Below are 144,179 nucleotides of genomic sequence, written 5' to 3'. Positions count from 1 at the left end.
ACTCTCCCACAGATCAAAAAAAACCTATGATTATTTGTGCTGCCCTTCTCTGTATAAGTTCCATATGCCCCATTAGTCCTACTTCATATGGGTCCCACTCACTTTACCCTTGACTGAACCTAAGTGATTATTCCATTTCATATCCCTACAAAGTATTGCGCCTAGTTATTTATATGAATTGGCCGATTCCAACAGTGACTCATTTTTGAACATTTAAAACAAGTTGCCAATCTTTGCACCACTTTGAAATCTTATCAAGGTCTGATTCAATATTTATGTACCTTCTTTCATATATACACTCATGCTCATAAATTAAGGGTAATGCTGATGCATGGTGAAACAACGGTCTGGTGGGCGGTTTGCTGGTTTAAATCACCTCAGGGTATGGCCATGCAGTGTATTTGACGTGCGGTCATCGCACGGTGGTGCTGGCAGCAGTCCACATACGCACACGTGTGTTGGTGCATATCAGAGTACGGTGAGGCGAGTAAGTGTGCAGACGTTTTCAGACGTGCTAATGGTGACTGTGTATTGAAAATGTCTCAAAGAACACATATTAATGACGTTATGAGGGGTAAAATACTAGGGCGACTGGAGGCTGGTCAAACACAGCAGGTCGTAGCACGGACCCTCAAAATATGGTTCAAATGGCTCTGAGCACTATGGGACGTAACATCTGAGGTCATCAGTCCCCTAGACTTTGAACTACTTAAACCTAACTAACCTAAGGACATCACACACATCCATGGCAGGATTCGAAGCTGAGACCGTAGCAGTCGCGCGGTTCCAGACTGAAGCCCCTAGAACCACTCGCCCACTCTGGCCGGCGCACGGGCCCTCCATGTGCCACGAAGTGTGATCACACGATTATGACAACGATTCCAGAAGACAGGAAACGTGTCCAGGCCCTACAAACGGTTCAAATGGCTCTGAGCACTAGGGGACTGAACTTCTCAGGTCATCAGTCCCCTAGAACTTAGAACTACTTAAACCTAACTGACCTAACGACATCACACACATCCATGCCCGAGGCAGTATTAGAAACTGCGACCGTAGCGGTCGCGCGGTTCCAGACTGTAGCGCCTAGAACCGCTCGGCCACCACGGCCGGCCAGGCACGGGACGTCCACAGTGTACAACACCACAAGAAGACCGATATCTCACCATCAGTGCCCGAAGATTGCCTCGGAGTATTGCAGGTAGCCTCGCTCGGGACCTTACCGCAGCCACTGGCACATTTGTCTCCAGACACACAGTCTACAGACGACTGAACAGACATGTTTATTCGCCTGGATACCTGCAAGGTGCATTCCACTAACCTCTGATCACAGGAGAGCCCATAAAGCCTGTTGTCAAGAACACAGTACATGGTCATTGGAACAGTGGTCCCAGATTATATTCAAGGACGAGTCCATGTATTGTTGAACAGTGATTCTCGCCGGGTTTTCATCTGGCGTGAACCAGTAACCAGATACCAACCCCTTAATGTCCTTGAAATGGACCTGTATGGAGGTCGTGGTTTGATGGTGTGGGGTGGGACGATAATTGGTCCACGTACACCCCTGCATGTCTTTGACATACTAGCTGTAACAGGTCAGGTGAATCGGGACGTCATTTGCACCAGTATGTCAGCCTTTCAGGGGCGGGGTCCCACCGTCCTCCTGATGGATGATAACACTTGGCCCCACTGAGTTGCCATAGTGGAGGAGTACCTTGAAACAGAAGACATATGGCGAATGGATTGGCCTGCCTGTTCTCCAGACCTAAACCCCACCAAACACGTCTGGGATGTTCTCGGTCGACGTGAAAATTAAATATGCTTTTAGCTGTCACTTTGCTTTTCGCCATACAAGGTCAAATATAGTGTTCACTCTTTGTGATGAGAGGCGTTCTCCTCTAGTTGTAGTACAAGCCAGGACCTAATTCCACACAATATCTTAAAATGACTGGCAAATTCGTGATTAAATTGCCTGATACAGTCTCCAGCTTTGCTAGAAGAAAAATTATTAAATATTCTGCGCTGGTGGTAACGCGCGTGTGGAACAATAATGTAAATTTTAAATAAACTAAGTAATGGCGGCGGATTGCAGGGTCCCAGCAATGGTGTTTTTTTTTCCCTCCGCTGCAGACAATGTTGTAATTCTGTAAACTGGGATTATTTGACATATGTTTAACACTTCTATAAATAAAATTCAACTCCTTTAGTATTTATTTGACATCAGCCCAATAAATCACATTACATTACGTTACAGACCTGGATAAGCACTGTACGTAATATTTCATGAGGAGACAACCAGAGCACGCACACGCGTGAGAGAGAGAGAGAACTTTTACAAGTACAGGTTGAAGACCAAAGATGAACACTTATCAGTATCAGATAGATCATTATTCCCTTTGTCTTTTAAACTATTTATTTTCGCAATTGTTCGCATTTCATAATCACACGATCTTTTTTTCGTAGTTTTTGTATGTCTCGCTTCACTTGCAAAAATTTTATTATTGCATATTGGTATTGGGTACGCTATAGTCTGGTGGGCGATAGAAGGATCTAACTATCATTTCATCCCCATACTGAGTCTTGCCCAAACAATCTCACATGCAGCTTCAGTTTCTGTATTGATGGATTTGCATTTCTTGTCTACTACGATAAATATATTACCCCCATTTGCCATTTGCCTATCCTTTTGATGTACACTTAAATTTTCCCTAATTTTCTCTGATGTGTTCCAGCTCACGATCGTCGTTTTGTGCTCGCCGCATATCTTTGCACACCGCATGAATTTCTTTCTCCCCCGTTACCCCCTTCATATGCAGTAGGTTAAATTCGTTTGGCTCCTCCCTTCCATCATCTTCCGCCCCCACTGGTAATCTGGACAGAACATCGGCAACACAATTTTGTGTACCCTTCATGTAGCGGATTTCGTATTCGAATTGCCGCATGAACATTGCCCAACGCATTAAGCGATCATTCAGCATCCTGCAGTCCTGCAGATAACTCAGCGCCTTGTGGTCCAACAACACTGTCACTTTCCTGCCCTCTAAATATATGCGGAATTTCTTACATCCGAGCACGATCACAAGCATCTCCCTCTCCGAAATGCTGTATCCCCGTTCGTGCTTATTTAGCATGCAGCTGGAGAATGCCACACTATGGTGTTCAATTTTTCCATCAACTACCTTTTCCTGAAATAGCTCACAACCTATTCCATAGTCCGAACTGTACGATGCTAAACAGAAAGGGAGATACATATCTGGGTAGTACAACATCTTACTATTGCACAATTTATCTTTTATACCGTGGAATTCCGTTTCACATTCCTCGGTCAAACTCGAAGCTGCATTTTTCTTCAACAATTTGCGTAAATTCGGAATATTCATTTCTCCCTGCCCCAAGAATTTTCTGTAGAAACCGCACAAGCCCAAGTGTGACTTTAGTTGTTTCCTACTTTTGGGTCTATTACAGCCGCCAATGGCCTTCAAATTTTCGGAACTAGGTAAAATTCCTTCCGAAGTAAGAACATTCCACAGGAATTGAATTTTTGCCCAAACAAACACACATTTTGCGAGCTTTAAAGTCATTCCATCTCGTCTCAGAGCGATGAGTACCTCCTCCAAAAATCGACAATGCTCATTCCACGTTTCTGTAGCCATCAATATACCATGTACGTATATCACGAGTTTGCTAATTAGATCCTCCCCCAGGACAGACTCAATGCTCTTACAAAAACTGCCATAGAAATTGTAAGTTCGAATGGTACTGCCCTAAATCAGTACCTTCACCCTTCAAAAAGGAAAGACGTGTACCTTCTGCTTTCCTCTGCCAACAGGATCTGCCAAATCCTGAGGCCAGATAAACACTGGACATTAAATTGTGTAAAATTGTTTTTTTCCTGGTGAAAGTCTCGTCTGCAGAAAGGAAGAAAGGCAGATGGTGCTTCCACACCGGTCCCATCAGTCATTCGGAGGGTACATTCGATAATAGCCATGCTTCCACACTGGTCGCAACAGTAATTTGGAGGGTAAATTCGATAAGAGCCAATCATAATGCTTTATTCATTCACAATACATTCTTTTGTGCTTCGAACATACGAGAGCGCCCTCTGGTGGCAGTACTGTGTACTAGGTCAGTTGGAGTGCGGACCTCATGGCGAAAACACTGGATGGTGGTGCTGTCTCTGATTATTTAAATAAAGACTGGTGCATGATTTCGACAGTTGACAATTAACAAGCATGTTTGCAGAGCGTTTTCGATTTATTATTATTTTGACAATTTACGAGTTCTTTGGCTCTATGGACGTAAATGTATCGCATTATTTACGAGTGGCTTGCAATTCTGGAGGCTGTGCAATGTATTATTTTACCAGTTTACAATAGCAAACCCGTTGGTAGAGCATTATACATGAGTTATTTAGGAGTAATTTGCAGGTGCATATGATGTGTGACATGTCAGAGTGTGTGTTCTGTATCACTGTGATATACTCCATCTCTAAATAAAATGTCCCAAAATAAATAGTCACTCCTTCCTCACTCCAGCAGCCCAGTTCAAGCTGAGACCTTTTCCACCAAGCCCAAGGAAGAGGTGGCGATCGTTAGTCCAAATGATCTTTCTTTCCAGCAATTTTGTAGGTTAGTAGAGATAGCCCAATTGACCTTTCTTTACCACCAAAATTCAAACTTGACGCCAGTTCCTAGGAAGAGGTGGTAGTTGGTTAGTGGAGGTAGCCTAAATGACCTTTTCTCCCACCATTTTGTTAGGTGTGTTGCATTGTCCTGCTGGAATTTGAACTTCCCCCCATTTTCTCGGGGATGGGGGGGGGGGGGGGGTTAGGTTAGTGGAGGTAGCCCAACTGACCTTCTTCCCGTCAAAATTCGCCATCTTTAATAACATCATGCTTTATTGTCAAATTTACATGCCGCCATCTTTGATGACGTCATCTACGCCATCTTAGATACATCTGGCAACAATGCAGATTGGCTCAGAACGAACTTTGCCCTGATACTACTAAGTATCCAAGCCCCTAGACAACGAAACACACTCAAATCTTATAATATTTCAACTTTGAATCTGAGGGTACATAGTTGAGGCCACAACACCTTATTTCGTTTTTTCTATTTGAATGTCTGCAGTTGGAGTTTTCTCATCTGGGATTTTAATAGACTATGGCCATTTAAGTCACGGACATTACGGGGCCGAAAATTGCACCGAAATCATCGATGAATACACCAACGTAAATAAACTGGCCAGACAGGTCCGCTCGCAGCTGGTGGCGTGCGACCGTTGACAACCGGTCAACTACCGTACGATCACACAACAGGGAAAAATGCAAAGCATTATACTTACTAAAGTGGGCGAGTTACTGGCTACAGAAAGTTTTGACCCACTACCCACAGGACGCGGCGGCATGAAGTACATCTTTGCTGTGATGGACGTGTTCTCTAAGTTCATTAAACTGTATCCAAAACGGAAAGTGAATACTAAAACTCTGATCGACAAACTGGAGAAGGATTTCTTCAAGAATATTGTAAAACCAGTAAGGCTGTTGCCTGACAATGGATCACAGTATACTTCGAAGAATTGGAACAAATTCATGAACGACCAGGGTGAGCAACATATCTCTATATCCATCTACCATCCAGCGAGCAACCCGTGTGAATGGTGTATGGAGGAAATAGGACGTTTATGTAGGATGTATGCCAGCAATCGTCATTACAAGTGGGTGGAGTATGTGAGCGCTTTTGAGGATGTACTCAACAGTGTAAAAAGCAAGGCTACGGGGTACTCACCTTTGGAAGTCATGACCAGGGTGAAACCAAAGTTCCCACTACAAGAAACGGTAGAATTCCCGCTGCAAAAAGCTGAATTGGCTCCTGAATGAGAGAAGGCAATAATGGCCCGCATGAAGAGAAGTTAGCCGTTGAAAGGAAAAGGCGACACGATGGGCGATACAAGCCGATGAAGTACAAAGTGAGGGTATGCACCAAAGAGCATTCCAGCGAAGTGGATGGGGAGATTAAGAAAGTATTCGTGTTATACTATGTACCATTTGTTGTGGCAGAGTGCCCTCACCCAAATGCATACCGTTTAAAATACCCTGCCTCAGGAAAACCTTTGGGTCTAAGAAACGTGACCAAGTTGAGACTGTATGTAGAGAAAGGGGAGAAATGAAAAGCTGTTCTTATTTGTAATTAGTGGTATTAATTTTGGAGGGATAATTTTATGTTTATTTGGGGATTCATTAGTAATTTGTTAGTTTATTGTGCCACTGTATGTGTGCAAAAGGGGGATGTTTGGGCACTGAGGGTGCGTGGGTTCAGTGACCTTTCGGATTTAAGTAAAATATGTATTCAAAAAATGGTTCAAATGGCTCTGAGCACTAAGCGACTTAACTTCTGAGGTCATCAGTCGCCTAGAACTTAGAACTAGTTAAACCTAACGAACCTAAGGACACCACACACATCCATGCCAGAGGCAGGATTCGAACCTGCGACCGTAGCGATCGTTCGGCTCCAGACTGTAGCGCCTAGAACCGCACGACCACTCCGGCCGGCAAAATATGTATTGATTTATGCTTTGTATAAGAGTGTGGCAAAAAATTTAGTTGTCAGTTTGAAGCGTATTAAAATTGTAATTGTATGTGCACGCAATTTTGGTGAGTGGAGGTAGGAAGGATTGATTAATATCGATTAAATAGAACTTATGGGGATTTGAACTTACTGTGATTCACTCGTTTGCCATGTGACTTTGCTCCTAAAGTATCGTTTTCCAGTAGAGGGACTCTTTAGCGAGGATCCTGATAAGTTTTGGGAAATGGTTTGTTGAGGGGTTTCTACTTTTGGTTTTCTTTGTAGACAAATTTGTCACGATAAACGGAAGAGCTCGAAATTCGGAGGCAGACACGATTTCTGTGGGGCACTTGGTCAAAAGACTGATGTGAGTTGATCAGTACTTGATGCTAAAATCCGTGTGAGCGTGTGTAGTGCAACGGAAAGAATTAGTGCATGAAGGAGCCTTAGCGCTGACTGAGTGGCACAAGAAGTGCTAACAAAATCGCACATAAGTAAAAGTGCATTTAAAAATTTTATTTCTTGTCCAAAAAATATTTTATGCATAACTGAAATGCAGGCATTTATTTAATATGCTGTATCGTTCATAATTTGTGTTAGTTTATTTCCAAATTCATGCTTGTTTATGCATAATTGAAATGCAGGCATTTATTTAATATGCTTTTTTGTTCATAATTTGTGTTAGTTTAAGATATTTCGAAATTCATGCTGCTCCCATATCACTACAAAAAGTTTGTAAACACTGTTGGTCTCACATTTTAATCGTTTAATTCTGTTCTTTGTAATTTGTTTTAAATGTGAAACTTCCTGTCAGATTAAAACTGTGTGCCAGACCGAGACTCGAACTCGGGACCTTTGCCTTTCGCGGGCAAGTGCTCTACCAACTGAGCCACCCAAGTACGACTCACGCCCCGTCGTCACAGCCTTACTTCTGCCAGTACATCGCCTCCTATTTTCCAAACTTTACAGAAGCTCTCCTGCGAGCCTTGCAGAACTAGCACTCCTGAAAGAAAGGATATTGTGGAGACATGGCTTAGCCACAGCCTGGGGGAAGGTAGGAGACGAGGTACTGGCAGAAGTAAGGCTGTGAGGACGGGGCGTGAGTCATGCTTGGGTAGCTGAGTTGGTAGAGCACTTGCCCGCGAAAGGCAAAGGTCCCGAGTTCGAGTCTCGGTCTGGCACATAGGTTCAATCTGCCAGGAAGTTTCAGATCAGCGCACACCCCGCTGCAGAGTGAAAATCTCATTCTGTTTTAAATGTACTTGTATGAACTGAAGGGTGAGGTGTGATAAAATGGGCGAGTTGTGGCGCCCTGAAAATATTCTAAGTTCGGAGTTGGTGTGGCCGCGTTGGAGCCTTTCGGCGCGCCACGGCTCGTCGGTGGTGGCGTGGTGCTGAACGTTAGCCGGGTTCCAGGGGCCCTATTCTGTATCGTTCATACCGATCAGTGTAGTAGGTTAGTCTCGGTAGTGACGTCAGTTTCGGTTCTTTATCCAAATAACCTATTCAGTAAGTTTCTGAGACCTGTTACCGAACCGTCCGCACACCGATTTTACGACAATTGTACCGAGAGGTTTTGGATTTCGGTGTGGCCCTGTCGATCGGTGAGCTATGGTTTATGTACACCTATGATTTGTTATTTTAATCGTATTTAGCGGTTTTAGCTTTGAATGTAGTGCTTGTGTTACTAAAGAATCACCAGAGGACGCATCCAGTTGGAAAGTGACTTCATAATAGACTATTTTCCTTTGTTAGAAATACGGTTAGGTTAGGTTGTTACTGTGAATAATAACATTCAAAAAAAGTTTTCGGTCAATATTCTCTCAAAATACGTGTTATTTTTATGCAAATAAGAGTTTAAAGATCATTAAATATCAAGACATCAGCTCTGCTTACATATATTACGTGAGTGTGAACTGGCGTTACTAGTGACTTTGTGTACTTTTTTTCCACAAATGGTTTAGTTAGTAACTATCCAAACGTGTTTACAACTTTCATGTAACAATGGGAAGCAATTATGTGATGCCTGATATTGGAAACCTTCCAAACTATCACTCATTTATGACTTATACAGCACCGTTTGGCAACGAAGTCAGCCTACGTTCATCTACACAAATAGTACGAGAATTAAGCGCTATGTTTCTGTTATTTAGCTTGAGTACCTCTGCTTAGCAATGTAAACAGAGATCGCAGTTCGGTTCGCATTGTAAAATAGTTTAAAAATATAGTTGTATTACAGACAGTTGTACTTTGAGCGGTGTCCATTATGGTTCATAGCATTTCGACAAGTTATTACACAAAAGTTTCGTTTGTCTGGGACCAGATTAGTGGCTTTTGCGGCCATCCTGAGCGGACGCTCCGTGGCTCTTCTGTTTGGATTTTACGACTTGATATACCGGTACAGTCTCTGCGTTACAGTGTTGAGTAAAATTGTGACTGTGGATATGCAGCATTTTAGTTTCCTTGTTTCCGCGAGCTGTTAACTGCTGACATGGTAACCATGTTTCCCAGAAAGCTTACCCTAAGATTTGGATTTGACAAAGCAACCCGTAATGTTCAGCCAAGTTTACTGGACATTCATGACTGGATCGTTGATGTTATTGGCATTACTTCGGAGCAGACGCTCACTGCTTTTTATTACTTGGAGCAATGCTGCTTTTTTGTGAAGCTGCTTTCCCCGTTTGTGCTGGAAAGGATTTTGCAGAAATTTGAAGGAACAGCTGAATTCCGCCATCGCGATAATTCGGTGAGTACAGATACCATTTCAAATGCTGATGTTGATTATAAACAAGTCAGAGTATTTCAAAAAATGGCTCTGAGCACTATAAGACTCAACTGCTGTGGTCATTAGTCCCCTATAACTTAGAACTACTTAAACCTAACTAACCTAAGAACATCACACACATCCATGCCCGAGGCAGGATTCGAACCTGCGACCGTAGCAGTCGCACGGTTAAGAGTATTTAATTTGCCCCCTGAGTTAGAAAACTGCTACTTAAAAGACGTATTATCTAAATACGGAGACATAAAGCAAATTCGTAATGAACGATGGTCAAGCCAACATAGATTGCAATGCTTTAGTGGTGTTCGTTCTGCCGATATGCATGTCAAACAAAACATCTCATCTCATATTTTGGTTTGTGGCTACAAAGTACACGTTATTTACAACGGACAGACTTTGAATTGTCATATGTAACGAAGGTGGGTATCTCCAGCAGAACTGTCCTAAAACGGCGTTTGTATTGCAGAATAATTTACAACAGCGTAAATGATTAACACTGGCTGATCTTGTGACCGAAAATCAGATGACGGATGGTGAAGTTTCCAGCATTACAGGAAATGTGGACGACAGGCCACAAAATACTCTTGAAGCGGTTCCACCTTTACTCAGGAAAGACACTGTAGACAATCCGGCTGGAAAAAGTAGTATAGCCACTAACAACGGCAGTAGCAAAAATGAAGAAGATATCAAACTGTCGCTGAAAGCTGTAGGTAACATTCAAAAAACAGTACTGGAAACTACTGTTTCAGACAATATTGCCAGCATAGATTCAAACTCTGAGTCAAGTATATCAGTAGACAAATCGAGTACGCCACCATCAACTGAACAGGTCGAAGTGACATCACAGTCCCATTCTGTAGCGCTGGACGCGCCAGTTGATGGCAATGCTCTGCTCTTGGTGACGCCACAACCCTGCGCTGCAGTACCGGTACGTCAATCAATGAATACAGATTCACTCGCGGATGCAACTGAAAGCAAACACGGCGAGGTAGCCAATGCTTGTCAACAATAGCGACGTCACAGACGAAATCCCAAGACGAAGAATCGGAGTTTTACAGCAATAACACACAAACAGCAAACGAAAGTGATCATAGAAGTGACCGGGCAAGGAAGAATGTTTGCAAACTTCGTCTGCGCCGCCTTTGGCAGACGAGATGGAGGCACACTACTGCCCCACAGATTCACCGACGTCACCCTCGGTGGAAAACTACTCAGGGGGTGGGCGGAGCAGACATTCGGTGAAGGCCAGTGTCAATGCTAACTGCAAGAAAATGGTTCAAATGCAAACCCGGGCGGTGGTCTCCAGTCAGATTCTCAGGAATGGCAGCCGGCCGAAGTGGCCGAGCGGTTCTAGGCGCTACAGTCTGGAACTGTGCGACCGCCACGGTCGCAGGTTCGAATCCTGCCTCGGGCATTGCTGTGTGTGATGTCCTTAGGTTAGTTAGGTTTAAGTAGTTCTAAGTTCTAGGGGACTGATGACCTCAGCAGTTGAGTCCCATAGTGCTCAGAGCCATTTGAACCAATGGAATAGCATGAAATGATAAACTATCGGGAAAAAAAGGTCACTCCCCTATGTTACAGTCATATACGATTACCACGTTAAACATTAATGAGATACAGTCGGATGTTATATTTTCTGCCCTGAAACAGTTTCTGTATGAGTCAGCGACGGACATTGCTCTCCTGCAAGAAGTGGTATTCCCACAATTAAATTTTTCCAATTACGTTGATTTTAGCAATATTTCCACTGAAACGAGAGTTGGCATGGCCATCAACACGTATATTTTATCCAAGGCCTACTACATAGCACAGGTTCTCCCCATTCCATCAATGGTAGCGAAGACGATCATGTCCACCTTACCCTGTACTTTGTGAAAAGGGGAATTGTTTCGAGAGCCGGTGAAGCCAGCAGTTTTGGATCCAAGCAGTGGAGGAATGGGACTAACCGACAACAACTCTAAAGCGATGGCATTGTATGTCAAACGAACATGGAGCATAATTTGTAGCGATCCAGGGTGCATTACAGCAAAACTATACATTGTCAGGCCAGAAAGTGTAGAGCCGCCGATAAATATACAAAAAATAAGTTTTAAACTAAAACATATTAGAGAGTAGTATCTTGAACTAAGCTATCTCAGCAAAAAGCTTTTAAACTCCCAAAACGTTACAGCGTAGGCGATTTTAGCTGAAAGACAGAAACATGAAAGGAAAAATAACATAGAAGCTAAATATGCTGAAATAGCATGGAATGTGGTCTGGAAAAACATCAGTATTCATGTTCTTTCGTCTGACGTGAGAACAGCGTGGTACAAGGTAGTTAATAACATAATCAGCACAAATGAGCGTCTCTTTGCCATCGGTTTAAGTGACACTAACCTCTGCAGAAAATGCAACTCGTTGATAGTGTGCCTCATCGTTACACATGCGGAGATCTGATTATCAACTGGAGGTGGACCAGGGAGAAAATTGCTCATGTAACAAGAACTTTAGCAAACAATGTACCGACTAACAATTTCTTCAGACCAGGAGAAAGTTACTACCCTCAGGCAAAAAATAATGCAGTGATTTGGTTAATGGGCAAATATACATGTTACATTTTTAATAATAGTGGGAGCGATGAACATATTCAATATAAGATGTATATGGAAAATGAATTCGATAAAACACTTAAGTGTCAGAATCACAATAAGAAATATTGTAACATGCTCCGAATTGTCTTCAACAGAATGGATACAGGTCAGGAACTGGATTCCTCGTGGAGAGGGGATGGATTGTGTTACGTTCCCGACCTTAACCTCACCTGCAAGTCACACATGAAAAATAAATCAGCAGTACAGCAGACTACAAGAATATGACGGCGAACATCTGGTGTCTGTTATAAAGGAAGATCTTGAACTCCCTAAGGATGCATTTAGAAGGCTGGAACTGGCAAAAATAACAAGGCAGTGAAGGACTTAGCGACGTCGCTGTTAGGGACTGCTCTTCTGTCCACGTAACATACCCTGGAAGGAACACACATCAAGGATTTACTGACTGATTAATTTGGGTCTGGGAAATGATGATGAGGAACCTCAGGCTGAAGAAGAAGGAAATGTACATGATGAACTGTCACCAGTTGAAGGCGACAGTGGAGGTTCCAAATGTGTGCTACTGCCAAAGACTGCATATCATTCCTCATTCTCTGAATGCTGTAATTTGTGACTGCAGTTATCTGTCACCTTATTTATGTCATTTCATTGTAAGCTAGCCACTTTTTTGTTGTTTTTGTGGAATAAAATAAAAGTGGTTAGCGTGCGGAAATGCGATATGAAAGGACATGGGTTCGCACATGGATGGATGGAAATTTTTTTTTTCCTCTTCACATATGCAACACGTCCTGAGACATTGTTATTCGTGTAAGTTAAGATTTTTCAGCAATATTCGTTATTACTTACATGTAAGAGCGTACTTGCTCGGCAATGATTTCGTGATTTCTGTTTGTTTGAACGGAATGGACAGTGTCTTGAAAGGAGGATATAAGATGACCATCAACAAAAGCAAAACGAGGATAATGGAATGTAGTCGAATTAAGTCGGGTGATGCTGAGGGAATTAGATTAGGAAATGAGACACTTAAACTAGTAAAGGAGTTTTGCTATTCGGGGAGCAAAATAACTGATGGTGGTCGAAGTAGAGAGGATATAAAATGTAGACTGGCAATGGCAAGGAAAGCGTTTCTGAAGAAGAGAAATTTGTTAACATCGAGTATAGATTTAAGTGTCAGGAAGTCATTTCTGAAAGTATTTGTATGGAGTGTAGCCATGTATGGAAGTGAAACATGGACGATAACTAGTTTGGACAAGAAGAGAATAGAAGCTTTGGAAATGTGGTGCTACAGAAGAGTGCTGAAGATTAGATGGGTAGATCACATAACTAATGAGGAAGTATTGCTTAGGATTGGGGAGAAGAGAAGTTTGTGGCATAACTTGACCAGAAGAAGGGATCGGTTGGTAGGACATGTTCTGAGGCATCAAGGGATCATCAATTTAGTATTAGAGGACAGAGTGGAGGGTAAAAATCGTAGAGGGAGACCAAGAGATGACTACACTAAGCAGATTCAAAAGGATGTAGGTTGCAGTAGGTACTGGGAAATGAAGAAGCTTGCACAAGATAGAGTAGCATGGAGAGCTGCATCAAACCAGTCCCAGGACTGAAAACCACAACAACAACAACAAAATACAAAATATGAAATTGCTGAAGATGAAATTGCTCTGAGTGAAACAGCCGACAGTGACCTTTATATTTTTTCTTGTCAGAAATAATTCACCATTTTTTCAGAATATGTAGAGATTTCCGAGTATGCGGTTAGAGAGGAATTTAAGAGCACAACTTAAATTACTGGGAGTGTACCTAGCAGCAGTCATCTGCATAATCTTGTTTGTCACAAGTATTTATCTGCGATCGAATCCTCAGCCACAGTAGACAGAGATGAAAGATCTCCGCCGTAATATTTTTAGACTGTAGCATGGTATAAGAAACATTTTCATTCATGAGATGCATGTTATAAACTGCTGCAGGAGCTCTAGAAATTGCGTTTTTTTGAATTTTGTTTTCAAGACCCAAATCAGTGACGTATCATATAGGGAAGTGGGCTACTTAATCATTTGGATCTCTAGGAGCGAGCTAAACCACATTCTGTTTATCTTCTTATTCTTTGAAACTCTCAGAATCAATTTTTCGAGTGTTTTTATAGATGTATTAGTACAATATGGTAGTACACACAATTCCTAACTCATTTTCTGAAACTTAAAATCCAAAACACGATGTCAGAGTGAATGATAATAAGATGACATAATGTGGCATTTACGACAATCTGTAGAATACAGTCAAATACGCTATCGTTATTATGCATGTATGGAAACATGTGATCAGGGAAACTGTAAAAATTTCTACGCATTTCAGCTGATAATCATGGAAATGGATATACTGTGCCTGATACTGTTAAAGAGGAGGCAAGAGCGACGAAAGTGGGCACGTGAGCTCGATGGAATGCGGCGTCATGCGTTACGGCAAAGTAGAAGCACCTTACGGTACTTCGAAGAATAGCGCGCCTGTCTCGTCCGCCAGCCCCTTTGTGTTTGTGGCGCTGTGCGCGCTACAGTGCGCATGCGTGGATCTGCGGCCGCTTGCTTTAGATTCGCTTGCGCGACACGAACCGACCCATCCATAACACAGATTCCTACACCTTTTTTCCCTCCGCCGGTGTGCCCCAAGGCTCCGTCCTCTCCCCCCTTCTGTACCTTTTGTATACTGCGGACATGCCGCTGCCGCCACCCCCTGTCCACCTTCTCCAGTTTGCCGATGACACCGCCTTCCTTGCCCTTGCCCCCACCCTGCAGCGCTCCCAACACCTTCTCCAATCCCATCTTGACCGGTTCACCGCTTGGTGCAACCAGTGGTTGCTCAAGGTCAATCCCTCCAAAACCCAGGCGATCATTGTAGGCAAAACCACCCCTTCCTTCCGCCTCCTTGATTTCTATCTCACCATCTATGGCCGTCCTATAGCCCTCACCCCCACCCTCAAGTACCTTGGCGTCACCCTCGACCGTCGACTCTCCTGGACCCCACATCTCAGGACAATCCAAGCCAAGGCACACTCCCATCTCCATCTCCTCAAGCTCCTTTCCGGTCGTACGTGGGGTCTAGACCCCTCCACCATACTCCACACCTATAAATCCCTAATCCGCCCTATCCTTTGTTACGCCTATCCGGCCTGGATCTCTGCCCCCACTACCTTTTACAAATCCCCCCAAATCCTTGAACGCCATGCTCTCCGCCTCGCCTATCGTATCCGTCTCCCCTACCCCACGCGGATCCTGTATGATCTATCTCATTCCATTCCCCCACCTCCTCCTTTTCCTTGAGAGGCTACAGATCCAGTCCACCTCACGCAAACTCGATCCTCCTCACCCGCTTGTCTCGCCCATCCTCTCCCACCCCCGCCTGCTGCCGCACCTGTATTCCCACGTCCCACCCGGTCTCCATCTCTCTACCCTCCTTACCCTCTCCCAAGGTGGCTTCCGCCAGCTCCCCCTCCCTGATGATGTCCTCCTTCCCTCCATTACCCCTCCTACCAACTTTGATCCTCCTTCCCTCTTCCTGTCTCTGTTCCTTTGGGCATCCTCCCTCCCTCATCCCTTTCTCCCCCCTCCTCCCCCGGGCTTCCCCTCCCCTGTCCCTCTACTCCTCCTCCCATGTCCTCAGCCATTGGCGTCTTTGTTCTCCCCTCTCCACCCCCCCGCCCTTCTTCCCCTCTTGGCAGGTCCCTGGACTCGCACATGCTACGTGGACTTTCGCGCGCCGGAGGTCATAGCCATCCGTGTCTCGTGTGTGCCATCGTGTTTAGTGTTCAGTGTTCACCGTCGCACTCCTTCGTTCACCTGTGCCATCGCCGTCTTCAGTGTTTGTGTGTCGTGTCACCAGTTTTAAGTGTGGACTATTGTCAAGTGTGAACGGCTCTGTGTTTGCCTTTCTGTGTCAACTGTTTTCTTTCCCACCGTTCTGTAACTTATGTGTAATCTTTCTTTTTTTTCTCATCTTGTATCCTCTGGCTGAAGAGCAGCATAGAACGCTGCTGACAGCCTGCCTGTTGCACAGGTTTTAAAATTACAATAAAGAAAAAAAAAAACACGAACCGACAACAGCACTTGGTTTCGCTAGACCCGAACGGAATCGCTTCCAAACTGCTTACTGAATAATGCAGAGGCTCTAATTCGAGTACTAGGCCATTCGGCGCTCTTTAGTACCGAAACGATCAGCACAATGGCGGAAAGACACAGAATACGCACGCAGGCCGACCACGTGGCTGGGAATTCCTTGGTGACGCTGTGTCGATGAAGGAGACATCCCAGGAGTGCCAAAGATGGCAGACTTTGTGAAACATTAATGGCAGACATTTCACAGTTCGTACAGAAATTAATAGTAGCCAGATGAATCATGATACCTCAGAAAGATACATGTACATTACTATTATTTGCATGGTGGTGTAAGCAGTTTCCCAATATCTTTATTAGTTTAAAGTTTAGTATCTGACGATAAATTATACAAGTAACACCCAACAACGAATTTCCAAATCTAAACGGTTCATCCGATTTTGTCGATCAACGTGTCTTTAGAAAGCTATTAGTGTAAACCTAAATTGGTATAAATTACAGGCATGTGACTTGAATAGCACATGAGTTATTGGAGGTCAAAGTGGCCGATTGCTATTACTTGCGTCAGACCGTAAGTACTCCACAGTTACACGAAAAAACGGTAGCAGCATGCTTCTAAATATATTTCTTCGTCTATGTCTTTGTTTATATCACGAAGAAATTGGTCAAATATTTACTGTGTTTTAGAAAGTACAGTGACATTAGGCTATTGGCCTACTTTTGCTTGCTATTCCTTTGATATATGTTTATTTGATTTGTTTATGTATTTAATAATGTGTGTTAGAGCGTGTTTATGGTCCAGCCGTAGGAATATTTATTTAATTTCAAGTATTGCTAACATGTTTCATTATGTCTGTGAGTGTGTGTTGGCTTGGAGACAGGGCAGGAACGCTCTAGCCAATCACATTGATCGTTCGAAAAAGGACACGTGGAGAGATGTATGGAGGTTGAGAGAGGAGCATCATTTCACGAGAGGACACAGGGCGGTCCTGGACAGGGCAGCGTGAGGGACGGTCGTAGAGGACACAGAGTCCTGGACAGTATGGCGCGATGGACGTACAGTTGCGGGAAAGTCTTGGAGAGTGGAGAAGCTTGCGCATGGTCACGAAAGACTTGTGCACTTGTGAGATTTCCACGGCTTCTGAAGTGAAGACGTAGTATGTGTTCAGAAGTGAATATCTCGTGACCTATGTTGTTGTTCATAACTAATTACTTGAAGTAGGAATCTATAGTTACCCTGTTATTCAACTTATATTTTATTTAATTGCTGGACCATAGGCACCAATAAGTGTTTTACAGTAATAAAGAGCAATCTTAAATGTACTTCTGCTATCGTACCCATCATTTAAAGTCGTTAAAATAGTATCAGCAGAATTTACTTAATTCCAATCTTCCATTTATAAATTTCTATATGACATTCAAAATTCGCAATTGCCAAGTGACAGGAACGTTCAACGATTCGATTCATTTGTGTATTAATATTGTATACTCTAGACTCAGCAGTATTTGGCTTGTAATGCAGCAACTACGTATCCCAGCCTCTAGACAACGAAACAGCCAAATCTTATAATATTTCGACTTCGAGACTGAGGGTATGTAGTTGAGAGCCACACACCATTACATCTCTAATTATTTGAAAGCCCACAGGTGGAAAAGCCTGCACAGGTGTGTTGGTCCTGCTTGACACAGTAAGTAACCAAGAAGGACAGTGGGGGCACAATGCAGTGGCGGCCAGCCAGTGTTGTAGCTAGGGCAGAACGATAACCAGATAATACTTCAGAAACTCTGAAGATCTTGGACGCAGCACAGAGGAATGAGGAATCTTTACCTCGGAAACCACGCAGTCTGGGTTATTTCGGAAAATTTTTACTCTGAGAAGCATACCACTGTATGAATTCCTAATTCATGGAGATAGGATTTCCTCGCAAACTTCCGCGCTGGACGACAAAAGACTAAAATATGGTTGGTCAGCATTCGGAAGAATCTGTAGAGAGGGAGAATATTCCGTGGTTTTGGGAATATGATTCGCCTTCTGCAGTTACGAGGGAGGGGAGCCGAGCTTTGCTGGGAAGCCAGCAGTGGAGAGAATGAAGTCTTCCGTTTTGACCACCCGTTTCTGACAGTCGCTCAGTAACAGCTTTGCTGCTGCAGACAGACTTGCCGTCCTTGCTCTCAGGAGATTTTATAGTTAGGACGTTTAGGCGCTGTACTGTTGAGAACTTAAAACGATTGTGGACTTTGCTTCCGGGTAGGGAGTTGTCGTTGAGTACGCAGCGTTCAGTGATTAAGAGCACTTCTTCTGCCTATACTCACATTGAGATGTTATCTGAACTTGTGGCTACGAGGTCGCGCTTCTCGTCTGCAGAACACAGAGAGGAGAAGGCAATATTAGATTATACTGGTCAGAGAACCGTCTTCTGCCGTCCTAAAGTTTGACTGAGTTGTTTTTTATATTTTGTGGCTGGAGTTCTTCCATAGTTGTAGACGTCTATGAGAACCATCACAACGATGCACCAGACACAGTCCATACGGTGATATTGATAATTGCTTCGGCTTCGTAGGAGTGTAAAGCTAAACACCTCTGATCAAGTTATTTGTATTTCCACTGAGGTCGAACACCACTGTAGATCATCTTTGAAAAATAGTGTCGTCTAGAGTTCGGTATGTAGATAATGTCAGTAATTTCACGTTATTTATATTAGATCACGTAGCCACAAAAAGGGCAGATTTGGGCAGTTGAGCACTGATATTAGTTATGAAATTCATTTGTGTCTCTTTATCTCCATTGGACATTAATATATAAACATTTGTAATATATAAAGGAGTTTTAATCTACAATAAATATATAAGCAGAAACAGCATTTATCATTTTGTAGATACTAGTTCCCTTAATCATTTATTTATGTTTATTTTGTAATATATATGTTAAAAAGCAAGAAGGAGGAGATAATATCACCAGTAAGAGATCCTAATATCTGCTTCAAGGGGTAGTCAGACAGGGCCAAATCTTCATTTTTGCATTCAGTATTTTCCATCGCGCACTTTCATTTTACTCCCGCTTGGAGTAGCATCTTGAAATTTTGCTCCGCAAATAGCAAATCTTATCCACTACTTTGAGTGTCTCATTTCCTAATCTGATTCGCTCAACATCACCTGATTTAATTCGACTACATTCCATTATCTTGATTTTGCTTCTGTTGATGTGCATCTTATATCCAACTTTCAAGACACTGTTCATTCCGATCAACTGCTGTTCCAGATACTTTGCTGTCTCTGACATAATTAGAATGTCATCGGCAAACCTCAAAGTTTTTATTTCTTCTCTATGCAATTTAATCCCTACTCCAAACTTTTCTTTTGTTTCTTTTATTGCTTGCTCAATATACAGATTGAATAACATCGGGGATAGGCTACAACCCTGTCTCACTCCCTTCCCAACCACTGCTTCCCTTTCGTGCCACTCGACTCTTATAACTGCCATCTGGTTTCTGTACAAATTGTAAATAGATTTCGCTCCCTGCCACCTTCAGAATTTGAAAGAGAGTGTTCCAGTAAACATTGTCAAAAACTTTCTCTAAGGCTACAACTGCAAGAAACGTTTGTCTTAATCTATCTTCTAAGATAAGTCATAGGGCCAGTATTGTCTCCCGTGTTCCAACATTTCAACGGAATCCAAACTGATCTTCCCCGAGGTTGGCTTTTACCAGTTCTTCCATTCTTCTGTAAAGAATTCGTGTTAGTATTGTGCAGCCGTGACTTATTAAACTGATAATTCGGTAATTTTCACTCCTGTCAGCACCTGCTTTCTTTGGGATTGGAATTATTATAATTTTCTTGAAGTCTGAGGGTATTTTGCCTGTCCCATACATCTTGCTCACCAGATGGTAGAGGTTTGTCAGGGCTGGCTCTCCCAATACTACCTGTAGTTCTAATGGAATGTTGTCTACCCCCGGGGCCTTGTTTCGACCTACGTTTTAATTGATTTGTCAAATTCTTCACACAATATCATATCTCCCATTTCATCTTCATCTACATCTTCTTCCATTTCCATAATATTGTCCTCACATACACTGCCCATGTATAGACCCTCTATATACTCCTTCCACCTCCTGCTTTCCCTTCTTTGCTTAGAACTGGTTTTCCATCTGAGCTCTTGATATTCATACCAGACGATCTCTTTTGTCCAAACGTCTCTTTAATTTTCCTGTAGACAGTATCTATCTTACGCCTAGTGGTATATGCCTCTATATTATTACACTTGTCCTCTAGCCGTCCCTGCATAGCCATTTTGCACTTCCTGTCGATCTCATTTTTGAGATGTTTGTATTCCTTTTTGCGTGCTTCACCTATGCGTTTTCAGATTTTCTACTTTCATCAATTAAATTCAATATCTCTTGTGTTACCCTAGGATTTCTATCAGCTGTCGTCTTTTTACCTACTTGATCCTCTGCTGCCTTCACTATTTCATCTCTCAAAGCTACCCATTCTTCTTCTACTGTACTTCTTTCCCCCCAATTGTTAACAATTGTTTGCTAATTCTCTCTCTGAAATCCTCTACAACCTCTGGTTCTTTCAGTTTATCCAGGTCCTATCTCCTTAAATTTCCAAATTTTTTGCAGTTTCTTCAGTTTATAACCAACAGGTTGTGGTCAGAGTCTACATCTGCCACTGGAAATGTCTTAAAATAGAAAACATAGTTCGTAAATCTCTGCCTTACCATTATATAATCTGTATGAAACTTTCCAGTGATCCAAGCCTCTTCCACGAATACAACCTTCTTTCATGATTCTTACACCAAGTGTTAGCTATGATTAAGTTATACTTTGTGCAAAATTCTACCAGGCGGTTTCCTCTTTCATTACTTACCCCAATTCCATATTCGCCTATTACTTTTCCTTCTCTTTCTTTTCCTACTATCGAATTCCAGTCCCTCATGACTAAATTTTCGTCTCCCTTCACCATCTGAATAATATCTTTTATCTCATCATACATTTCTGCAATTTCGTCGCCATCTGCGGAGCTAGTTGGCATATAAACTTGACTACTGTGGTAGGCGTGAGCTTCATGTCTATCTTGGCTACAATAGTGCATTAACTGTGCTACTTGTAGTAGCTTACCTGTTCTCCTACTTGTTTATTCATTATTAAAACTACTACTGCATTAGCTCTATTTGATTTTGTATTTATAACCTTGTATTCATCTAACCAGAAGTCTTGTTCTTCCTGCCACCGAACTTCACTAATTCACACTATATCTAACTTTAACGAATCCATTTCCCTTTTTAAGTTTTCTTACCCATCTACCTGATTAAGGGATCTGACATTCCATGCGCCGATTCGTAGAACGCCAGTTTTGTTTCTCCTGATAACGACGTCCTCCTGGGTAGTCCCCACCCGGAGATCCGAATGGGGGACTATTTTACCTCCAGAATATTTTATCCAACAGGACGCCATCATCATTTAACCTTACAGTAAAACCGCATACCCTTAGGAAAAATTATGGCTGTAGTTTCACCTTGCTTTCAGCCATTCACAGTACCAGCCCAGCAACGTCGTTTTGGTTTACATTACAAGGCGAGATCAGTCAATCACCCAGACTGTTGCCCTTGCAACAGTAAAAGGCTGCTGCCCCTGTTCATGAAGCACACGTTTGTCTGGCCTCTCAACAGATACCCCTCCGTTGTGGTTGCACCTACGGTACCGCTATCTGTATCGCTGAGACACGCAAGCCTCCCCACCAATGGCGAGGTCCATGGTTCCATGTAAATATCGTAATAACTATGACCTGTAACGAAATGATGGGTACTTCATCATGAATATGACATACAATGTTACAAGTAAAGCAAAAACGATTTTTTAATGTAATAGTTTCCGTAAAATTGTTTGTGAAAGATTGCAGGGCATGCGCCCTGATTCTGACATTGCTGACTGGCCGAATGGTGGAAAACACTTGTCATCCTCCCCTTCCGAGCAAACGAATGAACTCAACCAGCTCTCTGGATAAGAACTGGTCACTTCACACCAGCCACCGTATCCTGCATGGGCTATACCATTTGCACTGGCATACACAAAGTATACAAGTATGCAGCCAAACAATACAGTGGCAGTATCAGATGGTACCTCCTGGCTGTCTACTCTTCTAGCTGACGAAAGATTACTCCGCCCTAAGAAGTTTGCGATTTTTACTACATAGGGTAAAACAACGAACCCCGTGATAATCCTCGTAGCTTTCTGTAATGTGCTATCATGAAATGGAGTGAGACACCAAAGATTAGCTTCGTTGTGGGTACGTGCAAAGCGATGCTTCATTATGGGCAACTGATATGGTCGAGTGGTGCTATACTTATAAACAGTTTGAACATACATTCTTTGACGAATTCTGGTCCAAGAGAGGGTATTTAACCCAGCTCCATTCCGTAGTAAACATGGAGGACTACGGAAATCTTTTGAAAAATACCAGAACAAAACAAGGTACTGGGCAAATCCAGTCTGTCACATGGATGTACTAAAAATACCGAAAGTTGCTTATCAGTACATATCATGGGAAAATTGATCACAATACCCGAGAAAGATGTAGAATACTTGTTATCCATTCTGGACTTGATTGACCTGATTTATGAAGAGGTGCAGTCTAAACCCCAGAACAATAATGTGCAAAGTGAACCTCTACGAAATAGTGATCCGTAAAGTAGTAATGGCGGAAGCAATCAACACAGTGCGCACCTCTACCACCCACATAATAGTAATCACAGAAAAGGTAACTATGATAACTGGGGTAACCAAGGACACAAACGAGGTTTTAAAGCAAATTGCAACCCTAATTACAATGGACCAGAGTATACCAAACAGAGGGGTTTCGGACAACAGATTCAAAACATAACCTCAGCAGATGGTAATAGCCAGCATAATGATTGGCAAGGGTCGACCGGTTGTAGTCTGCTAGGCAGTCCTCCTCGTGTTAGCTACAACTAGCGGAACAATTACATACTGGGTGGTGGTCAAGATCAAAGAGAATTTAATTCATGGACATCGCCAGACACTGTTTGGGGGAGTCAAGACAACACTGTACATATAGCGGAGGTTAGCGAGAATGAAGAGATAATCCCGCCCTCCCCCCTTGCTCTGTCTAATCTGGAAAATCAAAACAGGTCGCGTTAGGCCCCAGCTGCAGACCAGGGAAGGGGATGGGGGCATACGCTTAATTTCTAATTATTTTCTGAGGTATGATAAAGAAGAGACAGCAAGGAGGACCTGTGTCAGGAAAATGTGGACAATTTGGACAAGAACGGAAGGGAAACTGTACAGGCCTTAATAATTGCCAGGACAGCTGATTTAGATATGCACTTTGTACTGCATATTGGTCCATTGACAGATTTAATGTCACAACATTTATTTAAAGAGTTACAATTGCGAACACGCATACCAGCCTCTCCTGTGCATAAATATCGAATGCTGACTTCAGTAGGGAGCAAATCTACAGGTGTGAAACTTCAAGCTTTAATACCCATTACTGCTGAAAAATATTTCTTTAAAATGCATTTTTCAAGTGGGTGAAAAACTTGTAGTTAGTTGTCTTAATGGTATGGATACCTTCTGACAGTATAAGGTACAGATTGAAAGGGTTTTTGACTGACGAACAAAGCTTAGCGGTGGGTTTGATCAGAACAAGTACAATTAAAAACAAACCTCTGCCAGATACAGATATTGTCTTATTCAGATGTATTTTTCCGTGATGCGCCAAAAAGACGAACAGCTACATGAAAGAAGTATGGATCTAGCACCAGTACAAGCAAAGGTAAGTGAACCAGTTTGTTTGTCGAAAGACCAGAAAGGGGAGCTAGAGAAATTAATACTTCGGTGTCTGCATGTACTTGCAAAGCTCCCAGGAATAATAAAAGGTTACACGTATAACGTTTACTTACGCAAAACGTTCTGTTCTTCATCATGCCGCATATCCTGGTCGAAGAAAGAGCCAGTAAGGAAGAAAATTGTGAAGATAGTACATTGGGATGTCATACAAGATTAACATTCGCCGTATTGTAGTTTTAGCTGTCGCCATACCCGACGGTAGCGGCACCCGGAATATAAACAAGATCATTTTTCCTGTTAGCACACGTCCCGACAACCTAGAAGAAGAGTACTAACGTTCCATCAAGTCAAATACCCTAACATAATTGATTTAAAGGAATCTTATTGGCAGATAGATCTCCACGAAGAGCGTAGAAAGTACACAGCCTTTGTATGTGAGGGCAGAAGCTATGAATTTTGTGCCTCGCCTCTCGGCTTAAACATGAATGCAGGTATCTTCATTTCCGTGATAGACAGAGTTTTAGGTCCAGAACTGCTTAATAAAGTCACTGTCTACGTAGATGATTTACTAATAGCAACGCCTACGTGTGAAGTGCATTTGCGATTTTTGGGACAAGTAACTATACTGATTCTCAGAATACTGTATTACAACAAATTTAATGACGTCTGAATTTTGGAAGGAAAAGTCATATTCCCAGGATATATCCTATCACTTCAAGGTATTGTGACAAATCCGGAGGAACTAGATGGAATCATTTTTCCCCCCATCCCAGAACAAAAAACAACTCAGAGCTTACGTGAGCTTACTTTCTTTCTTTAGAAATTTTATTCCTGACCAGTAGCTGAACAGCGATGTCTTGTTAAACTTGTTACGGAAGAATAACCCATGGATATGGACCAATCAACATCGAACTGACTTTGAAACCACAAAAGAATCTACACTCAATGGAAATATATTGCATCACCCAGACATGTCACAAGAGGTTTGTTTAAGCACTGGTGCATATTTGCAGGGTGTGAGGGCATGCCTGGTCCAAATCACCGATACAGGTAAACAACAAACCCCCAAAATAATTAGTTTTGTAAGCAGAATTCTCGCCGAATGTTAGCGATCATATTCAGTAACAAAACTCGAAACTCCCTCCTCATAGTGTGGGCTTTTAAGAATTTCGAATATTATTTGTGGGGAAAACACACCAAAGTCTACTGTGACCACTACACACTTTCTTTTCTCTTGATGTGCAAACCGCTGCACAGAAGAATAGCGAGATGACCTCTTTAGTTGCAGGAATTCAGTTTCGAGGTACTCTATAACAAAGGTAAACAAAACGTAACTTCTGACGCTTTGTCGCAGCTACCCCAACGGTTAAATGAATTTAAGAACTCACAGGACAGAATTCTGCAATCCGCTTTCTACTTATGAGACAAAACACATCAACCGTATTACGTAAAAATGTGCAATAGCCTGAAGTAATAGCAAGAAGAAGATCCATGCTGGAAACAGGAAAGACTCAAACTATGTGACGGAGATAATAAAAACTTTAAAAATTTTATAGTATTTGTGAATAAGTGCCGTTTCATCACTTACACCTAACCAAGAGTGTTGGTGCGTATGTTTACCTGAAAAGTTTGTAGACGGATTCATTCTTTACATTCAGAACGTATAGAGAAATTATGGCATTTCTAAATGCACCAAGAAGATAAATACATAGTGCTACTTCCCCAATATGTGGCGCCGAATACTGCAAGTAATTCGAAACGTATTAACTTGTCAGAAGACCCAACACTCCGACAAATCAAAATTAATTAAACTGCATCCAGTAGTTCCCACAAAACCTTTATAATTAGTATCATTGGATGCTGCCGGTCCTTATCCAAAAGGAAAGTGGCTGTTAAGTATGTAATTTCCTTATGTCTTGTTTTTTCCACGTATATTAAGTTGTACGCAATGAGGTCAGTGACCGTCAGTTCTATTATCAGAATAATTACAGACGACTATCTACCGAGAATAGGGAAGCCGCAGATACTGTTAACTAATGCATCATACTTAATAGGTAACAGATGGAAGGAATTCACAACCACAAATGAAATAAAGCACATACCGGTATCACGATTCCACCCCAAAGCAAGCACTACAGCAAGAGTGTTTAAGGTATTTAATAGATCTATACGCTACTACACACTACAGAAATATTCGAAATGGATAGAGTATGTCTTGCCATTTCAGCAAATCATTAATAACATGCCACACACTTCGACAGGTTTTGCACTAACTCGCTTACTATTTAAGAAACGAGAAATAGACGAGTGGAAAAGCCACTGTAAGAAATAAGGTAGGCTATTAGTTATTTAAGATCTTGTTCGCTGACAAAAGGATGTTGGGAAATAAGTACGAGGGCTATCCACAAAGTACATTACGTTTTGGAATTAAAAATAAATAAAGTTTTGGAATTTTTTTATGATATACAGATGAAAGCCACGCTTAAATACTACTTTTCTACATAGTTGCCATTTAAATTAGGGCACTTATCGTAGCGATGGACGAGCTTGGAAATTCCTTCGCCTTCAACCACGTGGTTACCTCTTCTTGAAGCTATGCGTCGTCGTCAAAACGCTACGTAGCCAACCACTTCTTCATTGCTGGGAATAAGTGGAAGTCACTCGGTGGCAGGTCGAGACTGTACGGCGGATGAGGAAACAACTCCCACTTAAAAGATTCGAGAACTTCACAAGTGGAATTTGCCATGTGGACCCGGGCGTTGTCGTGAATCAGCTAGATCTTTGAGCCCAACTTTCCCCTGCGCTTGTTTTGTATTGCTCTTCTGAGGTTGTGCAGAGTTAGGCAATACCTTTGAGAGCTTATTGTAGTGCCTCTTTCCAGGAAATCCACAAAAATCACACATTTTCTGTCCCAAAAGACAGTCATTATGTGGTTGAAGGCGCAGCCTGCCGAATTTTACGACGAAGGAATTTCCAAGCTGAATTTAAATGCCACGATGCGATTTCACTACTAAAATGCATATACCGTCCAACCACAAATTGATATATATAGTGGGGAGAAATAAACAATGTAGCATTACGATGAGAGGCAACTGCGTCGCAAGACAGACACCTCGGCACAGGCGTAGAGACAGAGCGAGTCCAACACACTGATTGACACACTAACCGCTGAGCTAACATTATACTAGTATTGGGACACAGCTGATTCCACCCCACTACGCATTCTTGCCAGATGTATCCAAGATGGCAACTATGATGTCATCCAAGATGGCGGCGATTATATCACCCAAGATTGCCGATTTTGGCGGGAAATTTGAATTTTGGCTGGAAGGTAGATCTATTGGGCTACCTCTAGTAACCCAACCCCCTCCCCTCAGAATATGGTGGAAAGTTAAAATTCCATCAGGATAGTACATCACACCACAATTACCTCTATTTACCAAAGAAAATGGCGGGAAGATAGGTCACTTCGACTACCTCCACTAACCTAATTCACCCAACCGCCACCTCCTCCTATGAACTGGTGGGAAGTTTGAATTTTGGCCAGGAGATAGGTCAATCGTGCTACCTCTACTAACCTAAGAAAATGGCGGGAAAGAAAGGACAGTTGGGCTACCTCCACTAACCTAAGTCACCTGGCTGCCAGATCCTATGGATCGCCGAGAAATTTGAATTTTGGTGGTAAAGAAAGGTCACTTGGACTATCTCTTCTAACCTAAGAAAATCATGGGAAAGAAAGGGCTTTTGGACTACCTTTACTAACCTAAGTCATCTCTTCCTAGGGATTGGTTGGAAAAGGACTCAGCCTGCACTGGACTGCTGAAGAAAGGAAGGAGTGTTCTTTATTTATTTTGGGATAATTTACTTAAGGGCGGATTTTGAGAGATAGTACATTTACTACACTGATACAAAAAGCATGTTCTGACATCTTTATGGTCATGTCACACAGCCTACAGACCTGCAAACTAAGCACAAGTAATGCAGTACATTTATGTCCAGTGAGCCAAACAACTAGCAAATCGTCAAAATAATAATCCATCTAAAAGACTCTGCAAACATGCTTGCTAATCACCAACTGTCAAAATCAAGCACCAGTCTTTATTTAAACAATGTGAGGCACTACCGCCTTCCAGTGTGTTCACCACATGGGCCAGAGTCCAACTGACCTAGTACACAGTACCACCACCAGAGGGTATGGTTGAACCATTCCATAACATAATCCAAGATGGCGGCTATGACATCAGCTAATGACACAATTACCATTATCCAAGACGGGGGGGGTGGGGGAACTGTGTTCACCATGAGGTATGGATCTAGTACACAGTACTGCCACCAGAGAGCGCTGTCATCCATTCTACGACATAACCCAAGATGGTGGGAAAATGGTGGGAAACAGCGTGTTCTCCACGAGGTCTTGACCTAGTACACAGTATTGCCACCAGAGAAGGCTGTCATCTGTTCCGTTATGTAACCCAAGATGGTAGGAAAATGGTGGGAAACGATGTGGTCTCCACGAGGTCTGGACCTAGTACATAGTACTGTCACTGGAGGGCGCTGTCGTTTGTTTTCTGACGTAACCCAAGATGGCTCTCTGGAGGGGAAAATGATTTAGCCTGCGCTGGGCTGTTGGAGAGAGTAAGGAGTGTACTTTATTTATTTTGGATGAATTTATTTAGGGACCGATTTGAGATAGTGTATTTATCACACTGATACAAAACACATGCTCTGACATGCTTAGGGTCACGCCACACAGCCCACAGACCTGTAAACTACTACTAAATAACACTCTGCAGACACACAAACAACTCCTAAATTACCGAAATAATCTCAGTACAGACATGCAAACCCATCCTAAATAATGCAGTACATAGACGTGCAGACACAAAATCAACTCATAAACTGTCCAAATAACGCATGGCACAACCTACAGACCTGCACGAAAAATAATGCAACAGACACACAAACAATATACGCAGGCACCGCCCGCCACCTCCTGTCCACTGGACCGAACAGGAGGCTTGCGGTAGCCCCCGCAAAGTGACACAGCCATCAACTGACAAGCCATGCACAGGTGCCCATTCAAGTCCCTCAAGCAAGAGGTGAAATTCCTCTCGAAATACGTGATTACGTAGGCGCTGTTGATGACGCAACTGGATGGGAGCGAAGATCTATTTGCAGAGTGCAGAGGCTCCAAGGTGGCCCATGCACGCATGTGTTTGCCACTGCCCGTGTGAGCTGTCCCTCTACCTGCGGTCCGGCGACGCTGCAAAACCCATTCCAAAACAGCGCAGGCTGCTTTTTCCCTAGCGATTCTAACAGATCATGCGTGACATGTGGCTGACACTTCACTGCTTGTAGCTATATATAAGTAAGTAAGTGCATCAAGCATTGTAAGTGCATCTAGCAAATGTATTGCAGAAATACTTAAAGTGCGCTTTTGTGTGAGTTATCATGATGTCTCGGATTGTATGCATGGAAATTCTTGCCCTAACAGAACCTGTTTCCAAAAATAGTGCAGAATAACCTAGAATGTATTCTTCCTCGTGGTCCTAACGTCACAGCCTGTCCATCACGTGTTACCCTTCCTGCTTTCAACATACACAAACGTGCTCACTGCTTTGTAGAGACTCCTATATCGCAGCACAAAGTATGTCTTGTGAAAGAATTGGGCATTATGATTGGCTCTTTTCGATTTACTGATTTTGTCGGTGTGGAATCACTGTCCGCTTTTTTCTTTCCTTCTTCAGACAAGGCTTTCATCGGCAAAAAAAAGCAATTTTACACAGATCACTGCCATATTGCACCAACATGCAGGCATGGTATTATTTCCAAACCGTAATCGGATGTGAACAATGGGCACTATATATCTCTGGAAAGCTATATTGTACTCGTATCACACAGAGCCAATGTTTTAAGAAAGTAGTTTTTTCGTTTTACAGTTCGATAACATAGTCTTATCATAGAGAAACTGGGAAGAAGGATGTATGTCATCCGCTTGAAATATATTTCTTACATTGGAATATTAACAACGCTACATTCCATACAGCTGATAGGTCAGAAACACAAGCGATCTAGAATTATAGCCCATTTTAAGTGCGGAACGTTGTAGCCTTCGGACGGTATGTGTTTATGTTCTCTCTTACCAATACCTTCCAGCTACTGATCCTAGACTCTAGAAAATACTTTAGAGTTGATAGCTTGGTTGATATACGTAAAAATGCGTCGCACTCCATCCTTCTGGAGCTCCATTGCACATAAAAATCATTCGTTTGTTGTTCATCTTAACCATCTGCTATTACATCACGGCACTTTGAAATCTGTTATGATACATTGATAAGGAGTGCTAACCTACTCGACATGGGTGCCTCTTGAGAAAACTTGTGCACTTGGATGGGCGAGGACTCAGAAAACTCCATTCATTCACGAGGTATGGATTGTAGTGGTCTACTTCTGGTCGGTTTCATGTTAAATCGGTAACGGTGCTGCAGGTTGGGTTGGTCAATGGCTATGTGAGGAAGGTCTTTTAGTCTCTAATCTTAGCCTAAGACAGCGAGATTACTCTGTGACTCCCATACGCAGACAGATAGATCATAAATTAAGCACCATCCTCGAGGCGTTAGAAATATGTAGAGCGCTGTCTGATATACTTTGATGGTGTATGTGTTCGAGAATTAACAATGAATGGACGTACTGCACAGTCACGTTAGCAATGTTACTCTGAAAGTGGAGAAGGAGTGGTTTAGCTATGAAGCTGGAATTGGTAAACATGTTGTTGCATCATTGGTCGGTGTCGAAGTTACTGTAATATTGCTGAAATTGTTCACACTATCAACTATGATGCTTATTATTAGAGTATATCGATAGTATCTTTTCCATCCCATCCATACACTGGCATGCTGTTGGTTACCACATAATGATTGACTGACATCGCTTGTTTGAGTTGGAGAAAGAGTTTTGGTGAATGGTCAACACCTTCTGGGGTGGATAGCACCAACACAGTGATCGCGTACATGACTGCAATATAATGAATCAGTCAAAACAGAATGTAAACTGTGTTTTATTTAAAATCATCCAGTATGTGTGGCGTGTTCTGGTAACCGCAGTAACAATATGTTTTACACTATGTGACGTCTAGTTTTCTGCGAGAGGCGGTGAATCAGAATGTATTAATGTCAGTTTTTAACCTGACACAGAACTCGAAGTCATAACAGAAAAAAAAGTACGGTGGTGGACAAAGCGTGCCACAGCAGAAAAAAAACGTGATGTTTCAAACAACGAGACGTGGCCACAGGGAGCGTCTCTTGTGATTTACTGTATAGTACACGAGATACGATCATCCTCCTACAGTACAGGAGATGAAACTTTAAACTGGCCTCTGTAGTGCATCAATAACTGTATATTTAATAGTATCGTCGCACATGGGCAGCAGCAGCAGCAGCAGTTTGATGGGTGAATTCAGTGATGGATAGGCTATTCTGTTAGGAATGCTACGAGGAATGCACCTTATGCTATTCTGGGGAGCATTACGACATCTCTCTGTCTCCGCACTGGACCCCAACCGTAACTATGCATCATCGCGCCAGTATCGGTGCCCAGGTGAGTTCTCTATCGGATGAAGTCAGCGGAGCTTTTATAGTTCGTAATTTTTCTCTGCTGGATGGTACAGAATAACGATGATAGCATGTTGGGCTGATATACGTGAATGGACGCGGATCTGGTTGGGTCTGTAATATCTGAATCTGCTTTGGAGAAACATCACAATGCGCGCATTTCCACTGAATAGTCAAAACGTGGTCCTGTTGCACTAAATCAGATTTTTCTGTTTCTATATGGGTTGCAGAAGGTGGTGGATATGGATTTCTCCGACTTCTGTTCAGTTCCTACTTGAATTAGAACTATCACACATGCAAAGCTGTACAAAAAGGGAGCAGTTGCAAGATGTGTAGGGGCTGACTAAAACTAGGTTGCAATTTTACTGTAGAAGAGAGGTTTGAGAAAGGTGACTCGTTTCGATATATGAGAGTGCCAGAAATATGATTGAGTAGTGGTTGTAATCATTGAAGGAATTGTCAATAGGATCCAACACAGGTATGTGCTTGAATGGAAAGACCTGATTCCAAATCATAAACATCATTTCTAGCAGATAGCGTAACACTACTAACATGTAGCTAGTGTACATTTTCTTATGAGCTCAATCGGCACAGCATTTACTACGTTTCCCGATAATGGTAGGAGCTGTCAGAATGGGGAGGCCTGTTGGAGTGTAGGAATGTAGATGAATTAACCATGTTGTCCTCTAGACGGCCGAATAGCAAACTAATACTTAGTATGTGTTGGCGTGATCGCGTAGGAAATTCGAGAAGATTGAATAGGTATATGTGTTTGCACTCGGCTGTTTTCCCTCCCATATAAATTGTTTGGTTGACTGCTTCTGCACATTTCGCGCCTTTATTAGTTGAGAGAAGATCAATTGTGCTATGTGCATCTAGCATGTGGAAGACACGTTTTCCGGTTCTCTAGACATGAGAAACACCATACCTGACCTTGTAACTTATAGCGATGATTTGGAATCTGTTACATCACTGACATCGGTATTCGAAAGTGGAAGTATCAGTTTCCTCTATTTGTTTCGCGTTCTCACGTAAAGGTCCTTGCAGACAAGATAAGCGAAAAAGTTTCGTGTTTGTAGAGAAATAATTTCCAGTCTATATCTTTTTGGAATTATGTTCCGCGAGCAATCGGTAGGATACTGCTGTGTGCTTGATATCTAGAAGTACTGCGAGTTGGTATACTATTAAGGCAAACCATGCGAAACTACATACGTTCTTGTGACCCCAGTGTCTGGAGATATGTGTAGAAAAGCGAGCAGGAAAGCAGGTCCGCACCAGAAACACTACGCGTTTGTGTCGAGATGAAACGAGCCGTAATTTGTAGAACAGTCCTGAGAGTGATTTCAGCCCACTGAAGGCACTCTGGTCACGCGTAGGGAGTGGATGCCCATCGACCTCACAGGGAAATATCTAGTGCCGTGAGTACATCTACTGTTCTGTCCGTCATCGCGGTATATGTATGAATGATGTAAAAGGGGCGATTTTTGTACGGCGTAGGACACGAACTGTATGTTAACTACATCGACACAGTGCATGGTGATATATTGATGGATTGTAGGTCCGTTTCATGCTATAATATTCAAGTTCCTGTCCTCAGTGGGTGAGCAGTGTAATTGAGTATGAGTTTTTCAGTATTTGACAATATGTAGAGGCGCTTTGAAAGGTTTAATTTTTGGTGCAATATGGCGACGATCTGTGTAAAATAGATTTTTTTTTACCAATGAAAGTCTCGTCTGCAGAAGGAAAGAAAACGGCGGACAGTGCTTCCACACCGGCGACGTTAGTAATTAGGTGGGTAAATTCGAAAAGAGACAATCTAATGCCCAGTTCATTCACAAGACATCCTTTGTGCTGGGATATAGGAGTTTCTACATAGTGGTGAGAACGTTTGCATATGTTGAAAGCAGGAAGAGTAAACGTGATGGGCGGGCTGTCCCATTAGGACTGTGAGGAAGAATGCATTCTAGGTTATTTGCACTATTTTCGTAAAGAAGTTCTGCTAGTGCAAGAATTTCCATGCATACAAGCCGTGACATCACGAAGACTCCTACAAGAGCACACTTTAAGTATTTCCGGGATACATTGGTAGATGCGCTTACGATGCATGTAGCTACACAAGGCGATGCATCAGCCACATGTCGCGCATGGTCTGTTAGAATCGCTAGGGAGAAAGCAGCCTGTGCTATTCTGGAATGGATTTCAGTAGCATTGCTCGGCAATTAGCTCTTCGCCAGACCACAAGTAGAGGAAGGGTTCACAACAACAGTGGCGAACACATGCGAGCGTCTCACACCTTGGAATGTCTGCGCTCTGCAAATAGAATTTCGCTCCCATCCGGTTGCGTCATCAGCGGCGCCTAGGTGATCACATATTTCGAGAGGAATTTCTCAGGTGTCAAGTATGATGAGGATACTGCGGCCTCATGCTTGAGGTACCCGAACGGGCACCTATGCGTGGCTTGGCAGTGGACAGGGGGTGGCAGGCGGTGCCTGCATATGTTGCTTGCATGTCTGTTGCATTAGTTTGCGTGCCAGTCTGTAGACTGAGCTATGTGTTATTTGAACAGTTTAAGAGTTGATTTTATTTCTGCACATCTGTGTACCGCATTATTTAGGAGGAGTTTGCATGCCTCTACTGAGATTATTTCGGTAATTTAGGAGTTGTTTGTGTGTCTGCAGAGTGTTATTTGGGAGTAGTTTACAGGTCTGTGGGATGTGTGGCGTGACCCTAAGCATGTCAGACCATGTGTTTTGTATCAGTGTGATAAATATACTATCTCAAATCGGTCCCTAATTAAATTCTTCCAAAATAAATAAACTACACCCCTTCCTCTCTCCAACAGCCCAGCGCAGGCTGAGTCATTTCCCCCTCCAGTGAGTCATCTTGGGTTATGTCATAGAACGGTGACAGTACTATGTACTATGACCGGACCTTTCGGCGACCACACTGTTTCCCATCATTTTCCCACCGTCTTGGGTTATGTCACGAAACGGACGACAGTGCTCTCTGGTGGCAGTACTGTGTACTAGGTCCAGACCTAGTGGTGAACATACTGTTTTTCTCATCTTGGATAACGGTACTTGCCTCATCAGGTGATGTCATGGCTGCCATCTTGGATTATGTCACGTAACAGATGACAGTGCCCTCTGGTAGTGGTAGTGTGTATAAGGTCAGTTGGACTCTGGAGCCCATGGCGAACACACTGGATGGTGATAATGCCTCAAATTGTTTAAATAAAGACCGGGGCATGATTTTGACAGTTGATGATTAGCAGGCAAGTTTGAAGAGTCTTTTAGATGGATCCTTCCCACCATTTTCTTAGGTTAGTAGAGATAGCGCAATTGACCAAATAGCACAATTGGCCAAATTGAAACTTCCCACCAGTTCATAGGGGGAGGTGGCGGTCGGGTGGCTTAGGTTAGTGGCGGTAGTCCAAGTGACCTATCTTCCCGCTATTTTCTTCGGTTAGTAGAGGTAACTGTGGTGTGATGCATTATCCTGATGGAAACTGAACTTCCCACCATTTTCTGGGGAAGAGGAGGGAGGTTAGTTTAGTGGAGGTAGCCCAATTGACCTATCTTGCCGCCAAAATTAAAAATTCCCGCCATGGTGGATGAGGTCATCGGCTGCATCTTGGATGACGTCATGTGCTGTTGCCAAGTCTACATGCTGCCATCATGCATGACGTCATCGCCCGCCATCTTGGATACATCTGGCAGCAATGGAGAGTTGGGTGGTAACAGCTTTGTCCCAATACTAGTATCTGGACACCAATTGGAGTATACACAAAAGATTGTGAAACTGGTTACTAAAATAAATACCGAGGTCTACACTATAAGAATAACACCAATATAAGAAAAGATAACTAGATAAGAAAACTTTTAAATGGAAGGAAAGAAAAGGAACTAACTGTGGGAAGATATCTGCACACTAGGTTACTATTTACAATATATTCACAAAAATCTACATTATATACGAATAAACTAAGCGCTATAGTTTGAGAAATCTGTATCTACTATGAAAGAATGAACAATTCTAGGGATATGTTCACGCTCTGAATAAGCTACGAGAGGGGGGTAATGACACTGTGCCTCGTCTAGGAAGATACCTATTAGTTTCATGTACACTCACTGTATGAGTATGGAAGAGGCAGAGAAGCTGAAGCGACAAATTTGCTGTTAATATTTGCGCTCTTACAAAAAGACGTTGAATTATGAGAAAGAGTCAGAAAATAATGCACTAAAAACATTTTCATATAAGTTAATATTAAGTTTTTTACACAGAACGATGCAACAACACGGCCCACTAATGAGATGAATGAAAATGTAGGTAGCAGGTACCAAAAGAAACGGGTCACACTGTAATATAAGCAATTATTTGTAGGGACCGATAATCAAGCTGTTTAGTCCCTTTAGTCCCCAAACCAACAAGCCAAGCAATTATTTATAAAAAAATATTCTATGAATGTGACAGTGTGAATGTTATGTGTGAATATAAAGAGGTTTAGTACGTAAAATGATGTGAACTGATGTCGAGGTCTCCTATTACCAAAGGATATAAAAAAAGGGGGAGGTGACTTCGGACCATAGATTGAAGCATGCAAGTAACTGATACGAACGCCGAATACAAGTGTTCAAGCCTCAATTACACGTGATCACAGCTTATCAGGAAGTCCTTCCAAACAAACAGCGTAGAGTTTTCTTGTTTGGGAAATCAAATAAAAGTGTCTTTAATGAATATCTTCATAGTCAGCTCTAAGCCTTTACCGCGGGACACAAAGAAATTGAGCATTTTTGGTCGGTATTTAAAAGTATTGTCCACCACCTGCTAGAGAAATATGTGCCTAGCAAAAATATATGGGAGGTTCAATAAACATATTAGGAAGTTTCTGAGAAAGCAGACGATTTTGCACAGTCGTTTTAAACGTAGTCACTGCCCCGCTGACAAACAGAAATTATGCAAAATGAAAGCAGCTGTCAAGAGGTCAATGAGAGATTCTTTTAACGAATTTGAAAGCAATATTTTATCTGCAGATTCTAAAAATAACTCCACAAAATTTTGGTCGTACATAAATAATTCAATACCTTCTCTTGCTGACAGTACGGGTAATGTAAGGGATGATGATAAACAGAAGTTCGAAATTCTAAACCTAGTTTTCACAAACTCGTTTACGGCAGAGGACTGCAGCACCGTTCCCCGTTTCAATCATCGAACAAACGAAGAATGACCGACGTAGTGTTTAGTGTGTCTGGGATTGTAAAACAGTTAAGATCCTTAGACGCCAGGAAGACATTTGGCCCAGACAGTATCTCCGTAAGATTTTATGTTGACTTCGCTACAAATATAGTACCATTCTTATCCATCGTCTATCAGAGATCGTTGGAACATCGGAAAATTCCACGGGACTGGAAGAAGGCCCAAGTCATAGCAATCTATAAAAAGATTAGAAAATCGGATGCACATAATTACCGGACAATTTCCCTTACATCGATTTGTAGTTGAATCCTGGAACGTATTTTGTGTTCAGACGTAATGACCTTTCTAGACTCTTTGAAGTTCATCTGCAGAAACCAGCACGGTTTTAGGAAATAACAGACACACCTGGCCCTATTTGTGCTTGATATACAACAGGCTGTAGATACCGGCTCCCAGGTTGATCCCATATTCCTCGACTTTCGCAAGGCGTTCGACTTGGTTCCGCACTGTCGCTTGCTCCATAGAGTGGGCGCTAACGGTCTAATAGATAGACAGATAGAAGTATGTCGTCCTGAATGGAGGGACCTCAACAGAAACAAGCGTAACATCAGGTGTGGCCCAGGGCAGCGTAATAGGTCCGCTGCTTTTTACAATTTACATATACGGTCTGGCTGATGGTGTTGACAGCGGCATTAGAATGTTTGCCGACGATGCTGTAGTCTACAGGAAAGTAGTATCACACGAAAGCTGTGAACAAATCAATAAGGATTTGCAGAAAATAAATGCGTGATGTAATGTCTGGCAGTGATCTCTGAATGTTAGTTAAGTGTAGCCGACAGCGTATAACAAAGCGAATATCCCCATTAATGTACTAGTACAAAAGAAATGCCCACTCTTTGGAAGCGGTAACATCCGTCAAGTATCTGGGTGTGAATATTCGAAATGATCTCAGATGGAACGATTAGATTACGCAAGTAACGGGTAAGGATAACTCTAGATTGCGGTTTATTGGTAGAAACCTGAAGCGACACAGTCCTCCAACAAAGGAAATTGCTTACAATACGATAGTTCGTCCAGTCTTAGAGTATTGTTCGTCTGTATGGGACCCTTACCACTTGGGTCTGATTCATGAGATTGAGAGGGTCCAAAGAAGAGCGGTAAGATTTGTGACTGGTACATTTAGCCATCGAGAGAGTGTTACAAAACTCATAGACAGTCTGAAACGGGACACACTTGCAAATAGACGACGCGCTAAAGGGGAAGGGGCTGCCCACTAAATTCCAATATCCTATCGTCACCAAGTATGTAGAGCATATATTATTACCACGAACTTTCAAATCACGCAATGATCATTATTCAAAGACAAGGTGTAGGGACGCAGCATAGTCACGCCTTATAAAATTCACATCAGTCTTTCCATTGTGTGCCAGCCCAGTCCGCTGTAACTAGCTCTGATGTCACACATATTGCGCAATACTTTAAAATGAAGTAAATAACCTGAAACGTTTCTAGCATGTCAGGAGTAATACAAAATCAATATGTGTTGGATATCAGTTTAATACCTTTAACCATTTTCGAAATTTGGATATTTTTCTGTAAAAATCATTGACGCAACAGAAAAGAGCTACAAACTTAAAAATTTATATTTAGATTTCTTGTGCATAATAATTTAGTAGAAACAGTATTCTGGACCTCACAAATTAAAATTTTTGTTGAAATTCAGGATTTTCTGGTTTTAGTCTTAGAAATTAAGGAAGCAAGATAGATTAAGTAGGCGAATAAATAAAGCTAGGATGTTTAAATTTAACTAGAAGGGAGATCCGCTATAATCATAAAAATACGAGAAGTTTCAACAGAATAACTATAAAACTATAGCTATAGCGTATCTCCAAAGAGCAAGTTCAGAGCTCCTCTACTGCATGTAGTGTAATTAAATTAATTCTCTCGCCCTAAATATTTGACTTAGCCACGTCAGACTTTTATTATGATTACTTACTTGTGTGCTGATTGCACAAATGAATTGAGAGCTTCATCGGCCATCAGCAAAGGAAGCAATGATTAACTTAAATTGGTGCATTACTAACCCAACGGCTAGTCGGGAGAGCAGATTTGATCAGGCGTTCCCTTAGCCGCACGCACCGCGGCTTTATATATATAAGAACGAGAAGAGGAAGCCCCCAGTTCTCTCCAGACGCTGATTAGCACACCACCTGTGCCGAGAGTCGCATTGCTTCAGTATCGTTGATATAAACAGAGTCGGATGCAGTAATAAGTTACTCGGGATACACATAACCATGAAATCGTTTTCGAGTGAAGTGTTAATTTTGGGATAACGTTAATGATCTATCTTTAGTTTGTGTATGTCGTATTTCCACGTGCCGCCGCAGGACAGACATTCTACCATTATTAGCGTGGCGTTTGATGAACATTATCATCAAATTATGGCGAGCATTCACTTAAACATTTCATTTGAACAGTTATAGTTGCATCAGCGCATTAGACTCTGAACTGCTCTGGTAGCTGGATTGTGTGGATTCTTTTTGGTTTGTGACTTTCAGAATATAGTGAACATTTTAGAGAGAATGGGTTTTGATTATGAATCCCAGACAATCTCCTAATTCCTCAGAGCTATAAGCTGTAGCTATAAATGTATTTCTCAGATGAAGTGGGCACTAGGAATTCTAATTACAGGCTTTACGTTTTGCTAATCACTTTCTGTTTGCCAATATTGTAGTTAGGGAGCCAGTGTTGGGAACAGCAAATAACAGCATTAAATAAAGAATAGGAACATTAACAATAATTCCACCCGCCGCCCCTCATATGGTTCATCGGCCAGGAAAGAAACTGAGTAAAAGCGAAAGTGATTTTTAAAAATTCGGATACGGGAGTGAAATGCGACACGCAACTGAGTAATAGGACAGTGATAGTGTTACGTGTGCATGTGGACGACGTAATTGGATTAACATCGCATCTGGATTGATGGAGCTGGCACTGAGTCTAGGGGCGCTGCCGGCATCGCGAGAAGCCAGTTTCGCCTCACCGCAATCGTCCGCCGGAGCAACCGGAGCCCCGCGCCTGCAGTTGCGGTCCACGCAAACACACAGCAGCCGCCGAAGTGCCGACTGCAGTTCAACGCGCCGCGTCGCATCAGTAATCCTGGTACGCCGCGCAGGTAATGCCATACGTTTTGCAGAAGGAACTAAGTTAAGTGAAAAGCTGTTAAAATTTTTACCAACCTGCACTAAAAGACTGTCGGCGATGGAACCGCCAGAAGAAACAGAGGTTAAACTTAAATCAGAACCTGTAAATCCAGACAACGGTTCAAGGCTAAATATGCGTGAAAATAGTAATGTTAAAGTGAAATATGAAGTATTGTCTCCTGACAGTAGTGTGAAAAGGAGCAATGATTCAATAATAGAGACACCTGTAGTAAAGCAGAAATCAGAAATTGTTAATTTATTGGATGATAGTTTATCTCATGACTTAAAAACGAAACAGTCATCAGAGGTGGTAGAGTTTAAAAAGGATAAGTTAGATATGACTGATCAATCAGATGTTTCATTTCGTTTTGATGATTCTGGTATTGGAGCTAGTTTTTCGTCACCTGAGTGTGATAAAAAAACCAGCTAGTGAGCAACCAAAAGATACTGGGGCTATTGATTTAAATGTTATATTACAAGCAATAGCTACAAGTAATACTAAAATGACAGCTGAATTAAAGAATGAGATTGTGGACAGCCAAACTAATTTTAATAAACGATTGGTGGTAATGGACAATACCTTCAAGGCTGGTTGCAATGAGTTGTAAGAGGATCTGGACAGTTTGAATTATAAAATTGATTACAAACATGGGGATATTAAGAAAAAGGTTGCTCAACAATTTTTTGAAATGTATATAAAACAGTAAAATCCAAAGTTGCTGAGGTTCGCAAAGACTTCCAAATGGAAGATGCGAAGCTGGGGCACAAGTTAACAGAAAAGATCGAGGCGGAATCTGAACTGTGCTTAGATAGGTTTAAATATGTTAATATAAAAGTAAACATATGTCAAGCAGAAGTAGATGCAATCATAACTAATACTACTCATATTGTGCAAGGAGTAGATAATTTTGAAAAGAGAGTAGAAAATATTAGTACTAACATTGCTAACATTGAGAGCAAAGTAGCTTCAGTAACTTCTGGTAATGGTAGTATTCAACAAATTGTAGCTGCAAACGCCGCATTTATCGGTTGTCGTCAGTTCGTGCGGTTCGATCCAGATAACAATATCCACCCGCTAGATTTCTGGAACGATTTGGAAGATGTGATTCCGCCAACTTGGTCTGAACGAGAGAAAATCTCATTTATTAGAAGCCATTTAGCAGGTACGCCACACATTAGTCAGCTGATGTCATGTTGAAGTGTAAAACATTACGGAATTTAAAACAGCTTTCATTACTGAGTATTGGTCTAGCAATAAGCAAAATGAAGTGTTGAGAGAATTTTGGAGAGGAAAAAGCTTCAACGCAGGCAAGGAATCTATTAAAGAGTTTGCTAGGTCATGGATTTCACGTTTGTCACATTTGGCAGAAAAGCTGAAACCTGAAATGATAATACTAGCTCTTGAAGCCAAACTCCCATGGTAATGGCAAACTAGAATTATATCTGCTCCTAGAGACAATCTTGATCGTTTCATTTAGTATTTGAAATGTGTAGAGCGTGTTGCTGCCAATGACTAGCAAGCACGTAATAACAGAAATGCTAATAACACTAGTAGTAATTTTAAGAACGAGCAGAATGGCAATGTAAACATCAGAACAGTAGGTGTTCGCCATCCTAAGAGAGGTAGGAATTGGAGAAATAATTATCAGAACCAACAATGACATCCAAATGATAATAATTTTGTTCCGAACAAAATTATGCAGGTAAACAACTGTGCGGAAAGCAATGCTGTGCCAGTTAACTATAATGGAAGTAAAGGAAACAGTAGTAGGCCGAGGCAGGAAAACTAGTTCCCGTCTATGAGGACACTGGCGCTCACCAGGCGGTTACTTTTCCTAAGCCAGTAATTATAGTAATTGGTATGATAGATCAGAATACTCAGACTGAACATGTGGATGAGGGGTCGGTAGCATCTAAGGATACAGCAGAAATATTTGACCACTCACAGTATTTAATAGATAACATGTTAGAGACGATTTTTAAGTGGGAAGAGAAAGAGAACGCGCAGCAGTGAAACGGTAGGGAAGAGCTACAAAATACTGAATTGTCAGGTGAAGAAGAAGAAGGTATTCATGCTTATATTTACGATAATGATGATGTGCTCTTATCTAAAGTGCCTGTGCAGGATGTTGATACTGTACTAATAGATTTAGGACGGGAGGTAAGTGGGAATGTAGAGGATAGCCTGTTGTGGGTCGATGAACCCAGTAGCTGTGACCGGTTGTGTCTTGAGAAGGAACCCGACGATAATGGTGAAAGTGGTTTAGCTGTAACTAGTATTATCCCCGGTCTGGAGACGCAGAATCGCTCAGACTACAGTAATTTGGGCCATGTTCAGCAAACTAAATGTAATGAAGTCGTGAAGTGTTTCGATTTAAAATTAATAGACCGACTGGAGAAGGCAGCTGAAAATTTAATTCAGGAAACCCCTACACACTTTGACCTAAATGTAATGAAGACAGATGTCGATCACTTTAGTTGGAGACAAATCCAAAAGGAACTATTGGATGAGTTTGAGGAACCACCTGTACAACCTAGAATAAGCCCCCCTATAATAATAGTGAATATGTTGGGTAACAATGTACGTTGTCTCTTAGACAGTGGAAGTGAGGTGAGTGCGATATCTCAGTCCTTCTTTGATGCATTACCTAGTAAAGACAAGCTTACCGTAATGAGAGTATCAGGACTAAGAATAATTGGTGCTACTGGCAAGGTGTCAAAAACGGTAAAACAAGAAGCTTTGCTGGCTTTTAACATTAATGGTAATTTAATTGAACATCCATGCTTAATTGAAAATAATCTCAGTATTGAGGTTCTAATTGGCATAGATTTCTTGTCAAAATATCAGAGTGTTGTTGACTTTGAAAGAAGCCAGTTAAAAAGGGTCTTGCCGATAACCGGAGTAATTACGGTACCTTTTATTGATTAACATGTAGTAACCATTTATGAACTTGAAAGCTGCCTAAACGAGTTCTGAAAAAAAGGAGATATTGGGACGAAGGTGTTAATCTTAGTAAAAGTAAGCTAAACACAGAAGAAGAAGAAGAAGATGAAGAAGCAACTATTTTGGAGAAGATAGTACTAAAATTCAGGAAATCGATAAAATTTCACTAATCAGAAGGAAGAACTGCGACAGGTTTTAAAAAGGCATCATAAGGTATTTTCAAATCGACCTGGCGTGGTAAAAGGTTATGAATGTCAATTAAAGGTGAAACCTGGCCAAGTATTTTTCAGGAAACCACATGCCAATGCATACAGGCTAGAGTACCCTAAGATTAAAAAGCTATTAGGTCTCAGGAACGTGATCGACCTAAAGAAGTTCATAGGTAGTGAATGAATTCTGTAGGGAGGAGGTTGTTCTGTAACCTCTACACAGTGTGGCAGCTGTGAGGTCCCAGCTGTGTGAGATCTTTCCCATTTCAGATTTCACCCTCTCTTCATCTTTTCTATCCACCTAAAATTTCGACCTCTTCTTTCCAACACATTAAATTTTCGATTATGGTTATCAAGCCAATAATAAACGAATGAATTCTGTAGGGAGGAGATTGTTCTGTAACCTCTACACAGAGTGGCGGCTGTGCAGTCCCAGCTGTGTGAGATCTTCTTTCCTTTTCGGGTCTCACTCATTCTTCATCTTTCCTATCCACCAAAATTTCGGCTCTTACTCTCAAATACTAAAAACTACCGGTTTGACTATCAAGTAGGCATTAAGTTAATGAATTCTGCAGGGAGGAGGTTGTTCTGTAACCTCTACACAGTGTGACAGCTGTGCAGTCCCAGCTGTGTGAGATCTTCTTTCCTTTTCAGGTCTCACTTATTCTTCATCTTTCCTATCCACCAAAATTTCGGCTCTTACTCTCAAATACTAAAATCTTCCGGTTTGACTATCAAGTAGGCATTAAGTTAATGAATTCTGTAGGGAGGAGGTTGTTCTGTAACATCTACACAGTGTGACAGCTGTGCAGTCCCAGCTGTGTGAGATCTTCTTTTCTTTTCGGGTCTCACTCATTCTTCATCTTTCCTATCCACCAAAATTTCGGCTCTTACTCTCAAATACTAAAATCTTTCGGTTTGACCATCAAGTAGGCATTAAGTTAATGAATTCTGTAGGGAGGAGGTTGTTCTATAACCTCTATACAGTGTGACAGCTGTGCAGTCTCAGCTGTGTGAGATCTTCTTTCCTTTTCGGGTCTCAATCATTCTTCATCTTTCCTATCCACCAAAATTTCGGCTCTTACTCTCAAATACTAAAATCTTCCGGTTTGACTATCAAGTAGGCATTAAGTTAATGAATTCTGTAGGGAGGAGGTTGTTCTGTAACCTCTACACAGTGTGACAGCTGTGCAGTCCCAGCTGTGTGAGATCTTCTTTCCTTTTCAGGTCTCACTCATTCTTCATCTTTCCTATCCACCAAAATTTCGGCTCTTACTCTCAAATACTAAAATCTTCCGGTTTGACTATCAAGTAGGCATTAAGTTAATGAATTCTGTAGGGAGGAGGTTGTTCTGTAACCCTCTACACAGTGTGACAGCTGTGCAGTCCCAGCTGTGTGAGATCTTCTTTCCTTTTCGGGTCTCACTCATGCTTCATCTTTCCTATCCACCAAAATTTCGGCTCTTACTCTCAAATACTAAAATCTTCCGGTTTGACTATCAAGTAGGCATTAAGTTAATGAATTCTGTAGGGAGGAGGTTGTTCTGTAACCTCTACACAGTGTGACAGCTGTGCAGTCCCAGCTGTGTGAGATCTTCTTTCCTCTTCGGGTCTCACTCATTCTTCATCTTTCCTATCCACCAAAATTTCGGCTCTTACTCTCAAATACTAAAATCTTCCGGTTTGACTATCAAGTCAGCATTAAGTTAATGAATTCTGTAGGGAGGAGGTTGTTCTGTAACCTCTACACAGTGTGACAGCTGTGCAGTCCCAGCTGTGTGAGATCTTCTTTCCTTTTCAGGTCTCACTCATTCTTCATCTTTCCTATCCACCAAAATTTCGGCTCTTACTCTCAAATACTAAAATCTTCCGGTTTGACTATCAAGTAGGCATTAAGTTATTGAATTCTGTAGGGAGGAGGTTCTTCTGTAACCTCTACACAGTGTGACAGCTGTGCAGTCCCAGCTGTGTGAGATCTTCTTTCCTTTTCAGGTCTCACTCATTCCTCATCTTTCCTATCCACCAAAATTTCGGCTCTTACTCTCAAATACTAAAATCTTCCGGTTTGACTATCAAGTAGGCATTAAGTTAATGAATTCTGTAGGGAGGAGGTTGTTCTGTAACCTCTACACAGTGTGACAGCTGTGCAGTCCCAGCTGTGTGAGATCTTCTTTCCTTTTCGGGTCTCACTCATTCTTCATCTTTCCTATCCACCAAAATTTCGGCTCTTACTCTGAAATACTAAAATCTTCCGGTTTGACTATCAAGTAGGCATTAAGTTAATGAATTCTGTAGGGAGGAGGTTGTTCTGTAACCTCTACACAGTGTGACAGCTGTGCAGTCCCAGCTGTGTGAGATCTTCTTTCCTTTTCGGATCTCACTCATTCTTCATCTTTCCTATCCACCAAAATTTCGGCTCTTACTCTCAAATACTAAAATCTTCCGGTTTGACTATCAAGTAGGCATTAAGTTAATGAATTCTGTAGGGAGGAGGTTGTTCTGTAACCTCTACACAGTGTGACAGCTGTGCAGTCCCAGCTGTGTGAGATCTTCTTTCCTTTTCGGGTCTCACTCGTTCTTCATCTTTCCTATCCACCAAAATTTCGGCTCTTACTCTCAAATACTAAAATCTTCCGGTTTGACTATCAAGTCAGCATTAAGTTAATGAATTCTGTAGGGAGGAGGTTGTTCTGTAACCTCTACACAGTGTGACAGCTGTGCAGTCCCAGCTGTGTGAGATCTTCTTTCCTTTTCAGGTCTCACTCATTCTTCATCTTTCCTATCCACCAAAATTTCGGCTCTTACTCTCAAATACTAAAATCTTCCGGTTTGACTATCAAGTAGGCATTAAGTTAATGAATTCTGTAGGGAGGAGGTTGTTCTGTAACCTCGACACAGCGTGACAGCTGTGCAGTCCCAGCTGTGTGAGATCTTCTTTCCTTTTCGGGTCTCACTCATTCTTCATCTTTCCTATCCAACAAAATTTCGGCTCTTACTCTCAAATACTAAAATCTTCCGGTTTGACTATCAAGTAGGCATTAAGTTAATGAATTCTGTAGGGAGGAGGTTGTTCTGTAACCTCTACACAGTGTGACAGCTGTGCAGTCCCAGCTGTGTGAGATCTTCTTTCCTTTTCGGGTCTCACTCATTCTTCATCTTTCCTATCCACCAAAATTTCGGCTCTTACTCTCAAATACTAAAATCTTCCGGTTTGACTATCAAGTAGGCATTAAGTTAATGAATTCTGTAGGGAGGAGGTTGTTCTGTAACCTCTACACAGTGTGACAGCTGTGCAGTCCCAGCTGTGTGAGATCTTCTTTCCTTTTCAGGTCTCACTCATTCTTCATCTTTCCTATCCACCAAAATTTCGGCTCTTACTCTCAAATACTAAAATCTTCCGGTTTGACTATCAAGTAGGCATTAAGTTAATGAATTCTGTAGGGAGGAGGTTGTTCTGTAACCTCTACACAGTGTGACAGCTGTGCAGTCCCAGCTGTGTGAGATCTTCTTTCCTTTTCGGGTCTCACTCGTTCTTCATCTTTCCTATCCACCAAAATTTCGGCTCTTACTCTCAAATACTAAAATCTTCCGGTTTGACTATCAAGTAGGCATTAAGTTAATGAATTCTGTAGGGAGGAGGTTGTTCTGTAACCTCTACACAGTGTGACAGCTGTGCAGTCCCAGCTGTGTGAGATCTTCTTTCCTTTTCAGGTCTCACTCATTCTTCATCTTTCCTATCCACCAAAATTTCGGCTCTTACTCTCAAATACTAAAATCTTCCGGTTTGACTATCAAGTAGGCATTAAGTTAATGAATTCTGTAGGGAGGAGGTTGTTCTGTGACCTCTACACAGTGTGACAGCTGTGCAGTCCCAGCTGTGTGAGATCTTCTTTCCTTTTCAGGTCTCACTCATTCTTCATCTTTCCTATCCACCAAAATTTCGGCTCTTACTCTCAAATACTAAAAACTTCCGGTTTGACCATCAAGTAGGCATTAAGTTAATGAATTCTGTAGGGAGGAGGTTGTTCTATAACCTCTACACAGTGTGACAGCTGTGCAGTCCCAGCTGTGTGAGATCTTCTTTCCTTTTCAGGTCTCACTCATTCTTCATCTTTCCTATCCACCAAAATTTCGGCTCTTACTCTCAAATACTAAAATCTTCCGGTTTGACTATCAAGTAGGCATTAAGTTAATGAATTCTGTAGGGAGGAGGTTGTTCTGTAACCTCTACACAGTGTGACAGCTGTGCAGTCCCAGCTGTGTGAGATCTTCTTTCCTCTTCGGGTCTCAATCATTCTTCATCTTTCCTATCCACCAAAATTTCGGCTCTTACTCTCAAATACTAAAATCTTCCGGTTTGACTATCAAGTCAGCATTAAGTTAATGAATTCTGTAGGGAGGAGGTTGTTCTGTAACCTCTACACAGTGTGACAGCTGTGCAGTCCCAGCTGTGTGAGATCTTCTTTCCTTTTCAGGTCTCACTCATTCTTCATCTTTCCTATCCACCAAAATTTCGGCTCTTACTCTCAAATACTAAAATCTTCCGGTTTGACTATCAAGTAGGCATTAAGTTAATGAATTCTGTAGGGAGGAGGTTGTTCTGTAACCTCTACACAGTGTGACAGCTGTGCAGTCCCAGCTGTGTGAGATCTTCTTTCCTTTTCGGGTCTCACTCATTCTTCATCTTTCCTATCCACCAAAATTTCGGCTCTTACTCTCAAATACTAAAATCTTCCGGTTTGACTATCAAGTAGGCATTAAGTTAATGAATTCTGTAGGGAGGAGGTTGTTCTGTAACCCTCTACACAGTGTGACAGCTGTGCAGTCCCAGCTGTGTGAGATCTTCTTACCTTTCCAGGTCTCACTCATTCTTCATCTTTCCTATCCACCAAAATTTCGGCTCTTACTCTCAAATACTAAAATCTTCCGGTTTGACTATCAAGTAGGCATTAAGTTAATGAATTCTGTAGGGAGGAGGTTGTTCTGTAACCTCTACACAGTGTGACAGCTGTGCAGTCCCAGCTGTGTGAGATCTTCTTTCCTTTTCAGGTCTCACTCATTCTTCATCTTTCCTATCCACCAAAATTTCGGCTCTTACTCTCAAATACTAAAACCTTCCGGTTTGACTATCAAGTAGGCATTAAGTTAATGAATTCTGTAGGGAGGAGGTTGTTCTGTAACCCTCTACACAGTGTGACAGCTGTGCAGTCCCAGCTGTGTGAGATCTTCTTTCCTTTTCGGGTCTCACTCATTCTTCATCTTTCCTATCCACCAAAATTTCGGCTCTTACTCTCAAATACTAAAATCTTCCGGTTTGACTATCAAGTCAGCATTAAGTTAATGAATTCTGTAGGGAGGAGGTTGTTCTGTAACCTCTACACAGTGTGACAGCTGTGCAGTCCCAGCTGTGTGAGATCTTCTTTCCTTTTCAGGTCTCACTCATTCTTCATCTTTCCTATCCACCAAAATTTCGGCTCTTACTCTCAAATACTAAAATCTTCCGGTTTGACTATCAAGTAGGCATTAAGTTAATGAATTCTGTAGGGAGGAGGTTGTTCTGTAACCTCTACACAGTGTGACAGCTGTGCAGTCCCAGCTGTGTGAGATCTTCTTTCCTTTTCGGGTCTCACTCATTCTTCATCTTTCCTATCCACCAAAATTTCGGCTCTTACTCTCAAATACTAAAATCTTCCGGTTTGACTATCAAGTAGGCATTAAGTTAATGAATTCTGTAGGGAGGAGGTTGTTCTATAACCTCTACACAGTGTGACAGCTGTGCAGTCCCAGCTGTGTGAGATCTTCTTTCCTTTTCGGGTCTCACTCATTCTTCATCTTTCCTATCCACCAAAATTTCGGCTCTTACTCTCAAATACTAAAATCTTCCGGTTTGACTATCAAGTAGGCATTAAGTTAATGAATTCTGTAGGGAGGAGGTTGTTCTGTAACCTCTACACAGTGTGACAGCTGTGCAGTCCCAGCTGTGTGAGATCTTCTTTCCTTTTCGGGTCTCACTCATTCTTCATCTTTCCTATCCACCAAAATTTCGGCTCTTACTCTCAAATACTAAAATCTTCCGGTTTGACTATCAAGTCAGCATTAAGTTAATGAATTCTGTAGGGAGGAGGTTGTTCTGTAACCTCTACACAGTGTGACAGCTGTGCAGTCCCAGCTGTGTGAGATCTTCTTTCCTTTTCGGGTCTCACTCGTTCTTCATCTTTCCTATCCACCAAAATTTCGGCTCTTACTCTCAAATACTAAAATCTTCCGGTTTGACTATCAAGTAGGCATTAAGTTAATGAATTCTGTAGGGAGGAGGTTGTTCTGTAACCCTCTACACAGTGTGACAGCTGTGCAGTCCCAGCTGTGTGAGATCTTCTTACCTTTCCAGGTCTCACTCATTCTTCATCTTTCCTATCCACCAAAATTTCGGCTCTTACTCTCAAATACTAAAATCTTCCGGTTTGACTATCAAGTAGGCATTAAGTTAATGAATTCTGTAGGGAGGAGGTTTTTCTGTAACCTCTACACAATGTGACAGCTGTGCAGTCCCAGCTGTGTGAGATCTTCTTTCCTCTTCGGGTCTCACTCATTCTTCATCTTTCCTATCCACAAAAATTTCGGCTCTTACTCTCAAATACTAAAATCTTCCGGTTTGACTATCAAGTAGGCTTTAAGTTAATGAATTCTGTAGGGAGGAGGTTGTTCTGTAACCTCTACACAGTGTGACAGCTGTGCAGTCCCAGCTGTGTGAGATCTTCTTTCCTTTTCGGGTCTCACTCATTCTTCATCTTTCCTATCCACCAAAATTTCGGCTCTTACTCTCAAATACTAAAATCTTCCGGTTTGACTATCAAGTAGGCATTAAGTTAATGAATTCTGTAGGGAGGAGGTTGTTCTGTAACCTCTACACAGTGTGACAGCTGTGCAGTCCCAGCTGTGTGAGATCTTCTTTCCTCTTCGGGTCTCACTCATTCTTCATCTTTCCTATCCACCAAAATTTCGGCTCTTACTCTCAAATACTAAAATCTTCCGGTTTGACTATCAAGTAGGCATTAAGTTAATGAATTCTGTAGGGAGGAGGTTGTTCTGTAACCTCTACACAGTGTGACAGCTGTGCAGTCCCAGCTGTGTGAGATCTTCTTTCCTTTTCAGGTCTCACTCATTCTTCATCTTTCCTATCCACCAAAATTTCGGCTCTTACTCTCAAATACTAAAATCTTCCGGTTTGACTATCAAGTAGGCATTAAGTTAATGAATTCTGTAGGGAGGAGGTTGTTCTGTAACCTCTACACAGTGTGACAGCTGTGCAGTCCCAGCTGTGTGAGATCTTCTTTCCTTTTCGGGTCTCACTCATTCTTCATCTTTCCTATCCACCAAAATTTCGGCTCTTACTCTCAAATACTAAAATCTTCCGGTTTGACTATCAAGTAGGCATTACGTTAATGAATTCTGTAGGGAGGAGGTTGTTCTGTAACCTCGACACAGTGTGACAGCTGTGCAGTCCCAGCTGTGTGAGATCTTCTTTCCTTTTCGGGTCTCACTCGTTCTTCATCTTTCCTATCCACCAAAATTTCGGCTCTTACTCTCAAATACTAAAATCTTCCGGTTTGACTATCAAGTTAGCATTAAGTTAATGAATTCTGTAGGGAGGAGGTTGTTCTGTAACCTCTACACAGTGTGACAGCTGTGCAGTCCCAGCTGTGTGAGATCTTCTTTCCTTTTCAGGTCTCACTCATTCTTCATCTTTCCTATCCGCCAAAATTTCGGCTCTTACTCTCAAATACTAAAATCTTCCGGTTTGACTATCAAGTAGGCATTAAGTTAATGAATTCTGTAGGGAGGAGGTTGTTCTGTAACCTCTACACAGTGTGACAGCTGTGCAGTCCCAGCTGTGTGAGATTTTCTTTCCTTTTCAGGTCTCACTCATTCTTCATCTTTCCTATCCACCAAAATTTCGGCTCTTACTCTCAAATACTAAAATCTTCCGGTTTGACTATCAAGTAGGCATTAAGTTAATGAATTCTGTAGGGAGGAGGTTGTTCTATAACCTCTACACAGTGTGACAGCTGTGCAGTCCCAGCTGTGTGAGATCTTCTTTCCTTTTCGGGTCTCACTCATTCTTCATCTTTCCTATCCACCAAAATTTCGGCTCTTACTCTCAAATACTAAAATCTTCCGGTTTGACTATCAAGTTAGCATTAAGATAATGAATTCTGTAGGGAGGAGGTTGTTCTCTGCACAGTGTGGCGCTGTTCAGTGCCAGATGGGTGAGATCTTCTTTACCATTTCAGGACTCACTCTATCTTCATCTTTCCTATCCACCAACGATTCGACTCCTTCTTTGCAATACAAAAATTTTCCGTCATGGCTATCAAGCCATGAGTTCTGTAACCATTCTATCCACCGATTACTGAAGAAAATACCTAATGTGACAAACCTAACAGCGACATAAACAACAGAGAAGTATGATGTAATTAAGATACAAAGGTATTTGAGTAAAAAGTATGTATAGAACCCTGGTAATATTATAAGTACAAAGTTATTGTTTTATTGGAAATGGTCCACCAACAGTAATTTAAAAAGATATACAAATTCGTGTACAAGCAGGATCTGAAGTGGCTGTGAAACCTATTGTATGCTGTAGAGATAACTAATTAATAGTAAAAGAGATTGCTTAGTGTTACGAAAAAGTTGTAAGAATGAACTCACCTTGTGAAGCAAGGAATGGCAGTGTAATAGAATTGAATAGTGTTTGTGGTTGAGACGTGGAGGACACGTCCCTGGAATATTTATAAGGTTGGAGCTGGTCGTTATTTGGTGTAGTGTGTGACAGGACACACCTACACGTAGTGATGTTATGAGTTGGAGGCGTGAATGCGACCATGGGTACCCTTATGTTAGATGAGACAGAGCAGTACATGGTGTCCTATAGGTTTAAGGAATTTAGCATTACACTCGTCCATAATTACTTAATGCACTTTAGTGGGAGGTCGAGAGAGACTACCTGTGGTTTCAGCGTCCGATCGAGTGGAAATGGATTGCCACATGAACAAACTAATCAGCTGAAATACACTATAGATTTGAAATAAATGTGCTATCCTATGCTTTAAATTTTAATGGAGTGAGTATTACTTACGTTCATACACTAGCAAAGTAAGTAAGTACATAATTGCAGATGTGGAACTGACACAGCAGCAGAAGACCAATAAGTGGATTTAGTAGTCAACTAAGCGTAGTGTGTTTTGAACACTCAGAACTGTACTATTACCACAAGTTACATTTACAAAGAGGCTGAGAAGACAACTGCTAATCAAATATACTCATAGTATCTCTAAGTATAAGGTAATCGAAGATGAGTCAGTTAAGTAAATAAAATACAGATTTGTCAAGAATGTACTGAGCATTGGTTCAGTGTTCCGGCCCAGAAATAATAAATTGAGATTAAATAGGATTTATGATTGTATGCCATGAGCATAAATTTTCTCTAGTACGTGACTAACGGCGTTTTGAGCCATTTGTTTACCGATTTTATGATAGTTAAGTAACCGCGAGAGTAAAATTGAAAAAGTTCTGTTAACTTTGTTCCAATAACACATTGAAAGATAAAATGTATATATATATCCCCATTTCATTGTGACCCACCCTTACCTATTAAGTGAACAGAGTCTGAGGCACTCTTTTTGTTTGTTCTACAGGACAAACCAGCCTGGTAGCTGCGTGAAAGCGTGGAGTGACTTGGACACAACTCACAGTGGCCACTCCCCTTTCCCCATGTAATTCAGAGTGAACGTGAAGGACGCACACCATAGCATCTTCCCCTCCTCTACCCTTGTGAATGGAAGTGTAGAAGGCCAGCCAAAGTGGCTACAACCACGTGTGTAAAAATGAAATTGTCATGATGTGTGAAATTTTCTTTCAGGTTTAGAAAAGACTGCTAAGACATAATTATCTGTTTATGTATCATGGATAACTGTGTTATTTTCTTTGAATTTGTGTATGTAAAAATATTAACAGACAATTTAAGGGATTTAAGATTTTCATAATTTTACATATTTTTACGTGTTTGTCTGTCTAAGGCAATATGTATGCCAAAGTGTTTCATTGATTTTGCTTAAAATTTTGAGTGATGATGATTGCTTAAGAGCCAGTGAACATACCAGTAATTTAAATAATTGAAGTAGGTAATAAGTTTTCTTCTAATATTTCTATTTATTTAAATTTCAATTTTAATTTTCATAGGGAGTTAAGTTGTACTCTTGCTTCCCTTTTTGTAATTAATTTCTTTTTCATTAACATTCAAAAAAATTAAGTAGAGGGTGATGTAGGGAAGCAGCATACTCACACCTTATAAAATTCACATCAGTCTTTCCATTGTCTACCAGCCTAGTCCACTGTAACTAGCTCTGATATCATAAATATTGCGCAATACTATAAAATGATGTAAATAACCTGAAACGTTTATAGCATGTCAGGAGTAATACAAAATCAATATGTGTTGGATATCAGTTAAATAACTTTAACCATTTTCGAAATTTGGGTATTTTTCTGTAAAAATCATTGGCGCAACAGAAAAGAGCTACAAACTTAAAAATTTATATTTAGATTCCTTTTGCATAATAATTTAGTAGAAACAGTATTCTGGATCTCACAAATTAAAATTTTTGTTGAAATTCAGGATTTTCTGGTTTTCGTCTTAGAAATTAAGGAAGCAAGATAGATTAAGTAGGCGAATAAATAAAGCTAGGATGTTTAAATTTAACTAGAAGGGAGATCCGCTATAATCATAAAAATACGAGAAGTTTCAACAGAATAACTATAAAACTATAGCTATAGCGTATCTCCAAAGAGCAAGTTCAGAGCTCCTCTACTGCATGTAGTGTAATTAAATTAATTCTCTCGCCCGAAATATTTGACTTAGCCACGTCAGACTTTTATTATGATTACTTACTTGTGTGCTGATTGCACAATTAAATTGAAAGCTTCATCGGCCATCAGCAAAGGAAGCAATGATTAACTTAAATTGGTGCATTACTAGCCCAGCGGCTAGTCGGGAGAGCAGATTTGATCAGGCCTTCCCTTAGCCGCACGCACCGCGGCTTTATATATATAAGAACGAGAAGAGGAAGGCCCCAGTTCTCTCCAGACGCTGATTAGCACACCACCTGTGCCGAGAGTCGCATTGCTTCAGTATCGATATAAACAGAGTCGGATGCAGTAATAAGTTACTCGGGATACGCGTAACCATGAAATCGTTTTCGAGTGAAGTGTTAATTTTGGGATAACGTTAATGATCTATCTTTAGTTTGTGTATGTCGTATTTCCACGTGCCGCCGCAGGACAGACATTCTACCATTATTAGCGTGGCGTTTGATGAACATTATCATCAAATTATGGCGAGCATTCACTTAAACATTTCATTTGAACAGTTATAGTTGCATCAGCACATTAGAGTCTGAACTGCTCTGGTAGTTGGATTGTGTGGATTCTTTTTGGTCTGTGACTTTCAGAATATAGTGAACATTCAGAGAGAATGGGTTTTGATTATGAATCCCAGACAATCTCGTAATTCCTCAGAGCTATAAGCTGTAGCTATAAATGTATTTCTCAGATGAAGTGGGCACTAGGAATTCTAATTACAGGCTTTACGTTTTGCTAATCACTTTCTGGTTTCCAATATTGTAGTTAGAGAGCCAGTGTTGAGAACGGCAAACAACAGCATTAAATAAATAATCGGAACTTTAACAATTATTCCACCTGCCGCCCCACAAAGGGAAATAAGAGCTCGTACTGACGCGTCCAGACAGTCGTTTTTCTCTCGCGCGATCCGCGAGTGGAACAGAGGGGGGGGGGGGGAATAGACTTTCGCGCGAATAGTGCCCTTCGCCACAAACCGCTTGGTGGTTAGCGGAGTATATATGTAGATGTAGAACACTTCTTTTGACACAACGTTAGATATATACTTATTATAGTACTCAGGAGCTATATCATTTAGTGAAAAGTATAAATTAAGTACACTAAAGTACAATCATTACAATAACTTTTAAGCCAATCACATTAATAAACTTGTATGACACAATGATGTTAGAATTTTATCTATAGTGCTGCAAACAGTGAGTAAATAGTTTGTCGCAAAACACCAAGAAGCATCTACATAGAATTTGCTCTATTATTGTGTGATGTGTAAACGATGGATTTCAGCAGGAGATGATAAATGTTTCTTTCCATTCCTTATAATTATCTTCTTGTAGCTTCGTAGACTACCTCCTGATAGATTTGAGAGAGGTGTGGCTAAGTGTAGGTATGCTTGTTTGTGTTGGAAATGCGATTGTGAAGTTTTTTATTCCTTTCGTTAGCAATTTGGATTTACAAACACTTGAGTTGAATGACATGATAGTAGTAGCTCATGCGTATCATCAGTTTGCATATATGCATATTGTTTTTTCAGTTCTGCCATGTAACATGTTTTGGAAATTAGCCATATATACAAAGATCATGTCATGAGTTTAAAAGTTAAAAGGAGTACTTGCTCATCATAAAAGTTGTAAACATAAATGATTTATTAATGATGAGAAGTCATATGAAATAACTTGTCATGGAAATCTTGCCTTATTAACTTGGAAGGCGAAAAACGACTTCTTAAATGTTACTCACTTGTATTTAAATATTGTTGTTTGGTTGATGTGACAAACTCATGTCTAAACTTGTATATAAGTAAAATGTCTTAGACCTCGTGTGTCAGCTAATATTAAAATGACATTTATGTGTAGTTATAAGGAGCAAATTTACGATATGTTTTAATTTCTTTGTGTAAGTCATGTAAAATTTACGCACTTGTACAAAGACATGTAAGGAAAACCTTATATGGAAAGGATGTTTAACATATGTGAAATGAAAAGGGACTTCAAGAAAAACTGTCCGCATATCTTATATTTAACATTTATTGAATGAGGAATACACACTCGTGTTAAGTAGTGATTAAACTTCCGTGTGCCTACAATGACAAAAACGTTTTAAGTGCCCTTTGTAGTGGCGTCAAACGACGAACTTTACTACGAAGGAGGAGTTAAGGCAAGTAATTTATGGACTTACCTGCAATATGATGAACTCTCGTCGTGATCCCGAAGATACGGGATGGCCTTTTGAACACTGAAGTATGTGATGGACGACGTGGTATATATAACCATGGTCGGAACTTAATGGCTTCGACCTTTTTAACCAAACACACATCAACGTACACTTATCCTGCGAAGCTATACTCTGAACACTATAGCGACGTGAAATTCGTCATCGTCTACAAAGTTATAGACCCAACGCTGAACTGCTCTAGATAGTTGCACCATTGGTACCACAAGACACCCGCACAACGAACACTACTTAATGTGTGGAGATTTGGCCACTACAGCTCGATAATAGAGCAAAAGACGTTAATTCAAATACCTTTAAAGTTTTGCAAATTTCTTGTAAATTAATCGTAATATACAAAAAGCTGACTTATGCAGGGGATGAATAAGATATAAACTTGGACACAAATAAAGAGATTTGATCCCCAGCCAGGCCAAAAAGTAGTTTAGGTGATACTTCTATATGAAATATGGTTATTTATGTTATGTATATTTGTGAAAAGCCCCACTATTGTATGACAGCCTTGCTGCAGTGGATACACCGGCTCCCGTGAGATCACCGAAGTTAAGCGCTGTCGGGCGTAGCTGCCACGTGCTGTTGCCATTTTTGGGGGTGCACTCAGCCTCGTGATGCCAATTGAGAAGCTACTCGACCGAATAGTAGCGGCTCCGGTCACAGAAAACCATCATAACGACTGGGAGAGTGGTGTGCTGACCACACACCCCTCCTATCCCCATCCTCAACTGAGAATTACACGGCGCTCGGATGGTCCCGATGGGCCACTTGTGGCCTGACGACGGAGTGTGCTGTGCCACTATTGTATACTGTCGTCCATTAATCATGGATAACGCCAGTATACAGTGCTGGAGAAGTTGTGACAGATCTTATTTTGGTTTAGCCATAAAGCATATGTCATTTAATAAGTATCAGAACACTGTACGGGGTAAAGATGCAATATAAACATGCCCGCAGCAAAAAGATACATGTACGAAAAGAAAGGCGAACATATATATGTGTGTTATAGTGTTTCCTTAAGCCGAAATCAACTATTTTTCACTCTTCAACTATCTGTCTCTTCCTGTCCACGATTCTTGGCGGACGTATTGCGTGTATGGGGGCGGACGTATTGCGTGTATGTCAGCAAACAATATATGTTTGTGTTAAAGTTTTTACTATATCTTTTCTGGAAATGGAGGCAGTTTCTTTCATTTCAGAATTGCTTCATCGTGAAAACGTTACCCAGGTACATCATAAACTGCAAACTTAGGAACACACAGAACATTATTTATGATTCTATTGTACCGCATTCTTATAACAGAACTCTACGTTGCATCTTCTTCTTCATGAAAGAAGAGGTAAATATCAATTTGTTTAATGGAGGTTAATATGTCAATCAATTTAGACTGTGACAGTGGTAACAGGAGCGAGAGACTGTGGAGGGGCGAAATTAGACGCTTGAATTGCTGCTGTTGAAAGTATACGCTAGACATACACCTCGAAATAATCCACATTATTCACACCTCCTTACGGCCCCAGTACTTAAGTTACCAGTATTATACAACAGAACACATCGTGACGTAAACAAGGGCGTTTATCGTGAGAGCCATCGCTTGTAGTGTTGTGAAGAATGGAATGCGTCCATGGTGAACACCGCTATCCCACGTTTCGCCCTATTACCAGTAAGGTCATATTTCCTGTGGAGATATGTCCTCCAAGAACAAATGCGTCAATATTTTTAAAGTGAATCTCTTGGAGACATTGGCAAAAATGTCTGACCTGCACAAGGGGTCTCAGTTCCTCCGCATGTGTCCCTTATTGATTCATACCCTACTGAAGCATTAAAGTCATTCCAGCGTCGTAGTTCTAATTTACTCCCATCTTTGTGACGGAATGGCGAGGCACTGATAGAGCGAGGCAGTTGGGTACCTATCTCCACTATGTCAACCTCAACAGTCAACCATGCCTGTATATCTAACTCCACCCAGGACAGCTTTAGACCCGAACATTGTGCTACTTTCCCTGCCCATTTCCCCTTCCAGGTTGATGAGGAAAGGGAACGTTGAGAGGCACTCTTTTGTGCGGTGCCTACGCCATACAGGGTGCTATAGTATTCGTTTCTCTTGCGTCCTGGCTGCCTGGATCACTGTATCTTTATCCAGGTTGCATTTGCAGGTACATGAGCAGGTATGTAGGTACAGATATTTTGGTGGATTCTGTTTCCCTGGACTTCGTTGCGTCGAAACATCTACTTTAGTGACTGGTTTCTTCATTATGGAAGTGTAAGAAGTTGCAAAGTCCAGTGGCTTCGCCATCTTATATTCTTTCTTGGCTTCCGCATAACGGATTCGTTTTATCATTTTTACTTTTTTAATTTTTTGTTCTTCGGCGGGTATTAGGCGATCTCTGCCCCAGATTGGGTGGTTCCCAGGTCAGTTGATGCATGTAGCTGGAGATGGGCAGTCAGTCCCGTATTCATGGACTGCCCTCAGTATTTCCCGCAACTTAATGTTGTTGGCCAAATCGCTGACATTTGTTAACACTTCATAGGTTTATTTATCGAAAATCTAAACCTGAGCTGGAGGGACCCTGCCGTGATATGCTCTGCTATGGTGGAGAACTGAGGGTCATAATGAAGCTGATGGTCTTCTCTATCTTTTCATTACTTCTTCAGGTTTTTTGTTTCACATCGACTAATGCCTGTGACGACCACTGCTTTTTATGTTCCAAGCTCTCCATGTCCATAATATCATGGCATGTGGCCTGACCCTTTCTTGAGTTTTCCATCTCAACAACTATGCCAAATTCACCTAAATGCCGGTCGGAGTAGCTGTGCGGTTCAAGGCGCTGCAGTCTGGAGCAAAGCGACTACTACGGTCGCAGGTTCGAATCCTGCCTCGGGCGTGAATGTGTGTGATGTCCTTAGGTTAGTTAGGTTTAAGTAGTTCTAAGTTCTAGGGGACTGATGACCTCAGTAGTTAAGTCCCATAGTCCTCAGAGCCATTTGAACCATTTTTCACCTGAATTTTAGATATCCTTAGAAGTATCACCTGCTTTGATGTTTTCGTTTCAACCAGCAAGGAATCCTTTTTCAATCTTTCGATATTTTTTCAAGTAGCAGCAAGCCTTTCCAAACCCTTATTAATACAGAAAGGGGACACTTCTTCAAACTTCCCCTCCTTCAAAAATGGTTCAAATGGCTCTAAGCACTATGGGAGTTAACATCTGAGGTCATCAGTCCCTTAGACTTAGAACTACTTGAACCTAACTAACCTAAGGACATCACACACATCCATGCCCGAGGCAGGATTGGAACCTGCGACTGTAGCAGCCGCGTGGTTCCGGACTCAAGCGCCAAGAACCGCTCGGTCACAGCGGCCGGCTCCCCTCCTGCCCATTGATCACTAGAAGCACATTCTGATTCATTATTTCTTAAGCACCAGTACTAAATACAATCATTATCAGGAGGATTAGCCTCCGAGAGTACTTTGGGCGCGTGGGTGTAAAAATTCGCATATACTACACAGATTGCTTTGGGAGTGGTGTTGAGTATTTGATTCGTCCTGGAGTTCCCACGAATTGTTAGGGTTATAAAGGTCCACTTAGGCAGGCACTCGCTCTCTTGGGTGAGCTTTATAAAACAGATGTGTAGTCGAGTCCCACTGGTGGCGCTCAGGAACCCCGGGATTGCCAACCTGTAGCCAGACAGTTAAGACTAAATTACCTGAGACGCTAGCCATTTGGCAAGAACAGGAGGCAAATAAGGCTAAATGAATGCCATGGAGATGGACATGGTGAGTATAACACCTTCCCTCCCCACCCCCAGCTGTAACAATTTGGTGTCGATAACGAATTCTTCATTGAGTCATAACTGGGTTAATGCATTATTTTCTTCAGATTCCACAGCACGCTGGCGTATTTTAATGTGTTGTGTATGCTGGTACTATGACATAATCTGCATATAACCTGCACTTTTTTCATTTGATATGTTGACTTCACACATGTGATAAAGCACATACTGGTTAAGACCATACGAACTGTGGCTATGTTGGACTCTTATTAGATCGCTTTTTTCCTCTCAAGTTGTCATATTACCAAAGCCGTAGGTAAGCACAACTGCGGCACACGGCCTCATTGTGTAACACAGGAGCCAAAAGTATTTCTACTAACATCCGTGTACATGCAGTTTTACATTTTACTTGGAAATTACTAAACAGCTGGCATTGTTTACTAAGAAGCTCCCAAATATTAGAGATTTCACCAGGGGGCGTGGCGAGCACAGGATGCAGGCGACACCCACAGATTATCCCAAAAACATGATTTTCAGCATTGTTGAAGCTGCAATAACTATTCGTGACGCTACTGCTGGATATGAAGACATTAGGTAGTTATTAATAAGAAAACACACAGTGTACATTTGAGTGTGCAGAACTCAGTTTCAACAAATAGACAACTTGAGTACTATCGCAGTACATCACTTGTCTCCAGAATGAATTTTCACTCTGTAGGGGAGTATGCACTTTTATGAAACTTCCTACCAGATTTAAGCTGTGTGTCTGACTGGGATTCGAACCCAGGAACTTTGAATTTTGCAGGCAAGTGCTCTACCAACTGATCTACCTGAGCATTACTCACAGCTCGTCCTCACAGCTTTACGTCTGCCAGTGCCTCATCTTCTACCTCCCAAAATTCAAAGAAATTTTCTTGCGAAATTTGCGGTACGACCACTCTTGGAAGAAGTGAGAGTCCCGCAAGTTTCGTGGGTGAACTTCCATGAAAATTTAGTCCGAAAACAGTCTACCGGGCTGTGGCTAAGCCATGTCTCTGCAACATCCTTTCTTCGACGAATGATGGTCCTGCAAGTTTTGCAAGAGAACTTCAGTGAAGTTTTGGAAACTAGGAGATGAGGTACTGGTGGAAGTACAGCTTAGAGGACAGGTCGTGAGTCGTGCTCAGGTAGCTCAGTTTGAAGGAAAATTGAGTTTAACTTACCGTCGATTGCGAGGTCATTAGAGGTGGAGCACAAGCTCGGATGGTGTCCACGTTGGAGAAGGAAATAGACCGTTCCATTACGAAGGAACCATCCTGGCATTTGCCTGGAGCGATTAAGGGAAATCACGGAAAACCTAAATCTGGATGGCTGGACAAGGGTTTTAACCGGCGTCTTCCCAGTTGGTAGAGCACTTGTCTGCAAAATGTGAAGTCCCAGTCAGCCATACACTTTTAATCTCTCAAAAGGTTTCATCACTTACCTGTAATTAGTTTCGTAAACAAAGTCTTGAGTGTTTTTCAACAAAACAAAAAAGTGTATCTCTATGCCTCTTCCATGCACCTGTTTTATTTGAAAAAAATGTTTTTGTCATTCTGTAGGTGTAGACTTGGGCCAGTTTACGGTCCAAGTGACACAAGTGGCCACTTGGGGTGTCAGTATGGAAGGGATTCCATAGCCACCCACGTGCAACATTTGTAACATGATATATAATAATTTAGCAACAACTGACAAAGCATACAATAATGGAGCAAATGGTTATGTTGAACTTTTATTAGATCGCTTTGGCACTTTTGGTGTGATGTAGCTCGATAATGCCCAGTGAGGTAAAATTAATTAATTATGAACAATTAAACGTTTATTTCAAAACAAAATGCAGTAAGTATTTGGAAATTACTGGAAGTGCAGTAATTGTAGCTGATATAAAAATAAAATGTAACAGGCAGTTACTATTTATTTTTCCAGTAAACATGGGCTTTCTAACAACCCATTTGTGAAATAACTGCGAATTTGTGGTTACGAGTCGCCACTAGCCTGAGTATCAAATACTATCTTAGTTAATATACATGTATTTGAAATGCAATCTTTTTGATTACGTCTCGATCTAACTAGGCTCAAATTTTACCCAAGACCTATCTTAACAAGAAATGCAATACTACTTAAGCACGTTACACCATTGGGTTACCAGATTTTGGAATGCCAAAAAGAGGACATTTTCCATATTTTAGGATGAAAAAAGAGGACAGTTTCTATTTCTTAAATTTATTACATAAGAAAAAAATAAAAACATTACACACATCTCACACACTTACCTATTTTTCATTTGACTGAATCTTTTTTAAAAGTTCCTTTTCTTGACACAAATATTTAAAAAAGTTATTGCAATTCAAATTTCTAAAATTAAATTTCACCATTTCAATCCCCTTTACAGCGTCATTTGTGAGTCTATTTCTCTCCTTTGTCCACTGTGCCTATATTAAGGAGAACAACCTCTCCACACAAGCATTATGGGCTGGCAATGCGAAGACGAATTGTGCAATTTTGATTAACTCACTAAACTGTTCCTCACTGCTGCTAGACTCAACATACTTGCACCACTTCTTATGGGCCAGTTCTGATTACCATCATATTTGGCTATGGATTTTTTTAAACTGGAAAACTGATCAAAGCACTTTTCATCGTCAACTTTAATGTATTTATTCAACAAAAATTTGATTGATTCTTCCACGTAAGACCACGATATATCTGAAAAATCGAGCCACTTGAAACAAGAAAATTCACAAAATGGTTCCATCCACACATTCAGGTACTCCAAACATCCTTCATAGAGGGTACCAACGTGGCACTTAAAATCCTTCACCTTCAAAGCATACCCACCATTTTCCATTTGAAACAATCTTTCTTTCACACTCAAAGATATAAAATATTCATCTTTTCTGTGCTGAAGAACACCACAAAGGGAATACAGTACATTCATGACATCGATAAGGCAGTGTTCTTCCTTTTCTAAGATACTAATATAATTATGAAAAATGTCAACCAAAGACTGGATATGCCATAGATATAGCTCATTGATATGGTCCATAAAAATTCTTTAGGACTGTTGGAGGTTTGTTTTGTAACAGAAAGAAGGATTTCAGAGCGGGAAACATCTCTGTAAGTCTCTGAACGGCTGGAAATAGTGACAGCCATCGAGAAATTGTTGGTACCCTATTTCGACAAAATTACAAAAGTTCTTTAGTGGCTCTACATGGACAGTTTATATAGAAAAATGATTATATATTTTCATTATTAATATAGTTTCTGCAGTTTCATTTGGTCTACTTCCTATATTTAGAAGTTTAATTTGCAGTCCTCCATTCCTGTGATCAAAGTAATGAAGTTTAATTTGCAGTCCTCCATTCCTGTGATCAAAGTAATGAACTTACTTTGGTGTCCAGTTCAGCACAGGGTTTTGTAAAAAAAATTACTCACTTTACCTGACGAACTTGCACCTCTAACACAATTAATACATTTTCTGTTTTCATGTGCACTTCCAGATCGCTGGTGCCGTGATTTGCTATAGATACATAGGTCCCTTGGCAACAAAGGATGCATTCTGCTTCCCATTGAACTCTTCCAGAACGAAAGCTCGTATATTTTTCTCGAACTTTATCCGTAAATATACATTTCCTCTTTGGCATGATGAGAAATTATCTTAAACAAAGGTGAAACAAAGAATGATCAAAACGTGTTGTTCAACTAAACCATGAAAAAGTCTTCACTTACAAAACATAACTATAGCTCTGTGCCATAAGCTATATTTTGAAATTCACGAAACTTACCCAACAAGATGAATACGGAAAATAAAGATGCAGCTGGATGATCAACAAGTTCGCTAAAAACACGTGTGTCACACAAAATCAAACAGCACATAGACAATCACAGCTATGCTTTGACGATAGATACTACCTATGGTTGAAGCACCTATCTCGAAGGTAAAAGATACATAATTTGTATGCAATACAAATCAATATTTTCCATTTTGTGAGCGTAACAGATCGAATTTATGCTAATAACAAATGATGTAATTCAATGACCGTAGTAAAAAGTACATAAATTGTTGACGATACGACATGAAAACAAAAATCAAAAGATCGTCATTCCCAAAATCAAAAAATGCGGACGTTAACAGAAATCGTGAAAATGTATGCAGACGCTACATTTGGCGTCGAAAATGAGGACATGTCCGCGTAAATTCGGACGTCTGGTAACCCTAGTTACAATTTACTGTACACGCATACCTGTTAACCTCCTCAGTTCATATAATATAAAAAAATTAATTTTAAAATTTTTCAGAAAATGGATTTTTATCTTCACAGTAAGCAACGAATACAAGAAGAAAGTGGCAAAAAGTAAACAAACAATTGTTTTAAGGAGATTGTTACAATATTGAACGTGAAGTTCAAATTTTTCACAAAATCAACCATTATTATCATAATAAGCAACGAATACAAGGTACAGTGTGTAAACTTTTAGATGGCACACCTCTCCCTAGTCCTGAATCGGTAGAAGTCGGTAAACGTCGGGCGGCTTCGGTAGGCACACAGTTTCGACTTTTACCAACATTACGAAGCTGTCTGTGTTGTACAAGTTAGCCATTGTCGTCTGCTTCGTTATTGTTTTCTGCTGTATTGTTCTGCGTATTTTTATTGTGCACTTGTGCTAAACATTATCAAAATGAGTGAAGAGGCAGTTGCTGGCTCATCTCGGGAGTCGCCAACAACCCCTACGCTACGCATGCTACAGTAACCTAACTGTTGAAACATTGTCTATTACTCTTTTCGGGCGTTCAGAGAAGTTTCGTTGCAATCGGATGACGGTTTTGTGAGCGCATAGTAGACAAAAATACATACATTCATTTTTATACATGTAGATTTTAATGGACATGACGATTTCAGTTTCGTTTACGAACAACATTTTAAGCGAGTTTTACTTCCAAGCCTTTCGTCTGCTTTCGTGTAAGCATGACGCGCAATTTATAGTGCCAGCACTGCAACTGGTAGGCGTGCTTTGTCCCCCCCCCCCCCCCCCCCCCCCCCCCAACGGCTCCACTCCCCTCGCCAGCCAATGTTTGCTTCCTCCTCTCCCCGCACTCCCCTCACGATTCTGCTGTCTTACAGTTAACACACTTTTTTTTTTTGTTAACTTGACAAAAAGTAAACAGTCAATTATTTTGAGGAGCTGGTTTTTCTTTGGAAGCAATGGAACACACAATTTTCAACCACCCGTCACCTCATGAGATACTTTTGAAAGTAATTTCACATTTTTCCTAGACCCGATCCCACATCTCGAAACTCCCATGAGCTTATAATGCCCCAACAAACAATAGTCCAAAATAAAATGCAAAAATAGGAGTAAAATTTAATAAGTTTCTATCAAAAGCACATACTGCGTCAATTTCTTCATTTCATTCAGATATAAATATCCAAAAGATTGAAGTCGGATAAGATGTGTTCAACCAACATGGCTTGGACCATATTGGGTCATTAGATGTCTTGTAAATAAACTCTGGCGCTCTTGCCTCAGACGAGCCAGTCGTGAACGACCGATTACTGTGTCATTCTCAGCCATGGGTGTCATTTGAATGCGGCATGGTTAGATTAGATTACATCAGGGATGGGCTATGATCGCGCTCGAGAAACGCGCGACGCGAAGGCAATTTCTCGAGAATTTCTCGGGTACGATTGAGAAGTTGACAGTGCTGCGCTCTCTGAGAAATTGCGCAAACCTTCAGTACACGAAGCACTGAGCAGCAGCGGTCGTACTCTTCGTACGTACATGCTCGGAAAACTTTGAAATTCTATCATTGATATCAACTGTACTACCGTTGTTAATGTGTACTGAAGTATTAGTATATGTCTCATAAGACAAAAATCATAGAAGCACAGAATTCGCATAAAACAGAACCTTTATTCTTACGGAATAAATTACCTTGTACATTCTGTATGTATGCTTAACTCTTTGAGGGGCAAGAAAACTTATTTGCAAATTTCAAATTTATTTTACTTGTAACACATTTGTTTTATTGTCTTGGCATGTTTTATACATTGAGTTTGTAAAAATTCACTTAAACAACAACAAAACATAAACATTAAATGTGGTCACTACAGGTAATCACCACCCCATTAAAATATACAAATTCGATATTTGGTGGTTGAACTTTGTAAAAACTAGTCTTTAATTTTCGTGGTATCTCTTGAAACAGTTCTTGACTGCTCTCAGACACAAAGGTATTTAGCACACTGAACACATCCGCACTGTTCACACTGGATTTTTCTTTGAACTGCAAATTGCGCTTCTTCTAGATGATGAGTGAATTGGTTGATGTTTACTGCTTTTGTGGCGAATACTTTCGTCTACATATGGTTTGTGTGATTTGAACTGGGTTGCTATACTACTTTGGGATAAAGAAGCATAATTAGCTGCCATTGACACTATTTTTGGAGCCAACAAGATTTTGTAAACCTCTCGACGGGAGTCTTTACTGGAGAACTGCTCCATTTCGATTTCTTTGTGCATAATGAACGCGTTTGTCACACAGCAATCTAAAAAGTGAAAAAACAATCTCATCCACCATTTCTTGCTTTTTCTGTCAATAGCATAGTCTGAATTTAGTCGGTTAAAATTATTCACATAGTTAATACTGGAATTGTAGTCTTTCAATACAACTGGACAAGTAATATTGGTTATTGTTCCATCTTTCATTTTTCGAGTTACTGTGCGCACATCTGATGGTGAATAACACGTTGAAATCAAGTTTACTGCCCTGTTATCTTTCCATCTATAGATTACTATGCCATCATTGCTTATTTTGTAATCGAATTCCCCTTTTTCCAATTCCTTTTCCCCCTTGAGTTTTGGTATGTTTTTCCTTCTGGGATTTATTGTTCCACAAGCGTACACACCATTGGATTTTAGGTCCTTGAACAGATCATATTATGTAAAATAATTTTCCATGAAAATAATATGATTCTTTCCATGAAGACCACTGGTTAAATTTAGATCCACACGACTGCACTCAAGACTAGAACTTGAAGAGCTTGTTGTGAATGTGGGCTCATTTCCATCAGTGCCACCACTGTCAGCACTGCTGTCACTAGAAGGTATTTCTCCAAATAAAATTCGGTTACATTCGTCCTCAGCTATTCCTTTTCGGCTAGACATATTCGATATAGACGAAGAATATATACTGGGTGGAGCAGAAGGGCGGTGGTTAGCAGCACTAACCACACAGAAGTTTGTCAGTAAAATAAGGAAAATTCTATTTCAATTTAAAGTTGCATTACACGTAGACTTATATGTGTTCAACACATAAATATAGGCAATTACTCACCAAAACAGTCGAATAAAGAAGAGCTATAGAGAATACTGCATGCTACTTTCAAGAACAGTGCTAACAATGAAGAAGTATTAACTATTGTTCTGAATATGCGGCAAAAATTCGCGCAGAAGACCTGCACTGCCATCTAGCGGCATTTTAGGCAACATTTGGCTGGTTGGCAGAGAGACTACTGGCCCCTGAGCGGTGAGGGAGAAAATATTATGTGGTTAGCCACAGTGGCCACCGCTCATTGAAACTGTCTACGTAGGTGGTTAGTTACAGTTTTTCCTGCCCTTCAAAGAGTTAAATGTAAAAGAGAAGTGCTATAGCGTTTTTTTTATGTACAGAAACTGCGTACGTGCGTTTACTTACCGAAAAAAGAAAGGAAACAAAAGTTGTTCAGCATAAGGCATATTTACATCCCATTGCTACACTGCCGTCGATTTTTGTTTAGAAATGTGATTTTATTAACCAATTGGCCTTTTAGTCTGCTTCTTTGTTTCGTTATAAGTAGTCCTGTTTCGAAACTATTCTTTCACTGGGAACAGAAGTTGCAGGTATTGCAAGGTGTTTTTTTTTTTTTTTTTTTTTTTTTTTTTTTTTTTTTTTTTTTTGGCACGACAGCTAGACCTGGGTAACTGTATTCATTTCTTTTCCACTAGTGTAAAGGATTATCCGTGCGTTGTAGGTACGGTTCTTACAAATATCGTTGTACCTCCAGGTCTGTGCTATCACAACCGCTTTTCATTAGATTTTTATTGGAAACCTCTTCATCGAAAGAAGCCCATAAGGAACTACTGGCGTTTTGTACGAAATGGTATTCGTGGCTAGTGTCGTTAGCAGTCGAATGAGTAGATCGTATGGCCTCTACCACGTTTGTGCACTCTGCAATTAGGCTTGCAACGGCATGTTTTGAATGAATGGGATTCGTAAATGGTAACGTTTTGAATCTTGGGTCGAGAACAGTGGCAACGGCATGTACTTTGTTTGTTTCTATTAATCCTAGTCGGGCTATTAGTGAGTTGTGCAGATATTGCTGTAGCTCTTGCGCTGTCGTGGTAGCTCACTTTCCATTGCATACGGTTAGGATTAGCTGTCTGATTATTGGAATAGCTTTCGAAAGAGAGGTATAGTTTTCAGTTGAGATATCACTTGTTACCACTTCAAATGGCTTCAGTACACATAAACATTCGCTCAAAATTCGCCACTCGTCAGCTGTGAAGTTCTCTACACCTGAATACAAAAATGATAAACAGGCTGCAATGCATTCCTTTTGCTCGACTAGACGTTGTAGCATATAAAACGTACTGTTTCATCGGGTTTCGTTTTCCTGAATCAATTTATGAATAGGTTTTTTCATTAGATCCTGGAACTCATGGAGTTTTTCATTAGCAATGCAACTTGTTTTAAAATAGCTAAGAATTTTTCTGGCCTTTTCCCGCATTACGAAGAGCTTACTGTTGCTGTTCAAAGAAGTTTTCACAACTAAACTGATGGCGTGTGCTAAACAAGGCAAAAGTTACATATCTACGTATGTTGCCAGTGTGAATAACTTGTACGGCTGCCGTCATGTTACTGGCGTTGTCAGTTGTCATGCTTACAACTTTGTTTCAAAGTTCCATTTTGAAATCACGTTATCTAACGCCTCACTAATATTTACCGCTGTATGCTTTTCTGGGAAACGGAATGTCTCGAGAGCTAAAGCTTTCAGGCACCAATTAGTGTTAATGAAATGACCAATTACAGCAATATATGCCTCACTCATGAGTGAGGTCCAAATATCGGTCGTTAAAGAAACACAAATAGTCTTCCACGGCCAAGTTTACAGCCCCTTTCTCTTTATGGTAATCGTCCTCAATCATGAGGCGCAACTTTTTTCGATTTAGTATCGAGTATTGTGGGTCCAACAGTGAAACAAAACGTCGAAAACCAGTGTCCTCGGCGATTGAAAGCGGTTGAAAATCGCGTGTTATCATGGCCACTAGTGCTTCATCTAGTTGTTGTTGCCGTTTACTTCCCTCTATGAAGAGAAACGTAAGATTTAGATCAGTGCTCCTCCGAGGGGATACGTTATCCTCGACAACTAGTCCAATAAAATTACATATCGTATCGTGCAAAAGCTAGGATTATATTAAGTTTGATTTTGGGGTATGTTGTATGTTATCGGAGTACGATTAAAACATCAATGTTTTTTAAGCGTGTGCGGACCGCTTCAGACACTATCCGAACTTTTGCACAGAATTCACCTTTTGTACTATACGTACCTGGATAATTTGTCTGCCTCGCACTAATGGAAGAATGAGCCTCTGTATCCAAGGACGTCGCTGTTTTATTGCTCGATAAATTGTGCAGTTTAAGATGGCTAATCATTCCCGTTGTATTTTTTGATATATTACGGAGATTTTTACGACAAATGTTGCAAGTAACGTTATCTCCATCCTCCGTAAAGTATTGCCAGCACCATGACGTTCGTTTTCGAGTGTCCGTATTGATTTGTATAACAACTTTACTCGAATGAAACCGGAGACATACTAGTTTCGAGCACAGCGAGCGTGTTTGTCTAGCGGCGGCATTCAATCTATAAAACAACAGCGGCGCCGCGCATGTTGCCGCAGCCAACTGGCGCGCAGCGGCACACCCCGCCGAGGCATTTCTCGTGAGCTTCTCGAGAGTTTGCTTGAGAACTAGAGGCTCGAGAAATTCTCGGTACGCTCGAGTCGCCACGCCTCGCCATCCCATCACTGGATTACATTAGATTAGATGTACTTTTCGTTCTAATTGACCCGTAGTGAGGAGATCCTGTGGGATGTGGAACATGCCAGAAAACATGAATACACAATATGGAACACTGTATAAGGGGGGGGGGGGGAGGGGTCTCAGCACATCAATCTCCCGGCCGTTGTCAACTTTGTACACTTTGGAGCCATTACTTCTCATTCAACTCACAACTCACTCAAGTAGTTCTTCAGTTGACATTATGAGGTGGTCTGGACCCCTTACAGTCTCCCACCAATGAAAAGTCCCTAGCATTTCCAGGAACTGAACCCAGGTTCTCTAAATGATAGTCAGCCACGTTGATCACTTACTTACAAAGACAGACATGACTCATACCAGCTGCTAAATGTAACTGTCTCCCATCACGCATGTGCTACATTACCTGATGTCGCGCAAGTAACGTAGGCCTTGGGTGAAATTTGAGCCCATTTAAATTGTGACTTGACCGAAGTACATTTATACTTAATAGGGCAATACTTCAGACTGAAGTAAATGGAGGCTCATAACCACAACTCACAAACATTAAGCTACTACATAAATAAGTAATAAATCTCCTGTGGCTCACAGCTTGGTGCAAATATTTTCATCTGTAGTAGTTTCAGTGACGAGCGTGTCAGTGAACACTGTTGACGTATCAAATAATCGAACCTAGGCACACTGCACGAAAAACGTCAACCCCACGATTCAGCTGTGGAGGAGAGTTATTATTATTAAACAAAAAGGACGCGGCACGAAGGTATTATACTAATGGGATGGAAATGGGCAGATGTGGTATAAGTGCACTGGCCAACAAATGAGTACAATTTCAGAAAAATTGTATGATTTATTGAAGAGAAAGAGCTTCACAATCTCAGCAAGTCTACGCATTGATCCACCTCTGGCCCTTCCACCAGCAGTTACTCAGCTTGCCATTGATTGATAGAGTTGTTGGATGCCCTCCTGAGAGATATCATGCCAAATTATGACGAACTGGCGGGTTAGATCGTTAAAATACCAGATGGTTGGAGGGCCTCGTTTTATTACCCTTCATGGAGAGCCATCCTGAGCTTACATTTCAGCAAGATAGTGTCTACTTGCACATGGCGAGAGTTTTTCCTGCTGTATTCGTGCCTGCCGAAACCTACCTTGGCCAGCAAGACCACCGGATCTCTCCCCAATTTGGAACGTTTGGAGCATTATGCGCAGAGCCCTTCAAAAAACTCGGTATTTTGACGATATAAAGTGCCAATTGGACAGAATTTGGCATGATATCCCTCAGGAGAACAGCCAACATCTCTGTCAATCAGTGCCAAGCCGAAGAACTGCTTGCAATAGGGCCAGAGGTGGACCAATGCATAATTGATTTGCTCTTTCTCTTGAATAAATTATTCAATTTTTCTGAAATGGTAAACATTTGTTTGTCATTTACATCACATCTACCTATTACTGTCTCATTCGGATAATTCCTCTTTTTCTCTACGAATGTATTTATGAAATGAGTAAAAGCCAAAGGAAAGACAACTAATGTTCGAGGCAAACATGATATGTCGCTTGTGTGGAAAAATGTTCTAAAACCCTGTATAGGCTTTACAAACTATCCAAACAAAATGTCTGACACAGCAGTGCTATGCATTCGGGTATACAGCCAGTTTGTTTATTTCATTTCATACACAATGTTTTGATGACCGAGTTTTCTTCTGGTGTTGCGAGCTGTTTTGTCATGTAAACTCGCTGACTGGGCTCCAAACGTAAAATGGAGTCAACAACTTGGTTGTAGACGCGAAAGTACGTCATTAATCAACCAAGCAGAGAAAACTTGAAATCTCGCGTCTGGAATATCACTTAAGAAATTTGATGGTAAGAGTGCTGACTTCAAATCTTTTACCTTAATACTGACATTTCTCTTCGCATGACGTACACGATTTTTTTTCCATTTGCACGCTCTTCGTAAAATTAGATTCTTTCCGGATACAGTGAGGCAGGCAGGATAAATTTGCCTGTTCAGCAGGAGTGTTTTCAGTTATTTATTTAACTTATTAGCTTTTAGTGACTGAAGAAAATGTATTTAGTAATCAGAGCAATCATCTACGGAATTTAAAACAGTATTTGTTAAGCGGATAATAATATTCGTTATTTTGTGTGCTATACACATACACAGTGTTTTATCGTTCTAAAGAAGAGGAAATACATAAAAATGTACACCATTGCAACAAATTTCGGTCTTGGTATTAGTACAGCTGTCGAATGAAATAAGTATAACTGTAAAGGAAAAGAAGCTTGTCTAAAATGAGGTACGGTATCCAGCTCCATTTCTTTCTTCGTCGCCGTGCAACGCGACTGTTCGCGCAACAGTAACGTCTCACTCATTCAGGCATGCTTATGGTCTCTTGAACTCGCCCATTTGCTACGTGACTTATATTCATCATACAGTACAACGGCAAAGGCACTCTCTAAGCTGGCTAAGATGTTTGGCACTACACCTCCGAATAATGCGCTAATTCCCCCAGTTCTGTAGACTTTATTCCAACAGTCTAGAGCGTTCTTGTAAATAACATCGTCGCCTTTCCGTCCAGACTGCATCATCATCATAGATCGCACGGTGTCCAGTGGGTGAGATACAACAGTAGATAATGACGTTACTGCCTGAAACGAATAGATTCTGCTTAGTTCTGAATGTATTGTTTGTGCGAAATTTACTAGCCAGTATGTAAATATACTACACTTAAAACTACATTTCCTAAATTTTAGCGTAGCGAGTAACAACTGGCACATTTCTCCTTCTCTTTTCAGGTTTATAGGGTTAGAAGAATGACTGCTTGCAAGCCACTATTCGAATGATCATGAGTCTAAATTTATTAGCAGGGCCCTATAGGAGGGATATTGTTAGACTATAAGCGTTTCTAAAACCTGTCATGAATTACTGGAATTTTTTGAGTAGGTCATCGTGAGGTATTAGGTGTCCTTCCTTTGTTATCTGCAAGTACAGATTCTATAATTTTTTATTCTACCCCGACCCCGTCTTGAGCTCTTCGGCCAGTCGTACAACCCTTTTATTAGCAAATTAACTTCTCAGTACCCCACTACACTTATACGGGTTCTTGTAATTTGGTTTAACTACAATACAACGTTGCTGCTCTAATAGAGTATGACTGATATTAGTAACCAGTGCTGTGACTAATTAATTGTACGTGCGAAGTCACCAGCTAGTGGTTCTGTGGTTAGCGTTGCAAACTATCGATCACGGGGCTAAGGATTCGTTACCAGACGGGTCGGGGATATTCTCCACTCGGGACTCTGTGGCGTGTGTGTATATTGTTCTCACCATCATTTTCTCATCATCGACTCACATATCGCCGAAGTGCTATCAAATAAAAGAACATTGCTCAGGGCGACCGATCACTCCAGAAGCGAACTCTCGGCGAAGAATGCGTCACGCACATTTCATTTTCATTTTTTGTTCGCGAAGATAACAACACTTTCACATTATGTGAAGCCTGCAGCTCTACATTTCTCCAGATGAGCAGATACTTACTAAGTTCGGAATCAGGCTCCATTTTATTGTCAAGAATTGATTCCATTTTTTCATAATTTCTGTAGAATAGCACTTTCTCAGAACCAAGTGAGTGATTTGTGAGAAGTCCAAGATTCTCAGCGACAAGTGATGATTTATGAAAAGTCCGAGGTTGCAACAAACACTAACCACTAAGTCTAACTACTAACACTCATTGCTCGAAGAGTAATATCCATGTCAATCTTCCCAGGCGTCCATCCTATACTACTTCTGTGAGTATGAATAGCTCTGTGCCTCTGACAGGTTAAGGTGTAATCTAATTCCGTTTGCGAGCACTGGGAGCATCAAGTGTTACAGTTTTCGTTGTAAGTGTAGGTGTGAAGCTGTGGCTATAATATCTGTTCAAGGTACTCTCCATTTTAGACATATGTCGTTGTGAGACAAATAGTTAGTCTTCCCTATGGTGACACTCTTGCTACGAAGCTTGCGCCCAACACGTCCGCTCCCCTGGTGGCCCGTCTGTAGACAGCCAAGCCCTGCTCAGTTGGCGATCTTCTTATGTCTTGCTGAGGATTCATACCAAGCCCAAGACTCTTACATTCCTCTGTTCCAGAATCAACAGGTCTGACAATATTGAAGTCTTACCGCAGAGTCATCTCACAGTCCATTTCAAGGCAGTTTTCTGCCACAGCTGATTTCCTTTGCTGTAATTGCTTTGTATACCTTTCATGTTCTCTTCGTTGACTGCAAATTGTCCTAGTTGTATGTATAGGATATGTCACGTCCCCTTCGAACCGAATGCGGTAAATTTCATTTTTTCACAACCCCAATTACCCTTGATATTGCGCTTATGGTGAATGGTCTCTGTAGGTCGGTATGGCATACATTTGATCCCATGCTTCTTCAGTGCCTATTGGTCTTGGTGGAAGGAAGAAAGATTATAGTTTAACGTCCCATCAACAATGAGGTCATTAGAGTCAGGGAATAAGCTCATATGTCGGAAGAATGAGGAATAAAGTGGGCCGTACCGTTTGCGAGAGAATCACTCCAGCATTTGCCCGAGCGATTACGGAAACTATGGTAAACAGACATCTAGACAGCAGGATGAAGATTTTAAATGTAATTCTCCTGGACGCGAGTTTAGCATGTTGGAGGACACTGTGCGTGTCTATCACACGTAAGTAACAACTATGAGTTCCTATGCTCTGGCATGCTGTTGCTCTCCAGATATCACATTCGATCGACTGGTTGGAGTATGGATTGTCTCTGATCACATACTCTAATAGATGCGACATTTCAACAGTCACGCTATGGTTGTCTGTGAGGGTGTGAGTCCTAAGAACCAAAAAATACTTAATACACAACACCTGTGCCCTGTTTAATGATAACTTGTACCATGAACGCAACTGTCGGTGCGTGTAGCTTTCAGCAGGTGCAGTTTGTGAGAGAACCATTTGATTTCTGTTCCAGTTCCACGGTGAAATTAATGTTGTGATGCTACAAACTGAGGTGTTCCAGACACCCCATACGTCTCTCCATTTCATGCGAATAGTTCAAAAATCTTTCATTCACATTTTGAAACTGAAAATAGATTTCCATGCATCATTAGTGGTGGGACTGAAAAATTTTAAATACGTAAACCTGTCAACTCTTTCGACCACTAGAGAAAACAGTTTCCGTTCATAATAAGACTTTTTAAAAGCTCCTTACAATACGAAGTGGGACTAGTATACGTTCCTGGTACTCATCCCCAGTGATCTTGTGGCCGATACTTGAATGGCTTCAGTTTTCTGACTTCTTTACGACAATGTAAACGCTAATGACATAAATAGCTCATCATAATTTCAAAAGAATAATAATATCCACCGCTATTACTAAAAACTACCTCATTGATCAGGACTTAAGATGTTAGTGGCTCAGAAAGATACGTACATCTTTTTTTTACAGAGAGCACCAGAGTCATAAATTTCTTGAATGTAGCGACATTTGTCCTCAGAGACTTTAATATTTAACAAATAGTTTTCTTATTTAAACAACGAGTTTCAGCCATTATCGGCGCTTACCCAGAACAAGGTGGCATAGACATCAAAATGGCAGCGAATTCACACGACGTTCCTATGTCTGAAACTGTCTACGGACTGTACTAGAAATGTTACTGTCGTGATGGTTTACAGACAGTCGGTTAGTCAGATCGCCATATTCATATCAGTAAACATTTTGTCACGAATTGTTGCGGCCGTAAGTCCGAACACTGGTTTGATGCAGCTCTCAACGCCCCTGTGTGCGCCTCTTCATCTCTTCATAACAATTGCGGCCTTCATCCTCTTGAACTTGCTTACTGAAATCAAGACTTGGTCTCCCTCTGCAACTTTTATCCCCTATACAACCATCCATTACCAAACTGACGAATTCTTGATGCCTGAGAATGTGTCCCACCAACCGCTCGTTTCTTTTAGTCAAGTTGTGCCATCAGTTTCTTTTCTCCCCAATTCGAGTCGATGCGTCTTCATTATTCTACCTACAGATCTAATCTTCAGAATTCTTCCGTAGTACCACATTTCAAAAGGCTCCATTCTCTTTTTGTGTGTGCTGTTTGTAGTCCAAGATTTATTTCCATACAAAGCTACATTCCAGGTAAATATTTGAAAATGACTATGTAGATCGAAAATATTTGTGTAACCAAGTGGGTAAATGTAGCCTTCGTACTGGAAGGTATTCAAAAGCAGCCACAAAAAACTGATTACTCAGCTAATAACATAAACAGACCTAATAGATAGCAAAGTAGTTTAATAAGGACATATCATTTTCAAAATTGCAAAGTAGTAGCAAGCTACGTAAAGAAGACAAATATGTTTACTTTTATTGTTAAATTTGAACATGTTTCACTAACAATATGAGTAGCGAAAAAGCCTAATATGCACATTTTTATTTCATTACAAGAGCTATTCTATTCTTTAATGTGTAAATGGTCAACATCAAGCCATACAGACTAACAAATAATATACACGCAGCCCTGTAAACTGACAATTTCCACCTCATTTGGACAGATTTTGTGCACGTCATCCATGTAATATGGAATTACACTACTGGCCATTAAAATTGCTACACCACGAAGATGACGTGCTACAGACGCGAAATTTAACAGACAGGAAGAAGATGCTGTGATATGCAAGTGATTAGCTTTTCAGAGCATTCACGCAAGGTTGGCGCTGGTGGCGACACCTACAACATGCTTACATGAGGAAAGTTTCCAACCGATTTCTCATACACAAACAGCAGTTGACCGGCGTTGCCTGGTGAAACGTTGTTGTGATGCCTTGCGTAAGGAGGAGAAATGCGTACCATCACGTTTCTGACTTGATAAAGGTCGGATTGTAGCTTATCGCGATTGCGGTTTATAGTATCGCGACATGGCAGCTCGCGTTGGTCGAGATCCAGTGACTGTTAGCAGAATATGGAAGCGGTGGGTTCAGGAGGGTAATACGGAACGCCGTGCTGGATCCCAACGGCCTCGTATCACTAGCAGTCGAGATGACAGGCATCTTATCCGCATGGCTGTAACGGATCGTGCAGCCACGTTTCGATGGCCAGCACATTCTCCAGGTCTCTCACCAACTGAAAACGTCTGGTCAATGGTGACCGAGTAACTGGCTCGTCACAATACGCCAGTCACTACTCTTGATGAACTGTGGTATCGTGTTGAAGCTGCATGGGCAGCTGCACCTGCACACGCCATCCAAGCTCTGTTTGACTCAATGTCCAGGCGTATAACGGCCTTTATTACGGCCAGAGGAGGTTGTTCTCGGTATGATTTCTCAGGATCTATGTACCCAAATTGCCTGAAAATGTAATCACATGTTAGTTCTAGTATAATGTATTTGTCCAATGAATACCCGTTTATCATCTGCATTTCTTCTTGGTGTAGCGATTTTAATGGTCAGTAGTGTAACTAACATATTACATGATTAATACATTTTTGATTTGGTTCCATGGAATGGAGAAAATGAAAGAATTTCTGAGTTAATGTTCAGCACGGAACAAGAGCAGAGAACCCAGCTACAGACATTCTGATCAAACAGAAAACTAATGTGTCTCTCGGATATACTAACGAAATCCTGCAAACCAACGTCTGCGTGCATCATTCATATTACCAAGGGCAAAGGGGTGGTGCCTTAACGTCTTTGGTTCATAATAAGACTAACAGAGTGACTTTGGATTTACTATATTAACAGTACGTCATAATTGGGGACTGTGGATACTCCATTCAGAATACTGTACATGCAGTCTAGAGGGACAACGCACAACAACAGAACATCCAGAAGCAAGAGAATCCAGTATCATATTTCTTGCAAACGTGACACGCTTTATATAAGACAGACAGCCGGGACGGTTGAGATCCGACGTACAGAATACCAAAGGTACGCGAAACTAATGCGGCATTGCAAATCAGCTGTACCAAAACACTGTTTTCCTCTGCAACATGAAATGGAGTAACGTAGTCGAATGCTGCTCTCAGACCTGTCGATTCTGGGAGATCGTGATAAAGGAGGTCAAAAATATCGGATTGGCAGAAAACCTCAACTCAGCAAAGACCGCAAAGAAAACATCACTTCCCTTATGGAATGGTCGATATATGGGAAAACTGCGGGAGACTGCTAGTGGACCAGGGACGGAACGCACAGATAGACGAGCCTGATTATAACATCCTAACGTCTCAATAGCATCAATTGCAGTGTTGGTAGTGACGAGATACATGAATGAAATACTACGGTGCATGACACACACGGTTGCATATCCGCAAATTTAATTTGCTAAAACACCATTAAAACCTAAGGAGATGCAACGCAATGCCAGTTTAGTTGCACATTGTGAGCTTTGTCAACATCCATACTTGTCGCCAGAGACAAAGCACCCTTGTCCCAGGCAGATGATTATGTGTGGGCTCTGCGATTGTTCTGTAATTTTGTTACAGTGAGTCTTAAATGATTTAGGTCGGCAGTATTGTAAAGCTATTCTTTGGCTGGTTTGTACATGAATGTGACTTGTACTCGTTTTCAGTTACTCCAAATAATTTTCTTTACATTTCACTCGCTGCGAATTTGTGGTTAGAAGTGTAGCTCATTCCCTTATAGAATCCGTATTGAACATCACAGTGGTGTATGAAGCAGCAGGTCCGTGTTGAGTACTGGTGAATTTAAACGTTCGCCACTGTCATTTACACTGATATTTACACCAACCATCTTCGCAACTATAAGGCAGATGAATGGTGACAGCATTCCTTGATTTTTCTAGGGATATGAAATTTTGAAAACAAAATTTAGTATTCTGCCTTTCTTTCGTTCTTCAATTATGTCTTATCAGCTATTCAAGTAGCTCATCATTTCTTGGTTAACATGCCTACCTGCCGTTTTATCATTTGCTTCGAACGTACTAAGCCGCATCCGCTGTTTCTTAAGACGTTTCCCGATGTGACGTTATGGATTTCTCTTCTTTGTTGGTAATGAAGCACCTGTTGTACGAGACACCCAACAGACACACCCAGGCGCTGATAAACCGCATCGTAAAAGCTGCAGGGAGTGTTCATGAGACTCTTGGTCATTTTCAAAGCGCTACTAAATTAGACAGTCTGAGCACCGACGTTTATATATCAGTCTGTCTTCGACGGAATAGAACAAGCTGTTTGATAGCCGACACTTTACAGAGTCGCGAGTCTTTCCAGCCAGTTACCAGGAAGATATGGAACAGAGTCTCCAATTTGGGATAACTGGGAGATGATTACCAATTACGGCATTTGCCAGACAACGAAAGAAAACTTCCCAAAAACGTTCTTCGCAACCGGGGCATTGAAACTATTTTAAATTTATTTTTATATGTGGGACATGTGCAACAGTTCGGCAACATGTTCATGATAAACACATCCGCCAGAGTTGCAAAATATTTTTATTGACCGAAGTCTTGCACGACATAAGTTACTATACACTATCACTGTTTTGGGTCTTAGCCCCCTCGTAAGGTGTACCTAAAACCTCTACAGATAAAAGGCGATGTCCCGACTGACTGGCTCTCTGACTCATCAGCGCCCAGCCCAAATCACTACGGATGGAATCTTGAAATTTGTAGCGGATGTTGATCTTATACGGTAGGCTTTGTTTGAGAACGGTTATTTCGATATTCATTCCGTAAGAGGGTGAAATAGGGGATGGAAGGCTTTGTGAAAATATGGCACTGTTGAGGCAATTTCGAAGCTAGAACTACGAAAATTGGTATTTGTTTTCGTGATCAAAAAGAAAAAAAAAATATTTCGCCATTTCTGAAAATTCATCCACTGAGGGGTTAAATAGGAGTTGAAAGAATGAGATTTTCACTCTGCAGCTGAGTGTGCGCTGATATGAAACTTCCTTGCAGATTAAAACTGTGTGCCGGACCGAGACTCGAACTCGGGACCGAGTTCGAGTCTCGGTCCGGCACACAGTTTTAATCTGCCAGGAAGTTTCAGGAGATGAAAGATTTTTTGAAAATAAATCATTAGTAAAGAGCAATTAAAGTATTTTTAAAGTTGTATATATGAAAATTGATATTTGGCTCTCCAGTTACAAATAAAAAACCTGTGTTTCGATGTTCTGTAAATTCAAACCCTAATAGGATCAAACAGGGGATGAATTGCTTTATGAAAATATTTCATTACGAAAGAATTTTTTAAGCTAAATCTATGAAAATTTTAATTTTGTTCGCCTGGTTTTGGAAATTCAACCCCTGTGAGGATGACATAGAGGTTGAAAAGTTTCATGAAATTATTTCATTATGAAATCATTTTCAAAGCTAAATTTATGGAAATGTGTATTTTGCTTCTCAGTTGGAAATAAAAAACTGTTTTTGGAAATTCAACCCCTAAAGCGTCAGATTGGGGATGAAAATTTTTAAGAACTTATTTCGTTATATTAAAAAATTATTGAAGCTAAATCTAAAAAATTGTTATTTCGCTTCTCGCTTAAATATAAAGAAATATGTGTTAGGGGATGAAGGTTTCTATGGAAATATCACCACAATAACACTAAAGGTGTGATTAACAAAAGCCGTGGACACCAAATACCAGAATCGCTTTTTAGTTAGAAGCACATTTGGAAAGGCCTTGCTTCTGTGGTCTTATATGGCGTGAAAAGTTCAGAAGATGTTGCAATACATAAACAATTCGATTACAGAAATTCGTAAACAATTCGATTACATAAAAACAAAAACAACAGAAACTGGTGAATACCACACAGTCTACGTGAGCGAAGCAGCGGGTGCTTAGGTATGTAAAAGGCAGTTACCCGACTAACTGACTCACTCACTGACTCATCATCGCCCAGCCCAAACCACTAACAATAGAAACTTGAAATTTGCAAAGGGTGTTCATTTTATACTGCAGGCGTCGTTTAAGAAGAAATTGTTCGATATTCGGCTCCTACGGGGTTGAAATAGGGGATGAAGGGTTTTTATAAAAATGTCGCTATTAAGGCAATTTCGAACGTAGACTTGGGAAAATCGGTATTTGGTTTGACGGTCAGAAATAAAGAAATACATGTTTCCCCTGTAGGAGCGAAATAGTGGTTGTAAGTTTTTTTTTAAATTATTAAACAACTATTAAGCCCAAATCGCTAAGGATAGACAATTGAACTTCGGAGAAGGTGTCGATCTTATACTGTAGGTATAAAAAGTTATCCAGTGTTTTTGGAAAATCCATCTACTACGGAAGTGAATTAGAGGACAAAAAAAATTATGAAATTACTTCATTATGAAAGCATTTTCAAAGCTAAATCAGTGAAAATGTGTTCTTTGATTCTCTGTTAGAAATTAGAAAAATACTTGTTTCACTGTTTTCGGAAATTCAGCCTCAGTGCGGTAAAATATGGGATGGAAATCCGTTTAAGAAAGATTGCTCGAAATTCCACACCGAAGAGGCAAAATAGGGCATGACAGGATATTTGAAAACATGCCGCTGTTAAGACAATGTTGAGGCTAGGACTACGAAAATTTGTTTCTCAGTCGAAAACGAAAAAGTACGTGTTTGGGCGTGTTTAGAAATTCAATCACTATGGGGGTAAAGTAGTGGGTGAAAGTTTTTTTTGAAAATAAGTCGTCATTAAAGAACTACTGAAACATTTTAATGCTACATCTTTGAAAACTGGTATTTGACTTTTCTGTTACAAATTAAAAAAATACGTTATTCAGTGTTTTTGGAAAATTAATCCACTACGGAAGTGAAGTAGAGAATAAAGAGTTTTACGAAATTATTTCATTATAAAGGCATTTTCAAAGCTAAATCTATGAAAATTTGTATTTCGATACTCTGTTCTTTTACTGTTTTTGGAAATTCAAGTCCCTGTGGGGTAAAACAGGGGATGAATGTTTTAAAGAAAACATTTCGTTGTGTTAAAAAAATGGGAGGTTAAATCTACGAAAGTTGGAATTTCGCTTCGCGATTAGATACAAAGAAATATGTTATGGGATGAAAGGTTCAGAGTAACGTTGTCACAAGAACGCAAAAGCCATGGTTAACAAAAACATTCGGCTCCAGCTACAACAATCATGTTTTCGTCAGGAATACGTAGCGAAAGACCGTGCTTCTGTGACCTTAATTAGCGTAAAAAGTTTAGAAGCTGTTGAAATTTGTGAACAACATAAAAATTCGATTAAAGAAAAAAAAATCTGTTCAGACCATACAGCCCAAGTGACCAAAGCAGCGGGTGTAAAGCTAGTCTGAAGTAAAACAGCATTTGTAACCTGCTACATTAAACATCATCATCATCATCATTTAAGACTGATTATGCCTTTCAGCGTTCAGTCTGAAGCATAGTCCCCTTTATAAAATTCCTCCATGATCCCCTATTCAGTGCTAACATTGGTGCCTCTTCTGATTTTAAACCTATTGCTTCAAAATCAATCTTAACCGAATCCAGGTACCTTCTCCTTGGTCTGCCCCAACTCCTCCTACCCTCTACTGCTGAACCCACGAGTCTCTTGGGTAACCTTGCTTCTCCCATGCGTGTAACATGACCCTACCATCTAAGCCTGTTCGCCCTGACTGCTACATCTATAGAGCTCATTCCAAGTTTTTCTTTGATTTCCTCATTGTGGACACAGTCCTGCCATTGTTCCCATCTACTAGTACCTGCAATCATCCTAGCTACTTTCATATCCGTAATCTCAACCTTTTTGATTAGGTAACCTGAATCCACCCAGATTTCGCTCCCATACAACAAAGTTGGTCGAAAGATTGAACGGTGCACAGATAACTTAGTCTTGGTACTGACTTCCTTCTTGCAGAAGAGAGTATGTCGTAGCTGAGCGCTCACTGCATTAGCTTTTCTACAACTCGCTTCAAGTTCTTTCACTATGTTGCCATCCTGTGAGAATATGCATCCCAAGTACTTGAAACTGTCCGCCTGTTCTAACTTTGTTCCTCCTATTTGGCACTCAATCCGTTTATATTTCTTTCCCACTGACATTACTTTCGTTTTGGAGATGCTAATCTTCATACCATAGTCCTTACATTTCTGATCTAGCTCCGAAATATTACTTTGCAAACTTTCAATCGAATCTGCCATCACAACTAAGTCATCCGCATATGCAAGACTGCTTATTTTGTGTTCACATATCTTGATCTCACCCAGCCAGTCTATTGTTTCCAACATATGATCCATAAATAATATGAACAACAGTGGAGACAGTCTTACCCCTGAAACTACTCTGAACCATGAACTCAATTTACCGTCAACTCTAACTGCTGCCTGACTATCCATGTAAAGACCGTTAATTACTTGCAAAAGTTTGCCTCCTATTCCATAATATCGTAGAACAGACAATAACTTCCTCCTAGGAACCCGGTCATATGCCTTTTATAGATCTATAAAGCATAGATACAGTTCCCTGTTCCACTCATAACACTACTCCATTACTTGCCGTAAGCTAAAGACCTGGTCCTGACAACCTCTAAGAGGCCTAAACCCACACTGATTTTCATCCAATTGGTCCTCAACTAATACTCGCACTTTCCTTTCAACAATACCTCAGAAGATTTTACCCACAACGCTGATTAAAGAGATACCTCTGTAGTTGTTACAATCTTTTCTGTTTCCATGTTTACAGATTGGTATGATTACTGCTTTTGTCTAGTCTGATGGAACCTGTCCCGACTCCCAGGCCATTTCAGTTATCCTGTGTAGCCATTTAAGACCTGACGTTCGACTGTATTTGATGAGTTCCGACTTAATTTCATCCACCCCAGCTGCTTTATTGCACTGCAATCTATTGACCATTTTCTCCACTTCCTCAAATGTGATCCTATTTCCATCATCATTCCTATCCCATTCTACGTCGAAATCTGAAAAATTGCTGATCGTATTTTAACCTACATTGAGCAACTCTTCAAAATATTCCCTCCATCTGCCCAAGGCATCCACAGGATTCACCAGCAGTTTTCCTGACCTGTCCAAAATACTTGTCATTCCCTTCTTACATCCCTTTCGAAGACTGCTAATTACACTTCAGAATGGTTTTCCAGAAGTTTGACCCATAGTCTCCAACCTGTTTCCAAAGTCTTCCCAAGATTTCTTCTTTAATGCTGCAATTATGTGTTTGGCTTTGTTTCTTTCTTCAGCATAACTTTCTCTGTCTACTGAGTTCTAGTATTTAGCCATTTTTGATACGCCTTCTTTTTCCTTTTACAGGCTGCCTTGACTGTGTCATTCCACCAAGCTGTTTGCTTCATCCTACTTTTACACACTACTGTTCCAAGACAATCTTTAGCCACTTCTACTACTGTGTCCCTGTACCTTGTCCATTCCTTTTCCAATGACTGTAATTGACTACATTCAACTAACTGGTACCTTTCTGAGATCGCTGTTATGGACGTGTGCCTGATTTCCTTATCCTGAAGTTTCTCCACTCTTATCCTCCTACATATGGACCTGACCTCTTGCACTTTCGGCCTCACCATCCCAATTTCACTGCAGATTAAATGATGATCAGTGTCATCAAAGAATCCCCTGAATACACGTGTGTCCCTCACAGCCTTCCTGAATTCCTGATCTGTTATTATATAGTCAATGACAGATCTGGTTCCCCTGCCTTCCCAAGTATACTGATGAATGTTCTTATGTTTAAAAAAGGAGTTTGTGATTACTAAGCCCATACTGGCACAGAAATCCAAGAGTTGTTTCCCGTTCCTGTTGGCCTCCATATCCTCTCCAAATTTACCCACAACCTTTTCATACCCTTCTGTTCGATTTCCAATCCTGGCATTAAAATCACCCATGAGCGGAACACTGTCCTTGTCCTTTACTCTAACGACTACATCACTGAGTGCCTCATAAAAACTATCCATCTTATCTTGATCTGTCCCTTCACAATGCAAATATACTGACACAATCCTAATTTTCTTGCTAGACACTGTCAAATCTATCCACATGAGTCGTTCGTTTACGTACCTTACTGCAACTACGCTGGGTTCCATTTCTTTCCTGATGTAAAGCCCTGCACCCCATTGTGCTATTCCTGCTTTGACTCCTGACAGGTAGACCTTGTATTCTCCCACTTCCTCTTCTTTCTCACCCCCTACCCGAATGTCACTAACAGCTAAAACGCCCAGCTCCATCTTATTTGCAGCCTCTGCCAGCTCTACCTTCTTCCCAGAGTAGCCCCCATTGATATTAATAGCTCCCCATCTCCTTACCATTTGTTTGCCAAGTCGACTCTTACGAGTCCCTGGTTTGTCAGTTAGAGGTGGGACTCCGTCACCTCCAAAGGTCCGAGGCATTTTGCTCTGATTGTTGCCAGCATCATATTTAAAGCATCGGGGAAGCAGGTTGCTAGCTTTACTTGCTCGAAGTCCCATTGAGTTTTACCCCGAACGGTTGAGGGACTAACCGGTGGATTTGGTAGTCTTTGCCGTATGAGCACAAAGGTGACCACGACTCAGAATACGTCCGAGATGCCCAGCCTTATTCCAAAGTAACTGGTATCCCGACTGTCAGGACCACTTACTTAGCCACTCATACGTTGCCTGTGGTTCATGAACTAGGACATGACTACAGGAACCCACACCATGAACCACTCCATTAAACAATTAATAAATTTTAGAGAATTAAAAAGTAACATTTAGAAATTGAAAAATCAGATGAAATGATTAAAAAGTAGCCTACCTAGCAGCAGTAGGAGGTCATGCCCGCGCCCAAACAACTACACTAGGGTCTAAAATTAAAGCAACAAACGGAATTTTTTCAAGTTTACGTTTATTTTGGCACCAAACAGTATAAACAGGTAATAGTAAAGTAGAAAAATGTAAAGAATACAGAATGTAAACAACTGCAACACGCATAGAGGTAGACAATTACGTTCTCCGTTTTTCCAACTTAATGGATTTGCACCGCATTCCGACAACTGGTTTAATGTACTCAGATAGGGTGTGACCACCTCTGGCAGCAGTAGAGTCCTGACAACGACAGGGCATGTTGTAAATGAAGTCATCAAGCTCTTGTTGAGGCAACAACGCCAGCTTTTCCTGCAGAGCTGCTAGCAAGTCTTGGAGAAGTTGGTGGGTGCTCATGTGACGCAACGCGCCTCCCTAGTGCATGCCAGACATACTCTACGGAATTCAAATCGGAAGAGCGAGCAGGCCACGCCGCCGTACTTTCCAAGCAAACATCATCCACATGTGCTCAATGAGGTCCAGCATTAACATCCATCAGTACTAAAGTCTGGGCCCACCGCTCCTCGCAACAACCGTACATAGGGTCCCAAGATCTCGTCACGACACCTGACGGCAGTTAAACATTGCCGATTCACCCATACAGTTTCATGAAGAGGTGTTCGAATTGTCAACATAGCACCTGCACACACCATTACGGATCCTCCAATCTACAATGTTTCGGTCCTGCAATCGTGTTCCACGTTCCATACAGATGTGAATCGGTCGATAATCACTCTCCAGACCAACACCACTCCGCCGAAGCCTTCTGTACACATTTTGCCTCGATACATGTTCAGTGGATGCTGCGAGGTCAGATGCTAGTTGCCGTGCAGCACTAAGGTGATACCATCGTGCCCTTACAGCCAAATAACTGTCCTCTCTTCTGAAGTCACACGTGGTAGCCTGTCCTGGTCTTCGGGATACAGTTGTGGCCTCTATAAGCCGTCGCCATATCCGAGAAGCAACAGAATGATTCACATCAAGCCATCGGGCCAATTCAGTTTGTGACTGTCCCATTTCCATTCTTCCTATGGCCCTCCACCGCAGAGAGCCTGGTAAGGGCCTTCTCTGTGCCGTACTGCACCATCTGCGACTGTGTACACGGCGATTGTGGATGTGGGACTACCGACAAACACTACCCCGTTTGAGAGGTGCTCTGACGCTACCGTTGGCATGGTTGTCCGTTCACCGGAATGCCATCTTCTGAGCAGAACATAATCGTACGGACATCTGTAGACAGTTTGTATGATTATATCGTGAATTAATCACAGAATGGGGAAACATAGATCTGTTGCTTTAATTTTGGACACCAGTATAGTAGGCAAACATCTGCCGTAGGTAGGCCCTCATATAATATCCCTAACTGTAGCTGCATAAAACCCCACCTTTCAGTCGCAGAATTGGCACCGGGAAAGCATGCAGCCTACAAAAACAAAGTCACTGTACGACATTAGACATTAGCCCAATGTTAAAGTAAGTTACAATCCTGCGCTGCAGAAATCGCAAATCAGTTTACACCGTGATATGGTCAACCACAAGGAAACGCCTACATTCGAGGCCAGTACTTACCGAACGCTAATACAGGGCACCCGGGTGACCCGTGGGGCTACGGAGAGACGACTGAGCAGTAACGCTGCGGACCGTATTCGTGTTAAACACCGTGATTTTATTTGACTTTTAATTTATAAACGTTAATCTTTAATTCTTTAAAATTTCTAATTGTTTTATGGAGTAGGTTACAACTGTTGTTTTGCTTCAGATACACCTGATGATGGGGTTAACACCCTGAAACCGTGGTGGTGTATAGCGACATCTGTCACGCAAAACTTCGGTCAATAAAAGTATTTTACAACTGTGGCGGATTTGTTCACCACGAACATATTTTTAATTTATTTCTGGAACAATTTTATCGATTATCCCAGACAAAAATATAAAAATCGGTGTGTGTGTGTGTGTGTGTGTGTGTGTGTGTGTGTGTGTGTGAGTGTTTACACCGCTCCGACGTAGAACATCATTTACCAACCGTGTAGCTTCGTCAACGGATATCTGCAAGTGTTTAATCACAAAAGTGTATCTCTCTCCTCGTATTTCAATGTTGGATGATTGTAAACTAATTTTACAACCTGCCTAGTTGTGGACTTTGTGTAGACACTACCTAATATGATTGAAAATGGTCGAGAAGTTTTCTGTCATTTTAATACTGAGATTTCTGTTTACATTGGTTGTTGTATATGAAATTATTTCATTAGTGTTGTGATATTTGATTCCTTTCACACTGAAAGGACAATTGAAAAACTAAATCTTTGCAATTGTTATTATGTCCCAGTGGGTTCTGAACTTCCTTAGCACTCAAGTATTAGAAGAACGATTTAGCAAAGGTACGAAGGTAGCAACCACTTGGAAAGTTTCCGGCTTTATTAGTTCAGAAATTAAAAGTTGATACCCTGTATACTGTACACATTCGGTGTTCTAGCCCCGAAAAAACTACAACATGATGGGTGAAAGACATATGCGTTCAGCGTCGGTCCTGGCACTTGTTTACACATGAAGCAATAAGGTAAACTATGCACAACTAGAAATAAACATAAACTTGTATAAAAAGAAGATGAATGGATGAATTTCTGTTCTCATAACTCAGTCGCTCAAACCCAAGTGTTGATGCTACTGGGTCGTTCGCCGTAGCTCTGATATACCGGGATACCGGGACTGTGCTCGTGGTCTCTTCATTTTGTCGTGGCGTCAAGAGGGCACGCGTCTGCTAAGGTTTCCGTAAGAACGTTTCTTGAATTCATCATACAGTACAATGGTTATGGCACCCCCAATGCCCCGTAGGACGTTGGGAAGTGCGCCTCTGAAGAAAGCGCGGGCTCCCTCCAATCTGTAGACCTTAGCCCAACATTGGAGAGCGTTCTTGTACATGACGTCGCTGCTCTTCCGTCCAGATTGCATCATCATCCGACGGCGTACCGTGTCGAAAGGGTGCGACATTGCGGTAGCAATCGACATTACTCCCTGTAACGAATGGATTCCATTTAGCTTGAAGCAGTTACTGAGGTTAATTTACCACTCTTATACAGAATATGTAAGTACAATACATCTACATCCACATCTAATTTCTCCATATCACTGCAAAATGAATAGCAGAGGGTAATTTGCGATATGCTATGTAGTAAGGATTCCATCAGAGTCATTCATGGACGAAGCGTGAGAGGTGTGACTGCTTATTTTCCATTGTGTCGACTGTGATTGGTCTAATTATGTACTCATGGTCATCATGTATTCGATTTGCAGATGGATAGCAACAGCCGCCATTCATCCCTGAAAAATAGTTCTAGGAATTTTAAACCAGATTTCCGCTCTGTTTAGAGTTTTGATATTTTGCAGTCTTTCTGTTATACTCTTGTGCCAACCTGTGATCATTCGTGTTGCCCTTCTTTGTATACGTTCGATATTCTGTTATTCCAACATCACGTGGACTTCTCACACTTCAGATATGTTCCAGACAGGCTGTCCTATTTTTCTTTTATGAACTTCCACGATTTACAACAAATACTCTTCCGTTGAGTCCTGCCAAGAAGTAGTTGTGACTCGTCCTTTGTATAGCAGAAGCTCACTAATTATTTTTTTTTTTCGATTTACGACACGAGGTGTTCGATAAGTAACGCAACACACTTTTTTCTGAAAGCTGATTGGTGTTATTCAGGATTCCATTACACCTTATTATTCACACTATTTTGGCTACAAAACCCTACTTTTCAAAATAACCTCTGTTCAACGCGACTGTCGTACGCCACCATGCATGGCAGCATGGGCCACTGTACTGGTCGATTTGGAGCCAACATCTTGCTGCGTTAATAATAACCTCCCCATCATTCACGTACTACTTCCCACGGAGTGCATCTTTCATTGGGCCAAACTGATGGAAGCCGGCTGTAGTGTAGATGAGGACGAATAGTCCAGTGAAGTTTAGTGAGCTCCTCTTGGGTGCGCAAACTGGTGTGAGGCCTTGCGGTTTCATGGTAAAGAGGAAGATCGTTTGCTCTTTTTTTTGTGGAGACGAACATGATGAAGTCGTTTTTTTCAATTTTCTGATGGTGGCACAATACACTTCCGAATTGATTGTTGCACCATGAGGGAGGACATCAAACAGAACAACCCCTTCAGATTGGTTCAAATGGCTCTGAGCACTACGGGACTTAACATCTATGGTCATCAGTCCCCTAGAACTTAGAACTACTTAAACCTAACTAACCTAAGGACAACAGACAACACCCAGCCATCACGAGGCAGAGAAAATCCATGACCCCGCCGGGAATCGAACCCGGGAACCCGGGCGCGGGAAGCGAGAACGGTACCACACGACCGCGAGATACGGGCAACCCCTTCAGATTCCCAGAAGACCGTCAGCATGACTTTATCGGCTGAGGGTACAGCTTTTAACTTTTGTGGGTATTAGGGAGATTAGGGGTGGTGTGGCGCCACTCCACGCATTGCCGTTTTATTCCCGATTCGAAGCGATGAACCACTGTTCGGCAAAAAATTGTCACTCCCAGCCTCGTAAAGCGCAAGCAATTCCGAACAGACAGTCCTTCTTTGCTCTTTATGGGCTTATGTTAGGCAGCGAGGAACCCACTTCTGAGTGCCCATACTACTGGACGAGTTCGTCAGCACTACCATCAGAACCATGGACCTTGCCGTTGGTGGGGAGGCTTGCGTGCCTCAGCGATACAGATGGCCGTACCGTAGGTGCAACCACAACGGAGGGGTATCTGTTGAGAGGCCAGACAAACGTGTGGTTCCTGAAGAGGGGCAGCAGCATTTTCAGTAGTTGCAGGGGCAACAGTCTGGATGATTGACTGATCTGGCCTTGCAACATTAACCAAAACGGCGTTGCTGTGCTGGTACTGCGAACGGCTGAAAGCAAGGGGAAACTACAGCCGTAATTTTTCCCGAGGACATGCAGCTTTACTGTATGATTAAATGATGATGGCATCCTCTTGGGTAAAATATTCCGGAGGTAAAATAGTCCCCCATTCGGATCTCCGGGCGGGGACTACTCAGGAGGATGTCGTTGTCAGGAGAAAGAAAACTGGAGTTCTACGGATCGGAGCGTGGAATGTCAGATCCCTTAATCGGGCAGGTAGGTAAGAAAATTTAAAAAGGGAAATGGATAGGTTAAAGTTAGATATAGTGGGAATTAGTGAAGTTCGGTGGCAGGAGGAACAAGACTTCTGGTCAGGTGATTACAGGGTTATAAACACAAAATCAAATAGGGGTAATGCAGGAGTAGGTTTAATAATGAATAGGAAAATAGGAATGCGGGTAAGCTACTACAAACAGCATAGTGAACGCATTATTGTGGCCAAGATAGATACGAAGCCCACACCTACTACAGTAGTACAAGTTTATATGCCAACTAGCTCTGCAGATGACGAAGAAATTGAAGAAATGTACGATGAAATAAAAGAAATTATTCAGATAGTGAAGGGAGACGAAAATTTAATAGTAATGGGTGACTGGAATTCGAGTGTAGGAAAAGGGAGAGAAGGAAACATAGTAGGTGAATATGGATTGGGGCTAAGAAATGAAAGAGGAAGCCGCCTAGTAGAATTTTGTACAGAGCACAACTTAGTCATAGGTAACACTTGGTTTAAGAATCATGAAAGAAGGTTGTATACGTGGAAGAACCCTGGAGATACTAAAAGGTATCAGATAGATTATATAATGGTAAGACAGAGATTTAGGAACCAGGTTTTAAGTTGTAAGACATTTCCAGTGGCAGATGTGGACTCTGACCACAATCTATTGTTTATGACCTGTAGATTAAAACTGAAGAAACTGCAAAAATGTGGGAAATTAAGGAGATGGGACCTGGATAAACTGAAAGAACCAGAGGTTGTACAGAGTTTCAGGGAGAGCATAAGGGAAAAATTGACAGGAATAGGGGAAAGAAATACAGTAGAAGAAGAATGGGTAGCTCTGAGGGATGAAGTAGTGAAGGCAGCAGAGGATAAAGTAGGTAAAAAGACGAGGGCTGCTAGAAATCCTTGGGTAACAGAAGAAATATTGAATTTAATTGATGAAAGGAGAAAATATAAAAATGCAGTAAATGAAGCAGGCAAAAAGGAATACAAACGTCTCAAAAATGAGATCTACAGGAGGTGCAAAATGGCTAAACAGGGATGGCTAGAGGACAAATGTAAGGATGTAGAGGCTTATCTCACCAGGGGTAAGATAGATACTGCCTACAGGAAAATTAGAGAGACCTTTGGAGAGAAGAGAACCACGTGTATGAATATCAAGAGCTCAGATGGCAACCCAATTCTAAGCAAAGAAGGGAAGGCAGAAAGGTGGAAGGAGTATATAGAAGGTTTATACAAGGGTGATGTACTTGAGGACAATATTATGGAAATGGAAGAGGATGTAGATGAAGACGAAATGGGTGATACGATGCTGCGTGAAGAGTTTGACAGAGCACTGAAAGACCTGAGTCGAAACAAGGCCCCCGGAGTAGACAACATTCCATTAGAACTACTGACGGCCTTGGGAGAGCCAGTCATGACAAAACTCTACCAGCTGGTGAGCAAGATGTATGAGACAGGCGAAATACCCTCAGACTTCAAGAAGAATATAATAATTCCAATCCCAAAGAAAGCAGGTGCTGACAGATGTGAAAATTACCGAACTATCAGTTTAATGAGTCACAGCTGCAAAATACTAACGCGAATTCTTTACAGACGAATGGAAAAACTGGTTTATGCGGATCTCGGGGAGGATCAGTTTGGATTCCGTAGAAATGTTGGAACACGTGAGGCAATACTGACCCTACGATTTATCTTAGAAGAAAGATTAAGAAAAGGCAAACCTACGTTTCTAGCATTTGTAGACTTAGAGAAAGCTTTTGACAATGTTGACTGGAATACTCTTTTTCAAATTCTAAAGGTGGCAGGGGTAAAATACAGGGAGCGAAAGGCTATTTACAATTTGTACAGAAACCAGATGGCAGTCATAAGAGTCGAGGGGCATGAAAGGGAAGCAGTGGTTGGGAAAGGAGTGAGACAGGGTTGTAGCCTCTCCCCGATGTTATTCAATCTGTATATTGAGCAAGCAGTAAAGGAAACAAAAGAAAAATTTGGAATAGGTATTAAAATTCATGGAGACGAAGTAAAAACTTTGAGGTTCGCCGATGACATTGTAATTCTGTCAGAGACGGCAAAGGACTTGGAAGAGCAGTTGAACGGAATGGACAGTGTCTTGAAAGGAGGATATAAGATGAACATCAACAAAAGCAAAACGAGGATAATGGAATGTAGTCCAATTAAATCGGGTGATGCTGAGGGAATTAGATTAGGAAATGAGACACTTAAAGTAGTAAAGGAGTTTTGCTATTTAGGAAGTAAAATAACTGATGATGGTCGAAGTAGAGAGGATATAAAATGTAGACTGGCAATGGCAAGGAAAGCGTTTCTGAAGAAGAGAAATTTGTTAACATCGAATATAGATTTAAGTGTCAGGAAGTCATTTCTGAAAATATTTGTTTGGAGTGTAGCCATGTATGGAAGTGAAACATGGACGATAACTAGTTTGGACAAGAAGAGAATAGAAGCTTTCGAAGTGTGGTGCTACAGAAGAATACTGAAGATAAGGTGGATAGATCACGAAACTAATGAGGAGGTATTGATTAGGATTGGGGAGAAGAGAAGTTTGTGGCACAACTTGACTAGAAGAAGGGATCGGTTGGTAGGACATGTTTTGAGGCATCAAGGGATCACAAATTTAGCATTGGAGGGCAGTGTGGAGGGTAAAAATCGTAGAGGGAGACCGAGAGATGAGTACACTAAGCAGATTCAGAAGGATGTAGGTTGCAGTAGGTACTGGGAGATGAAGAAGCTTGCACAGGATAGAGTAGCATGGAGAGCTGCATCAAACCAGTCTCAGGACTGAAGACCACAACAACAACAACACCATCAGAGACTTACAGCACAGCAGTGAAGTGTTTGATAGTGATCCGTAGATAACCGAGTGTCTGATTCTGATCGGTCAATAACCTCGAAAGAGTATGTCCACACGGTCCAACATTGAAGGACTCATAGTTGTGTGCGGCCGGCCAGCACGCGGGTGATCGGACAGATTTACGTGACTTCGTTGCAATGATGACAGACGTATCGCACAACGGTTCAACGTACTTTTGTTCACTGCCAGATCTCCGTAGACATTGTGCAAGAGCCGATGAATAAATGCGTTGCTCTGGTTTTCCGCCAAATGACAGTTCTTTGTTTGGATCGCATCTTTGTTGCAGATGCCAATTTGAAGGCTATGTAGGGTATCGCCACCTACAAGAAAGTCATTAAACTATAGGGACTGAAGTAGGAATATTGCGCCATGACACTAACGGAGAAAAAAATGTGTTACGTTACTCATCGAACGTCCCTCGTACATTCTTCTTTTCCTTTTTTTTTCGTTTTGTGAAGTACAGAGCCTTACATTTCTCTACATTACGAGAGAGTTGTCAGTTTTACACTGTTCTGATATTTGGTCAACATGTAACTGGACATTTCTACAAATTCTGTTAGATAACGTTTAGCCATAAACGGGTTCAACAGAGAAAGGTCTGAGGTTGCGACCAATAATATACACTAAATACATGGCGTGTAACGCCGACAGTAATAATACTACTAAAATTTCCAGCGGTGCACCTTACATTAGTTTTGTGTCATTGAGTGGTCCTCTCTTCAGTATAAGTTGCTGTATTTGTGACGTTTAAGTCAACCAATATGAAGCAATGAAGAAGATTAAAAGCCAGTAGTAAACAACAAAGGGAAGGCAGGAAGATGCAACCCCCAATACCTTCTAAAACAAAGCTCGAAATTTTCATATTCTCTCGCTCGCTATGCACAGTTTATTAATACTGCAGAAAAAATTAACAAGACCTTTTTGTAGGAAATTTAATGTAGTTAAATTTTGTTATGGGGTACGTATTTTCTGGACGCCAGGGTTTTCGAGTTATTAAAAAAAAACTCGTTTGTAGGTCACTTTTGTACGTTTTTATTGAATAATTGAAAAACTATGGCCCCTAGCGAAAACATATCCTACTACAAAATTTAACTGCACTAACTTTCCTACTAAAAGGCCCTGTTCATTTTTTCTGTAGAACTAGTAGTTTGCACATAGCAACCAAGAGAATATGAAAATCTCACACGTGGTTTTTGAAATTATTACGGATTGCGTGAAGCCCATAGGTAGGCACCTGAATCATTCTGTATAGAACGGCTATATAATGGAAGACAGCATTATGCAATGGGAAGAGGAAGCACAAGAAGATGAAATGGGAGGTATGACATCGCAAAAAGTATTTGATAGAGTACCGAAAGACCTAAGTCGAAACAAGGTCCCTGGATTAGATAATATTCCCTCGAAATTACTGAGATCCTTGAGAAAGCCAGTCATGACAAAACTACTCCATCTCGTATTCAAGATGTGTGAGACAGACGAAATACCCTCAGACGTAAAAAGGATGTAATAATTCTAGTTCCAAGGAAAGGACGTGCTCACAGATGTTAATATTAATAAACCATCGGTTAAATACGCCGTGGACGTAAAATATTGACACGAATAACTCACAGCACAAAGTGAAGACAGAGAGAAGCCGACGTCAGGGAAAGCAGGTTGGATTCGGGAGATTTGCAGGAACATGCTTTGTAATACTGACCCTACGATTTATCTTAAAATACAGGTTGAAGAAAAGCAATCCTGTATTTATAGTATTTATAGAGCATTGTTGACTGAAACACATTCTCTGTAATTCTAAAGGTGTAAGGGATGAAATAAGACAGCGAAAGGTTATTTACTATTTTTACTGAAACTAGATTATAATTCGAAGATATTAAAGGGAAGCAGTAGTTAAGAAGGGAGTCAAGACAGGGTTGTAGCCTATCCCTGTTGTCAGGTGTCACACATTCTATACATCAAGCAAACTGTGAAAGAAGCTAAGGAACAATTGGAAAGAGAGATTTAAAATTCGAGGAGAAGAAATTAAACTTCTGTGTTTTGTCAGTACCACCATAATTCTTTATGAGACAGCAAATAACTTGAAAGATTATTTAAATTGAATGGATAGTGTCTTGAAAAGTGATTGTAAGCTATGAGATGAACGCCAACGAAATTAAAACAAGGGTAATGGAATAACATCGCAATCTGTCGGGCGATGCTGTAGAATTAGATTAGCAAATGGGATCCTAAAAGAAGTAAATGTGCTGACGGTTCCCCAGTTTAAACCGTCTCACACACACACACACACACAGAGAGAACAGCGCTGTTGTGTAGGTGTTAACAACTGAACTAAATTTGCAAGCAGATTTATAACACGTTCAGTTATGGATGTGAAGAACTGATTTATGAAGAAAATGTGGCAGGGAAACTGAGTACTTCGCATTCATCTTCGTTCGTCTAGAGGAGAATGGTGAAATAGGTTTTCCATTGGTTTGGTGCCATGATTTCGTCAGACGTGCGTTGGAAGTCCTCTGTTGACTGTGGTATGGGGAGTTTTGCTGTTTACGATTGCAGGTAGATAGCACTCTTAAGTCACACACAGAATATGCAATTGCGTAAGAGACAAACGTAGGTTATACCACATAACTGATACAGCCTGAGAGAGGAACGGGAACAAAATGGTTAAATTTGCGATAAATGACCTGCCACAAACATCTCCCTCTCTCTAGATTGCATCATTAGTCAAACATTAAATCATACCTTTTTATAACCTGTCTCAACCAAGTACCCCATCTGCTTCCTATCATCCTTTACCGCAGATTCATGTAAATTTGGAGGCAGTTATAAAACTGAAGACTCGATTTATGTCTAAGATGTAGCAGGGAAATGGAGTGCTTCGCATCCATCTTTGTTCGTATAAAGGAGGATGGTGAAATAGGTTTTCCATTGCTTTGGTGAACGTGATTCATCAGACATGCATTGGTATGGGGAGGTTTGCTGCTAACGATTGCATGTAGATAGAACTCTATATTGCACACAGAACACACAATTGTATACCAGTCGAAAGCAGGTCATACCGCACAACTGATACAGTCCAAGAGAACAACGGGAAGAAAATGGTTAAATTTGTGATAAATGACCTACCACAACATCTCCCTCTCTCTAGAATGCGTCATCAGTCTACCATTAAAGTATACCTAGTTACAACCCCTCTCAACCAATTACTCTATCTACCTTCTATCATCCATTAACGCATGTAAATTTAGAGGCAGATGGTTCTCTTTATTAGGAATGCATCTAACGCAGCAGTCAGTTATTATCTCGTACACATACAGCAGAATGATGTTAAAAACCACGCAGCAACTGTTCTGTAAGGTTGTGATTGGTAGAGAGTACAGAGAGGCACATTGTAAATTTTGTTTCTTAGAGTTTAAAATACTTAAACAGTCTTACACAGGATCAAACATACGATTCGTTCGGTAGGTGTATACTGTAGTCCCCAAGCTGGTAATACAGTGCTCTTTAGCTAAGGAGTATGTAAAGATTGTCATAGTCATATGTCCGGACACTTAATTAAAATTTATTAGGTAGTGCTGATAACTTTAGGGTCACACCTGGGTTTGTGTTCCAACATATATAAATTTACTAGCTGCTGTACCCGACTTCGCTCAGGGAGCTGATATGAGACTGTGTGGTAGTTGGAATAAAAGGACAAACTTTAAAGTATAAGAGTTAAAAAAAATTCTGGAAACATATTCTATTTGCAATAATTGTTTACAAACAACATTTTTCATTTTGTTATCCGGTGTAGACTATATAAGTACAGGTTTTTAGAATTTCCTACGTGAGAGCAAGCTAGGTATAGTCGACTATTAGAGAAACAGGGAGTCTTTGATGCTGATGCCGCAATATTTTAAAGTTTGCCCTTGCAATTCGTTAATTGTAAAACTGTAGGCTAATTTTATTGGAAATTGCAGTCTTTTGAATTGGTATGGCAATTCAGTGGAGATCATTGGTAGTCTGGAGATAAATAGTGTGTGTCCTTCGTACTTTCCAGTCATAAGTTCGGCTTCGATGAAGTTATTTGATAGCTGTTTGACGATCATGTGTTCCATTACATAGTTTTCGTGAGTTGAGATTTCTGAGTAGAATGATCGGAGACCCAATTTTGAGTCGAAGGCAGTGAAATGCAATTCCTGGAACTTGCAAAGAGTGAAGAAATTCTGTAGGGAAGTTTATACCATCGTGTCGAACGATTTATATATTCTCACTTCACCGCGAATTTTCTTTTGGATATTAAAGTTTATATCGTCGACAATATAATTTTTAGTTCCAAAAATTGACCTTGCAAATAGCCAATCCGAATTGGTATTATTGTGAACAATGTTTGGATAAATTTGATCGATGACTTCCGTTTTCAGTAGTGGTTATGTTGCAGAAATTACTGTTGAGTTTAATGGGGCCGGTCATTTGGTCAGTAGGATATGTGCCTTCACCTATTTGCACATGTTGTTATGCAAAATGTGCTGTTGTTTCGTCTTTCGATAGTTCAACTCTTATACGTTTTGTTTTTCTCAGTATTTGTATGTGTGGCCAGAGATATGATTTTTATAAGCATGCATTGATCTCGTCTGCTGGTGTTGACGTGGGGATAACTGGAAGTGTTTGTCGAAAATCCCTTGAGATTATGAATACCGCTCCTCCCATTACTTCAGAGTTTCCTCGCAAGTCTTGTAATATTCTGTCCAAGGCTTTGAATGATTTTTTATGTGCCATTCTGCATTCGCCCCAGAAGATAATTTTAGCTTGTTTTAGAAGTTCACCCCGTCCAGATGCTCTGGAGACTTTATGTACCGGAAATTGTTTAAAAAAAAATGGCTCTGAGCCCTATGGGACTCAACTGCTATGGTCATCAGTCCCCTAGAACTTAGAACTACTTAAACCTAACTAACCTAAGGACATCACACACATCCATGCCCGAGGCAGGATTCGAACCTGCGACCGTAGCAATCGCACGCTTCCGGACTGCGCGCCTAGAACCGCGAGACCACCGCGGCCGGCCCGGAAATTGTTCTTTGGCTATATTCAACGGTAGTTGTAGACCGGAATGGGCAGTTCGTCCTCCTTTTCTTGGTGCTTGTATCCCAAGTTGTGGTAAGGTCCGATTGTTTATTGCTGCACATTTATCTTCTAGGCGAATGAGTGTTTCATTGAAGACATCGTAGTTGAATTCGATGGTCAGGTCTGGATGAGCTTTTCGGGCTTCGTACTGAATGTCATCACTTGTACCCTCTTTGAAGGAGTCCCATAGCTATTTTGGATTGGGTGGATTATATGTTGTTAGAATTGTGGAGAATAAAGTCTCTCATTTGTTCAACTGAGGCTGTGAGTTGCGCTTCTTGTAGTGTTAGTTCCTACTGGTTGTCATTTTCCAGTAGTCCTAGGCGTTGGTATGCTTCTCTGTACATCTGACGTAGGTAATAGTCAACAGTCTTGAGATCTGTGAAACTTGTTGGTCCCCATATTTCGAGTAGCAACATCCAGAGATAAAAACATTCAGCATTGTTCGGATGTGTGGTGTATACTCGGCCTAGTGAGCTGGTTTTCATGATTCCTGGATCATCTTCTACTGAAATTCCTTGTTTTCGTCGTTGAAAGATTTTTCTTGTTGTGTTCCACGTATAATACATAGAGATGTCGACATATAGTAATGTTTTCGCGAATGGATCCATTTGGCACAGTTGGTAAAAAGATGTTACTGTTGTGTTATGTGATGGTGGTTCGCTCGAAATTTTACTGAAGGCGTCTTTTGTGAAGTAAAGTCTCTGTCTTTTTTCCAAATGTAGTGCTAAATGTTGCACAGCTGGTCCGTATTCGCATATGGGAGAAACAAAAATCCGTCACGCTGCTTCGTTACTGTTGATATATCTTCCTATTTCGTATATGAGTATCTCATCGTTTCTGTTTTGTTGTGCACTGTCTTTGACTATTTAAAATGCTTCTTGTCGCTGCCTTTGTTCACATACTTACGGACGTATATGATAGATTTCGTTGAATTGCAGTATTCTACGTTTATGTGTGCTTGGAACATTTTGGAAAGTAGTGTGTTATGTGGTACTACCAACTGATTATCTATTTCCATTTCAATGCTGCCTCGTATTAGTATTTTTACTGTGAAGCCACCGTTTTTGGGTGGTTGTCTTCTGTATTTGAGATAGCAGACAACTCTGTTTTGTGTATCGTCCAAGTATGATTTTGGGTAATTTTTTTGGTACATTTTCCGTCGCTCATACATGGCGAATAGGGTTTGATGGCCCGCATGGTCCGTGATTCATGTTTTTGGCTACTATGTGGTACAGTTCCTGATCTTCGTATAGATTGGGAAATTCAGCTTGGATGATTCTGTCGATATCCATGGGATGAATTCTGTCGTGTAGCCATATGAGGTTGTGTGAGCCAGTCCTCGTTTTTGCCATTCAGTTGTACTACATTCGCAAGCAATTTCAGAATACGTGGTCAGAAGTGAGATCATGATCGCATGAGCAGAACTGATGTACCGTAAAATAGGTAAAAATACGAAAATTGATAGAAAATTCGTATAAACTGAGGGGAAATACGCCAAAATGTGAAGAGATTGAGAGAGGATGAGGGAGTACTTACATGTCTGCTTGGTGCAAGAAAAATCTTGTACACGGGAACGAGTTAGTGACAGCAAGAGGAATACACGAAGAGTCGATATGGAAGCACTGGGAACCAGGGAAACAGTAATTTTTCGTAGACAGGTATAAGACGTCTGGAATATATTGTTTAACTTGGGTGACCGCCAAATGTGGAGTAATAAATTTATATATGACGGATCACACCCCCAGGTGTTACCCCAAAGTTATTGGGACCACCTTATAGATTTTTATTAAGTGTCTGGACATATGACTACGAAAAAGTTTACATTGTCCTTAGCTATAGAGCATTGTGTGACCAGTTTGTGGATTGCAATATACAGCTACAGAATGGATCGCGTGTTGGACCCTGTGCAAGATTGTTTAGGTTTTTTAAACTCTAACAAACAGTATTTACAGTATCCGGACATGTGGCTCTGATAAACTTTACGTCCTCCTTAGTTAAAGAGCATTGTATTACCAGCTTGAAGACAACAATATACAACTACAGAGTGAATCGTGTGTTTGATCATGTGCAAAACTGTCAAAGTATTTTAAACTCGAGCAAACAAAAATGGTTCAAATGGCTCTGAGCACTATGGGACTCAACTGCTGTGGTCATCAGTCCCCTAGAACTTAGAACTACTTAAACCTAACTAACCTAAGGACATCACACACATCCATGCCCGAGGCAGGATTCGAACCTGCGACCGTAGCAGTCGCACGGTTCCGGACTGCGCGCCTAGAACCGCGAGACCACCGCGGCCGGCTCGAGCAAACAGAATTTACAATGTGCCTCTCTGTACACCAATCACGACCATAAGGCGTCATCTAACAAATACCTTACAGAACAGTTGCTGCATGGTTTCTTTAACGTCAGATACATCACATGATCACACTGACAGAACCACAGGCACATAGACACAGGCAACAGAGCATGCACAATGTCGGCACTAGTACATTGTATATCCACCTTTCGCAGCAATGCAGGCTGCTATTCTCCCATGGAGACGATCGTAGAGATGCTGGATGTACTCCTGTGGAACGGCTTGCTATGCCATTTCCACCTGGCGCCTCAGTTGGACCAGCGTTCGTGCTGGACGTGCAGACCGCGTGAGACGACGCTTCATCCAGTCCCAAACATGCTCAATGGGGGACAGATCCGGAGATCTTGCTGGCCAGGGTAGTTGACTTACACCTTCTAGAGCACGTTGGGTGGCACGGGATACATGCGGACGTGCATTGTCCTGTTGGAACAGCAAGTTCCCTTGCCGGTCTAGGAACGGTAGAACGATGGGTTCGATGACGGTTTGGATGTACCATGCACTATTCAGTGTCCCCTCGACGATCACCAGAGGTGTACGGCCAGTGTAGGAGATCGCTCCCCACACCATGATGCCGGGAGTTGGCCCTGTGTGCCTCGGTCGTATGCAGTCCTGATTGTGGCGCTTACCTGCACGGCGCCAAACACGCATACGGACATCATTGGCACCAAGGCAGAAGCGACTCTCATCGCTGAAGACGACACGTCTCCATTCGTCCCTCCATTCACTCCTGTCGCGACACCACTGGAGGCGGGCTGCACGATGTTGGGGCGTGAGCGGAAGACGGCCTAACGGTGTGCGGGACCGTAGCCCAGCTCCATGGAGACGGTTGCGAATGGTCCTCGCCGATACCCCAGGAGCAACAGTGTGCCTAATTTGCTGGGAAGTGGCGGTGCGGTCCCCTACGGCAATGCGTAGGATCCTACGGTCTTGGCGTGCATCCGTGCGTCGCTGCGGTCCGGTCCCAGGTCGAAGGGTACGTGCACCTTCCGCCGACCACTGGCGACAACATCGATGTACTGTGGAGAGCTCACGCCCCACGTTTTGAGCAATTCGGCGGTTCGTCCACCCGGCCTCCCGCATTCCCACTATACGCCCTCGCTCAAAGTCCGTCAACTGCACATACGGTTCACGTCCACGCTGTCGCGGCATGCTACCAGTGTTAAAGACTGCGATGGAGCTCAGTATGCCACGGCAAACTGGCTGACACTGACGGCGGCGGTGCACAAATGCTGCGCAGCTAGCGCCATTCGACGGCCAACACCGCGGTTCCTGGTATGTCCGCTGTGCTGTGCGTGTGATCATTGCTTGTACAGCCCTCTCGCAGTGTCCGGAGCAAGTATGGTGGGTCTGACTCACCGGTGTCAATGTGTTCTTTTTTCCATTTCCAGGAGTGTATATCGAGTCTTCAGTTTTATAGCTGCAGTGATTCTAAGTCAGTTTGAGAGGTACTGCAATTCCTGCGTATACATTTGCCTGAGAGATGTTGTGTGTGGAAGAGACAGTGTTCTGTTCACCGAGTTAGTGCACCACAGTGTGTAACTTCATAAGTCACACATTGCTGCTATATATTGCTCTATTTCCTCATAGCATGTCGTTGTTTCATGCATTTTCTATTGTTAATGATCACTTTATAGGACTAATGCGAGCATAGCACAATTTTGGAACCGTAACTGGGTGTGAACAGTGGGCGCCATACACCTCCAGAAAGCTATACAGTACACGTACCACAGAGAATCGATTTTTTCACTGGTGAATGACGCAACCAGCCACAAAAGACTTTTTGAATGTTTTATTTTACTACCATAACTGGTTTCAGGCTACCATGTCCGTCTTTAGATGGATAACAGTTTTCGTTACATAGATGATTTAGTTAACAGCATGTCGTCTGTTGCACAATACGTTCCAGTAGATAACGGTTCGTTTTGTTATGATCCCAGTTGTTTTCTAGCGGGATGTGTATGTCCTTGAATTCCACCACAACACACATATTCTAACAAAGTTATTACAGCACACTTCGTAACATCGTTAAAACGCGTGTTGAGCTTTGCACATGTGGAATGAAATTTTCACTCTGCAGTGGAGTGTGCACTGATATGAAACATCCTGGAAGATTAAAGTTGTCTGCCGGACTGAGACTCGAACTCAGGACCTTTGCCTTTCGCGGGCAAGGATTCTATCAACTGAGATACCCATGCTCGAGTCAGGACCAGTCCTCACAGCGTTACTTCTGCCAGTACCTCGTTTCCTACCTTCAAACTTCACAGAAGCTCTCCTGCCTAACTTCCAGAACTAGCGCTCCTGGAAGAAAGGATATTGCGGAGACATGGCTTTGCCACAGCCTGGGGGATATTTCCAGAATAAAATTTTCACTCTGTAGCGGAGTGTGCGCTGATATGAATCTCCCTACCAGATTAAAACTGAGTGCTGGATCGAGACTCGAACTCGGAAGCTTTGCCTTCCGCGGGCAAGCGGTCTACCATCTGAGCTACCCAAGAACGACTCACGCCCCGTCCTCACAACTTTACTTCTGCCAGTACCTCGGCTCCTACCTTTCAGACTTCAATGTCTGTGCTTGGGAAAGGCCTGAACTCCGTCCCTATGCCGAAAACCCTGCCTCTGATTTTATTAGTGCTGTTGAGGGAGCTGTTAGACCTCTTCCTAGAGATGCGGCAGTAGAAAGAAGACGTAAAACATGTCGTGCACTGACGAAAGCCTCAGAAGAGCAACATTTCCGCCATGGAAAGGGCCGAACTACGAAAGCTACGAGAAGATCCTCACGCGGATAAGGGAAACGCCACAATTCTGTTGCCAAGTGAGGTTTATAGACAGAAGATTTATAACTTGCTGAGTGAACCAATGTATTGGAATATTGACAAAGATCCCACAGCGAAAGTGGAAAGGAAAACATCTGCTGAATTCTTCCTCTATTCCGCAAGAAGTGGCCAAAAGACTAAGACCTCATAGTTGTGTGCCACCCAGGTTATATGGACTTCCAAAGATTCCTAAAAAAGAGGTTCCGTTAAGGCCGATCGTCAGTAATATCGGTGCTCCCACGTATGTTTTGACAATATATCTCGCCTCTCTACTGAGACCTTTTGTGGGGAAGTGCGCGCATCATGTTAGGAACTGGGCTGACTTTATCAATAGACTGAAGTCACTACAACTCAGTGAAACTAACATATTAGTCAGCTTCGACGTCATCTCACTCTTCACTAAGCTTCCTCTTATGGACTCTTTATCGTTCATCAGCAATAAGTTCACGGCCGATATAACAGCACTTTTCCATCATGTCCTTTCCTCAGCCTACTTTTTATTTAACAACGAATATTTTGAGCTGACTGGCTGTGTTGTCATGGGCAGTTCTCTCTCGCCTTTGGTAGCAAACTTTTTTACGGAAGTCTTTGAGGAAAGGGCACTTGATTCGGCAGAACTTAAGCCGAGAGTCTTCTGGCGGTATGTAGATGACCCTTTTGCAGTGTAGGCCCTTGGTGAAAAAGAACTGTCACGTTTCTTGCAACAATTGAATGCAATCCACAAAAACATCCAGTTTAGGATGGAGATAGAGAAGGATGGTTGTTTGCCGTTTTTGGACGTCTTGGTTACTAGGAGAGTGGATGCGTCACTAGGGCATTCTGTCTACTGTAAACCCACACATACGGACCTTTACCTGCAAGCGTCGAGTTGCCATTACCCTTCACAAACTTCCTTAGAACATTGGTGCACCGTGCTCGTATTGTTTCTGATGGAGACAGCCTTACAAAGGAGCTAGAATATCTACAGCCGGTGTTAAGAGGTAATGGTTACTCTCCTCATCAAATTAGCACAGAGCGATGAAGGAAGAAACGTGACCACCCACATCATCAAGAAGACAAAGAGCTGTTCAAGTCTAGGGCGTTCCTTCCCTACGTCGGGAACCTTTGATCTAAAGTAGGCAGGATCCTAAGGAAACATCAAGTTAATCTTACGGCCACCAGCGAAGATAAGTGCCCTTCTCGGTTCAGTGAAAGACGAGTTGGGCCTGCGGAAGGCCGGAATCAACAAAATTTCATGCCAGTGTGGCAATGTTTACATCGGCCAGACGACACGCACAATACATGAATGGTGCGTTGAACATGAGCACCACATTCGCCTTTCGCAGCCCAGTAAGTCGGCTGTAGCTGAGCACTGTATTACCACAGGACACGCTATGGATTTTTCTGCCACGAAAATCTTGGCCATAGCGAGAACTATTTGGGATTGAGTAATTAAAGAATCTTTGGAAATACGCCTAGCACAAAATCTTATAAATCGTGACAGCGGGTTTCAGCTGGGCAAGGCTTGGGATCCGGTGATCTCTCTAATTTCTTCTGAGAGAAGACAGTTTATTCATAATGACTTAAAGTCTCACCTGAAGATGGCTGGGCAGTTGCCAGCCGAAAAATCGTGGTAAGAAGTCAACATGATCCGGCTGCAATCCCGAAACCTCATCGAACATTCAGTACGCCCGGAAAACTTCAAGAATCACAACTTCTAACCGAATTGCGTATCTAAGGAGTATCACCTCAGTTGTATGACTGGATTCGTTGTTTCCTCAGAATAGTCACAGTTCGAAGTAACTGACGGAAAGTCATCAAGTCTAACAGAAGAGCTATCTGGTTTTCCCCAAGGAAGTGTTTAGGACCTCTGATGTTCTTAATCTATATAAACGATTTACGAGACAATCTGAGCAGCCTTCTTAGATTGTTTGTAAATGATACTGTCATTTACCATTTCGTAAAGTCATCAGATGATCAAAACCAACTGCAAAATGATTTAGACCAGCTATCTGTATGGTGTGAAAAGTGGCAATGGACTCTGTATAATGAAAATCCTGAATTCTTGCACATGAGTATCACAAGACATTCGGAAGATTTCAGTTACACGATAAATCGCACAAATCTAAAGGCTTTGAATTCAACTAAATACTTAGGGAACTGTCATATAGAAAATGTTGTGGGGAAAGCTAACAAATGACTATGATTTATTGGCGGAATATTTAGAAGATGCAACAGGTCTAATAACTAGACTGCCTACATTGCGCTTGTCCGTCCTCTGAGTACTGCAGCGCGATGTGGGTTCCGTATTAGACAGTATTGACGGAGGACACCGAAAAAATACAGGGAAGTCAGCTTGTTTTGTATTACCGCGAAATAGGTGTGAGAGTGTCACGGATATGAAAGTCAAATTGACGTGGCAATAATTAAAACAAAGACGTTTGTTGTTGCGACTGGATCTGCTCATGAAACTTCAGTCACCAACTTTCTCCTCCAAATAACAAAATATTTTGTTGGCGTCCACCTATACGGCGAGAATGACCCTTGTAATAAAATATGAGAAATCAGAGCTCGCACGGAAAGAGTTAAGTGTTAATTTTTCCTGCGCGCTGTTCGAGAATAGAACGGTAGAGAAACACAGTAGCTTGAAGGTGGTTCGGTGAACCCTCTACCAGACACTTAATTGTGAATTGCAAAATAGTTATGTAAATGTACATGTGGAATCCGCACAAACCGCGCAGTATTCGAGGACTTTCTTTTCATACCGAAAAAAATGCCCAAGCCATCTTGACATTGCGGCGAAAAATCCCAGACCCTGCAGGACGTTGTGCAAAGTGTACTTTAATATTATACGTAGACAATGCAAAAAATTTCTTGACACTCCCAAGGGACGCAGAATTTTCGATATAAGTAGCAGTAAACTAACTCAGCTCTTTTGTTACAAAGTGTTTTCATTCATATTTAGGTTCAATTACAGTAAAGTTACGACATCGATTTCTTTCTTAGTAAATATCACTAATGGCAGTGATCGGCTACTGGTATTACTTTATAATGTGAATCAACCTAAATGTTATAAAGGTTTCTACACTAAACTGTTTTATTTTCATTAATATCTTTGTTTTATATATCTGTATGTATCTTTACAATTGTATCGTGTTTTCAGTCGTATGTTAGATAAAAACCTAAAAATTAATGTGTTCAAAAAGTAGACGCTACTATGTAGACATGGACTTAGTAATGGTCTGTATAACTGCAAAAAATAGCGTACAGGAAGGTTTTCTGTAAAATATGACACTGTTCTTCCTAGCTAATCACGTTCTTGAGCATGTGCAAAAAGGTAGTCTGATCCACATGTAATGTGCGTAACGCTGCATAGCTGAATGGTTAATATAAGCACGTGTAAGATTTGGATTAGCGACCGTCTACTTACACTAACCGTCTCAAAGACGAATTGCCAAACTGTGGCATGATTAGAGAGCAATTTAATGTCTTATCCACAGGTTAAGTGAAACATTCACAGTCAACATTTGTGAACCTTAAACGAAACTGGTAGGTGCAGGTCATTTATTCCATGCAACACAGTTAACATTATACATGTCTCCCTTATGCCTAGACAGAACGATTGGTAGTATTATATGGCTCTTAGAAGTCTACACTGATGTAGTTAAGCGGGTAGGAAGCAAGTACCAACAGAAAAACCAAGAAAATTATAGTCGCAGAATATTGAGTATCGGCCATGTTGCGCTGTAGGAGCCATGTGACCGAATGATGTGACGCAGTAGTAAGACGCTGGGCTGCCTTTTTTAGGGCAGCGATTCAAATCCTCGCACGGTCATCCAAATTTAGGTTCCCTGATTTCCCAAAATCGCTTAAGGGGAATACTAGGATGGTTCCCTCGAAAAGGTGACCGGATTTCCCTTCTCTACTCGAGCTCTTTCTCCATATCTAATGACCACGGAGTCGATGGGCCGTTAAAGCGAACCTTCCTCTAACAGTTATTGGCCCAACAGAGTGTGATGTCCAAAGTCAGCAGGGCCTAACTCTTGCTCTTCCTCTGAATGATAGTGGTCTAGCTGCTGTTCCCAATGCGTTACTTGCAAGACAGTGGTGCCTGCCCACGGTGTTAGCTACATAGGCAATAAATCAAATAATTACATCGTATAAACGGCTCATTTCTTCTCGTATTCAACTGGCACAGTTATTACACAGCACATTTAACTTCAATGCTTTCGAGCCCGTTCCATTACTGCAAAACGGCACATTTCCTCCTTTGCATCATTCCTTAAGATACGTTGATCACTGGAATACTCTGTACAAAAAAGCAGAATGACTAAATAAGAGGCCACACAACAGCTGAAACTATTCAGCACGTTTATCAGTGTCATCGCTGAACTCTTATGGCTGATTTAGAGGTAAAATGTGGTTGAATCAAACCAGAACTGGCTGACATTCGATAAAATGCCTACAAAATGATGCAGCTAAACATTGCAACACGTTTCCTACACCATTTTTTCACCTACAGTAACTTGCCTTTGCTTTCTTTTTATTTCTTTTATTTACTGCTTTTGCTCCGAAATCTGTATAAGCTTTATTCTATCTTCCAACGGTTTTTCTCAGATGCCGCCAAAATTCTCGTATGTATATATTTCATCTTGTTTCTACCTATTATTTTCAGATCCTGCAGTAAAATGATTCATGATAGGGCACAGACGTCTTTCACAGGGGCTCCTTGCTGAAACATCCTCTTGGTGTTCAAGCTGCATCAGATTTATTCAGTAACTCACGTTTTCGAACATTTCCATTGTCTGCATTGGCAGAAGGTGATTGAAAGATGGGGAAGTTATATGATGGATTCTTCATTAATCTGACTTAAAATTCCCCGTTATAACTGAAATGTTATCAATATAAAGAAGTTGTCGTCGTTTTTTTAAGCAAATCATACTTTTTTATTATCTTTTCTGCTTCGCGCTTGAGTTTTCCTGAGATAAGAAAATTGCTCAAATGTTTTTGCGTTTCTATAAGCTGGAGGGTTTTGAAATACTTTACATAACTTCTTTGAAGTATGTAACACGTTATCTAAATCATACGCAATAAATACATATAATGCTTGTAATCTCATTTATAAATAGTACCTATTGACAGGGACAAATGTAAATTGTATTTTCACGTGTACATACCAAAGCAATACACAATGATGTACCCATAGAATCTTGTTTTGATTGAGGTAGTAGTGCCTTTATTGTGTCGAAACCTCCAAGTGCAACTGCTCTATAGATGATGACACCAGGTAAGGATATCCAAAAACCTCTGTAGAGCCCAACAATACCATCTGACTTGAATGTTTTCACCAAGCAGTCTGTCATACCACGGAACTGTCTATCAACGGAAGTCCTGCCAGTGTCTGCGGCCAGTCTGCAATCAGAAAAGAGACTTATAATATTAACTGTATTAGAATTATATCTGACTGTAGATACTACTGACAAAATATTCGTTCAAATTGACAACATACATCTAAAAGAAATTAGACAATATTTTCTTCTGAAGATGCTGGATAGTAAAATTTCATAAAATCACCTGCTATTCTCAGGATAGTTTCCTATATTTCGTTATTTAATAACCCTTGGTTGTCTTATGTTACATTGTAAGTTTAGCAAAAGTACAAAATATAAGACAAACTTTTTCAATAAGTTCTGTATCTATGACAAATGAAACCAATAAAACTATAAGAAGTAAATTATGTGCAGTTTTCATAAAGACAGAGGATTACAGAAGCAAAGAAGCAACTTTGATCTACAGTGCCATTGCAGTCTTATCTCGTGTACATCGTTCGTGCAAAATTGGTCATGTCCTCATAGCCTGTAGTTACCTTGTTCGAGCAAAATCCAGTGGGTATACAACGGTAAGAGATGTTGCACTCGCTGCTCCACCAGATGCCAAATTTCCAAGAAAAAGTCTCCAAAAACTTGCGTTACGTTCATCTTTAAGAAATATTTCCTTGTATCTGTCTTTGAGTGAAAAATTCAAGGCCTGTAAGGGAACAACTCGTATGATGTTAGCAAGGTTTCCTCGCCAATAACTGAGAAAGCCTTCTTCCTTGAAGATTCTAACGAAGCAATCCACTACACCTAGAAATGACATGGTCACTGACAATTAATCCTGAATTACTAATCAAATATTACTGGCAAATAAATTTCCAAAATTTAATCAGCTTTTCGTTAAATACATCTGATTAACCAATAATTATGTTAAATCTAATGTCAGTTGTAGTTAGATAAATATAATTTCTGCCACAAGTAAATCATTTTGTTATTGCTTAACAGATCTTTGTTGTAACGATATTATTGTTTATTCTGTTTGCTTGTATTTTTATGCAGATCAAATGAACATAAAACAAAACAATGAAATCTGCAGGTCTGACATACCTTCTGTCAAATAGCGTCAAGCAAATGTTCATAAATTCGAAGGTAACATGATGATAGTCACAATTTAGTTATTTCTCCTTTTTTAAACTAAAACAAAGTATTTGTTGTTGAAAAATTCTGTGGCACCTAGTAACTCCAAGATTTATGACACTAACTACTAATCGTCGCACAGGGGAGAAAACGCTGAATTTTTTTAACTATCAGCAGTGAAACACCACAATTGTGGAAATAAATTTCTTAATATATAACGTCATCGCGAATTCTGTGACTGGGTGCAAGCAAGATCTGGATGCTTCCACAAATGCACAGAGAATGAAGGCAGCCACATGTGGTCTCCACGAGACACCCTTCCTCACACAACTGGCTGCGCGGATCCAGCTGGCTGCCGTGCAATCCAGCTTATTCTAATGTCTGCTGCAGCCAGGAAACCATCGCTGTCTAATGCGTGGCTACAATGAAACGTCATTGTTTTATTGGCTGCCGCAGCCAGGCAGTCGCAGCCAGCTTGTCTAGTGCGTTGTAGTCCTACGTGTACTGGCATTGTTGAGGGTAGGTAACTTTCGGAGGTGGCAGCATGGAGCAAACAAGAAAAAAGTCTGATAAACTTTGGATCTAAATGCGAACCTTAAGGCCCATGAGCACTTGTACAATGAACATAGTTCTCAAGATATTCACTTTAGAGCCTCTGTTTACTAAACTTGATTGTTTTGGTCCACACACCACCTCCGAAAGTTGCCTGTCCTACAAAAAAATGGTTCAAATGGCTCTGAGCACTATGCGACTTAATTTCTGAGGTCATCAGTCGCCTAGAACTTAGAACTAATTAAACATAACTAACCTAAGGACATTACACACAGTCATGCCCGAGGCAGGATTCGAACCTGCGATCGTAGCGGTCGCTCGGCTCCAGACTGTAGCGCCTAGAACCGCACAACCACTGCGGCCGGCGTCTGTCCTACAGTCTTAACTATAATACACTCCTGGAAATGGAAAAAAGAACACATTGACACCGGTGTGTCAGACCCACCATACTTGCTCCAGACACTGCGAGAGGGCTTTACAAGCAATGATCACACGCACGGCACAGCGGACACACCAGGAACCGCGGTGTTGGCCGTCGAATGGCGCTAGCTGCGCAGCATTTGTGCACCGCCGCCGTCAGTGTCAGCCAGTTTGCCGTGGCATACGGAGCTCCATCGCAGTCTTTAACACTGGTAGCATGCCGCGACAGCGTGGACGTGAACCGTATGTGCAGTTGACAGACTTTGAGCGAGGGCGTATAGTGGGCATGCGGGAGGCCGGGTGGACGTACCGCCGAATTGCTCAACACGTGGGGCGTGAGGTCTCCACAGTACATCGATGTTGTCGCCAGTGGTCGGCGGAAGGTGCACGTGCCCGTCGACCTGGGACCGGACCGCAGCGACGCACGGATGCACGCCAAGACCGTAGGATCCTACGCAGTGCCGTAGGGGACCGCACCGCCACTTCCCAGCAAATTAGGGACACTGTTGTTCCTGGGGTATCGGCGAGGACCATTCGCAACCGTCTCCATGAAGCTGGGCTACGGTCCCATACACCGTTAGGCCGTCTTCCGCTCACGCCCCAACATCGTGCAGCCCGCATGTTTGGGACTGGATGAAGCGTCGTCTCACGCGGTCTGCACGTCCAGCACGAACGCTGGTCCAACTGAGGCGCCAGGTGGAAATGACATGGCAAGCCGTTCCACAGGACTACATCCAGCATCTCTACGATCGTCTCCATGGGAGAATAGCAGCCTGCATTGCTGCGAAAGGTGGATATACACTGTACTAGTGCCGACATTGTGCATGCTCTGTTGCCTGTGTCTATGTGCCTGTGGTTCTGTCAGTGTGATCATGTGATGTATCTGACCCCAGGAATGTGTCAATAAAGTTTCCCCTTCCTGGGACAATGAATTCAAGGTGTTCTTATTTCAATTTCCAGGAGTGTAGTATCAGTGAACGTATTCTATCGTCAGAGGTATCAGAAAGATTGACACTTATAACTGGATCACGGATTTTTAGGTTGTAAAAAAGTGTGTTTTAGGCACCTAAAATAGGCTCCTTCAGTAGTTCATTTAGTCTATATAAAACCTAAAATAAGCTCTAATAAAAATGATGCAGAGAAAATAAAAATAAATTAAAATACACTAACTAAACTGAATACCGTTAGTTCCATAGGACCCAAAATTGCGTATTTCGACGATGACGCCTAATTTTTCCTATTTCGGCATCAAAATCCTAAAAAGTACCTATTTCGTTAATCTGACATAGAGTTCTTGTGTTTTCAAAGATTAGAAAAAGGAAGTAAACTTAGGGCTTTACGTCTCGTCGAAGGCGAAGGTCGTTAGAGACTGTTTACAATTCGTTTGCTTGCCTTACTACCAACAGCACTCGGCACGGTTGAATGGTCATCCATTCGCTACACATTAGAATTGAACGTGGGAGTATTAAATGTTATATTTGAAAATATTTCGTTCCTAGGATTCTGGCCAGCTGTGTATTTTCGCAAAGAAGCGGTTTCATAGGCCTTAAGCTGAGCACGGATTAAAAAATCACAATGTTAATCGTAGACGCCCTCTACAGCTAAATTACTGCCCTTCACGCATTTTCGCGCTTCTGTCTACAGGCAGTCCTATCAAACGACTCTGTTTCGTGAAAGGTATAATATGTGAATTTTCCATTTCGAAAATTAATTTGCCAGTAGTAAGATGTTTTCATCTGAAGGACCGGTAGATTCCATTCGCTAGTTCAGAAGGGGCGGCCATCTGTCAGGTGCCATATGTCCAGCAACGAGTACGATACTTCCCCTACCGCTCCCATGCACCGCAGTAAGAGGAAAATTAAAAACAGGTCATCGTTCACTTTTTCCCAGCGAAAACAGGGACAGAGATATAAAAAAATTAAAAAAAGACCAAAGTGTTAGGCAAATACGAAGCATGAGCGCATATCAATTAGCCATCTTGCTCCACGCTGAGCAGAAAATATTTTTTCCCATCTGTCGTATAGTATGGAAAAAGTTGGAGACACTGTCTTGTATGATGAAATAGGCACTTTTTAGGATATTAAAGCCGAAATAGGCAAAAATAGGCACTAACGTCGAAATAGGCTAATTTAGGTCCTATAGAATTAACGCTATTAAGTGTAAATAGTCTTGAAACGCATAACTACAATTTTTTTTGCAAATAGGAACTCAGCAACAAAATACGTTTTTACCTAAAATCCGCGGTCTACTTATAACCTATGATTTGGTCGTTTCTGGACCAGGGTCCCTTACCTCAATCTGACACATTTACCCTTTACAGTCATCACAGAATCACGTTCTATGTAATGCAAAGCGCTATTGAATGGAAAATATACATTTACATGCAAAGGTTGTTATTTTTTACTAAAAGAAATAAATCAAACATGAACACAAAGTAAAAATAAAAAACAAAAACAGCTAATTACTTCGTATGGTAAGGAACAAAACATTCAGCAAACAGTCCCACACTACATTACTTACACTTGGTACACGCTGATGTCATCAGCACATCGTCTTCTTTTGAGCTCCTGTATATTAACAATCAGATGGTTCATTACATCAAACTCGAGCTCATCTATTACTACAGTACAGGAGTGCTGGGCTTGTCCAGATCCATTCAGTGGCGTACCTCACCGGCTCAAGTACACGTTCACAAATTCTATTCTAAAATTTACATGAGAAAAGGTATTTCCATTGCCATCCACGCATTGCGTACACTGTACAGACACACCCAATAACCAACTGAAAAAGAGTCCATTACCATTTCCTGTTGCGGAAATTTATACTGTACTCACGTTTTGATCCATTCAATCAGTTCCAGCCACGTGCTTGTATACAATTAGAATGGAGGGTCGAGAAACTTCAATGTGTTTCTTTGACCACTGAGAATATCTTTTAGCATTAGTTTCTCGCATTCCACCAGTTTTATTTGATACTGAAGAGAAAACCGGGTTATCATGCCGTTTACACAAAACGGACCAGTTTCCTTTTGTACGGAAAAATTAATAGTACCTCTTTCATCTTTATCTATTTTCTTCTTATTTGTAAGAGAGCAGTTTCTCGGGATACAATTTTCTCTCGCAGTCCCAATGGCCCCAAAACTTCGTTCTCTAAGAAAAATAACAAACGAAAATTACGAGGACATGCTGAAAAGTAATGTACCCGAATTTTTTATGTGAAAGCTTTAAATGAAGCCAAGTTATTAAAGTGCGCGTCATTTACGACAGCGGCCGAGTTTAGGTTCGTTCTGCGCATTTGACGTCACAAAAAACAGACGTCACAAAACACAGTCAGACAATGAACAGAGAACATTGCCAGAGCTCGACTGCAGTGCAGAGCACGAACGAGTGTCTTCAGTTTTGGAAACTATCAATCATAAATAAAGTAACTGAACAAAAGCAATGTCTTGATAGCAGACTTTCTTGTATAGAAAGTTTCAAAAAAGCATTCTTTATACCAATTGTTTCATATTATATTAATTAATTAAACCAAACAAGCAATAAGCCTCCTAATTCAGGCGATAGCAAGGAAAGGTGTCTGTATCATTCTCACTAACCGCTTTTTCGCAATAAGGAACAGCGCTAATTGTTTATTTCCTATTGTACTTCGACGAAACGTGAATAATTCATTGTCATACGAACAGCGTTTGTATTTTGCGTGATGTTTTAAAGTCCTCCAGGAAGTCTGTCGAATGACGAATTGCGTTAGCGTAATGGTTAAAGTGTTTGGTTGCTAAGCGAAAAGTTCTGAGTTCAAACCTTTATTTAAAACAACATCGAAGTGTCTTACTTCATGAATTTTATTCGTTTGAACGTAATTTTTAGAAATTTTTAGTGGCAACTAAAATCGACCATACAGAAAGTATACGCTATGGACAACTCCGCAAACTCTTCAAAATTTCTAGCAATGGTTTACTACATTCAATGCTGCACAATAACTGCGTTGAACATCGAAACAAAATTAAGTCATTTATGGGGGAAGGTATCATTCAAGAAGACGTGTAAAAATCAAATTTTTGGGCCAAATAGTTTTTGTGAAATCGAAAGATAAGTGTGTCAAAGCAGTGGGAACACCATGTGTCTGTACAGGCGAGCAGTGCGGGATGACAAAAACGCATACAGCGCGGAATGCGGGGAGCACATCTCTGTAGCAGCGAAAGGGTTAATGCGGCCGTGGTGGCTTTACTTCATAAACTGCGCGCTTCCCTCTAAACGTAGTTTGCGAACTATACTGTACTATGGCGCTGCTGCTCTTGGCGCGTGCAACTGGCAACGCAGCTATCTCCCGCGTCTGGGCGGGCAAGCGCGAGCCGCCAAGATAAAAGAATCCAACTGTAGCATTCCACATCTTTATTCTTCATGTCTACATATTTGCAGCCTTCTGCCGCTAGAGGCCCCCAAATTGTAGCGTGTTACATAGCGGCGAGGAACGTTAACTATGTCGGTGTGTGAGAAGAGAAACAGCGTGCAGTAATAAGTCCCGAATTCGAAGAGTTCGTTCACACATGGAGCACCCTCTCCATCAGCATGACAACACCAGATCATACACAAGTGCTGCGACTTCTGTAACAATCCGACACTTTGGGTGAACTGTCATCGATAATCCTCCGTACAGTCCCGACTTGCCGCCAACCGACTTTCATTTGCTTCCAAAACTTAAAGAAAACCTTCGAATTCTTCACATTGATAGTGAGGAAGAAGCGGTGCAACCAGAGATTAGGTTGTGGCCCGATCTACAAAATCAAACATTCCACACTGGTGGTATCAACAAACTGGTCTCTCGTTGTCAGAAATGTGTTCTTCACCAGGGTAATTGTGTAGAGAAAGGGTGATTATGTTGAGGAAAAAATATGTAAATATGAAGAAAAAGATGTAGAATGTTTATTTTATTTAAAAATCTTCAAAGTGTTTTCACATTAAAAAATTCGAAGACATTACTTTTCGGCAGGCCTCGTGTTAAAATTCTTACTTACATACAGGGTGAATCAGAAGGAAAGGGACATGCTTTGAAGGGTGATAGTATTAGGCTGTGTCCTACATGAGCGACAGAAGCGAGCGGCAGCAAGCGACTTCCGGATATGCAACACTCCAGTGACAAGCAGCAGCATCGGGCGAAAACCTTGGGTGTCCTGCGCGCGAGCGACCATGTAGCGCTACAAGATGTTTCTGTAAAACGGCGTCCTTAACCTGTAGAATACTGTAGCTGGAGAGTAAGGCTACAGAATTAGGTTTACTTAAGAAAATAAAGCAAAAAGGAATGCTGTGCATAACATGTACAAAGGGAGGAATCTCCATGGAGAATTTCATAAGTATTGTCAACTAGAAGACTACCAGACAAATTCTTCGAGTACACGTGAATGAGCAGAGGAGCATTCGACTATGTCATCAATAAATTAAATGCGAATGTTTTTTTTTTTACATGATCAATAGCTTTTAACAGCCAATAAATGCTGAGGTATGACTATCACGTGACTAACTACACTAAATACAAACATAAGCACACAGATTTTTACCACTGAAAAACACCTAGCTGTAATGTAGGGGTAGCGAGTATATCACACACATTTAATTCCTAATGAATTACAATGAACCATGAAATTTTACAGATATTTGATGTCGCGAACGTAATTCATCAGCAGTCAGTGTTAAGGAAAAGCGTTTCAATTACTCTAAAAAGCCTGTAAAAGTAAAGCTCCCAAAATTTTTTAAAAGAAAGTCAAATGTTTTGTGTAATGATTTGTCTCAAATTATGAAAAAAAATATTAAGGAAACATTAGGTGCACTTCATTTTCTGTTCATGATTTCGAGCATCATTCAAAGGCACATAGAACGTTGGTTGATCCAGTTATTTCTATTACACAAACCATTTCATAAAATATTTGACTGATTTTTTCCATTTCTGAATTTCAAGTTTTATTCAGAAATTGTAATTCTGTCAAAGACAGGAAAGGACTTGGAAGAGCAGTTGAAAGGAATGGAAGGTGTCTTGAAGGGAGGATATAATATGAACATAAACAAAACAAAAAACAAGGATAATGGAATGTAGTCGAATTAAGTCAGGTGATGCTGAGGGAATTAGATTAGGAAATAAGACACTTAAAGTAGTAAAGGAGTTTTGCTATTTGGGGAGCAAAGTAACTGATGATGGTCGAAGTAGAGAGGATATAAAATGTAGACTGGCAATGGCAAGGAAAGCGTTTCTGAAGAAGAGAAATTAGTTAACATCCAGTGTAGATTTAAATGTCAGGAAGTCGTTTCTGAAAGTATTTGTATGGAGTGTAGCCATGTATGGAAATGAAACATGGACGATAAATAGTTTGGACAAGAAGAGAATAGAAGCCTTTGAAATGTGGTGCTACAGAAGAATGCTGAACATTAGATGGGTAGATCACGTAACTAATGAGGAAGTATTGAATAGGATTGGGGAGGAGAGAAGTTTGTGGCACAACTTGACAAGAAGAAGGGATCGGTTGTTAGGACATGTTCTGAGGCATCCAGCGATCACCAATTTAGTATTGGAGGGCAGCGTGGAGGGTAAAAATCGTAGAGGGAGACCAAGAGATGAATACACTAAACAGATTCAGAAGGATGTAGGCTGCAGTACGTTTTGGGAGATGAAGAAGCTTGCACAGGATAGAGTAGCATAGAGAGTTGCATCAAACCAGTCTCAGAACTGAAGACCACAACAACAACAACATTCAGAAAGCATGATCTCAGTGACTTCTCGTTTGCCTTCCTAATGTACTTGATTCGAATGAAGCCTTTTTGACGTTTAAATACCGCACCAATGTATCTTTTTAAGTGCAAAATAGCTGGGTCTTGAACAGAACTTGAAATTTTTGACACTTCATTTACAGCAGCTTTACGTGAAATAATTCAATTTTTCCTCAGATTATTAATTAAGTTTTCGTTAAGAACCCTGATTACTTTAAAGCAGTTAAATATTTTCATGCCAAACTAGACTTCATACTGGTCACTTTGATACCCCGTTTACCTGTTCCTCTCCCTTTGTGACAAAAACTCATGGTGTAAGATATAGGGAGTCTTGTTTTCGCCCTGCTCACGCGTTTGCAAAAACGTATCGATTGTTATTCATATGATAAAATAGTCCTTTCTGCGTGCTGTCATTTCCAAAATTCGTTGTTTCGGTATATTGAACCTTTTATGAATACTTCGATTTTTACTACCACTCGATTTCCAGAAGCGCAGGAACGGTTCGGACGCGCCGCGAGCGATCCGTCCACGGATATACAACACTACTGGCCATTATAATTGCTACACCAAGAAGAAATGCAAATGATAAACGGGTATTTGTTGGACAAATATATTATACTAGAACTGAGATGATTACATTTTCACGCAATTTGGGTGCATAGATCCTGAGAAATCAGTATCAAGAACAACCACCTCTGGCCGCAATAGCGGCCTTGATACGCCTGGGCATTGAGTGAAAAAGAGCTTGGATGACGTGTACAGCTACAGCTGCCCATGCAGCTTCAACACGATACCACAGTTCACCAAGAGAAGTGACTGTCGTATTGTGACGAGCCAGTTGCTCGGCACCATTGACCAGACGTTTTCAATTTGTGAAAGATCTGGAGAATGTGCTGGCCATGGCAGCAGTCGAACATTTCTGTAACCACATAGGCCCGTACAAGACCTGCAACAGGCGGTCGCGCATTATCCTGCTAAAATGTAGGGTTTCGCAGGGATCGAATGAAGGGTAGAGCCACAGGTCGGAACACATCTTAAATGTAACGTCCACTGTTCAAAATGCCGTCAATACGAACAAGAGGTGACTGAGACGTGTCTTCAAACGTCCCCATCTGTTGACTCAGGGATCGAGACGTGACTGCACGATCCGTTACAGTCATGCGGATAAGACGCCTTTCATCTCGACTGCTAGTGATACGAGGCCGTTGGGATCCAGCACGGCGTTCCGTATTACCCTCCTGAACCCACCGATTCCATATTCTGCTAACAGTCATTGGATCTCGACCAACGCGAGAAGCAATGTCGCGATACGATAAGCTACAATCCGACCTTTATCAAGTCGGAAACGTGATGGTACGCATTTCTCCTCCTTACACAAGGCATCACAACAACGGTTCACCAGGCAACGCCGGTCATCTGCTGTTTGTGTTTTGAGAAATCGGTTGGAAACTTTCCTCTTGTCAGTCCGCAGCTCGTGGTCGTGCGGTAGTGTTCACGCTTCTCGCGCCCGGGTTCGATTCCCGGTGGGATCAGGGATTTTGTCTGCCTCGTGATGACTGGGTGTTGTGTGATGTCCTTAGGTTAGTTAGGTTTAAGTAGTTCTAAGTTGTAGGGGACTGATGACCACAGATGTTAAGTCCCATGGACTCAGGGGCATTTTTCCTCATGTCAGCACGTTGTAGGTGTCGCCACCGGCGCCAACCTTGTGTGCATGCTCTGAAAAGCCAATCGTTTGCATATCACAGCATATTCTTCCTGTCAGTTAAATTTCGCATCTGAAGCACGTCAACTTCGTGGTGTAGAAATTTTAATGGATTCCAGCGGCTATCTGATTTGGTGAAGGCTGCTGGTCTTGCTTACGAGATGAAGGCAGAGCTCACCATCTGCAGCATCGTTGACAGAACCGACTGCGGACCTTTGGTGCAGAGCCGGGAGGAGGGTCTGAATCAGAGGCTCAGACGGTTTTGCGACCGTGTTGGCTGCAGATTCCTTGACTTGCGCCATAGGGTGGTGGGGTTTCGGGTTCCGCTGTATAGGTCAGGAGTTCACTACACTCAGCTGGCGGCTACACGGGTAGCGGAGGCTGTGTGGCGTGGACTGGGCGGTTTTTTTTAGGTTAGAAGGCCTCGGGAAAGTGCGGGATGGGCTGCAATGTCAAAGGGTGCTTGGCAATTACAGGACGTGCTTGGATCAAGGAACAGTCGGAATTATAGTTGTAAATTGTTGTAGTTGCGCTGGAAAAGTCCCTGAGCTTCAAGCGCTAATAGAAAGCACAGAAGCTGATATCGTTATAGGTACAGAAAGCTGGCTAAAGCCTGAAATAAGTTCTGCAGAAATTTTTACGAAGTCTCAGACGGTGTTCAGGAAAGATAGATTAGGCAGAATTGGTGGTGGAGTGTTTGTGTCTGTCAGTAGTGGTTTATCTTGTAGTGAAGTCGAAGTAGATACTCCGTGCGAATTGGTGTGGGTGGAGGTTATACTTAACAGCCGAATTAAGTTAATAATTGGCTCCTTCTACCGACCCCCAGACTCCGATGATACAGTTGCGGAACAGTTCAGAGAAAGTTTGAGTCTCATAACAAATAAATACCCCACTCATACGGTTATAGTTGGTGGGGACTTCAACCTACCCTCGGTATGTTGGCAAAAATACTTGTTCAAAACCGGTGGTAGGCAGAAAACGTCTTCCGAGATTGTCCTAAATGCATTCTCCGAAAATTATTTCGAGCAGTTAGTCCACGAACCCACGCGAATTGTAAATGGTTGCGAAAACACACTTGACCTCTTGGCCACAAACAATCCAGAGCTGATAGAGAGCATCATGACTGATACAGGGATTAGTGATCACAAGGTCATTGTAGCTAGGCTCAATACCATTTCTTCCAAATCCATCAGAAACAAACGCAAAATAATTTTATTTAAAAAAGCGGATAAAGTGCCACTAGAAGCCTTCCTAAAAGACAATTTCCATTCCTTCCGAACTGACTATGCGAATGTAGACGAGATGTGGCTCAAATTCAAAGATATAGTAGCAACAGCAATTGAGATATTCATACCTCATAAATTGGTAAGAGATGGGACGGATCCCCCGTGGTACACAAAAAAGGTCCGAACGCTGTTGCAGAGACAACGGAAAAAGCATGCGAAGTTCAGAAGAACGCGAAATCCCGAAGATGGGCTAAAATTTACAGACGCGCGAAATTTGGCACGTACGTCGATGCGAGATGCCTTTAATAGGTTCCACAACGAAACATTGTCTCGAAATTTGGTAGAAAATCCGAAGAAATTCTGGTCGTATGTAAAGTACACAAGCGGCAAGACGCAGTCAATACCTTCGCTGCGCAGTGCCGATGGTACTGTTATCGACGACTGTGCCGCTAAAGCGGAGTTATTGAACGCAGTTTTCCGAAATTCCTTCACCAGGGAAGACGAATGGAATATTCCAGAATTTGAAACACGAACATCTGCTAGCATGAGTTTCTTAGAAGTAGACACCTTAGGGGTTGCGAAGCAACTCAAATCGCTTGATACGGGCAAGTCTTCAGGTCCAGGTTGTATACCGATTAGGTTCCATTCAGATTACGCTGATACTATAGCTTCCTACTTAGCACTCATATACAACCGCTCGCTCACCGATAGATCTGTACCTACAGATTGGAAAATTGCGCAGGTCGCACCAGTGTTCAAGAAGGGTAGTAGGAGTAATCCATTTAACTACAGACCTATATCATTGACGTCGGTTTGCAGTAGGGTTCTGGAGCATATACTGTATTCAAACATTATGAATCACCTCGAAGGGAACGATCTATTGACAAGTAATCAGCATGGCTTCAGAAAACATCGCTCTTGTGCAACGCAGCTAGCTCTTTATTCGCACGAAGTAATGGCCGCTATCGACAGGGGATCTCAAGTTGATTCCGTATTTCTAGATTTCCGGAAAGCTTTTGACACCGTTCCTCACAAGCGACTTCTAATCAAGCTGCGGAGCTATGGGGTATCGTCTCAGTTGTGCGACTGGATTCGTGATTTCCTGTCAGGAAGGTCGCAGTTCGTAGTAATAGACGGCAAATCATCGAGTAAAACTGAAGTGATATCAGGTGTTCCCCAGGGAAGCGTCCTGGGACCTCTGCTGTTCCTGATCTATATAAATGACCTGGGTGACAATCTGAGCAGTTCTCTTAGACTGTTCGCAGATGATGCTGTAATTTACCGTCTAGTAAGGTCATCCGAAGAGCAGTATCAGTTGCAAAGCGATTTAGAAAAGATTGCTGTATGGTGTGTCAGGTGGCAGTTGACGCTAAATAACGAAAAGTGTGAGATGATCCACATGAGTTCCAAAAGAAATCCGTTGGAATTCGATTACTCGATAAATAGTACAATTCTCAAGGCTGTCAATTCAACTAAGTACCTGGGTGTTAAAATTACGAACAACTTCAGTTGGAAGGACCACATAGATAATATTGTCGGGAAGGCGAGCCAAAGGTTGCGTTTCATTGGCAGGACACTTAGAAGATGCAACAAGTCCACTAAAGAGACAGCTTACACTACACTCGTTCGTCCTCTGTTAGAATATTGCTGCGCGGTGTGGGATCCTTACCAGGTGGGATTGACGGAGGACATCAAAAGGGTGCAAAAAAGGGCAGCTCGTTTTGTATTATCGCGTTATAGGGGAGAGAGTGTGGCAGATATGATACACGAGTTGGGATGGAAGTCATTACAGCATAGACGTTTTTCGTCGCGGCGAGACCTTTTTACGAAATTTCAGTCACCAACTTTCTCTTCCGAATGCGAAAATATTTTGTTGAGCCCAACCTACATAGGTAGGAATGATCATCAAAATAAAATAAGAGAAATCAGAGCTCGAACAGAAAGGTTTAGGTGTTCGTTTTTCCCGCTCGCTGTTCGGGAGTGGAATAGTAGAGAGATAGTATGATTGTGGTTCGATGAACCCTCTGCCAAGCACTTAAATGTGAATTGCAGAGTAGTCATGTAGATATAGTGTAACAACCAATACCTCAAGAATGAAAAGAGATATCATTCCGATCTCAATTTTAAGTACAAGTTAGATATATTGGTTACATTTCATACGCAATAATATATGACCTTAAATGAACTATACGTACACATCATGCTTTTACCTCTGCAAATTCTTAAAAGTTTCGTGCAGCTGTGTACTCAGTTTCGTGCAGCACAGTAAGTATGACGATTAACGAATATAAATTCTGACCTTTATCATTTAAGGATGTCAAGCTATAGGTTACATGTTACAGTGGTTAAATTATAAGTTTGGTTACATATTTGTTAAAGCAAAGTTCACCATCCAAGTCAGACTTTTTAGATCATTACATTAATCACTGTGTTGTCGTGTTACCCTGTAAATTGCTCTTATTTGCCACACTGAATGTCACTTGCTAGTTACAATTTATGAACAAAGCAGATGTGTAAACTACAATGAGCCTGACAATCTTCAATTCTGTTCTTTTCCTTCGTAATTTAACGAATCTTTCACTTCGTTGACATGACAGCTGTCGTGTTCATACCATCCCTCCATACATCTATGGGACACCAAAGGAAATAAGATAACTTTCTTGCAAACTTGAACATTTAAAATTTCCATTTGACTTGAAAATGCAACTAATACAAATAGGTGCCTTTAAACTATCAATCATTGCTTTTGGAGTTCTGCTTTATCAATTATCGACACAAACACAATGAAAGTGAATATAAATGGATTAAGAAAGCACGCTTTTCATAGCACATACTTCTCATCTCTCTTATTCGAAGTGTATAAACAAAAAGGAATTATTGTATTTAGAGGCAAGAAGCGTCATATTTTCGTGTCGTATTACTGTATCGAGTACGCATTTAAGACCAGAAAAACGTTTGAAGTTGCGTTCCTTATGCTGTGTTGTTCACTAAAACAGTGTAACATTTACTATATAAAATAAATATCGCGTGCACAAGACAGAAATAACGAACAAGAAGCAATTGTAAACACTCGTGTGCTAATGTTTTGGGGGATCCAAGATGGCGGCAGGCCCCGCCCACTAACTTCAATACAACTTACAGCTTAAGTCGGTAGCGCCATCTCCCCTTATTCTACCTCCATGGATTATGTTTTGTCGCCTGAAGCTGTCGCTCGCTTCCGTCGCTCACGTATGACACGACCAACGCTGTAAATATAGCACGTGTCTCAGCGATACAAATAGTGTTGCAGAAACTTAAATAAATGGCTTGTGATTGTTGGTTTATTAAGGAACTATTAACAGTTTTCGAATCTGAATGATAAAACTTTTTAAATGCTATACCTAGAGTAAATAATGGGAGTGATGAGATTCAGGCTGTAGAAAAAATGTTTCAGCTACCAATTGTTCCCAATAGTGGACTCAGGCCTACAACTACTAGCACAGGAATGAAAGAACAGGTATTCAACAATCCATAAATAAGCATAACGAGATTACAGGAGTTCATTGTTGTCCAAACAATCAGTGAAGTCCCGCCCTGTCACGCTGCACTAACTAAAGCTGACCACTAGTAACACTATTACGCGATACAATGGGAAAAATCATCTACCATGTATTTCACAGTGGTATGCAGATTAAGGATGATTAAGGATATAAATGTCAAGAGCGCTGTGATAAATGAATGCTGCTGCCATTGAAATGGTCTTGTTACCTGTATTATGCCCACGTCTCCTTCTTCCGATCCTAGAACTAACTTACCGTATTCAACGTGGAATCCGTCTTTAATAAAGATACTTATTTAAAACTCTGAAAACTTACTGTTACTTTTCGGAATGCATAACGAGAATGATGCTCGCAAGTTCTTTCACAGAAAAAAGTAGAAATAGCTTCCAGAATTGAAATGAATAAACAAATTGAAGACACAATGAACTGTTGCATTAATCTATCTGCTACAATGGCTACCGCAGTTTAGGAATACGTGGTTGTGAGACCAGAGACATCTAACGGTACCTTCAGTAGTCCAGCGCCTCGGACGATCATAAAAATCGATACAAGGATTCCATCTTCTTCGATACACGTCATAATGTCGCTACATTCATTGAATTGAATTGCATGCCATGAATTGAATTGAAATGTCAAGAGCTCTGTGATAAATGAATGCTGCTGCCAATAAATGGTCCTGTTACCTGTATTATGCCCACGTCTCCTTTTTCCGATGCTAGAACTAACTTACCGAATTCAACGTGGAATCCGTCTTTATTATAAACAGATACTTATTTAAAATTCTGAAATCTTACTGTTACTTTTCGGAATGTATAACGAGTATGATGCTCGCAAGTTCTTTCACAAACGCGAAGCACCCTCCAGGTGACCTGACGCGCTGAGCACATTTGTGTGGCCAGAGATCGTGATTTGTGGTCTCACGAAAGGTTGACAACAATGCCAAAAGGGAGAGGAAACAATTTTGGAAAGGCTAAAGATATGTAAGGAAATGGGATATGTCCTTTTGAAGGTAACCATTCTGACTAGAGTCTGAATAGATTTAAGAAAACGGCGGAGAACAATCAGCATGGGCGCCCGGGCATTTGAACCGGTATCCGGTGTTTTTAATCACTGCGCCATCTCACTCGGTTCTCAACTTCGATCAAACTCCTTGATTTGCGTGTGTTGGCTGAGCGGTCATGGATTAGGATAGCTGCTTACATGCTTTCGATGTCTTGTGAATCCATGCCATGACGCACCGCCGCCATCACCAGGGACCGGGTTTTACAGTCTACGCTTCTGCAGGATAGGTTCTCCAATTTATCTGGTCAGAATCGTGCACTCCTTGAAGACTCTAACGCAATGACTGATAGAGATTTATTACATCGATAAAAAACAGAAGGTACTCGGCCATCACTGACAGCTTTACGTTTGTTTCATCCTAGGTTAAAGTTATTAGTTAACAGCACTGTGCTCTGTGTTTAGTGTGTCGACTGCTTTTGGGTACGAAGGCAGATGTGACACGTGTAGGTAAAACGTTAAACGAAGTAAAAATTGTGGACAGCGAAAACAAAACAAAATAGCAGTCAAAAATCCCATTGTACACTGCATTGGATGCTACGTTATGAGTTTCAATCGTAACTGGATTTGAGGTACTTCTTTTCATTCCATTATATAATTTATTTACCGTTTCTTTATAGCAGCGATGTCCATGCTCACCAAAATTTTCTTCGGCTTTACTCAGTTACGAAAAAAATTCACAAACATAGTGAGGCGAAAATGGCTTAATTTTCTCTATCTAATTGAAGCTGAGATGCTGAAACTTTAGAAATTGCTTTTCTTGTTACAGTTAATCATTTTATTGATGCTGGAAAGAAGAATAAATAAAGCTGCTTTTAGGTGGAAAGGAAGTTAGTTAACTGTTATGAAGATTTTTCAGGTGGTTACCCAACATACGTTCGTCAACGGAACGGAGAAAATCGAGCTGTTTTCAGTAGTCAATATTAACTTTGTCTTCTCTAACCAGGAATTTGATATTTCCGAAAATTCTTAAAGTATACTGATGTCAGGTAGATGTTATATACCTAACTCTGGTGAAGTGTTTAGTGTACAGAATAGAAAATTTGTCTGTGACTCACAAAGTCCTCAATTGTAAATTCATGATGCATAGGGAGATAATACACGAAATGAAATAAAATGATCCTATGGCATTGTTGGCCGGGAGGCCCCATGCGGGCAAGTTCGGCCGCCGTATTGAAAGTCCTTTTTAGTTCACCACTTCGGCGACTTGCGCGTCAATGATGATAAAGAACACACAACACCCAGTCATCACGAGGCAGAGAAAATCCCTGACCCCCGCCGAGAATCGAACCCGGGACCCCGTGCGCGGGAAGCGAGAACGCTAACGCAAGACCAGGAGCTGCGGACAAAAAATATTTTTAGATGACAATATCCAAAACATTTTTTCAATAATTCACTTTTGGCAATAATTTCTGGAGTAAATACAGATTGTTAAAAATCTTATATTTAATGCATATAGAATATAACAATTTGGAAAGAACATTATGGATATAGCCTAAGCGTTGTTTCTTTACGAAAACTTGACTAATTGTCGACTGCTATCAGAAGATGATCAAGCGCTGTTGTTTTTAAACTAACGAAAGTTGATGGGAACGATATTTGTTCTCGCGAATTCTCGAAAATTTTCAAGAAAACATTTACAGTGCTGAGCTCTCGGAACGTAAGTGCAAACAGCTGTACAATTATCGAGATGATGTGTGCTTTAAATTAAGTGTGACATGCTGCTGAATTTTCCGTACATTTACCCACTTTATCACTGTGAATGAGAAATATAACAAATCCTTTGCCATTTTTGAATTTTCGAGGTTTGGAGAATGATTCACATAACGTCATGATCACTGACAGTAGTGATCATCCGCTCCTTTCTTATCAGAGAGATACAAAAATAATAAAAATTCTTCTTGAAAGGTCTGCTTTGTTCTAAAAATAGTCCCTATATACCTTGACGTTAGAGTTGTTTAGCTAGAGGATCTTGCACTTATATATTTTCTGCACGTGGTGATATTCCTATACTCAAAAAGGTATACAGTTGTAAACAGCAAAACATACCGATGGTGATTTTCACATCAAAGTTCATTAACTGAAAAAACTGCGATAAAAAGTTACCTCCATATTACGCGGTGAACTGCCAACTTAATCATTTTAGTTTTTGAATACTCGCCGTGTATTTAGGACAGCGGAATTTAAAAGGTACTAAACACTTCCATTCAGATTCAGAGGAAGATGTAAAAGGCAAAATCTCGGTAAGCAAAGTCACTTTTTAAAATTCGAAAATGCTCGATACCATTCCACAACAGACGATCACCAAGTTTCTACTTCACATTGAACACAGTGAAGAATTCATTCGATTTGACGAAATTGCTATCTCAGAGCTGAAATTGGAATTTGGCTCTTGAGAAACGCCTACGATGCTCGAGCTTCCATGCGCAGAATATCGTTAGCATTTTATATGAACTAGAGAACAGTCAATAAGTCTGGAACTTTTACGTTGATTAATCAGGTCTGTGTTGTCCTACTGTACCTAAAACCGTTCCTAGGAACTTAGCGATAATCTCACAAGATCATTTCCAACAACAATAAATGAAAAAAGAAGGTTACATAAACAGATCCACTTCTCACATAAAAACTTCTTGTTCTTTTATACACAACCATATTTCCTTCATTACGAAGTTTGGCACAGATAAACAACCCCCCCCCCCCCCCCCCCCCATGAACCTTGGACCTTGCCGTTGGTGGGGAGGCTTGCGTGCCTCAGCGATACAGATAGTCATACCGTAGGTGCAACCACAACGGAGGGGTATCTGTTGACAGGCCAGACAAACGTGTGGTTCCTGAAGAGGGGCAGCAGCCTTTTCAGTAGTTGCACGGGCAACAGTCTGGATGATTGACTGATCTGGTCTTGTAACAATAACCAAAACGGCCTTGCTGTGCTGGTACTGCGAACGGCTGAAAGCAAGGGGAAACTAAGGCCGTAATTTTTCCCGAGGGCATGCAGCTTCACTATATGATTAAATGATGATGGCGTCCTCTCGGGTAAAATATTCCGGAGATAAAATAGACCCCTATTCGGATCTCCGGGCGGGCGATATAGTGGGAATTAGTGAAGTTCGGTGGCAAGAGGGACAAGACTTCTGGTCAGGTGACTACAGGGTTATAAACACAAAATCAAATAGGGTTAATGCAGGAGTAGGTTTAATAATGAATAGGAAAATATGAATGCGGGTAAGCTACTACAAACAAAACAGTGAACGCATTATTTGGGACAAGATAGATACGAAGCCCACACCTACTAAAGTAGTACAAGTTTATATGCCAACTAGCTCTGCAGATGACGAAGAAATTGAAGAAATGTATGATCAAATAAAAGAAATTATTCAGGTAGTGAAGGGTAACGAAAATTTAATAGTCAGGGGTGACTGGAATTCGGTAGTAGGAAAAGGGAGAGAAGGAAACATAGTAGGTGAATATGGATTGGGGGGAGGAAATGAAAGAGGAAGCCGCCTGGTAGAATTTTGCACAGAGCACAACTTAATCATAGCTAACACTTGGTTCAAGAATCATAAAAGAAGGCTGTATAAATGGAAGAAGCCTGGAGATACTGACAGGTTTCAGATAGATTATATAATGGTAAGACAGAGATTTAGGAACCAGGTTTTAAATTGTAGGACATTTCCAGTGGCAGATGTGGACTCTGACCACAATCTATTGGTTATGACCTGTAGATTAAAACTGAAGAAAGGTGGGAATTTAAGGAGATGGGACCTGGATAAACTGAAAGAACCAGAGGTTGTACAGAGTTTCAGGGAAAGCATAAGGGAGCAATTGACAGGAATGGGGGAAAGAAAAACAGTAGAAGAAGAATAGATAGCTTTGAGGGATGAAGTAGTGAATGCAGCAGAGGATCAAGTAGTTAAAAAGACGAGGGCTAGTAGAAATCCTTGGGTAACAGAAGAAATATTGAATTTAATTGATGAAAGGAGAAAATACAAACATGCAATAAATGAAACAGGCAAAAAGGAATACAGACGTCTCAAAAATGAGATCGACAGGAAGTGCAAAATGGCTAAACAGGGATGGCTAGAGGACAAATGTAAGGATGTAGAGTCTTATCTCACCAGGGGTAAGATAGATACTGCCTACAGGAAAATTAAAGAGACCTTTGGAGAAAGAAGAACCACTTGCATGAATATCAAGAGCTCAGATGGAAAACCAGTGCTAAGCAAAGAAGAGAAAGCAGAGAGGTGGAAGGACTATATAGAAGGTCTATACAAGGGCGATGTACTTGAAGACAATAATATGGAAATGGAAGAGGATGTAGATGAAGATGAAATGGGAGATATGATACTGCGTGAAGAGTTTGACATAGGACTGAAAGACCTGAGTCCAAACAAGGCCCCTGGAGTAGACAACATTCCATTAGAACTACTGACAGCCTTGGGAGAGCCAGATCTGACAAAACTCTACCATCTGGTGAGCAAGATGTATGAGGCAGGCAAAATCCCTCAGACTTCAAGAAGAATATAATAATTCCAATCACAAAGAAAGCAGGTGTTGACATATGTGAAAATTACCAAACTATCAGTTTAATAAGTCACAGCTGCAAAATACTAACGCGAATTCTTTAAAGACGAATGGAAAAACTAGTAGAAGCCGACCTTGGGAAAGATCAGTTTGGATTCCGTAGAAATATTGGAACACGTGAGGCAATACTGACCCTACGACTTACCTTAGAAGCTAGATTAAGGAAGGGCAAACCTACATTTCTAGCATTTGTAGACACAGCGAAAGCTTTTGACAATGTTGACTGGAATACTCTCTTTCAAATTCTGAAGGTGGCAGGGGTAAAATACAGGGAGCGAAAGGCTATTTACAATTTGTACAGAAACCAGATGGCAGTTATAAGAGTCGAGGGATATGAAAGGGAAGCAGTGTTTGGGTAGGGAGTGAGACAGGGTTGTAGTCTTTCCTCGATGTTAATCAATCTGTATATTGAGCAAGCAGTGAAGGAAACAAAAGAAAAATTCGGAGTAGGTATTAAAATCCATGGAGAAGAAATAAAAACTTTGAGGTTCGCCGATGACATCGTAATTTTTGTCAGAGATAGCAAAGGACTTGGAAGAGCAGTTGAACGGAATAGATAGTGTCTTGAATAGAGGATATAAGATGAACATCAACAAAAGCAAAACGAGGATAATGGAATGAGGGAATTAGATTAGGAAATAAGACACTTGAAGTGGTAAAGGAGTTTTGCTATTTGGGGAGCAAAATAACTGATGATGGTCGAAGTAGAGAGGATATAAAATGTAGACTGGCAATAGCAAGGCAAGCGTTTCTGAAGAAGATAAATTTGTTAACATCGAATATAGATTTAAGTGTTAGGAAGTCGTTTCTGAAAGTTTTTGTATGGAGTGTAGCCACCTATGGAAGTGAAACATGGACGATAAATAGTTTAGACAAGAAGAGAATAGAAGCTTTGGAAATGTGGTGCTACAGAAGAATGCTGAAGATTAGATTGGTGGATCACATAACTAATGAGGAAGTATTGAATAGGATTCGGGAGAAGAGAAGTTTGTGACACAACTTGACCAGAAGAAGGGATCGGTTGGTAGGACATGTTCCGAGGCATCAAGGGATCACCAATTTAGTATTGGAGGGCAGCGTTGAGGGTAAAAATCTTAGAGGGAGACCAAGAGATGACTACATTAAGCAGATTCAGAAGGATGTAGGTTGCAGTAGGTACTGGGAGATGAAGAAGCTTGCACAGGATAGAGTAGCATGGAAAGCTGCATCAAACAAGTCTCAAGACTGAAGACCACAACAACAACAACAAACAAAAACAGGTGTTATTATTTCTATACGAAGGCACGTGAAATATAATCCATAAGGAAAATGCCACTTCTAAGAAATAAAGTCACAACAAGACACGTATACAATATAGTGTCGTTGCGGTAAGCAAATATTCTACCATCGTCTTATACCCATGAATTCTTCAGCACTTGTCGTAAATTATAATGCATGCCAATTACAAGCTTATTCTGTTTTAACAGCATTTGTGACTATTAATAAAATTTATTTATTTTATTAACTATGAGCCATGATTCAAGACAAGTTTTCACATAGGTGTTACGTCTTTGACTGACACAGACATATGGCAGTAATTTATGGCACGTATATAATAGCTGATTAGGGTACCGTATTCGAAAAAGTGACAACTTTCTTTGATGTTAACTGGGCCACTGTGGACATGTAAGACAGATTTCGAAACACCTCATATCGTTAACAGGGAACTACCAATTGTCTGGATTGAGAACCCCCAGAGAGAACTATATATAACTTGATTACAATGAGTGGTTGTAAAAAATACACACACACACAGAGCCCATTTCTCGTACGGGAAGAATTTGCATCACACATTCCCTGTGTATGTGTGTGTTGACATTCAAACTAGAAAAAAAGTGAGGAGACATACTGAAAAAAAACCTTTTCACTACGCCTTCCAGAATACTAACCTCTGTAATTGGCCTTGTTTTCAATTTTCTTCAATTTGGTCTGCACTTGTAACAGCAGTTTAACTCGTTCCATAGGCGCCACTATGGTTTTTGAAATTGCAGATGCTGTGCCACCAGCAAGCATGTCCAGGACAAGGGACTGACGACTCGACTTAGATTCTTTAGACGACTCATCTTCCGGCATTCAGAGCAATACACAGTTTAAATGTGAGACTTAATGCAGGGAGACATTTTCCCTTTCATAACTCTCAGGAAGGAAATATGTGATTCATGATAAAGAATTATAAAACTCTACTACTGATTTAAAATTTCTGTGAAATGCATAATAGTAACTCTTTGCTATCTTTTGTCGTTCACTCTCTCTGGATCCACGATGAGTTAGTTATGATTAAAATGCTTTTTTTAACCAGACAAACTAATTAACATGACTACAATAAATAACGAATTGCGTGAAAAGCATTTTCTTTGTTTAATTTATAAAAGGGGGAAAAACATAAGAAATTTTTTTTCTTCTGGAAGGTATTGATCCCACATTTCCAAAGAGCTACACGTCATAGCAAGTTCTACGAAACGTAATGCGCATTTCTTCTCATCGCAAGAGCACAAGATGAGACCCGACTGTGACGAGAACTTTACATTACAATATGTGAAACACCTACACGCAAGGAAATAGGCGGTGTCAGTTAGTAAATAATAGTGCTCCAGCAGCTATTGTTTAGAAACTGTTTTGTGAAGTTATTTCCATTATTTTTATCTCTTAAATAATTATGGTAATTGAAGGGAAACATGGGATATCAGAAAGAAATGAGATACCAGCAGCACTTGTATAGGATCGATTTCGAATTGTTTAAACTGAGAACATAGCTTATTTTACATGTCGCCCTCTGCCTTCGACGCATCTGTATAACACAAAGTTAAGTATCTGTAAATTTCGTTTCGTAATAAAAGTCATTAATACGATTTGCTTGAATTGTTGCCTAGCGATCCGAGGAAGCAGGTTTCCTGGACTCCCATCTTTGACGACTAGGCAGGATTCATCATTTGACGACGAGGCCCAAATGTAACTAATTTTGCTTTAGAAGCGAAAGTGTTGCAGGTCCTTGATGATTGTGGCTCAGATGTAGCAACAATATGACTTTTGGCAGGGCTACGTTTTCTCTTTGGCTACAGGTTTGGTGGCTTACTTGGTAAGATTACATAATGTGGGAGTGAATTCCATACAAGTTTCCTGAGTTCCACATTCACTGATTTGACTGGTAGTATAGTGAACAAAATTTCGTGTTTTTGAATAGATACACTAAATCTTCCTGCAAAAACTCACGTCTTCTACTGTTTCATACCTCCTAGAGTTCTTAGAAAACTAAAGAAAGCCAAATGTGTTGTTATTTTTTAGTTTTCGGTGTTTGTGGCACTGCATAAGCTCTCCATTGCAAAAACGATGTTACAAATCAATATAAACAACACTATTCGCACTCATCCGATATCGTATTCAAAGGTGTTTTTCGCTGGCCACTTGGTGCGCTGCTGTCGCAGTGTGATAAAAATGGACAGGAGTGTTGCGAGTGTGTATGTTAGACTGTGGCATGAATCTTGTAGCAAACTACTCGTGGTACGTGGAGGTGCAGTGTTAGTGGAAGTAAAAATTCAAAATCTCCTGTAACAGAAACAAAAAGATTTCACAGAAAATTTTAAGGGGCTTTCAAGCGTAACATATTCTTTTTCGTGCATGCACTTTATACGCCATCCTACAGCCACCGCACGACTCGTGCCTTGTGGCTACATTTCGAAACACAATGGATTTCCTTTCATCATTGTGTTAGCTTCCTAGAAAGACGTTGATCAGCCTAATGTGTAGGACAGTGTGTTGCACCTTCAAGCAGTTTTCACACTTTCGTTACTAGCTGGTTATATAATAAAAGTTAAATATATTTTCTTATTTCATTTTTAAATAATTGCATTCTGCTGTCTTCCTCTGAAATTATAAAAATTGCTTCGGAAATTTAATGTTTTTCCAAACGTGAAAAGACATGTTACAAGGCTAGGTTCGCCATGATTCTCTCCCAAAAAACCGGGACAAATGCATATTAGCTATTAAGTATAGGGCGAACATTTATAAAACCGACAAACTGCGGGGACGTATTCCTGACAGGAAGTGGAGGAAAAAAGGACCTGTGGACATGTGTCCTGAAATGCATCGTTGCCACAGTAAATGACGTTGACGAATGACCGTTCTGGCCAGGAGCCCTGTGTTCCTTGCGTGCTGCAGACTGCATGATTGACGCAGCTCACTGTAAGCACCAGAATTGTCTGGTTTCATGTCGGGAACAAGCCGAGATGATGTTTGTGTATGACAAAGCAGATGGAGACAGTTGATATGCAGTACGGCTATACCAAAACAAGTACCCTCACAGACACCAACCACACCACATGACATTTCAAGAGAAAGTCGTTTTGGGCGTTTGTGTGATCATGGGTCGTTTTGGGCGTTTGTGTGATCATGGGTCCTTTCAGACAGACGGTTGTACGCAGAGATGGCGGACAGTGCGTACATCAGATTTGGAGCTTGTAGTAGGGTTCGTCCTAGTATCATGTAGAACCTAGTCCTCCAAAACCGATGTACGTGGAGTCCGCCACCTATACTTCCACAGCTGTTGTTTGTTGTTGTGGTCTTCAGTCCAGAGACTGGTTTGATGCAGCTCTCCATGCTACTCTATCCTGTGCAAGCTTCTTCATCTCCCAGTACCTACTGCAGCCTACATCCTTCTGAATATGCTTACTGTATTCATCTCTTGGTCTCCCTCTACGATTTTTACCCTCCACGCTGCCCTTCAGTACTAAATTGGTGATCCCTTGATGCCTCAGAACATGTCCTACCAATCGATCCCTTCTTCTGGTCAAATAGTGCCACAAACTCCTCTTCTCCCCAGTTCTATTCAATACCTGGTCATTAGTTAAGTGATCTACCCATCTAAGCTTCAGCATTTCCAAAGCTTCTATTCTATTCTCTTCTTGTCTAAACTATTTACCGCCCATTTTTCACTTCCATAAGTGGCTACACTCCATACAAATACTTTCAGAAAAGACTTCCTGACACTTAAATCTATACTCGATGTTAGCTAATTTCTCTTCTTCAGAAACGCTTTCCTTGCCATTGACAGTCTACATTTTATATCCTCTCTACTTTGACCATCATCAGTTATTTTGCTCCCTAAATAGCAAAACTCCTTTACTACTTTAAGTGTCTCATTTCCTAATCTAATTCCCTCAGCATCACCCGATTTAATTCGACTACATTCCATTATCCTCGTTTTGCTTTCGTTGATGTTCATCTTATACCCTCCTTTCAAAACACTGTCCATTCCGTTCAACTGCTCTTACAAGTCCTTCGCTGTCTCTGACAGAATTACAATGTCATCGGCGAACCTCAAAGTTTTTATTTCTTCTCCGTGGATTTTAATACCTACTCCGAACTTTACTTTCGTTTCATTTGCTGCTTGCTCAATATACAAATTGAATAGCATCAGGGAGAGGCTACAACCCTGTCTCACTCCCTTCCCAACCACTGCTTCCCTTTCATGTCCCTCGATTCTTATAACTGCCATCTGCTTTCTGTACAAATTGTAAATAGCCTTTGGCTCCCTATATTTTACCCCTGCCACCTTCAGAATTTGAAAGAGAGTATTCCAGTCAACATTGTCAAGGCTTTCTCTAAGTTTACAAATGCTAAAAACGTAGATTTGTCTTTCCTTAATCTTTCTTCTAAGATAAGTCGTAGGGTCAGTATTGCCTCACGTGTTCCAACATTTCTGCGGAATCCAAACTGATCTCCCCCGAGGTCGGCTTCTACCAGTTTTTCCATTCGTATGTAAAGAATTCGCGTTAGTATTTTGCAACTGTGACTTATTAAACTGATAGTTCGGTAATTTTCACATATGTCAACACCTGCTTTCTTTGGGATTGGAATTATTATATTCTTCTTGAAGTCTGAGGGATTTTGCCTGCCTCATACATCTTGCTCACCAGATGGTAGAGTTTTGTCAGATCTGGCTCTCCCAAGGCTGTCAGTAGTTCTAATGGAATGTTGTCTACTCCAGGGGCCTTGTTTGGACTCAGGTCTTTCAGTCCTATGTCAAACTCTTCACGCAGTATCATATCTCCCATTTCATCTTCATCTACATCCTCTTCCATTTCCATATTATTGTCTTCAAGTACATCGCCCTTGTATAGACCTTCTATATAGTCCTTCCACCTCTCTGCTTTCTCTTCTTTGCTTAGCACTGGTTTTCCATCTGAGCTCTTGATATTCATGCAAGTGGTTCTTCTTTCTCCAAAGGTCTCTTTAATTTTCCTGTAGGCAGTATCTATCTTACCCCTGGTGAGATAAGACTCTACATCCTTACATTTGTCCTCTAGCCATCCCTGTTTAGCCATTTTGCACTTCCTGTCGATCTCATTTTTGAGACGTCTGTATTCCTTTTTGCCTGTTTCATTTATTGCATGTTTGTATTTTCTCCTTTCATCAATTAAATTCAGTATCTCTTCTGTTACCCAAGGATTTCTACTAGCCATCGTCTTTTTAACTACTTCATCCTCTGCTGCCTTCACTATTTCATTCCTCAAAGCTACCCATTCTTCTTCTACTGTATTTCTTTCCCCCATTCCTGTCGATCGTTCCCTTATGCTCTCCCTGAAACTGAGTACAACCTCTCGTACTTTCAGTTTATTCAGGTCCCATCTCCTTAAATTCCCACCTTTTTGCAGTTTCTTCAGTTTTAATCTACAGTTCATAACCAATAGATTGTGGTCAGAGTCCACATCTGCCACTGGAAATATCTTACAATTTAAAATCTGGTTCCTAAATCTCTGTCATACCATTATATAATCTATCTGAAACCTTCTAGCATCTCCAGGGGTCTTCCATGTATACAACCTTCTTTCATGATTCTTGAACCAAGTGTTAGCTATGATTAAGTTAGAGTTAAAAATAAAAGGTCAAAACAAGATATGCTCTTTCAATTATTAACTTGTTGAAACAGTAAACCAAGAATATTTAACAATCTGTTCTTTTGCGTGTATTTAAAAAAAAATGTTATTTACAAGTCAATTTTTTCTCGTGGTAATTGAACTCATATGACATGCTCTAGCTTACAATACTTAATACATTACTGAATAATGTACTTCACTGCGTAAGCAAGCACGATTTTGTATGCAAAATTTTGCTATCTTAGCTTTAATATTAAATGAGATAATGGGACCTAAGTATGCAAGAACGTTGACTACCGGAAAATGAAACAAATGATTAGCATGTAATTTTCTTCTCAGTGATAAAATGTCGAAACATTCCATCTCCATAATTTTGTTGATTCTGAATGTCCTTTCCATCTTCTTTAGTTTCCTTTCTGTTCTTTGTTATCCTGGTCTATTTCGTCATGTTTTAAGCAGTTTTTCCAACTACAGTGACATATTACCTGACCACACCTAGCACCCCACTTTTCATGTTGTCCCAAGTTTTGATCCCTAGACTGCTCATGGTTCTTAATCTACCTTTTTCACCATCACCATAACATCTTATGGCGTCCGTCAAAGCAATTTGAAAAGCTGACATGTCAACAGAAACATAAAAGCTGGCGAAAAAATATTATTGAACTCAAGTAATCTACTTGTATCGACAGCTGAACCGGCAAAAAAGGACTGTAAATCTTGTTACGTTAGGCGAGTCCCGTACATGTTCGATTATATGACGTGGTTACTGCTCAGCCCACATCCAAACATTGCGCCAATTCACTTTATCAGAGATACGGAGGGGGGTTCGTCACTGAACGCACTTTTATTAAGAAAATCATCTTCAGTCTGCAGTTTGTTAAAACATTTCTTCACAAAACTTGGCTCCCTTTTCTTCGCCACTTTTGTAGGATTTAAATGACAGGCGTTTCGGTAGTACCACCCACACTTTGACAGTAGGTGTATTCACTTCTGACCTGGCACGTCTCGTTGATTTACCCGCACTATGAACGTAAGTGTAAGAACAGACAAAAAATAAGTAGTCTGACGTACCAACTCGCTGCACTGTCCAAGGCAGCTGTACGCGCCTTCAGCTGCAGAAAGAGAACGCTGGTTAGCGTGCTTGCCAAGCTGCAGCAGTGCCATAACAGGTCGAGAACGTCATGTCTGCTCCGTTAAGTCAGTAGTCTCTCTCACACGCTTTTACAAAAGCTATCCATAAAAAAATTATTTTTACTTTGTCTATAGGTTAGTATGTCAGCTTCATGGTAAAGTGTTCATCACCTCGCTAATGGTCATACTTATTGTGGCATTTGCACTTAAGTAAGATACTGTGCGAAATTCGGAAATGTCTGCAATGAAAAATGTGAATCACTATGATTTTGCGACTGGTACATATTACACCATGTGTTGCTGCAAACGAAATGTAGCTAAGATATTGAATTTTTCTTTAGGCATGAGAAGAGGACTCTACCTGTCTCCAGTCTCCAGAAAATGGAATTTATGTATGGAGTTTACTTCCGATTGCACGCACGTGAGATTGAAATATTCGTAGCGTAACTCATATCACCTAAAACTTTCGAGGTATCGAAACGAGATTTTGGCAAATGCTAGCACACGGAGAGTGTTTTGCCACGAGGTTAACTTGCAGAACTTTACCTACGATGATATAGCTGAATCTACATTTTCATTTAATTTTCTTTTTTCTATCAAGCACTGTAATTTTTAAAAAGTCATTGCTTATACGAAAATAAACGTGAAATTTCTTCTCCCACATTACAGCACATGGACACAAGAAGTTCTCCCATAAGGTATTGATCTCCCTTGTCACCTATAGTTTATTAAATAAGACACACTGTTTCAAGATCCTGTCGCAATAGCTATCGCAAGGTAAGTTTGCGCAGTTTATACTTAATTTTGACAAAAATAATATTTAACTTGGCAATTAGATAAATGTATGCGCTACTCAAACCTGCTACTGATGGAGCTTCTCTGAAGTGATAAAGTGGAACAACTTGCATGAAAATAAATCGCCAATTCTGTTGCAATTTCAGGGAATCCTGTATCCCAGAGTCTCATTAATAATGAGCATATGGGACTGAAACTTACCAAAGCATTTTTTTCCTGCACCTCAGTTATATTTGACATAGAGCACGATTTTCCATTCGTCTTACTGTGCAGCATGAGGGAATGACTGTTCTAGCTACAGATACCTTTTAATTCATCAGTGGTACTGACTTTGACGAATAGTTGACAAGGTTCTTCAAGTCGTCAGTGCGTTCACAGCTACACAGTAACGAGAATTTTGTTGCGACACTTCTATTCTGCAGTAAAAACGAAGTATTGTTCTTTTAGAAATAACAAAGGACAGCTGCCAACACGAGTAACTTAGAAATAGATATCTCTGAGTACTGAAGTAGCTTAATAAAAGCAAGTCTTCTGGTCCAGATTGTATACCAATTAGGTTCGTTTCAGAGTATGCTGATGCAATAGCCCCGTACTTAACCATCATATACAACTGCTCGCTCGACGAAAGATCCGTACCCAAAGATTGGAAAGTTGCACAGGTCATACCAATATTCAAGAAAGGCAATAGGAGTAATCCACCAAATTACAGTCCCTTACCATTAACGTCGATATGCAGCAGGATTTTGGAACATACATCGTGTTCAAACTTTTTAAATTACCTCGAAGAGAACGGTCTATTGACACACAGTCCACACGAATTTAGAAAATATTGATCTTGTGAAACACAGCAAGCTCTTCACTCACACGAAGTGTTGGATGCTATCGACAAGGGATTTCAAATTTATTCCGTATTTCTAGATTTTCAGAATGCTTTTGACACTGTACCACTGTACCACTGGATTCGTGATTTCCTAGCAGAAAAATCACAGTTCGTAATAACTGACGGAAAGTCATCGGAAAAACAGGAGTTATTTTCCCTAGGCAGTATTATAGGCCCTCTGCTGTTCCTTACCTATATGAACGATTTAGGAGGCAATCTGAGCAGCCGTCTTAGGCTGTTTGCAGTTGATGCTGTCGTTTATCGTCTAGTAAAGTCATCAGAATATCAAATAAAATTGCAAAATGATTTGGAAAAGATATCTAAGAGGTACGAAAATTGGCAACTGATCCTGAATGATGAAAAGTGTGAGGTCATCCACATGTGTGCTAAAGGAATTCGTTAAACTTTCGTTGCACGATAAATCAGTCAAATCAAAAGTACGTAGATTCAGCTAAATACCTAGGAATTTCAATCATGAACGATTTAAATTGGAAAGAACACATAAAAACTTTTGTGGGAAAAGCGACGCAAAAACTGTCTTGTATTGGCAGAACATTTAGAACATGCAACAGATCTACTCAAGAGACTGCCTACACTACGCTTGTCCATCCTCTTTTGGAGTACTGCTGTGAGATATGGAATCCTTTTCAGACAGGATTAACAGAGTACATCGAGAAAGTTTTGTATTATCAAGAAATAGGGGAGAGAATGTCACGCACATCATACAGGATTTGAGACTGACATCATTAAAATAAAGGCTTTCTCGTTGCAGCGGAATCTTCTCCCGAAATTTCAATCACCAACTTTCTCCTTCGAATACGAAAATATTTTATTGACACTGATCTACATAGCAAGAAACGATCATCACAATAAAACAAGGGAAATTAGACCTCTTTCAAAAATAAACTTTTAACTGGTTTTTGATCATAGGTCTGCTTAATTTGATTTCACTTACTGTTCATTGATATGAGTAAAATAATACTGTTACAGACAGACAACTAAACATCGTACTGACAATACTTTTTCGGGTGCAACAACTGCAATTTTTGATAGATTATTTGTTCCTAGATACACTACCATGTTGTACAGTCGTGCTCAAAAGTATCCGAACGACCTGAATTGCATTGCCCCTGATTCGCATACAACCCTCATAACGTAGCTGTGTAGCAGGTTCTCTAATCGCTCCTCGGTACAGTCGTTTGACTATTGAAAATGATTCACTGCTCACTGCTCTGTGCCGCAATAACTCAAAATATAATACCACGATATTATAAACATCAGGGAACACCTCATCACGATAAGACTGTCCTTCAGGCTTGTAATCTCACATGTATTACAATAAATGACATACTTCAAATGTTACCACCCTCATTATTACTTCAGATAGGTAATGCACGCAGTAAGTTCGTCGTATTCATTATTTCCTCTTCAAAGTAAGATATCATACTTATTATTTAACACCAAATAACATTAAAAATTTAAGTTATTCACGAGCTGCTAGTTGAGAATATGTATGAACTTCAAATGACACGACGAACCGTCTCGTTCTGCATATGGATTCAAACCCAGGTCATTCAGACGAAGCAAAGATTTCGTGACTCACGGAAACAACAGTCATTCCTGACTAAGCATACATAAAGTGATATACCTCGATTTTAGACAGTATCAGTTAGGAAATATCAACTTTAAATTACATAACGTAAACATTTTTAACAGACGCGAATTCCTACCCAGCATTTATTGTCCCTGTTAACAAACTACGAGAGATGATAAATATTGCTTTTTCACAAGTAACTTACTTGAAATACCGTGAGGTAAAGCTTTGTGTTGCACAGAGATTCGAACCCAGAACCCAGTCGGATTGTTATCGAAGCACAATCAACTGTGACATATCGGATTTTCTCGGCAGTAGCAAGATGTTTTAACTGAAATGACTAGACGAAACATAAATTTTTTCCTTTCCAGGACTCCATCCTCTGCACGGCGACAAACAGTACAGAGCAGATCGATGCTGCAGAACCTCGTCTCCCAGTACTGTAATCAGTGACAGCTCGGCAGATAGGGAAACGGTGACAGTAAATGTGTTTCATTCCATTTGCTTGTTCTCTGAGTTCTTTACTGTCAGTGCCAGTCGCAATGGACGTTTGCAGTTTCACAGGACTAATCGATATCAACCAACTTAATCTAGTAAATGGGGGACGGGGAGGGGGGGCAAGATTTTAAGTAAAGTGATGGATGTTCTTCCAATCTCAACTCTAGGTTAAGAGTAGGAATTAACACTCTGTGTGGATTTTATACATTTATCTCGTTTCTCTTTTGTCCGAAAATAAATACTTCTATGGTATCCAGTTATATTCATTCTAGTAGGATATCTATTGAACATTAACGATTTCGTAATTATGCAACAACAGAATATCATCACGACTAGATATATCATCTAATGTATTCCTCTGCATGTAGCTCGTCAATGGCAGGGGTGTTATTAATTCATTTGCAGGTGTGATGTTACCATTGCATACACAACACTGGCGGTCACTCTTACAGTTGCCGTATGTACACCAGGGATGTACAAAAAATAATGGCGCCCCTGATTGAGGAATTTCTGGGAGTAGTCAAGATGTTGCTACACTAATAATTAGTCTTAGTCGTAGGAAGGGGGGATTTTGTTAAAATTCAATTAAGGCGCGGTTGGGCGATGAAGTCTGGGGCCGCTGGCAGTGTGTGGTAATAATCGGCACCTGCAGCGGCATATTGCACGTGCGATTTGTTCGGGCTAAGCAACAGCGAGGCAGCGAGCAGCAGCGTTGTTTTAAGTTATTGCGATGTATGAGGCGAGGCAGTAGGCCAGAGCCGGGAGTGGCGACGTGTAAGTGGCTGACGTATGGGAATTTACCCCTGCCATAGTCTCTGTCTCTCTCTCTGACACTACGGCAGAAGTGAGGGGAAAAGCAATATAAATAGGCAGGCACTTTTAGTTTGAGGTGTGTGCCAGGCCAGTCGAGAGTCAGGTCGGACTTGTTCTGGTCTACGCTTAAATGGGCCAGTCTGGCAGCGATGTTGTAAATACTCTGTGTAAACCTGTGCTTTGTTTATATGTACTTTTTCAGGCTGTATTTCGCCTCCGGAGACACAACACTGGGGCAGGACGGAATGGCAGCTGGATACCTGGGGACTGCAGGCTCTGCCTGAAGGTGGGCAGTGATAGCAGTCTGCAGGAGGTCCAGGACGGGCCACATTCACTTCCCACCTGGCATATGCTGTGGGAGGCGAAGCAGCGCTAAAACGGCGTCGGGGACTGTGGTGGGTGTTGCCATCTGGCAAGCACCACTGGTGGCAAGTTTCAGCACGGCGTCCAGGAGGGCGTGAGTTGGAGTCTAGTCCTGTCTTGAGAGCAGCAGTTGCTGAGGGCCATGGGTGACCAGTACAACCACCTTCATCAGAGCAGGGCACACAGGGTGGAGGGCAGCTAGGACCAGGGCAGCTACGCGGCGCAAGACGCGACGCCTTGGCGGGTGGCGACCAGGCCAGCGCAGCTGACTTCCTTCGTCAGGTGGCCTTGATGACCTCAGCAGAGGTGTCAGCAGTCCAGGAATGCTGAGACAGCCGAACTCACAGAACAGCACTCGGATGGCGCGCCGACATTACGCTTCTATAAACTAGGTGAATAAAGGAGTATTTCCGAATACTGCTGTATCACTCTGCACTGCCCCTTGACGCTATTGAACTTGCTTGGGCACCTGACAAGAGCATAATGTGTAGAACTTGTAAGTAAAGCAGAGTAGAATATGTACAAATGTAAAAGTAATTGAAAAACATAGAATAAATTACAGATAATATATACAAATAAAAATGTAATTGTGGAACATAAAATTAGAAAAGGTAAGTAGAAACGTTTTTAAACTGACAAAATTCAGCAAAAATGTTGAAATAAAACTGTACTCTTAAGACATAATCCGAAAATTAGAACAAGGTTGTGTTTCTTTTTATAATGTGGAGTCCTTGAGATTCCAACATAAGTTTGATGGGCGGGACTGTTCTATCGTTTGAACGACGAATATTTGGTAGGGAGATGTGAAGAAACACGGCAAATAGAAGGCAAAATAATCTGAAAGTACCTTCGACATGTTGAAATCTTCATCGGAAATCAGAGCGTGGAGGTACGTACCC

The 144,179-nt window shown here is 41.2% G+C and overlaps 1 protein-coding gene across 3 annotated transcripts; it reads right to left on the bottom strand.

Annotated features, from left to right (window-relative positions):
* Positions 1–72,044: 72,044 nt before the first annotated feature.
* LOC126267429 (ADP/ATP translocase 3-like) lies at positions 72,045–132,586 on the bottom strand. 3 transcript variants are annotated; one of them, XM_049972682.1, is made up of 5 exons: positions 132,224–132,562; positions 109,879–110,137; positions 109,190–109,424; positions 88,442–88,760; positions 72,592–72,651 (listed from the first exon to the last, which is right to left on the bottom strand). In XM_049972682.1, the coding sequence occupies exons 1-4, from the start codon at positions 132,405–132,407 to the stop codon at positions 88,488–88,490; spliced, it is 951 nt and encodes a 316-aa protein (XP_049828639.1). In that variant the 5' UTR covers positions 132,408–132,562; the 3' UTR covers positions 72,592–72,651; positions 88,442–88,487. The 3 variants fall into 3 exon arrangements, with proteins under 3 accessions (XP_049828637.1, XP_049828639.1, XP_049828638.1); XM_049972680.1 differs by lacking the exon at positions 88,442–88,760 and having other exon boundaries at positions 72,045–72,651; XM_049972681.1 differs by lacking the exon at positions 72,592–72,651 and having other exon boundaries at positions 87,963–88,760; positions 132,224–132,586.
* Positions 132,587–144,179: the final 11,593 nt, after the last annotated feature.

Source organism: Schistocerca gregaria, chromosome 4, assembly GCF_023897955.1.
Source record: "Schistocerca gregaria isolate iqSchGreg1 chromosome 4, iqSchGreg1.2, whole genome shotgun sequence".
In the NCBI taxonomy this organism is placed as follows: Eukaryota; Metazoa; Arthropoda; class Insecta; order Orthoptera; family Acrididae; genus Schistocerca; species Schistocerca gregaria.
Note: the sequence above shows the minus strand (reverse complement) of the source record. Positions and strands in the feature narration are given on the sequence as shown.

Bases quoted from the DNA above. Each gene is read 5' to 3' on its own strand.
- LOC126267429 (XM_049972680.1), bottom strand. From the start codon at position 132,407: ATGCCGGAAGATGAGTCGTCTAAAGAATCTAAGTCGAGTCGTCAGTCC. The intron at 110,138-132,223 runs GTTAGTATTCTG...TGTCATTTCTAG, and splicing joins AAACAAGGCCAATTACAGAG to GTGTAGTGGATTGCTTCGTT. The intron at 109,425-109,878 runs GTAACTACAGGC...TTCTGATTGCAG, and splicing joins CTGGATTTTGCTCGAACAAG to ACTGGCCGCAGACACTGGCA.